Source organism: Protomyctophum parallelum, assembly GCF_964188405.1.
Source record: "Protomyctophum parallelum genome assembly, chromosome: 2".
NCBI classification, from domain to species: domain Eukaryota; kingdom Metazoa; phylum Chordata; class Actinopteri; order Myctophiformes; family Myctophidae; genus Protomyctophum; species Protomyctophum parallelum.
In genome coordinates this window covers 28143328-28272309 of record NC_139699.1, presented here as the reverse complement: position 1 = coordinate 28272309, position 128982 = coordinate 28143328, and the positions used below count along the sequence as shown (strand labels likewise).

The window sequence follows — 128982 nt, the reverse complement described above, 5'->3', positions numbered from 1 at the left end:
GGTTTTAGATATTTTAGATTGTAGCAGTGAGCCTGTTGTCTCTGATGTCATGGACACTGGGCTCACTTCCTTCCTGGACTACATGTTGTCTCAGTAAGACAGCTCTCCCCCTATCCACAAGGAGGAGCAGTGCACCAAAGAATTATGGGAATTGTAGTCCAGGAAGGTAGTGAGACCAGTGTCCATGACATCAGAGACAACAGGCTCACTGCTACAATCTAAAATAACTAAAACCACATATTACACACATAAATACCCCCAGGAAAGTGATCTAAAGCTTCTAAACGTCATTAACATATATTTTTTTGCAAAAAGGGTGAAGTGTCCCTTTAAGGCGTCTGGTGGTAGCTGTGGTGTTAACCCAGTCGATGCCAAATTTTGCACACACACTCCCTGGATGCCAACGATGAACCTCTGCCCCAAACTTTCCAGAACGGCCTGTTATAGCGCCACCAGGAGGCCGCTTTGTGCAAAACAAGTTTTTGCACAGTACACCTACAGATTTTGTCCAAACATCACGCAAATTGGTACACAGTCTCTCTAGAGCCATTCAACGAAACCAGTCTTTCAGATTTCTCAGACTCCATCCTGATTGGTTAAGATTGGCTTCCAAAGTTCACAGGAGTGCTCAGTTTCAAACAAAATGCTGCAAATCATGAACACATCGCGTGATTTCCGTGAAATTGTGCACCCACATTCCCACTAGGCCGAGGACGAAATGCCACATGAACAATTTCAACTCAGCCTCAAGGTGGCGCTATAACTGGCCGAAAAGTGTTTTTACCTCTAACTGCACTGATCTGTGGATAACTTTCTATGCCAACTCCCTAGAGGCCAAGGAAAAACCTTTGCCTGGAATTCTTCACATCTGCTCATCCTGGTGGAGACCTGTGCCCAGAAGGGCACTTTTTCTAGTGTTTGTATTATAATTGGTTGAATGTTCGCCCCCCTGGTATATAGAGATGCTAGTGTTTGTGTTATAATTCATGTCTACTGACTATGAAAACAAAGTTCATCTGTGGAGCCAAAAGTATAGAAAGTATACTCATTTTGTAGATTAGAAAGTCCCATTTTACAAGTTTTCAAATGTATTCAATGTGTACAAATCTTTTGAAAATAGCAGATCTACAAGCTCACAATGCATTTGTAGGTCCGGTATTTTAAAAAGGCCAAAATGTATATTTTACTGAAGGGCTGAAGTGGTCAATGTATGTTTTGTAATAATAATAAAAAATCTGCAAAGTAAACTAACTAAATTTGTCAAATAATTGTCGTGGAGTAAAGGTACTATATTTGTCTCTGAGATGTACGTAGTGAAAACTATTGCAAACCCTCCAGTATAAAAGTCCAATTTCCCTCAAAAGTGTACTTTAATGTACTTTACGCCACTGAGCACATTAATGAACCTTGAATCAAATGAACCATGTAAATACAACAAATTGAGCAGAGCACTGCAGGGAGTTGAACCCCATTCCGGTAAACCAGAAGTACCACAACCAGTGCCTTGGTTTTTGTTTTGTTTTACGAGGTCCATTCGTTGAAATGTAAATTTTGCATTTTAACAGTAAAGTAATTTCACAATTTACATTGTAGGCAATGATTAATTACGGTATGGCACCAGGCCAAAGCCATGGGGAGAGAGTATGTTTTGCACTCTGAGTGTGTGTGTGTGTGTGTGTGTCTGTGTGTGTGTCCGTCAGTTTGTTAACAGCTAATCTCCGGCACCATTAACCCGGTCGATGCCAAATTTTGCACACACACTCCCTGGATGCCAACGATGAACCTCTGTCCCAAATTTTCCAGGACGGCCTGTATAGCACCACACATTTTTTTATGCCCTCCGAGACTATGGACTTTAGCCTTTCGCTTTTCCGTGATTTTCACCTTTTTTCAAATCCTAAACAATGATGAAGAATCGCGCACTATAGCATGCCACTTAATGACCTTGACCAATATCAATGACCTTGAGCAGTATAAATGAACTTCAATAAGACTAGTAAATGACCTTGAGCAGTATAAATGACCTTGAGCAGTATAAATTAACTTCAATAAGACTAGTAAATGACCTTGACCAGTATAAATGACCTTGAGCAGTATAAATTAACTTCAATAAGACTAGTAAATGACCTTGACCAGTATAAATGACCTTGAGCAGTATAAATTAACTTCAATAAGACTAGTAAATGACCTTGACCAGTATAAATGACCTTGAGCAGTATAAATTAACTTCAATAAGACTAGTAAATGACCTTGACCAGTATAAATGACCTTGACAAGTACAAAATGACCTTGACCAGTATAAATGACCTTCACCAGTATAAAAGACCGTGACCAGTATATGACTGTGACCAGTATAAATTACCTTCATGAGACTAGTAAATGACCTTGACCAGTATAAATGACCTTCATAAGACTAGTAAATGATCTTCACCAGTATAAATGAACTTGACCAGTATGCGGTCCGTGACCATGGACTATAGCCTTTCACTTTTCCTTGATTTTCACCTTTTTTTTAAATCCTCAACAATGATGAAGAATCGCGCACTATAGCGCGCCACTCAATGACCTGAGACCACAACAGGTATAAGAAAGACGTTCTGATCTTCATCAGGTCATGTGTACACAAAACATACACTTTTATACTAAGAGGGTGCCCCCATTAACCAATCAAAACACCACATTTTGGTGCCCCTCCCATCACTGCAGGTGTGACGCGTCAACCCTGAGTGAGTAGGTGGGGACCCAGACATATTGATGTAAATATAGTCTGTTCAGAAATGTTAGTGCCTCTCATAGAGCTTGTAGGTGATGCAGAGGAGGGAAATGGGTCGGTAGCTCTTCAGGGATAATGGGTCTTTGCCAGGTTTAGGGATTGCAACCACTTTGGCCTTTTTACAGACAGAAGGGATGGATTTCTTTTTTTTTTTTAAGATATTTTTTATTGATTTTTGAAGGGACAGACAGTAGGCTGACAGGAAACGGGAGAGAGATGGGGGGATGACATGCAGTAAAGGCCGTGTCGGGTCCGGGAGTCGAACCCGCGGCACACTGCGACTGGATTACCAGTCCGGTGCCCAGACCGTTACGCTACGGCCTGGGCCAGGGATGGATTTCTGTGCTATGCATGTGTTCAGCATCCCCACAAGCCAGGTCTTTGCGTTAGGTCCCAGGTGCTGTATAATTTCTGCCAGTATGTCATCAATCCCTGCTGCTTTTCCGGGTTTCAACCTTCCCATTGCAGTTTCGAGTTCTTCTAGGTCGAAGGGTTTGGTTTGAGGGCTGGCTGATTGTGGTTGGTCTGATACCACTGTGCGATGGTATTCTATGTGGGTCGGTGGCGGTGTTGGTTACGACTGTTGGCCACCAGTTGTGACCAACACCGCCACCGACCCACAGGAGAATACCATCGCACAGTGGTATCAGACCAACCACAATCAGCCAGCCCTCAAACCAAACCCTTCGACCTAGAAGAACTTGAAACTGCAATGGGGAAGTTGAAACCCGGAAAAGCAGCAGGGATTGATGACATACTGGCAGAAATTATACAGCACCTGGGACCTAACGGAAAGACCTGGCTTGTGGGGATGCTGAACACATGCATAGCATAGACAACCATCCCTTCTGTCTGGAAAAAGGCCAAAGTGGTTGCAATCCCTAAACCTGGCAAAGACCCATTATCCCCAAAGAGCTACCGACCCATTTCCCTCCTCTGCATCACAAGCTCTATGAGAGGCTGCTACTCCAACGCCTCGTTGCCACTCAGATGCCAAGCTGACTAAAGACCAAGCTGGTTTCCGTCCCGGCCGCTCCTGTGCTGGACAGAGCTCAACCTCACCCAACACATTGAGGATGGGTTTGAGGGAAAACTAATAACTGGAGCAGCATTCAGAGATCTCTCTGCTGCCTACGACACTGTCCAACACCGCACAATGGTCAGGAAAAGCCTCCTCAAAAACAGACGCTTCTATGTCCAGTTAAATGACCAGAGGAGTAAATGGAAAGCCCAAAAGAACGGCCTCCCACAAGGTAGCGTGCTCGCCACCCTCCTTTTCAATATCTACACAAACGACCAGCCACTACCCAATGCCTAATGCCAGCATTTCATCTACGCCGACGACCTCTGCATTACAACCCAACAAGCAGACTTCCAGAAGATTGAGTCTGTCCTTGAAAGTGCCCTCAAAGAAATGTCAAGCTACTACAATACTTATACAACCACCTGAAACCCAACCCATCAAAAACCCAACTATACATTCGACATTCGAGGGTCGCCAGTCCTCTCGAACGGAACAGTTTAACGTCATGCCCAGGACGAAAAGATATAGAGAACACCAACATGACAAATAACAGCAGGAAGGCATGGGCCACAATCCACCGTCTTGGCAAAGACCACACCACCCATAATTCACAACGGTCAAAGCAAACTCTGTTGCATCACAACTGGTGTAGGCATTGGATGGAGCCCGCACACCACAGGTATAAGAAAGACGTTCTGTATTGAAATACTGACAACGTTTCGATCTATTTGATCTTCATCAGGTCATGTGTACACAAAACATACACTTTTATACTAAGGGAGTGCCCCCATTAACCAATCAAAACACCACATTTTGGTGCCCCTCCCATCACTGCAGGTGTGACGCGTCAACCCTGAGCGAGTAGGTGGGGACCCAGACATATTGATGTAAATATAGTCTAACATAACATCAGTAGCATTACAAAGTTATTGTGACAGTAATAATTGCTATAGTGTGTGTTCAGTAAAAGTGTTAAGTGTTCAGTAACAGGAATATTCCTGTCTCTCCAGCTCTTTAATAAATAGAAAAGGGTTTAATCAGGAGTTGTAGTAGCCACAGGATAATCTAAGCGGTGGATATTGCTCTTGTCTTCATGTCTTTATGTATGTCAATTGTCTTGTTGTTTGTGTTATGTCAAATGCGTGTATACGTGTTCTGCATACTTGGCTGCTGTGTTGCAAGATAAATTTCAGTGTGAACTGACAATAAAGTACCATATCATATATATCATATCGTCACCTTATTAAACTAATGGCCTAAGTAATGGACCAATGAACCATGTAAATACAACACATTGAGCAGGGCACTGCAGGGAGTTGAACCCCATTCCGGTAAACCAGAAGTCCGACACCAGTGCCTTAGTTTTTGTGTTGTTGTTCATTTACAGGTCCAGGTGTGCATACGCATGTGCGCCTGTGCGTGTGTAGGTGCATGTGTGCATGTGTGTGTGCACGCTTCAATGACCACTGTTGGACCCCATGGGGATCAAGGACCTCTGGGAGCCACCCATAATTCACAACGGTCACAGCGAACTCTGTTGCATCACAACTGGTGGCCAACAGTCGTAACCAACACCGCCACCGACCCACAGGAGAATACCATCGCACAGTGGTATCAGACCAACCACAATCAGCCAGCCCTCAAACCAGACCCTTTGACCTACAGGACCTACAGGACCCACAGGAGCCTCTTAATTTTGCCGGTTCGAACCCCGTTGGTAATTTTCCTACAACACGGACTGCTTGTTTTTGTGAGGTTATGGTTAGGTTAGGGCTAGTTTGACATGCATTAGACTGCGGACCCCCATTTAGTGGCATTTCTATCTCTGGGACCCCCAGCCAGTAGCCTAACGGGGGTCCCCGCACACCAGCAACTGACAGGTAGGTAGGCCTACTGGGGGGTCCCCGGACACCTGCAGCAACTGACAGGTAGGTACTGCATGGGTTCCCCGGACCCCCCAGTCTGTGACTCACTGTGCTATTGTAGGCTATAGGCCTATTGTTATTGTCTCCACCAGGCCGAAGGCATGGGGGGAGAGTATGTTTTGCACTCCGTCCGTCCGTCCGTGTGTCCGTCAGTGTGTCCGTCCGTGTGTGTGTCGGTGAGCAGCTAATCTCGGCCACCGTTAACCCGGTCGATGCCAGATTTTGCACACACACTCCCTGGATGCCAACGATGAACCTCTGCCCCAAACTTTCCAGAACGGCCTGTTATAGCGCCACCAGGAGGCCGCTTTGTGCAAAACAAGTTTTTTGCACAGTACACCTACAGATTTTGTCCAAACATCGCGCAAATTGGTACACAGTCTCTCTAGAGCCATTCAACGAAACGGGTCTTTCAGATTTCTCAGACTCCATCCTGATTGGTTAAGATTGGCTTCCAAAGTTCACAGGAGTGCTCAGTTTCAAACAAAATGCTGCAAATCATGAACACATCGCGTGATTTCCGTGAAATTCTGCACGCACATTCCCACTAGGCCGGAGGAAGAAATGCCACATGAACAATTTCAACTCAGCCTCAAGGTGGCGCTATAACTGGCCGAAAAGTGTTTTTACCTCTAACTGCACGGATCTGTGGATAACTTTGTATGCCAACTCCCTAGTTTACTTTTGTTGCCCTTTTATCCAACCACCAGATGAAGGCAAGCTGCAATGTCCTACATTCCTATCCTGGTGGAGACCTGTGCCCAGAAGGGCACTTTTTCTAGTTTGGGAATGATGCAACTTGGGAACCTAATAAGATCTCCATGTGGGACACATGGAGATCTGTGTATGTGCATGGGTGCCTGTGTCTGAAGAGTGCAAATTGACTATGAAAAGTGGACTGGTTAAGTAATCAATTGGCAGGTGTGGGGTTGCCATGGTAATCGATTGGCTGAGGCAGAGGCTGGAAATTGCACAGGTGAGAGGACTTGGCCTAATTAAGCCCACTGGCCTGACCAGAGCCTGACCACAGTGACCAGAGCCTTTTGTGGTGTTTCTGGACAAAACTCAACCTCTTCAATAAATGCTTTCTCCAGATAGCTCATTCCACTGTTTTTATAGATTTCATTCCTTATTCCCACCAGAAAGTAGTTTTTATTACGGAGGGTGTAACAAAGCCCTTTTTCCAATTTAACAAATTATTAACTAATAATTAATTTATTAGTGAATTGATTGATTGATTGATTGAAATATTTATTAACAGTTTGTAGAATTTACAGTACATTTTAAGCACAAACTCAATACAAAGACTGTCAACTGTGAGTGGACGACCCAATTAAGCATTACACTTGTTTACAACAGGGTCCACATTGTTCAATTCATCAAAACATTTAAAGACATACAACCATTTAGAGACATACAAATAGACATTTCTATGTAGTTAAAGAACAACAGGAATTCATCATATGGGAAGCAAAAAAGGGAAAATATACAAGCACTGGGAAAATATACAATATACAGTGAGGGAAATGGGGTGGGGGGGTGGGGGGGATTCAGATTTTACAGAGGCCAGTTTCGAATTGCAGCCATCCGTAGGTGCCCTTTGAGAGCGGTTTTGAAGGAGTCAAGGGATTCACATGTCTTAATGACTGTTGAATTAAAATGTCCCACCTCACATCAAGTCTTTTCTCTCAGAAACAGTCGGAGCTACAGTTACAACACTTGGAGGGGAGGTTCATAATCATAATAATTATTAAAATGAATGTAATTATTTATTACACCAGTCGGCCTCATGGTGGCGTAACAGGTGTGTGAAAAGTCGGAGCGATTGGTGCAGCCAGTGAGGAGCTACGACAGTGTTTCAGACATTCATTCATTCAGACATTGAGTGAATTATAGTGTTAGTATTATCGATTTCACTGTTTCACCCCTTTTCTTTTTTTCCCTCTTAACCATGGCAACGGTTTCCAAGGAAGTTTGTAGTAAGATGCAAACGGTCTGGTCATGTGACCCACATCCCCACTGATGGGCGGATTTAGAGCGACACAGTGTGGAAAATAAAAGCATAGGCCGCGAACAAATCCTGCGCAGTGCACTGTGCACACTTTGACTTCGCTTCAATCATATCAAGGTAGGCTGCAGAGAGGTGTGAAACCATGTATGGGTGTCATCATGCAGTTACTTTGTACATTTTTAAGACATTTTGCATTGGCTCCAGTAAAGGTTATTATGGGTTTTTTTTTTGCGTTCGTGTAGACTTTTATTATGAACCATGACCGGAAGTTATTTTGTTTGTTGACCATAGGTAACTTAAGTTAACACAGCTCGAGCATCAGTTTGCAAAGGTAAACTAAAAAACAAAAACAAGCAAAAGTACTTAACGTTAACAGTGTGATGAAATACTCGGTCCAATTATGTATAGTAGTTATGGAGAGATTAAAAGAAGAATACGCAAATTAGGCAAATGTTCGTGGTTAACACATTTGCAAAGAATTAGTATTTCCTAATGGGCACTCTGAATATTTGTGGACCAATACTCGAAATTCAATGTCACGTATGTAACATTTAGTTTACATTTAATTTAATCGTCGTTTTATACAATGATGTAATGATGTGATTTGATGTAATGATGTAATTGATCTATCTATATATATATATATATATATATATATATATATATATACACACACACACACACGCGCGCTCACTTTAACATAGCCTATTTCCCAGGTGCCTTCTTTCTTTTATCACAGGGCTACAGTAGCCAGGTATGTTGTACCAGTTGCATCTGAATCATACTGAGTTTGAACAAAACGAAAGGTCATATTCCTGCTGTGCCATTACCACTAACCACACTTAGCCTACTCAGCAAAGTCATTTCCATGTCAACAGGTAGCCTATACTCTTTGGATCCAGAGAAGCTCCAGAGGCCAGTGAGTCATTCATCATTATTAGATATAAAAAGTTAAGTCACATCAGTAATTCAGAATGTATTTGCACATCATTTTTCACACAGGGATATCTGTTCTTTACAAGAGAATACAAGTATCAGAAAATGTGAAAAGAGAGCCTATGTATGTGTTTTTAATTGTGTTCCTCTTGACTTTTTAATAGATGGACCGGCAATTCATTCAATTCAACATGTTGACAATGAATCCTCTCAGACTAGGTAGGTACTGTTCCAAATTCCAATCAATCATTTTGTTATTATGAAGCCTAAATGGCAAAACATTTAATTTGTATTCATACGTTCCAATGTTATCGTGACAGCCCTACATACCATTTCCCCCTGCTGTAGACAACAGGTTGTGTACACACCATAGGAGCAAGCATAGGCAGACCCCCCCAGCAGAGGGATTTACCAGTGACTGCAGTAGAGAATGTAGTTTACCACCTGCTGCGTCTGGAGTGGATGTTGTGCACCAAGGACACGGAGGAAGAAAACCAAAGAGAACCACACTGAGTGCTGGAGCCTCGTATCATCATCATCATCATCATCATCATCACCACAATGCCTTAAACCTCCCTAGGCCAACAGGTAAATATGGCAGAGAGTCAGAGACATAAAGAAAGAATTCTGAAAGTTTCAATCAATATTTAGTTTCTGTCCGGCGGAAACATCTCATCTCCATGATGGTGAACATGCACAATCTATGTAAAGTGCCTTGGATAAAAGCATATACAGTACAATTTATTTTTTGTAAATTAACGTCCTACTTGCTGAATTTGAGTCCTGAAAAGTACGTTTTGGACAACCCGACAGAAATGATTTACATGATTTTACTCTTTTCTGTTTTCATCTTTCTATACCATCACCGCGTCTCTATATTCTTATTGACAGTAGTATTAGGATGTTCTTTTCTTAAAAAAAAAGGGGAAAAAAAGATGCAACATGTTTACCAAAGTTAACCGTTATGTTCATTGTTCATGCTCATGCCAGGCAATGCTGACTGCCCAGTCACAGGATTTCCCATCTCCTCTGGTTCCCATAGCGACTTCACTTTACATTCAGAACGGATGGACTTGGATAGGTAGGTCTGCCTCTGTTTTGAGAAAGCGACATCATTTCTAAAATTCAGAAATGGCATCTGCAAGATGCAGCTTACCTACTGGCTAACTCAATTGTTAGTCAAGTTAAGTAACTACTATAGATCAGTGCTTCTCAACTTTTTCATGTCGAGGACCCCCAAATCCAAAATGTATTTGGTTGCAGACCCCCATCTGAAAAGCTTTTGTGTCAGGGACCAGCAGAAGAGAAGATCTATGTAAAAAAACATCTTACATATTTTTCAAAAATAGCAGATGAACGAAACAGAATATTGTGATGCTATGTTAACTACTTTTGCTGGGGACCCCTACAATCAATCAGGTTGCTAATGGTCTGCAGGAATTTAAATCACAGGCAGAAGACTAATTAATAAACAACAAATGTAACATAATATGAATATAGATTGACAGTAAACAACTACTGTAATCAACAAATATAATTGTCTGTATAAATTCAACATACTGTAACAAAGTATGCACAGTAAACTCTGAATAGACCTCACTCCACCCAGGACAAACTCAAAATGAGACTTCCAGAAACAGGTGCTGGGTGGAGAGTCGAGCGACCCCTTCTTGAGATTCTAACTCTGTTTTCTGAGGAATTCTGACCCATTTTGTTTTTACTGTAAGCTCTGGGAAATGGGAATTGTGCCTCATCCTGGGGTTGTGTTTCACAGATGTGCCTCTTGACAAAGTCTGTTGTCAATGAGCTGATCCTCTTCTGTTGACGTTCTTTGGTATTGCAACACAAGCCTCCTCAAATGGCCACTGATAATGGTGATGTCTTTAATGTTTAATGAATTATGAAAAATGTGGGACCACAGACCATCTGTACTGTCTAAAGTCTTCTGTTCTCAAGCATAGTTGCCACTTGCCAGGGTGATTCTTAGTCAGCTGGTGGTCCTATCAGTTAAAAACCCCTGATTCTACAACATCTAGAATGTAGAAGGAATTATTATAGAATTATTAAACGAGAGGTCAAGCATACTATGCTATGATATATTTACTTTGTGTTTGGCAGACCATTCAATAATGTTTTTGTTTGCATTCATCCCTCATTTTCCTTAGCCTGGCTTCCAGCCTGAATCGCTGTGTTCTGTGAATCTGTTTTGTTGTCTTTATAGAACGCAGCGATTCAGGCTGGAACCCAGGCTTCATTTTCTTTGCTTTTGAGAAGTCAACTCAGAATGAAGAACAAGGTCGTGTTGGTGCACTGCTGCAGCCTGCCACAAGGGGGCAGCAACATACCTATTTACATTAGTTATTCTATTACCTCTAGTACCAGAATTACAGACATTACCTGTCACAGAGAGCTAATAAAGTGTGTGTGTATATATATATATATATATATATATATATATATATAATGTACACACACACACACACACACACAGAGAAATGGATGATCCGAAAACGCATTCAAACACTAGAACACATAATGACAAAAGAGCTTACATATACAGTGTATATGTAATCAGACCAGATCTACAAGCTCACAACGCCTCACGATGCATGATTGTACAAAGTTTCTACCTGACATCAATGATATTTCTAATTCTATTTTCCAAAAGAAAGCAAACAAAAAAGAGCATTGAGAGCAGATTAACTATTTTCATAAAACCCTAATGGTCTCGAATGTCATTGTAGAGAAAATTCCTTTTGCACAGCTACTAGCCTGGGGCACGTAAAGGCAAAGGTTAATGCCTCAATCTGTTATTTCTTGCTGTGGGGGTTGCTTTCACACAGTTTCACAAATCGCATAGGACTTAAACCATGCCCACGTCGTGAGACTTTATTTTGCTTTAATCCATTGTGTTTCTGGGCATTCTGTAAAAATTGTGTTTTGTCAATGTATTTTCTTTTAGGCGTGGTCTGGAAGAGTGCCCTCAGCTAGGCCGTATGGAGCAGCTGCAGCTGCTTAACCTGCAACACAACATCATCACAAGCATCCAGCATCTGTCACAACTCCAACGCCTTGTCTTCCTCGACCTCTACGACAACCACATCTCTCACATGACTGGCATGGAAGCCCTGAGCTCTCTCAGAGTGTTGATGTTGGGGAAGAACAGGTGAGTTTAGACAACCCTCATCATTGCATTATGATGACGACTGCCATACACGTAAGACAGAAGCAGTGAGTGCATTCTCCGGCAGCGGCAATGAGACCCCGCTGCCGGGGGAGGGCAGCTCCGTTCCGCGGCACTGTCGGTCCGTTCTGCGGCCGCGCTCCAGACGCCGCAACTGTCGGTAACAGCCGCGGGCTGCCGGGGGAAGTAAGATAAGATCTTCAGTAAGATCTTGACTGTATGCACCGCAGCCATATTGGAAAGAAATTGGCTAATTATACTAACTAGTCCTTACCCATTCTGAATATATGAACAGCAAATCATGTTCAGTGTGCAATGTAATAGATCACATTACTGATAGGGGGGGAATTGTTTACAGATGGTCTTGGGAAGTTGGGTTGGGCACTAAAGTATAGGCTAATTAAATGCTGTAGTACAATCATAAGTACACCATTGATGTGTGATGTAAATATGGTGGTGATATTCTGCCTATAAATGGAAGTTATTGAATATTTTCAAGTTCGGTGTTGCACTTTGTAGACGGTCCTTAACCGCTCACCGTCTGCTGCCCATGGAGATATAAGCTATTAAACGGTGAACGCGGAGGTTGGCTTTTTGGGCTTCAAAGCAAGTTGTAGTTTGTTCTTTATATAATCAGGATAAGAATTTGATGTTTTGTGTGATTTAGGAACGTGTCGTTGTCATTGCATCTGTCTGTATGTAATTTGTCATTGTGTTGTTCCGACGGGCGACGGCACGGGATCTGTCTTCTCCAAACGTCTCCATTTGGCCACCCCGAGACCCCGACAGATAAGCATTCCGTTGTGATCGTGCTGTTCAGTGTGTCACGCAGCCACGCTGGGTGCGCGCAGGGCTGTAAGCTGTCGTTGTCAGTGTCCAGGCTTTGAGCGTGCATGTAGCCCATGTGTAATGCATGGCGAAGGAGGTGGTTGAGGAGGGGGCGGACAGTGTGGTGTCGAAACTGTGTGTGTGTGTGTGTGTGTGTGTGTGTGTGTGTGTGTTCACGTTAACATGCCTCCGTCCAACTGTCGGAGCTTTCAGGTGCCTGTGCCACGCAACCCGGCCGCGATGCTTCCCCAAAGAAGAAGTTATGTCGACTGACGCAAGAGTAGCTGTACTATGGGACCGAGTTGTTTTCCTAATGTGGGTCTGATGCATAGGTCTGATGCCTGCCTGGGGCTGGTGTGAAAAAGGGGAAGTGCGTTGGAGAATGCAAGGGAAATGTTGCGCCGGAAACTTTGTCCCAGTATTAATCTGTGTCCGTCCCAACATGCATTTCACTGGTGACACGTGATTTGCGGGGAGATGAGTCCCGTGGGATCGTGTGGTGATGTAAAAACAATATCTGTACAGTAAATATGACAGTTGCGTCGGTAAAATGTAGCCTAGCCGGATTCTGGGAGCGTGCAGATTGTTTTTGGCATGGAGAGATGTGTGCTAATAGTGTGGCTCGGTCGGAGATAGACCACGGACAAATAAACGGGTTTTTATTCACTAATAAATTCATTATTAATCTTATTGAAAAAATGGCTTCGTTAAGACCTCCATATTATTATGGTCAATGCCTGTGTGAAAAGTGGGAGCGATTGGTGCAGGCAATGAGGAGATACGGTGGTGTTTCTGACATTAATTCATTCATTCAGACATTCGGTTAATTATAGTATGATTAAGGCTCCGTTCCATTTTTTTTATGTTAATGCACAGTGGTTCTCAAACACAAATGGAACTAGTTAATTGTCTCCACCAGGCCGAAGGCATGGGGGGAGAGTATGTTTTGCACTCCGTCCGTCCGTGTGTCCGTCCGTGTGTGTGTGTGTGTGTGTGTGTCCGTCCGTGAGCAGCTAATCTCGGCCACTGTTAACCTGGTCGATGCCAAATTCTGCACACACACTCCCTGGATGCCAACGATGAACCTCTGCCCCAAACTTTCCACAACGGCCTGTTATAGCGCCACCAGGAGGCCGCTTTGTGCAAAACAGGTTTTTGCACAGCACACCTACAGATTTTGTCCAAACATCACGCAAATTGGTACACAGTCTCTCTAGAGCCATTCAACCAAACCGGTCTTTCAGATATCTCACACTCCATCCTGATTGGTTAAGATTGGCTTCCAAAGTTCACAAGAGTGCTCAGTTTCAAACAAAATGCTGCAAATCATGAACACATCGCGTGATTTCCGTGAAATTGTGCACCCACATTCCCACTAGGCCGAGGACAAAATGCCACATGAACAATTTCAACTCAGCCTCAAGGTGGCGCTATAACTGGCCGAAAAGTGTTTTTACCTCTAACTGCACGGATCTGTGGATAACCTGGTGGAGACCTGTGCCCAGAAGGGCACTTTTTCTAGTTTGGTTTGCTGTCATTTGGAACCACCCCAGAGGGAACCCATGAGAGTACCTGTACCACACTGCTACTGGTGTAGCAGAGTGTTTTCTGTGAGCCAACAATTTAATTGATGGCAAGGGCCATGGAGAGCCACTCAGCGCTGTGAGGCGTTTGTGCCAGGTCTCACAGCACACCAGTAATCCAAACGGGTAGACACAAATATTGTTGGTAAGACCTGTGACTGAAGTAAGGAAGAGGCCCAATTTTGTTCCATGGCTGCTGTGCATGGAGCCTTTAACTCTTTAACATGTGGTTACATTCGTCCACTCCAAGTTAAATTAACACTCAGGATTTTACTGTTTACTCTTGATACTAACAAAGGAAAGACAAAGTTACCATCCCTCTTAATGAGGGTTCTCTTATTTTTAGCATAACAGACAGAAGCAAACCTCTCGCCCACCGACCTCATTCTTTTCTTTTGTGTGTGTACTGTGTAGCATATGATTACGTCCGCTGCTGCTAGATCATGTCAGGCTACAATGATGAGTGTTTTCCTGCAGGTGCTCAAATTTCAGTAGAAAACCATACCTCTCTTTCTTAAAGTCTAATGTCATGTCTGTTCCGAAAGGTCGACAGGAAGGAGATTAAAGTCACAAATCACGGTGAAAAGCCATCGGGAAGAATGTACAACTGAGGTCTAGTGCTGCTGCTGTACCAGGGATGGCCTCTGTAAAACATTGACATTTGTCTTTTCAGAGCCACTTTCATAGGCCGTCTGAACTGAAGCCCCTTTCACAGTAAAGCACACCACAGATTTAGGTTTCCGTTGGCATTTCCAAGAGACGATACTATCATACAGCCTTTTGGTACACTGAACAAAAAACTTCCATTCAGGTCTTGAAATTAAGATCTTGATTTCTTTTCCCCTACATTTCAAGCGGGAAATGTGTTGGACATCTGCCTAGAGGAAAACCCTTTTTGCACTTATCCTTGTTAAGTTAAGGCTCTACAGTACCTGCCTGGCAAGCAAGCCTTTGTCACAGATCGACTTAGAGTATTCCTCATTGATTGATTTATGTCTTGGTTTATTCTGATTTTATTTTATTGCTTATTTTCCAGAATCCGTAAAATAAGTTGTCTGCAAAAGCTGTCCAAACTAAATGTCTTGGATCTACACGGCAATCAGGTATTCCATCACATTCTCTCATCTAATCTGAGCTCTCCTCACACCACTTTCCTCCCACCTACAGCAACGGTTCTCAAACTGGGGTCTGGGGCCCCCCAGTGGTCCTCTTTTTTTTTTCTTGTTGATCTCTTTTCCCATTGCATCCCCCATTCTTCTTCCCTTTCTTTATTCTATGGAAATAATGATACGATGGGAACTATGCACGATTCCACCTGTGATGTGACAATAAAGCTAAAAAACAAAAAATCTTTTTTTTAAAGGATTTGTTTTAGGCTTTTATTGATAGTTATTAGTGAAGATAGACAGGAAGAGAGACATGCAGCAAAGGTCGTCATGAACGGGACTTGAACACGCAACGCGCTGTCAGGCCAGAGCCATTATGTGGCATGCGCCTGGACCACTAGGCCAGCGGGCAGAGCCTATAGTGGCATGCGCCACATATGGCCAGCGGGCATCCCAAAAAGCTGTGCAGCGACGCGGCACGGCAACGCCTGGAAAATAGAACAGTGGCATATCGGAGCGACAGGCGAGGCGTGAATGCGCGTCAGACGCAGCCGGTGTGGGATAGGTTCATTGAAAATAACGGAGGTGGCTGTTTTGACGCGCGGCGTTCGCAGACTGTGTGTGTGGGGCTTAACCTGTGCATAAAGTGCTTTCAAGTAATACAGGATATGCTATCAAAGTGCTCTAGACTGAACACAAATCTTCTCTATGTGGGTCCCTGCATGGCACAAAACATTTTTCAGATCAGAGTTCGAAAAGGTTTGAGAACTACTGGGTCACCATTTTCAGACTTCCCGGTCCTTCATTGCCATCCCCAGTTCCTGCTTACTGATGCATGTGTCCCTAGCGATGACATCAGGGAATGACAGTTTTCTACCTTGATCATATATTTTCTTATATGGTCTGTTTTGAGGCAGGCCGCAGGATTACAGAGAAGAAGGGAAGATATAACCTCATGATCAGCTCTGTAGCAATGGCCAGCAAACTGTGTTCTTCTGGAGCGGACTAGTGAAGAAACACGGGGAAGGTTGCCGTATATTAGAGAAGTCAATGGGTGGTTCTTCCAAGAGAGATTTTGCGCTCTCATTAGAAGGCGGGTGTAAAGTGCCATCCAGCCATTTCTCTAATTTCTTACTAAACTGGGATGACCAGATCTAATGCATGGCATTGCAGGCTGACCAGGCCAAACCCTTCCTAGTTTTAAAGTCCTTTTGGGAAGAAGATATATATGAACCCAAATACTTGTAGTCATCAACCTGTTTCAAAGGAGTGTTGTTAAGTGTTTTGATAACGTGGTTTTTGTTGGATTTGCATATATTTACGTATTCAGTTTAACAAACCCTTAATGGGAACCATGCCCATTCAACGTAGCCCAGTTGTTGCACATGCCCAGTTTGCTACACTACATCTTTTAAATCGCTGTTTCAATTTGTTGAATATTTCAAGTTGAATACCTAAATCCATTTTCCCTTTGCCGTCGCAACATCTGTAAATAAGTGTCAGATTTGAATGATCACCTTACTTACCTCAGGCCTTAGCCACTCTACTCTGAGGTGACTTAGTGTATTTCCCACCATTGTTTAAGAACAATGATCCTCCGACATCAAAGCCCACAAGTTCTGGTCTGCAGTTTACACCCACGTCCATTTCCGCTGTAAATTCTAAGTTACTCAACAGGCACAGACATTTTTCCCAAAAAGGCTCAAGGAAGCTGATTATGTTATTTCTCAATGTAAACCGGAAGATTTAAGTCGAACTTGTAACTTTTATTGTTATATGTTCTGCCCTGCCTGCTGTCCGATATTCCATTATATTAAAAGTTTAGAATTAGTCCGGCAGCCGACAGGCTTTCTTTTGTGGGAAATTTGGTATATAGTCGTTTTTATTGGCTTAAAATATTGTCTATACACGCCTTATACATTCATGAATCCACTTGCTGACCGGCTGTCGGTATTGAGCAATTATTTTATAGGGGTTTCTAGTGACTCTACCATTAGCGTCAAATGTCAAACTTTCCTGCTTTAAGTAGCATGTGACAGTAGTTGCTTATTTGGGCTTGCTTCCACATTTCTTCACATCAAGGAACCCCAGATTAATATGTAATTGTCCACAGACATCCATCTGAACATATTTTGTGCCTTTTCTTTTTATGTTTTAAAAAATATTCAAAATATTTCGATTTATTCTCAATGTGTTTTTAAATAACGAATGTACAACCTCACAATGTGTCGCTGTGAGCTTGTAGATCAGCTATTTTCATTTTTTCATAGACCTGGCCACTTGTTTCTCTTGCAAAACTGGCAACACAGCAAGAGAAAGAGGAACTTATGCACACACAAACGCAATGCACTATGGGCTGTAAGAAAAAGGTGAATAGCCCTGTCCTGTTTGGATGACAATATTGCCTTTCCAACAGATTTTCAAACAAAAAAGAAACAACGATTATTAATTTTAATAATCGATTTCGGATCCTATTAACGATTATCGATTAATCGGACCCATCCCTAAAAAAAAAATCACTCCTTGGGCTAAAAACAGCCATAGCCACTTGCCCAAATAGTCATCATGACAAATGTGATGAGATCAGCACAAATGTGATGAGGTGATCACATGATGTGATCTCATCACATTTGTCATGACGGCTATGGCCATTTTAGCATAAGGAAAGTTTGACATTTTTGCCTTATATTAATAAAATGCGTCAATTAATTACTTTTGGCTATTCGGCAAAAAGCTGATCTATGAGCTTGTAGATCTGCTATTTTCTATGGAAAATGTGAGTAATTTTACTCCAATTTAACACTAATGGTGTGTATTGGTCTTCATACCCCCCCCCCCCCCCCACCCCCCAAACATGAACATACTGTAGTGTTGTAAACCATCGGAAATAGCTCGCATCACGATCAAGTTTACAGGTGTAAAGAAGTGGGTGATTTTTATTATTGATTTAAAGGACATTGAGGATTTTTCCTCCATTTGCAGTGCTGTCGAGATCTCACAAAATGTTCAGCAATGATGAGACACATACAGATATAAGACACAGAAACAACTAGGCCTAAATAAAAACCAAACAAAGTAAAACATTTAAACCGTTACAAACGGATAATAAATTGTTGTAGATTAAACATTGTGATATAATTACATTTTTCTTTTATAGAAAACAAAAAAGAGAAAGACAACCCTCCCACCCATACTGCTCAGTGACACCGCATACTATAGAATAAGGGTTAAAGACAGTTGACCTGGCATTTGAGTCATTCTTGTGCTCTGATAGCCTGAGGGGGAAAAAAAGCTTTTTGTCTGTGTCTTTCCGTGGTGGCTTTGGAGAATTGGAGAATTGGGACATCGCAGGCGTTTGCCTGACCACACTGCAACGAGTCACTTCAGCAGAAGTCATATTACACCGCCTACACAACCCCACTAGAGTTTCTCCACAGGTCCAGAGAGACTCACCTTCTGACTTCTTTACATGTCGCACAATCCCAGTTACCACAATGGCTGTCATGGTATTCCCAACAGCAGTGTTCCCAACGGGGGGGGGGGGGTGTACGTGCGTGTGTGCGTGTGTGCGTGTGTGTGTGTGTGTGTGTGTACATGCACCTGCATCTACATATAGCTTTGTAGCTAACTTTGTAGTAACAGAATTATCCAGATGTGCATTTCTTCTTATATATTTCAACGAATCATTGTGAAAGAATAAGCGATATAAAGCGACTAAATCCCCCAAATAACCAATATACAAGCGTTGCAAGTCTTTCAACATGTTGCCTTGTATGTAGATCTACTATCCATCCATCTTCATCCGCTTATCCGTAGACGGGTCACAGGGGCAACAGCTCCACCAGAGAGCTCCAGACATAACTCTCCTAAGCAACATTAGTAACTTCCTCCTGGGGGATCCCGAGGCGTTCCAAGGCCAGTGAGTCTGCGCCGTGGTCTGCCCCGAGGTCTCCTCCCAGTAGGACGTGCGTTGAGGACCTCCCTAGGGAGGCATCCTAACCAGATGCCTGAACCACCTAAGCTGGCTCCATTCCAGGCGAAGAAGCTTCTCATCTCACCCTATCTCTAAGGGAGATGCCAGCCACCCCTCATTTCGGCCGCTTGTATTCGTGACCTTATTCTTTCAATCATGACCCACACTTCATGACCATAGGTGAGAGTAGGAATGAAGATTGCTCGGTAGACAGAAAGCTTTGCCTTCTCTTTTCGTCACAACAGTGCGGTAGATCTACTATTTTTGGTATATTTAAAAAAATATTATTGTAATCAAATCAATTTATTTGATAATCTTTTTGAGTAACTGTTGCACCCCTAGAATTAATTGAATGAGTTGCTTAAGACCCATGGCCATGAACAGTCGTGGAGATTCTTTGACTGGCATGACAACTTATGTTATTCCAGTGAATATTATGAATGAATGCAGAGCTATTATATTACCAAGCTGCAAAAATAGTTTCCCACACTTTTCTGGCCACAAAACAATGTCCTGCTTTCTTCTGTTCTTAGTATGTGCATGGATGTCTCCCAGGACACAGTGCTGCCATAGGTATCATCAACCACAAAAACAGCAGTTAATTTCCTCCTTTCATCCCCCTCATCCTGTAGCTAACCCACTCCCATTTTATCCTTTTCCCATATACCCATTTGTTCCTGTGGCAGGATGTTGTCATATGTGCAGTTCACTGGAAGTATTCACTAGAAATATTCAGAAAGAGATATTCTCTTTGGGAGCGTAATACATTCAAACCAGACCTCAGCGACCAAGTCATTGGGTTACAAAATGTGACCTCTTTATTGAATAACCAACCATTTTGTCGAGCAATGTTCCTGGTTGAGTTCTCAAGTTCTCTAGCAATTTGCACACTGTATAGGAGCTAGCTATAGTATGTGTACCGCAAAGGGTAAGACAGACTCTGTTGCATGTCACTCTCTTACTTTCTGCTCTCTTCCTGTACAGTCAAAGTCTTTTAAACTCTGGAAGTATATCAATGGACCAGTAATGGTCTATTCACTGTACAACCCACTCAAATATATACAATCTAACTATAAATGCACCAAGTCTCTCTGTGTGTGTGTGTGTTAAATCCACGTAACTTGAGAACTGTTCGCCCCAGTGGCAGCGGTGGCCGAACGGTTTGCGGAGCGGTCTTGATTTCGGAAGGTTGCTAGTTCGTATCCCCGGACCGGCACGTTAAAATTACCACCGCTGAAGTGCCCTTGGACAAGGCATTGAACCCCTACCATGAAATGTTCTATGAGCAGGGCCTGGCTGTAAACAAGTTATTGAGCTTAGTCCAGTTACCCTGGGTACCCATAGTAGGCTACCTTTCCTTTCCTTTCCCACCGACTTCAAATTTGACACACGCGTTCCACACCCCCACAGGGAGTGCAGTGCCCGTTATCGAGTCGGTCGGACGCACGGTTGTCCAGAACTTGGGTATGCCTGACAAAGAACTCCATATATGGGCATAAAAGGGACACAGACATAATATGTGGGTGGGGCATGCATTTCCAACTTGCATCGTTCCAAGTAGTTCAGAGGACAATGGGCTCTGGACAGGGCCCCTGCACCGCTCTAGTTATCTTTAAATGGAACGGAATCTTAAAATTATCTTCTTTTCACAGTTTCCCATAAATCATAGAACACATGTTATTCTCTCCTCCTCTTCCTGCCAGCTTATACCATGCCATGTTTGTTAGTTGTCCGTCCTGTAATTGTAGGTCGACTGCGAGACCATAAAGGCATATTCATATTAAACACAGGTACAGAGACATTAATTTAGACGGGAAACTACCTGAACATATTTGGGATGCTTGGCCAGCACCAACGGAAAGCACCTAAGTCTGTGGTCTGTAACACTACACTACCTCCTTAAAGCTTAACCAATATACGCTGATGAGACTAGAGGGGACATGGATAATGGAGATTATGTTTTGCTTTTGGCAACGGACATTCACTACGGCCTTGCTGGGTTAAGGGACACGAAATGAAACCTGACCCTGAGATTCAGTTTATTTATTTTTCTCTCAACCTTATTTATCAAGGGAAGGATTTCAGGGAACTGACCAAGCAGGCTCTTACTCAGCATGTTACTTGCACCCTTACAGTATATGGGAACGGTACCCCAGAACCACAGTCTTACTCTTGGCAGCTACTGAGCAGATCCACAAGAGTAACTGGGGCCTATATGCCTTCCTCTTGGGCGAGGTCACTAATCAGAGTGCCAACACTGTTTGAAAAAGTATGGAATCTGATTCTGATCATTTCTAGATCTGGAAACATAATGCTAAAAAACAGAAAAAAAATGTCTCCAAGCTGTCGCTTGGAGCCTTTGGGGAGCGAGGGCATGTTGTTGTCGGTAGGCAAAGAGATATTCCAACTTCTTTGTATCTAGAATGTATCGCTCAAAAGTGAGTGCTGTCCGATTAAAGGAGTGACAGTAGGGGTTGGCATGATGCCATGTTGTAGTCTACACCCTCAAAGTCCGCTCCCACTCCCAGTTAAAAGCTTTAGTGAATGATTAATGTTTCGACCAAAATCATCCAATAAAGATTTTGACTGTGAGCCTGCCAGGGACTCCCAAGGGCCACATGTTTCCAAGGCTCCAATTCACGCTAAACTTGGCACAAACACTGTTCAGGGGAATTGCATGAGAATAAACACGTTCACAACATATGGGGGGCTAGTGCAGTGTTTAACTTCAAATGGCCATAACTTGATGACCATTGCTCTGATCAGCGGATTATAGCAGGGGTTCTCAATGTTTTTTGGCTGGGGACTCCCGGAAATGCTTTGGCAATGTCTCGCGACCCCCACGTCCCCCCTCCCCACCCTCAATACAACCTGACTGCAAAAATAACCTTAATATTAGAGAAAATATATGATCAATGCATACTGAAACCAGATATAATCACTAATGAGTTTATGCATGTACAGTGTACTACGTAAACTTTTCATTTTCCAGCCATTAATTATAATCTTTTTAATATTTTGGGGACCCCTCAAAATAATTTGGCGACCCACCCACAGGTTGAGAACCCCTGCATTATAGGACTAGATTAGACAGTTTTCTAAAGTGCACTATAAGGAAACACTGACAGCAATCAGGTAAATAAACAAACTTGCAGGATTGCAGTGTCCTGTCAATGCCGGTTGTTGTTGTTGTAACTTCTGGCTTCTGACTGTAGTTTGTAATCATCTTTCTTATCATGACATAATGACTCGCTGTACGGCTGTAGTGTGTGTGTGTGTGTGTGTGTGTGTGTGTGTGTGTGTGTGTGTGTGTGTGCTGCTGTACTACCTAAATAACTATTTTGTAGGGGTTAGGGCATTGTAAAAAACGCAAAAGTAATAAAATAAAGGTCAAAGAATTGCGCGCGTGCGCGCAGGATTCCTTCCCAATGTTTCGCACCCCCTGGGGTCAAGTTCAAGCTACGCCCATGGCCATTGGGGATCCCCCCCAGCCCCTCAACAAGTTTGAGTTTCATCCTGACAAGGGGGCCTCTGGTCCCTCTGTCCCATCGAGACGGTCATGGAAAGGCCAGAATCATATTTCACAGTCCTTTGACTTATTATAGAAAATGTGATTAGTGTGAACTCCTTGTTCCTTACTGTTTTGACATAGAGATTATATTTTTAATTTGGAAGGTCACACAGGAGCCATTAGTTCAAAATGAACTCTCACTATCATGGCATCAGATGATGTAGCCGTGCGAGTGTTGCACTTTGTTGCTGTACAACAGGTCAGTGTGAAGGTGGTTCTCAAAGTGGGGTCCGGGGACCCCCCGGGGGGGTCCAGGAGGTCCAACAAAAGGGATATTTCGCTTTAAAAAAATCATACCCGTGTGAAGTAAGGGGCGCTCGTATCATCATACGTCATCATCAGATCATCTCATTCCGGTCAATGAGAATTTGCGACCTCACCTTAGTTTTCAATGTTATAGTGTTTACACAAACACTCAAAACTGGCCATTCATTATCAATGGCATTCAGTGTTCGTGTTTGCACAAACACTCAAAACTGGCTATTCATTGTCAATGGCATTCAATGTTCGTGTTAGGACAAACATTCAAAACTGGCCATTCAATTGCATTCAATGTTCGTGTTAGGACAAACACTCAAAACTGGCCATTCATTGTCAATGTGGCATTCAATGTTTGTGTTAGGACAATGTTTGTGTTTACATAAACCTTCAAAGCTGGACATAGGGACTAGCGCCCCTCAAAAAACGTTTGATTCAGTATTTAGATATTTGATATTCATTTTAGCTACCCTGCCCCCTTCCTATACAAACCCATTGTAACTTCAACCTCCATTTTAACCATGTTAGATTAATCGAAAACCTTTTTTTTGGTTACTCATACTGCGCTCCTATATGTGAGGTGCCTATGTTTTTTTAATTACTATTTTCCTCTATTTTTTTTATAATTATTCTGTCCCTGATGCTTTTCATTTTCCTAAAAAATAAGAAATATTGGATGGTTGGTTTTGTTTTTATATTTGATGCCTGAAACTGTCTAGATTCTGTATGTAGTAGCGTGGAACCAATCAAATGAACAATGATTATGACTACAGCTGTAACTAATATACGCATAACTGGATGTAATGCATGGGGTGTAATACTCAAAGTCATAATGCACAAATTAGACCAGAATATTAATAATGGAATATCAAAATCAGTGGCTCGTTGGGAACATTGATTTATTTTTTTAAATATATGTTAGCCACATGAACCCTATACATTTCACTGACAAGAGTCAAAGATGCTTGTCGATCTGCTATTTCTACTGAATATTCTCTCCAGAATGACGCTAGAGCAGTTGTTCTCAGTTGTCAAGGACCTCAAAATGTATATGAAAATATTTAGTGACAGGGAGCCCCAGAAGAGAAGATTTGTGCGTTAAATTATTTAAAAATAACAAATCTAAACGCTTTCAAAAATTTGAAAATAGCAGATGTACAATCTTACAGCGTAGCACAAAGTGACACACTGAGCTTGTACATCTGCCAACGTATACAAAAATATATAAATAAAGTGGTTAAAACTATTTCTATGCTATATTAACACATGTCGCTGGGTGGGACCTCCTGGAACCCCCTCAATTGCCCCTGGGGTTCCCCGCACCCCACTTTGAGGACCACTGTGCTGGGGTTTCTTGTGGTTTAATACCTTTATGCATCCTCTCTCCAGATCACCAGGATAGAGAGCATCTCTCACCTGTGCAGGCTGCGGGTGTTGAGTCTTGCCGGGAACAGAATATCCAGAGTGGAACACCTGCAGGGCCTGGACTCTCTGGCTGAACTCAACCTGCGACACAACTGCATCTCTATCGTGGTAAGAATCATACCGGTAGTCATTACTGTACCTCTATGTCGGGTAGAAACATTATAACATTATTTCATATCTTAATTGCGGTTAGAGCATATGCCTTTCATGCAGAAGGTTGAGGGTTCGAATCCTAGCCTGGGGTCGACGTCAGCAAGGGCATGCGGTTCCTAACACCAAAATCAAATGGCTCCTGAGGAGGTGCGTCTAAAGCCTGTCAAACGACATACAAGAGTGAAAATAGTATTTTTCCATAGCGATTTACATAGCTGAATTCATTCTTTCTGATTGAGTGGTTAAATGTGTGTCTGTGAGTTCTATTGAACCAATGGAAAGTATTATAAACTAGAAAAAGTGCCCTTCTGGGCACAGGTCTCCACCAGGAGGATGTGTGTGTGTGTTTGTGTGTGACGCAGCTTGGCCTGTTGTAGCGCCACCATGAGGCTGATTTTAAAACTGTCAAGTGGCATTCCAAAGCCTAGTGGGAATATGCATGCACAGTTTCACCACAATCGGACGCTGCGTTGAGTAGTTGTGGTGATTTGTACAAAGCGGGCTACTCCTGAAAAGTTTAGAAGCCAATCGTAGCCAATGAGGGTGGATTATGAGAAATCAAACAAACCCGTCTTGATCACATGACTATGGAGAGCATGTGTACCGATTTGCGTGAAATTTGGATCAAATCTGAAGGAGTAATATTAGAAAATGTGTTTTACATATGTCGGCCTCCTGGTGGTGCTATAAAGAGCAGATGGGAAAAATTCCAGGCAAAGGTTTTTCCTTGGCCTCTAGGGAGTTGGCATACAAAGTTATCCACAGATCCGTGCAGTTAGAGGTAAAACACTTTTCGGCCAGTTATAGCGCCTAGTGGGAATGTGCGTGCACAGAAATCAGACGATGTGTTCATGATTTGCAGCATTTTGTTTGAAACTGAGCACTCCTGTGAACTTTGGAAGCCAATCTTAGCCAATCAGAATGGAGTCTGAGAAATCTGAAAGACCCGTTTCGTTGAATGGCTCTAGAGAGACTGTGTACCAATTTGCGTGATGTTTGGGCAAAATCTGTAGTTGTACTGTCCAAAAACTTGTTTTGCACAAAGCGGCCTCCTGGTGGCACTATAACAGGCCGTTCTGGAAATTTTGGGGCAGAGGTTCATCGTTGGCATCCAGGGAGTGTGTGTGGAAATTTGACATCGACCAGGTTAACCGTGCCGGAGATTAGCTGTTCACAGACGGATGGACGGACACACGGATGGAGCGCAAACAAATACTCTCTCCCCATGCCTTCGGCCTGGTGGAGACAAAGAGCTTGTACCGGAATACTAACTACACCGGATCCATTGGAACACAGGTTACTTTGGCTCATGGTTTTGGCTCAGGAATCTCACTGACACGAGATGTCATTAGCACCTGCACGGAACCCAGAGAAAACACTGTGCCGAGTAATTATAGGCCAGGTGTGCCTGTTTACGACCTTCAAACTAGAGGCCGTAACTCGAGGTACTTAACAGTTCTGAGAATATACAATATTCTAAAAATGTACAAAATGTTAACCAATATAATAATAAATACAAGAAACCGCTTTAGTTTACAGTTTAGCCATTAGAGCAGCTTACATACGCAACTCTACTAACAGACAATAGTCAGTTGCAAAGCCTGGGTGAGTGTGCGTGTCTGCAATGTGCATGTGAATATGAGATGCAGAGTCGGTCTGGTATTTTTGTCCTGCGACACCCCCTAGAAATTGGGCTTAATTTGTCTTTTTTACTTTGGACTGAACTAGGCTGAAGTTGCAAACCATGGGGTAGCAGGAAATTACCTTTTTGTTGAGAGGCAATAGTGACTGGTCAAATCCACCAGACACTCCACCATTTTACTGGCCCCATGCATGGAGAGTAGCCAGGACTACCTTACAATTGTTGGTTACCCACCAGGACAGTAGTAACCGGGCCCATAGGGCAGGAGCCTATTGCCTGTTTGTTTCTGTAGCATGAGGCAGCTGTACAGTACATCCCTTGGACATACCGCTAGTGCAGTCGCAGGGACTTATCCCCAAAACCCATTGATGCTGAGTGCCAAGCAGGGAGGCATTGAGCTCCATTTTTGTATTGTTTGGCATGACATGGCGGCGGAACTGATCTTCCAATCTCAGGGCGGACACTCTTAACTACAAGGCCTACACTGAGCTGGCCCCAGAGAAAGTTTTAGAGTATAGTAGAACAGGGAGGGTAGGGACCACTATACAATTGTTGGTTACCCACCCAAGAGGACAATGGACCAGACCAACGTGCTCAGCTTGCTATTGATTGATTAATTAAACCAGGGTGTGTGCTCAGAGACTGCATCGACCAGCAGCTAGCAGATGTCCTGACAGACATCTTTAACACCGCCATCCTGCATTCACAGCAGTTGCTTCACAGTGCAATGAGTGCATCTACTGTAAACCACCTCCATCCGACCACTGCCAAAAAAGGCTGTATTGTCTGACCTCAATTCCTGACCTTCATCATGTCCAGTTAGTCTCCACACCTTAACTGGAAATCTGCGGTCCTTGTACTGTACATAAGTCTTCATAGACTTCCCTCAGGAGCTATAAAGGCTCAATCTGCTGGGCTGGGAATCAACACCTCCCTCTGTAACTGGATCGTACAGTAGATTTCCTCACTGGCAGACGTACTGTAGTTGTTACGGATCAGCAACAGCAACTCTATCATCTAGTCTAGTCATGCTGAACCCCATCGTGCTCCTGGGCTGGGTGCATAGCTCCCCTGCTTTCCACACTGCACCTCCAGATCCGGTACAAACCATTAAGTTCACGGGATGACACAAGTGGGCCTCATCAGCGACAACAATAGAGCATCCTGCAGAAAGGAGGTGGAACAGCTGTCCGAGACTGGTGCTGAATGTTGACAAAACAAAATATATGATTGTTGACTTGAGTTCAGAGGGTCCCGCCCAGATCACTCCCCACTGAACATCAACGGCTCCATAGTTTTAAAGGGTGAAGTTACAATAGTACACCAAGTTTCTTGGTGTACATATCATGGAGAACTCCTCCTGGAACCACCAACACCAGATATGTGGCCAAGAGAGCCCAGCAGCAGCTTCCTATATGGCGGCCACCCATCATCCTAACCACCACTTTCTACAGAGGAATCATTGAGAGCATCCACATCAGCTGCGTAACCATCTGGTACTGGGCCTGGCTACCACGCCGCTGATCGCCAAGCTCTACACTCACTAGAGACTCATGCAGACAGCTGAGCAAACCATCTCCCTTCCATCCGAGACATTTCCCACATTTTTCTCTGTTCCAAAGGCCTCCAGTGTTGTGGAGGAGCATTCTCGGCTCTCACGTGCATGCTTTTTGTCCCCCTGTCATCCGACAGGATGATCAGAAGCATCCTTACACAGACTACTAGCTGTGCAACATCATCTTTATCTCCACGCTGTCACTGTGTGCTTGTTGAACTGACTGCTGCCCCCATCCACTCATCTTAACTTGGTCCCCTCCTCCCCCTGCACTACTGCTCCCATTCAGACCAATGAGTGCCAGGCTATACTTTATTATTTTCTTTCTATTTATTGCCTATTTTCTGTTATTCATTGTTTTAAGATTAAAGAGAAGTGGTCAAACTAGCAATAGATAAGAAAATCCTAATGATCTCAGATATTTCATAAAAGCAAAGTTTAACCATCTTTGGCATTTTGTTTTAAAATTCAAAATTACTTTTTGTCAGGGCTGATATGGCAGACTTTAGCATCAATTTCTTCAAGCGGTTGACTGTATGGCTGCCAAAACACCATGATTCTACTTTTGTGCAATTGTGCTAATTGTTTATGAAACAACACAGTGCCAGTGTGTGGAGGCTCCTTTCCCGCTGTTTTGCAAATCGCATTAGGACATGGCCTAACAACATTTATAATGTTTTATTTTGCCTTCATCCATGAGTACCACTGTGTATCTATGGTAGTACTTTGGGACCGGGGGTGTAGTACTGTATGTTCTTCTACGGTTAGTAACTATGCGCCTGCGCTCATGCTGTGGGTTCTTCTAGGTACTGTGTCTGTTTTCCTTCTGTTTAAAGTAGCGAGGCAGCTGCAGTACGTCTGATCCGCGGGGTCTCTCTCTCGTACTAATGCACTGTACAGATGTGACGTCTCAGCCCGGTAATGATTCAAACGCTGGCCTGAGATCGTAAACAGTTCAGCTCCTGTGTCAGCATTAATAGGTGAGGATGGTGCTCAGTCAGTGCGTGCTGTTATATCCTGCACAGGAACACTTTGCTCTTTGTGTCCCTAACGCTGCCAATAATAACTTGTAAATGAGTCCAACTGTGCTTTGGTGGACACGCACGCACGCACTTCCACACATATCAATGCAGAATCACCCTGGCATATCAAAGCTGAGGTGTCATCACGGTGCGTCTCATTAAGGTGTAAAAACGTGTCATCTTGTCATCTCCTTGGCATGAGTCTTCGCTTGGTTACTGCCGTGGTACCTGCTTTGTTTTGATATGACATGTACCCGTTTTCTAGCTCTGGTAAAACAAACACATAAATAGAAGCGCTCTGAAAAAGGATCTGAGGAGAAATTTATCTTGTTGCCATTACCCAGGGAGATGTAGCTCATTACCCACAACCCCCTGCCTGCGAGTGGCTCGGCGTAGGAGAAAAGGGATACGTTGAAAAACAGAAATGCACTCCTTGCTTGGTTTGATGGTTTCCATAGTTTTGATGTGATAAACAGAGCTGTGCATGCCTAAACAGCTTCATTTGTATGCAAATCCCCAAGCCCTCTCCTTCTGCCTCACAGAACGTGCGTGGAAAATAAAAACTGTGTCCAAACTTGGGGTTTTATTTATCCATTTATTTATTTCAACCACGGCTTGTTTCATTGAGTGTTTTTTCTTTTCTTTTTTTTTTTGCATATGACTTGCAAATTCGAATATACATTTGTACTATATATATATATATATATATATATACACATTTGTATGCAAAATGTATGCAGTCAGTCATATACCGGTAAAAGGAATAGTCTACAGTAAATTAACTTTTTATAAAATGTAACAGTAGTTCAATATAAACATTGTCTTTCACAGTTGCATGCCTTGCTTGCTCCTGCATAGATGTGCTTGAAAAACACATCTATTTGTAATTATCAGATGTAATGTTTTATTGAATGCAGAGGAGGGGAGATGAGTCTCAGCAGTTTCCTGGTCTGTGTAATTAGAAGGATTTGCTGCCAAGTGCTTTTTGCAGGCACAAACTAAATATACACACTTGCAATTCCTGGTGTCTTAAGGGTTCTGCCGTTTCAGTCAAGGTGGATACAGTCGATTTTTCGAAGGAGATTTAAATCCCATTTGCACTATTTTGAGTGCAGGTAATTTGTGGACACATTTCTGAAATTGAAAATGGGCACAGTAGAGCATGGTGCACTTGATTTTTAGTAGTAGTTCCATCAATTTTCAAATCCTGTGAAGACTTGAATTTGATGACCGGTGGAGTCGACTCAAAGAGTCGCCTATTTTAGACAAATTAGCAAAGTTGTGTTGATAGAAAATAAGTAATAATTTTTGATTATTTTTGAAATATTCTTGTTTTAGGGTTTTGTGTGATGATTAAACTCATAATGATGTTGCAGATAGATGGGTTTGTTCCAGGGTTTGGGCTGAGGCAGAAGGTTATCCAGTACTGGTGATGTCAAGATGGTTCTGCCTATGAAAAGGATATTGTTGCTGTCAGGCAGAAACCTCCATATTTTAACTTTAATTTTGCTTTTTGAATTATACAGAGCTTTGTGTGTCTCTTGCTGGCTGTGTCCCTGGCTGTGTCTAAGCACGAAAATAGTGTTGGTTTTCACCACCAAGTATCACTGTTGTGCAGCCTAACACAATTAACATTAACTGTTTATATGATTTCGGGTGTGACAGTACAGTACAGTAGAGGGACCCCCTGGGGACCCCACACGGTAACTGTCATTTCTCGACCGTTTCGGACGCGGGGTGGCTCGCCGGAACCGAGGCGGCACCCTGGGCACGTTCCTGTTCCGGCTATTTTGGCCATATTACAGGTTACAATACACAAAATACAGTCCAATACAACTCAAATACATCCAACACAATACACTATAAATCAGGATAAATTACAAAGGAACTTTATGCAGAACAACCAGTCAATCATGAGAGGGGAGACCACACACACACACACACACGCCACGCATACAGTACAATTGATGGTTGCATTTCAATCCACAGTTAAGCAGGTAACTTTAAAGAACTCAAATATCATCAAGTCTTAACCAACCCTAGCATCCCTATTCTGGGGTAAACATTCAGTGATGCGTTGTGAGCTTGTAGGACGGCTATATTTGGCAAAGAGCAGCATGTAGTGGGGAAAAAAGGAGTGTTCAATGTACAGAGCCTCAGTGGACCTGCCTTGACTTCAACCCCCCCCCCCCCACACACACACACACACACACACACACACACACACTTGCATTACTATAGGTGAGGACATTTATGAATATAAATTTCTTTTTTTACCTTTTACTTAAAAGACCACTTTTCAACGTATCTTCATATAATGGGTCCTCACTAATAATCATGATAAAATGGCACGATTCTTTTCTACTCTCATAGGTGGGCTGTGGGCAGTTTAGAAACCGTCTTCCAGTGACATCATCATTAGGCAGATTCTTTTTTAAACAAGATTTTTTTACAAAAATGTTTAGATTTTCATTATCGTGAGAACGATGGCTTCCATTTTCGCATGGCTTTTCAGGACTAGAAAGCCTGCAGTTTTATTAGCTTGTATTCCCCATCGATGATGTCACTGGAAGACGGTTTCTGAACTGCCCACAGCCCTCCTATGAGACATAGACCGAGTAGAATAAGATTGCGCCATTTTTTCATGATTATTAGTGAAGATAGGTTGAAAAGTGGTGAAGTGGTCCTTTAAAGGTGCATGGCTGGCACGCAACTAAGTATAGGCCTAAATCATGTTTTACTCGCATTCCAAACCCTAAATATAACCTCTAAATTTAAAATTATAATCCTAACCCCAACCAAATTTTTCTTTTCTAATTGTAAACTGTCTTTTAATGTTCTTTAGCTTTTAGTGTTATTTTTCTTTTTTCTATTAAAGTTGTTTTTAATTTGTTGTTACCTCTGTAAAGCCCCCCCATGTAAAGCGTCTTTGGGTACTCAGAAAAGCGCTATATAAGTTTGAGATATTATTATTTTTTCAACCATAAAACATAAATGTTTCTTGTGAAGTTGTGAAGAGACCAGGAAAATGGTCCTCACAATGTCTATTTCTCAAATTCTACCTACGTTGGGGGATGTATGGTATAACAAACAAACATCCAGACAGGAAGCACACACATTTTAAAAACGGGTGTTGTTTACGGGTGTTGGACAAAAATATACATACAGAAAGAAGGTAGGAATGTCCGTCAGGAATCCTGATGAAGACCCAGAGGGGTCGAAACGTTGAATCCTGAACTTGTATTCCTAATAAACAACTGGGAGCTTAACAGCGGTATGCAGACATCCTACCTTCTTTCAAAACACACACACACACACACACACACACACACACACACACACACACACACACACACACACACACACACACACACACACACACACAAACACATCCTGCCGGTTGATTGACTCTGATCAATTAGGAAGTTTAGAAGAGGAAACCGTATACTGTAAGTGGACTTTTGTGAAGCACTACGTCAGCCCAGCAGTGACGTCACCCAGTGGCCTGGCCTGCTATATTTAGCATCACACAGGGCGATGGAGGCTGCTGCTGTCTCCACACATAGCCACACGCACGCACACACCGAGAGATCCAGACACCGAGACGACAAGTTCTGCTCACTGAACATAAAGCAACTGTGTGGCATGACTTGCACTGTCCCCTAAAATGTCAATATCGGTGGTATTATAACCACTTGAGCACGTTGCATCGCAACACAGTGTGATCTTGTGGCTATTTTCACTGTTTTTCACTGGGATGGATTATTTTGTTTTTGTTATGTTTTCAATTATAATGACATACCCACAAGGTGTGAAAGTGGTTTTGATTATATCGTATGGAACCGTGTTCTGTCAGAGTTATGCACAGTATGTAGCAATTATCTTGGGCACTCAGCATCCACTTGACTGAATTACACCACTAACGTGTTTAATTATATGGCAGACTATTCATTAAGATCAACATGGTTTCCATATTTCCGGAGCAGACAACTTATAATATTAAGTCAGTCTGGGATTATTGTCGGGGGTGGGCCGATGCTGAGAATGTTCAAGTGCGTCTAACTATTCTACTACAGTAAGTGAGGTTGAATTTGGCATAAAGTCAAACCCAGGGTGAAAAATGTCGTTTGATGTTTCCTAGTAAAAAATACGATCTATATATTTTAAATTATGATAGTCAGCTAGTGCAGTGGTTTACAACCAGTGGCCCGGGGACTACCAGTAGTCCTTGAGGTGGTCACCTAGCTAATAATTGATGGAGAGTTGGTAACCAAATAGACCTAAATCTTGAGACTGTAAAATGAAACCATCTGGACCCAGTCCATTTGGTTTCATTTGACGTTCTCAAGAGTAAGATTATTGTTAAACACCGGCATTACTTAATTTACAAGAAGTCTCAAAGTATTGTTAAACACCTGCACTTCTTGATTTACAAGAAATCTACACAATTAGAGAATGTAGAATAATTATTTTGATCAACGTTTGCCAGTTGTCTCTCCTGTGGTAACATCAATACAGCATGGAATTGTGGACAAAGTTTTGGTTCTGAGAGGCTACTGTAAATCTCATCAAATGGTGGTCCGTTGCTCAAATGCAGAATAAATTATGAAAAAGGTTGAAAACCACTGAGCTAGTGTGTTCTCTCTGTACTGAGAACGTTGAAAACCTGAATGTGAGGTACTGTATAAAGCGTGAGGACACGGCAGAGAAGGCTGTGCTAGGATTTGATCTCTAATACATTACTAGCTTAATCTCTTGGCAACCTCTTGTGAAATATAGCAACAAGGTTGATGCAGTTCTTTGGACAATGTTGCCCTGCATTAATCCGTTATTAATCCGTCTGTTTAGACTCCCATTTTGATTTGGCTTAATAGACTATTGAAGAGTGCACCATCTTTCTGGGCTTGGCATACCTTGTCAGCTGTGTGTTTACTGCACACTGATACACCGATTACCTTGTTTATGGTTATAGAAATGTTCATCTAAACAGTAAAAACTAGAAAAAGTGCCCTTCTGGGCACAGGTCTCCACCAGGATAGGAATGTAGGACATTGCAGCTTGCCTTCATCTGGTGGTTGGATAAAAGGGCAACAAAAGTAAACTAGGGAGTTGGCATACAAAGTTATCCACAGATCCGTGCAGTTAGAGGTAAAAACACTTTTCGGCCAGTTATAGCGCCACCTTGAGGCTGAGTTGAAATTGTTCATGTGGCATTTCTTCCTCAGCCTAGTGGGAATGTGCGTGCACAATTTCACGGAAATCATGAGATGTGTTCATGATTGCAGCATTTTGTTTGAAACTGAGCACTCCTGTGAACTTTGGAAGCCAATCTTAACCAATCAGGATGGAGTCTGAGAAATCTGAAAGACCCGTTTCGTTGAATGGCTCTAGAGAGACTGTGTACCAATTTGCGCGATGTTTGGACAAAATCTGTAGGTGTACTGTGCAAAAACTTGTTTTGCACAAAGCGGCCTCCTGGTGGCGCTATAACAGGCCGTTCTGGAAAGTTTGGGGCAGAGGTTCATCGTTGGCATCCAGGGAGTGTGTGTGCAAAATTTGGCATCAACCGGGTTAACGGTGGCCGAGATTAGCTGCTCACGGACACACACACGGACGGACACACGGACGGACGGAGTGCAAAACGTACTCTCCCCCCATGCCTTCGGCCTGGTGGAGACAAAAAGGCAGTCCTGTGTACATCATCCCATTCCGGCCAATTATAATTTGTGTCCTCACTTTTGTCTTCAATGTTTGTGTGTTATACAAACACTCAAAACTGGCCATTTATATTCAATGGCATGTAATGTTTGTGTTGGGATAATGACGTAATATTGGCCATTCATTCTCAATGGCATTTAATGTTTGTGTTAGGACAAATTTTGTGTTTAACGCACCCTCAAAGCTGGACATAGGAGGGGCTAGCACCTCTTAAAGGCGTTGTGAAATAAAAAATATGTTTTTCACACTTTTAGACCTATCCGTGGTCATCATATGCCAAACATGCCAAAAAAATGGGGAAATTCTCATTTCTGTGTGTTTTTATATAAAAAGTCAATAACATATATTCTTAATTACTTCCTGAAAACGAAAACGTGCTGCGTGACAACATGTAGAGACACACATCGATAAAGGCCAATAAAAATGAAGCTCACCCGTTTAATTCCCCATATCTGCGCATCCGTCCAGCACAGCTGGTACTGATTACAGAAATCCTCCGTTTTTATTCCCATTCAAGATAACATCCAGACAGTGTATTCCACACATACAGTAGTGTACACATGTTGTACACAATTATATGGATTTACACACATACTCCCCCCAGAACAATCCATAAAATATCCACATAATCTCTAGTCTAATGTGACAGAGAGATGAGAAGCTGCAATCTTTCAACAGAAAACACAAACTTTTCCGATTACAGAAATGATATTTTACACCCACAGCCAGGGTGTGTTTTAGGGAAGAATTTAATGACGCAAAAGAGAGGACATTAACTTATTCATTCTAACACCCTCTTCAGGAACACCACAAATACTAAGGGTGCCATTTTGAAGATCCGTTTTACAATGGGGTAATACATAAATTGCCCTCGCTCTGCGCACATATCGTATAATGAAAGGCATATCGGCCCGTGTTGAACGCGCACACATATGGCATACGGCGTTCCTGAATATTTTAGCATTGTGGGAGTGTGCATATGTTAATTATTTTCGCTTTGCGCAATTTGCTATTAAGCCCCTTGACCTAAAAACACTCAGCGCATAACGATTAGACGTGGGTCTGACCACCTCATAAAGGTCGCAAAAAGCACCGTTTGATTTTACACTTGAGCGGCTCTTGGAGGCTGCTGGAGTGTTGCCATGTCAGTTTATTATAAGCGGCTTCTTTTTCTGTAAAGTTGCTTGTAAATATTGGTAGTTGTAGCCTACTAGTTGTGGTTGCTTTTCTTGTTTCTAAAGTGGTTATTTGGGCTTTTCTCCTAATGTTGTTTAAACCAGTGATCCTCACACAGCACATTCCCATGTCAAGGATCCCCAGATGAATGCATTTGCCCAACTAAGGACGGCTAATCCAAAAATTAAATTAAAAATTTCCAAGATTACTTTTGAAAATAGCAGATCTATACCAGCTCACAATGCATCACATTCATTCATTAAAACTATGAACTCTGACTGCAGGGGGATATATATAATGATCATTATAACAATGTACAAGAACATATTTAAAACTAGAACTGCACTCTGTCGAGTGCATACTTGCTTGTTGCACACTAGTAGGCCATAAATGGCCAACTAGTGCGCAAGCAGAGCGCGCAAGTCCTTTCGACCGCTGTAAACTGTCAAATCTCAGTATCTCTGTGAAGGATACTGTCCCGCCATTTGATGTTTATGCAAGAAAACGGCAAATCCGTGCCTGGTTTGCTGGGACCAAATGACCACAAATGACCATATTTCTTACGTCATCATTAAGAGCTAGTCACACATATACACACCACGTACTGGTCCCAGCAGATCAGGCACAATTTGCTATTTTATTTTTACTGATTATGTATATCGTATACGTATGACTAGCTCTAAATGATGACGTAAGAAATATATATAGTATATATATAGTATATAGGCATATACTATATACGTATACATATATACTCTATACTCTATACTGTATAAAGTGTGTAGTTGTAAGTTGATTAGCGGTATACTGTGGTTACTTTGCGCCAAAAACCGTGACAGCTGTTCCGCCATTTGATGTTTATGCAAGAAAACAGCAAATCTGTGCCTGGTTTGCTGGGACCAAATGACCACAAATGACCATATTTCTTACGTCATCATTAAGAGCTAGTCATACATATACACACCACGTACTCTGTTTTTTTATTTTAATGTGGTGTCATTAAAATTAATCTGGATATGGCAGACTCACTATCTAGAAAATAAAAACATGGCACTTCATTTAAAATAGGTTACAGACCCCTGTTATATGCACTTATTTTTATAGACCTATTTACTTGTTTCTATGAGACATGGCAACAGCCTCATTTTGCGTCTTTTTTTTGTAAAATGTTGATATTAGAAACGGCCATAATTCTTTCATTTCTCAACCTTAAAAATAAATAAAATTAAAAACATCTCCATAATCCGTGGGAAGTTTGCTTTCATATGCTGTATCACACCCGATTCAAGTCTACTTCAATAAAATGCTAAGAGCGAAGACCATATACCATCGGGGCCACAGGCACAGCATTAAGCAGCAGCATTCAACTCATTCCTTCATGACTTGAATGAAATAAAATATAATAAACGTTATTTTACTGGTGTTTTTCAATAGAAACAAATTATTTTGAGGCATAAAGGTGACAGCATGCAGTGCAATAGGAATAATTAACCCAAATGTGACCATGTCATGTCATGTCTTCTATGGTGCCAGCCTGAAGAAATGTAATACCACGATCCCCAAAGTGCGCATTCCGTATGTGACATCAGCTGACTGGTAAAGAGAATAGTACGGCCATGTTGATTGGGTACGTCTCAAACACTCCTTAAACACACCCATGACTAATTCAAGGCCGTTTTGCGCAATCCACGGGGTGTCGAAAGCGCTTCTTAACATGCCCAAAATTGCAATATGACATACCACACGCCCCCAGCTCATAAAACTGTAATATGATTACCGGTAGTAATATTATTTGAACTGCTTAATGGAGCCCTAAGTATCTCCAGCGTTCCACCAAGCATGACCACAGCACGATACCTGAGAGCATACCTGAGAGAATCCATCACAGGTGTCAGAGATTGCTTGGATACATTTTAGATGACCTAGATTTAAATGGATCTATAATTATGACGTCATTTAATGAGGAGAAGCATTGCACAAGAAGCGGATGACGTTATTGCATTTAATGTGTTGTCCCACTCCTTTATCTGACAGTGATGCCCAGTTCAGTTTCCCAACCTGTCTTGAGCTTATGCAGAGCAGGTCAGTCACTGCTGAATTTAATGATTGTAAAAGAAATAAAGATTCTCATACACTGCAAGAAAATGGTCAAAGCCTCATGCAAGTGTAAATGCTTGAACAGAACAGAAGGTTGAAAGTAGAGCATAATTGTGCAAAACTAACATTTTGCAGGGGAGACTGAGGTTTTAACTTAAAAAATAATAACTCCTGCAAAATACAGCCCTGGGCCGTGGGCCGTGGCTGAGTGGTCCAGGCCGGTAATCCAGCCTGACTGCGTGTAGCAGGCTCGAGTCCCGAGCCCACCGGCCCTTGCCGCATGTCTTCCCCCCATCTCTCTCCCCCTTTCCCTGTCTAAGTACTGTACCCTATCATGTGGCAAAAACGGCAAAAATATACGTGCAATGTACGTGCAGACCAATCGAGTCCTCCAGTATTTTATGTTGTCTTCCCTGAAGTGCCCAGCTATTATTCTCTCTGATTCAAGTTGTCCCTGTTGAGCATTGACGAGTCCTTCTACCTTGGAGTGGCTGCTGTACTGGGCTTGCCTGCTCAACCAGCCACTTCAAATATCAATCAGGCTAGTCTAATGCAATGATTTATGCTTGACACAACCACGTAAAGATTAGGCATAACTGTGAAAGTGGTTTGTGAATGTTTGGAATCCAAAGACCTTCCATGTAGCAAGAATAGGAGATCTAAAAGCTCACAATGTGACTTTGTAGAATGGCTGGTTTGTTAGCCAATCTCCAAGCTATGCGGATGCATTGCATTGTGAATTTGTACATGAGCTATTCTTGGCACCCGACACTATCGTATGACGGAGCATTCATTAATCATTAGAATGTTGAGAACAAGCCTAACCTGCCTGCCTCTATTTTCTTATGTTTGATATCGTACTTTGTAGTCTCTATATGCACAGCAGCTATTGGAAAGAAATTGGGCCCTATCTTACTTTCTTGAGGTCCCCTGGACCAAGTACAGTACCTGGGGTGATAGAGCTTTTCCTTTGGCCAACCCAAACCTGTGGAATGCAATAGTCTCAGAGAAGTCCCTCAAACCCTCAAAACCGCTCTCAAAACCCACCTCTTCAATATGGCTTCTCCCAGCTAACTGCACACCCACCTGTCTCACTGATGCATTGTTGTCTCCACCAGGCCGAAGGTATGGGGAGAGAGTATGTTTTGCACTCTGTCCATCCATCCGTCGGTCTGTGAACAGCTAATCTAACTCTGTCGATGAAATTTCCAGAACGGCCTGTTATAGCGCCACCAGGAGGGCGCTTTGTGCAAAACACGTTTTTGGACAGTACACCTACAGATTTTGTCCAAACATCACGCAAATTGGTACACAGTCTCTCTAGAGCCAGTCATGTGATCAAGACGGGTTTGTTTGATATCTCATAATCCACCCTCATTGGCTATGATTGGCTTCTAAACTTTTCAGGAGTAGCCCGCTTTGTACCCGTTTTGTACAAATCGCCACAACTACTCAATGCAGCGTCCGATTGCGATGAAACTATGCATGCATATTCCAGACAGTTTTCTAATCAGCCTCATGGTGGAGCTACAACAGGCCAAGCCGTGTCTCTCTCACACACACACACACACACACACACACACACACACACCATGTTTATTATTACTCTTAAACATTTTGCTAAACATCACACACTCCTATCCTCCTGGTGGAGACCTGTGCCCAGAAGGGCACTTTTTCTAGTTTACACACAATACATGTGACAACCATACAGAACATACCATATTTTCTTTTGTTGTTTTGTCCTCCTACCCCCATGCATGTAAAGTGTCTTTTGGTACTTAGAAAAGTGCTATGTAAATTTGAGATATTATTATTATTATTATTTATTTAGTGTTATTGACATCCAACTCTTTGAAAGCGTTCCCTTGACAGACTTGGGAAAGCCCCCGTCTGTGTTTAATAAGTGGAGAGAAGTGTTTCCTTTGTTGTTCATGATTTGTGTGACTTTTAATGAGCCTTTTAATGGAGGCTGCTTTCTTATTTGGTCCTATGAGTACATGTGTTAAGTCATGAAGTCAGTGAACTACGAACACTTACCATGATAGGAGGACCACTGGAAACATGTACACTACAGTATATTGATCAATCAGATGCCACCAAGGAAGACTTTGTTAGTCATCAATCAACTCTTCAGTCAGATAACTCACTCACTCAATAGATTGAAACTAATATTTTATTTATAGAATGTACATACAAGTGTGAATATTATATTTTGTCTTCGCGTTCAGGCTCTGCTAAATCTAAAAATACAATAGCAACCCCCCATGGGGAACAGATTAGAACTAATAGGTGGTGCTGCACTGCTGGGGTGGCAGTGGGAGCAAACAGGGTCATACCAATAGACCAGGAGGAAGAGCAGAGAGCTGAGGTGTGTTTAAATAACCCCACACATTGATCAGCTGATTGCCATGTCAGCATATACACATGGCTCACCATGTGCAATAGTGTGTAGAGTGTAATAATAACGCATCCGTATACATCCACATGTGATGTGTGAAACCTCTTAAATTAAGTGTACAGTGTATCTGCCTGAACCAGCTAGCTCACATATGCATCATTTAATCCAAAGAAAAGAGAGAAAAAAATACTCGTACTCTTACAACCTCTAGTCTAGTTATGCTAGTGTGGAATCAATGTAATGAGCAGAGGTTTGGAGATTGAGACGTGGAGATGTCTGTCGTTAGCCCAATGCAAAGGGACTCAATAACATTTAGTTTGTGGGGGAAAAAAATGCTTTTGGAAAAAAAGAATCTGAAATCATGACACTGTTACTCATATAGTCACATTATAAATCACACACCTTGCTGTGAACACTTACAGATTATTTTCTACTGAAGTATGCCTGACAAGGATGCACTGATGATTTTCGTCTGTGTGGAGATATAGCTCCATTCTGTTGGGTCAAAATTATCAGAAAATCACTCTAAATGTACAGTATCTGAATGGATAGATGGGACTCTGGGTAAGTACTATGAAAAATGACTCAGAATGAACTACAAACCTCACTGATTTGAGTAAAGTATAGGATAGGTTGTCCACATTTAGTGACAAAGTTGGACACAGTGTTATACTTGGCCTCGTGACTGATGTTCTAGTCAGACTCCGAGTTCAGTGCTGAGCGAGGGTGCAAGGGTAGCTGTCTTTGTCTATCTTTGCCATGACCCAACCCAATGTAGTTATTTATTCATAACATAGAGCTGGTAATGTATTGAACCTAGACAGCCTGCTGTCCCACTCACCTCTCTGTTACCCCCCTTTATGCCCCCCCCCCCCATAACCACGTCTCTATTGCCACTCTCCCACTTAAACCTATCCGACCTCATGAAAACTACAGTAACCCCTTCTCCTCTCTTCTTCTATCCTCTCCACTCTTCCCTCCCCTTATTCCTTCCCCCATGACTCCTCCTCCTTTCCTTCCTCTCTATAGTTCAGGCCGGGCTAACATGTCATTTGAATGGAGCCTGGCAGGGTATATTGCTGTGGAAGGCAGGCAGGCAAAGAGAGGTGGCGTCTGCAATATGGGCTGATGCTGACGCAGCTCTCTGGGGCTCTACTTCTTGGAGCGACCTCTCTCCCCTTTGCTGCTACGATGGATGTTCAACCAACCTCCCTGGCCCCTGCTACTGCTTAACATGCCATCTTCATTTTCATCTCTTTAGAAGATGGATCTGCTGATGATGTTGCGTATGTACGCGCACGTGTGTGTGTGTGTGTGTGTGTGTGTGTGTGTGTCTGTCTCATCTCATCTCTAACGTTCCAGCCAACTGGCTGCCCTTACAGTCTTCCTCCTGGTAAAAAGCCTCCATTGATTCAGCTGCCACATGAAACAGCCACCACTGGAACAATAGAAAATCAATTCACACTGAATTTACTATTCAGATGTGTTTCTCCCATGCCCTGCCTGTTGGCTCTTTGTTCTTGGGTAGTTAGCTCAGCTAGCTGCTACAGTATCGTGTGTGTGTGTGTGTGTGTGTGTGTGTGTGTGTGTGTGTGTGTGTGTGTGTGTGTGTGTGTGTGTGTGTGTGTGTGTGTGTGTGTGTGTGTGTGTGTGTGTGTGTGTGTGTGTGTGTGTGTGTGTGTGTGTGTGTGTGTGTGTGTGTGTGTGTGTGTGTGTGTGTGTGTGCGCGCGTGTGCGTGTGTGTGTGCTCCTTGCAGCAGGGGGGATCTCTGCATTAGCGCAGAGCTCTGTTTCTCCCCCCCCCCCCCCCCCCCTCTCCACACGCTTCCTCAGTTCTCTCCTCTCTCCTCCACCTCTCCCTCCCCGCCCTTCCCCTCTGCAGACGAAGCAGTAGCGTGCAGCAGCGTGAGCGTGTGTGCGTGCGTGCGGGCGGTGCGCGCATGGCTGGATGGGGCTGTATGCCAGAGCTGGGAGCTGTGCAAGGTGACTGGGAGAAAATGAGAGAGAGATGGGGAGGTCTGAGTCGCTAAGCTCCTGTCCTCCTAACTAATGCCGTCTCCCCTTCCTCATCCTTCTATCTCTTTCTCGCCCCCATCTCCCGCTCCTCTCTCTCTCTCTCTCTCTCTCTTTCTCTCTCTATCCTCTGCTGGTTGTGTAGACCGAGGTGGACCGGCTGCCCTGCTTGCAGCGGCTCTTTCTGAGCTGCAACAGCATCACCAGGTAAGCACTGTGGGCTGCAGACTGACGCTTAACCCCCTCCTCTCCGCAGGGCTGATTCGACAGCACAGGGACGTGCAGCCGGCCTGGCCCCCACGGCGCAGCAATGTCCCCTCCCTTGTTGTCACTGGGCTGGGCTTGGCCTGGCCAACGTGCTGCAGCAGGAAGGGACGCGTGGGTCACAAAGGAGATAGGATCGCTGTCACAGAGACGGTTTTAACCCGCATGGTGACGACACAGCTTAGCTGTTTCTTGGTCAGTAGTTAGCATGCTGTTAGCAGAAGTACCAGGCAGCAGCCGCTGCAGTGGTTTGAGTCATCCAGCCATCCATTCATCCATCCATCCATTCACATTCATCCATGCCTGGCATGGAATGAATAAATGACGCTGGATGAATGAGGGATTCGGAAGTAGAGCAGCGGTTGCTAGGAGAAGGCGTGTGAATGTGTGGTCCATGTTAAGTTGCCTAGCGGAAACATACTTCCCTGCGTGCACATGGACACACACACACACACACACACACACAGTAGCGATAGTTGGCAGTTGGCACATGCAAATACTGTACAGTACACATACTTTTTCTATCTGTGGTTGCTTTCTGATCCAAGTATATTAAGTGGAGTTACAGTATTTGAGTTCCTGTCCCTCCGGCTGCCTCAGTGATGCCATCATCTCTCCATCTCTCTGGGACAGTGTCACTACCAAGGCCAGCCCACTGTGTGTCACCTTGTCCTCACAGTCAGATGGATCTATCTAATGTATGTTGACACATCACACTAACATACTACTCTTAATCCCATACTTTCTGTTACAGTATGCTAAATGACACTATGTGACACTGTGACTAAATGACAGTATGCTAAATGACACATTTCAGATGTGTGTCCTCAACTTTACTTTAAATGTTCTTTCCCCCCCAGAGAGAGATTATTTTACTACAGTGATAAATTAGGGAGCACAATTTTATCTCTGCATTGTCTGACATTTGAGGCTATCATTCCTATAACATACAACAATGGCACCATTTTAGAACCTATGTCTACCTTTTGGACTTCCATACAGTATTTAGGCTAACAGTTTGCATTCTGGAGAGAGAGAGAGAGAGAGGGAGAGAGGGAGAGAGAGAGAGAGAGGGAGAGAGAGGGAGGGAGGGAGATAGGGAGAGAGGGAGGGGGGAGAGGACATGCCTGATTTAGGCAGCTCCAGAGATCATTATCACAAATTAGAACAATGTATTATCACCAACCTCACACAGCGTTCTGTGGCTTTGCATGTCTTTCCTTCCCACATGCTTGCTTCTACAGCAGTGTTTTCCAAGCATACAGTAGGTAGCCCTGGCCCTATATGTTCTTTCTCCATTATGTCTGTCCACAACCAATTTTGTGTTGTGCACCTATTTTTATGGGTCATGAATGAATAGCCTTTTAAAAGCCCCTCACTTCACTTTTAATTATCTTTCCTCCAAAAAGACACAAAAGAAGAAACAAAAACATCTCCCAATTTTGGAATACATTTTCTGAAATGTTCACAATTTTTTTTTAAATAGCAGATCTACAACATCACTTCATATTGCAGCTATTTGCCCTATTTTATTTTTTTAATATAGGGCTTAAAGATAGGGTAAGTGAATTATGTTGTTAAAATAAGGTCAAGGTCAAGTTTGCATATCCCAGTTTGCATATCCCAAATTACAATACAATCTGCAATCTGCAGTAAGTGTTACATTGCTTTATATTCTGATATTACTCATTGGTATCTAGTGTTTGTTCAGTAACATGAGGCTCCTTGTCTCTCCAGCTCTTCATTAAACAAAAAATGCATCTTCTGATCGGGATACCAATTTTATCCAATCAGGAGAGAGAATACAGAAGCGATGACACAAAGAAATAAGCAGACAAAATTGGAACTGGAACACTATACATTAAAGGAGAATTCCATGCTAGAATGCTTTCTTATCTTTCTTACCTTTCTTTGTAGTTGTTACGTCCCCACCAAAGAGGTCCAGTTGTTTTTTTGTGCAAAAACTCCTTATTGGCTATTTTCCCTACCATAAGCCCTCAATGAATTGCATTGCATTGAATGGGAATTGAATGGGGCTATGGGGTGTTATGCTAATTCGCTTATTTCCATCGAAAGAAGTAGTAAAGTGTGCTGCTTGGGATATTATTTACATTATGAAGAGAGGATATATACAAAGAAATTATAATTTTGAGCGATGGAAATAAGCGAATTAGCACAACACCCCATAGCCCCATTCAATTCCCATTCAATTCAATGCAATTCATGTAGGGCTCATGGTAGGGGAAATAGCCAATAAGGAGCTTTTGCACAAAATAACACCTGGACCTCTTTGGTGGGGAGGTAACAACTATAAAGAAAGATAAGAAAGCCTTTTAGTATGGAATTCTCCTTTAAGCTGAAAAATGGGTACTATTCCTCATTGGCTAAAGATTTCCCACCCACTTGAAATGTATTTTCTGTTTATCGAAGAGATCCCCTATAACTGAACAAACACTCTTTAGTCTATAGCAATGATTACTATCAGAATATAGTGTACTTTAACCTTTTAATAAAACACGTTTTGTTTTAACCAAAAAATAGGTCTATTGCTTATAATGCTTACAACTACTTCTTAAGTGGTTTATGCAATGGGTCAGTGGGATCGAGACACCAAATATAATTTTTGAGCCTCCAGCTGAAAACGTTTGGCAACCCCTCTTCGCCTGTGGGATTGCTCTGCTAGGCTGACAACCTGCCATGCCAATTTAGCAGAGCCCTTGTGGTCGAATGCAATCCTGGATTAAAGTTTAGAAACCTACTTGACTCATACGTGTGTGTGTGTGTGTGTGTGTGTGTGTGTGTGTGTGCGTGTGTGTGCGCGCATGTGCGCATCAGAGTTTTAATGTTTAATCATGTTGCACAACATTTTAAGCATGGATTCAATCTAACCCACATTTAATTTAAACCTGATTTCGATTTAACTTTAAACAGGGATTAATTTCAATCAGATTGTTCCAATTCTAGTCTCACTCTTAAACCATAATCCAAGATTGCTGAACCTCAGAGGCAAATCCTCACAGGAATATCAGGGATGGGCTTAACCACTTTTTTTTTTAAACCACGATTTATGAAGAGGGAGGCGATTATGTTTTCACCCTGTGTGCAGCTAATTGCTCAGAAATCGGCGTGAACATATGCATGCACATTATACCCAGTATACTGAGGAAGACTAAATCCACCCCACCTTGTTCAACTCAGCCTCATGATAACTTAAGGGTGTAATGTAACAGTGTGGTTGACGATAATGAAACATGGACGATATTGGTTCATTCAAGGCGATGCTATATGATTCAATGATTTGAAATTGATGCCATAACTAGTACTATTTGTATTTAGCAAATAAAAATAATCTGTGTGTAACGTGTGGATAGTGCAGGTTTCTAGGAAAACAATGTTATTATGGATTTGGCAAATACATGGACATTGCATTTGAGTATACCCTGAAATGTGTGTGTGTGTGTGTGTGTGTGTGTGTGTGTGTGTGTGTGTGTGTGTGTGTGTGTGTGTGTGTGTGTGTGTGTGTGTGTGTGTGTGTGTGTGTGTGTGTGTGTGTGTGTGTGTGTGTGTGTGTGTGTGTGCAGTGTTGACGAGCTAGCCTGCCTTGGAGAGTCCCGTTCCCTTTGTGAGCTCACCCTGGATGGGAACCCTTTAGCCCTGGAGACATGGTACAAGCAGGCCGTCCTGCGCTGTGTGCTTCAACTCAGACAGCTGGACATGAAGCGCATCACGGTAACAACACGCTGTGTGTGTGTGTGTGTGTTGCATGTACAGTATGTGCTGTAGAGTCTAGATAGACTCTACAGCACATACTAAAGGTGCGTTCAGACTTGGATGGTTAGAGCGGCGCGATTACATACAAAGTCATTGCAAAGACGAGAAGTTGCGCGAGCGCCGCGAACGGGCGCGACACGACCTGGTGCAGCACAAACGGAACGAACCGAGGCGAATATTTAAATTCAAGTCTGAACGCACCTTTCGTGTTAAATGACCCCTGAGAGTGTACAAATGGGAACAAATGACAGCTTTCAAATGCCTGCTGGTACTGAGCAACTGCCATGCTGGCAAAGACAATAGAGCGCCGAAGTCCTGACGTCACTCGCTCATCCCCTGGTTCATGGAAGTTTTTCTCTATGGAGAATAACATGGGGTCATCTTAAAATCTTCTCGTATAAGAATTGTGGTCGGGGAGGTGTCTCTGTATCGTTTATACAGTACCGATTCTAGCAAAAATAGAACTAATTCAGCAGCAGTAACATTAGCGGTTTCCCACAGTCAGCTGATTCTTCATATCCATATGAGTGAAACGGCCGGGATGATTTGCTTATTTTTCAATCACAGTTCTTATATGAGGCGATCTAAAATCCCCCTATGGGGATTACAATGCAAATAAAAAGTACATGAACCCGTGGACTTAGCACCCACTGCCCATATTGACGTCAGACTTCGGTGCTCCATAGGGGGTATGCCCGTGACATCATCATCATACCCGGAAGTTATGCAGGAACACCTACTGAGTGGCAAAAAATCTCCTTACTGGCCTTGACAGTCCAAACAGAAAAGTCCTATCTGATTGTATTAAAGGAGCATTCAGTGATTTGGGTGATTTGGAAAACCCCCGGTCCGGCCGGTAACAACATGTGCACACTGCACTGTATGCACTCATTACAGTGGGGGGACACGCAACAGGTCAACAGCACATGCACCAAGGCCCGCCCCCTCTCGATCATGATTGGCGGAAGGTTCCTCTCTATCCTGATTGGATGAAGGCTGGGCCACCTAGCCAAAAACGAAACCTACGGTTTTTTGACCCCCAGGGGTTAACTGGGACAGGGGACAGGGAGGAACTCCTTATATGGTCAGCACACTCTATAGTAGGGAGGATTATCACAACAAAACAAAAAAATAAGTGATATTTGAATTAAGTGAAATCACTGAATATACTTTTAAATGGCGTCATTAAACTCACTTTGACACTCGATTAGATTTCACAACTGACTTTATGCATGTGCTCTATACTACATAATCTGTTCCCAATTTTACACTCACAGAGTTACAAATGGATAAACACTGAGAATCTTACTGTGTATATTATGTTTACAGTATGGATATCATGTTTTTACATGTCATTGTGGTCTGTATCATTGTAATGATTGTGTCTGTCTGTCGGTCGCGCGTGTGTGTGCGTGCGTCTTGACATTTAAATGTAAAACACATAGGAATTTGCTTTGTCAAATGTCAAAGCAAATTCCTATGTGTTTTACACAATGGCAAATAAAGGTATGATGGTATCTGAATAACTTGACCACAGTGCTTAATTTGTACAAGTCATGTTCTCTCATCAAGTTGAAAGCATTGACATTTGACAACTTCAACTACTTTGAAATGAGGGTGAGGCGCAGAGTCCTCTTCAACTAACCGTAGTGAGCGTAATAAAGTGTTTCAATTGTGATGATTTACAAACCTAATTCAGCTTCCTTTCATCCATGGTCCCTTTCCATTGCAGGAAGGGACATTGAGGGGAAAATGGGAAAGTAGAATAATAATAAATAGCCTAAAATAAAAACTGTAATTGTAAATACAAATTGTATTGTATTGTGCATTTGAGGTGACTGAGCACCTTCTAGATTTCCCGGAGAGCAGCAGGCAAGTACCAGAACTCGGCTCCGGAAAGCTCAGGCACAAATTAAGCCCTGCTTGACCATTAAATGCTCAATGGTTGCCTGCCAAATTGGCTGTTATAGCACACAGGCCTACAGGCCATTGAAGCCACATGTCTTACTCGGAAGCACTTGGCTAAATAAATCAAAATTCAACCCTGCTCTGCAAGCATGATGCTATTGTCTTTGCCAGCGAGGCACTTTAGCTCAGTACCAGCAGGCATTTGAAAGCCGTCATGCATGCAAGCGTCCAGGTCTGAGCTTGTACTTCCAAAGAATCTCTATACGTGTACCACACACACCATTGTTAGGTGAAACTAAATTATTTCATTGACTTTTAGATAAACTGATTTTTTACTCAAGTTGCAAAATGTAAAACAAAAACATAACTTTTAATTGTTGGTCCTGTTTGTTTGTTTGTTTGTTTATTTATTTATTTATTTATTCCTTGAGGGGGTTTCAGTGCGTTCCCAGACAAAATTTGATTGATGATGCCCTTATGTGTACGTAACTCTGAAAGTGTACAAATGGAATCAAGTGGTTTCATTTGTACACCCTCAGAATTAGATGGCTGCATTGGAAACTACCTTGCAGGCCAAGTTAAGATCTATATGTCTCTGTCTGCTGTGAAAACTTGCCCCTAACATGCTGCTATGCCACCAGTCATGGCTGAGATCCATCTGTCTGAAGAGTGGCTACTATTTATCAATCATATTTGAATTTAGTACTGCAAATGAACCAGGCTGTGAGGCAGAATTGATAGATGCATCTCTGACTTCATCTGGGAGTACTATCCTCTATCTACCGAGTTTGGGTTCGATCAAAAAGCCAAAAGCTGCATGACATGCTGTTGGCTGCCGATTCTGAGAGCTATTCTGCACATGAATCTGTCCACATTGTTGTCTTCTTACATATAGTTCTTACTATAGGTGCAAACATAGTTTTAGATCTAGGGCGACTGCGCAAAGACCCACTGAATATTTTCCTAGTGTAAGGGATTAGCTTATCATTCTCAGAAAGTAACTCATGTGATATCTAGTATCTACATATAAAGTTATCCAAACAATTTATAAAACAAAAAGCCTTAACTGAACAGTTGACCATTTGAGTAAGAGTCTGCAGCCCTTACATTTGTACATTAATACATTTCTGTACGTGGAAAATAGCCCTCTCTGTAATCTATAAGATATTGATTAGACAGATCAGACTTGCGTCTCATCTTCTTGCCTTGGTGAAATATGACATTTTCACCACATACACCCGCACATGCACATGCACCCGCACGCGCATGCGAGCACACACACACACACACACACACACACACACACACACACACACACACACACACACACACACACACACAATGACACAGGGTTCTAGTCCATTGATCAGACATCGAGCCATTGTTTCCACTGACTCAGACAAAGAGAGCTTCACATCCTCCAGTGCCTGGTTAGCTGGCTGGTGGCTGGCTGACTGGCTGGCTGGCTGGCTGGTGGCTGGCTGGCTGGCTGGCTGGCTGGCTGGGTGGGTGGGTGGGTGGATGACACGGCTCATATTGTGCCAGCAGTCAGCGTTGCATTTTGCATGGTAGAAGGCAGTGGCTAGACTCCGCTAATCTCTGAAATGGACAATCAGACAGATATATATAGTCTCTGTCAGGCAGAAACCTCATATCGTATGTCCAAAACCGTTACTTTTCAGGATTCAAATTCGAAAATGGCAGAAGCATGTGTGACTCTGTAGTATGATGGGTATTAATGTAGGAAGCACAGTAGGGCATTAATGTACAAAAAAAGTCAGAATATGGAGATTTCTGCCTGGCAACAACGATATATAATCCTGTGATGCAGCAGCTGGCTGCTGTGAGATTGTCCTGCACTCTGCTCGCCTCCGGGGCATCCACTCTGATCAACAGCACCAGAGGACAGGACCGGATCACTGTGTGGTGTCACACAGTCCCACTCTTTGCCATGAATGGAGCGACGGTCTGACCGTTCCCGCTGTGTTTCACAGGACGAGGAGCGGCGTGTAGCTGTCGCTCAGGCCCGAAAAGAGGAGGAAAAGAAGAAGGAGACGCACAAGCAGAGCATTCACAAGGTAGAGTCTATACTGTACCTACTGTACTACATTCATTCACACTGTCAAGGCCCACGCATACTCCAGTTTTTCGGTGATAAACTTGAATACTCCTTTCCTAACTCACACCTGCGGTGGTTGGGAAAACTACACCATGACGTCACGCCATGGTTATGAGTGACTCATCGATCACCCCAACGTATCTCTCCGTTTTTTACTAACCACCGAAAAGGTGAGTATCTTATCACCTAAAACTGAAGTATGTGTGGGCCATTGTGTTTTTGTGTCACCAATGAGAGTAAATAACCAAACTGTATTACGCATGATATTACAGCAGAGCGGTGTGAAATGAACACTGTTCATGGACGGGTAAATGAAATCACACGATAGAGTACCCAAGTACTCCCACTACCCCTGGGTCACAGCGTTATTTTTTGTATTGGAATTCCCAGGTAAATCTTAGATCTGAACTGCGTTCCAAAAATAAAGGACCAAAGTGAAGCGCTTCAAGCATCTAGCAAGATATTTCATCTTGCGGTGGGAGCGCACCTTAAGGCAGTAATCCTTCCCCATCCGGCTTCCAACCTGCCAAAATGGCTTATTGTGTTTGTTGAAACTGGACAAGCCGGAAATGTGTTCCTTAACGAATTATACCTTGCCCGTACCACTTGCAGGCTCATGCAAAGGTTAAATATGACATATTTCATACAGTAGCATGTTTTTTAGACATATGCCAGGTTCAGTTGTTGACCTGGTATTCTACAGTTTAGATTGATGATAGATTCTTGGCTTAGCTATGATCCTAGATTACTACCTCTATATAACATTCAATGTTCTGGAATGTCAGAACAGGTCAGCTCCATATAATGGAGATCTAAGGGTGACAGCGGGGGCAGTGTCTTGAGTGTACAGGGTGAGGTCAGATGAGGTCAGATCAACATATGGAATGAATTCTGTATTGGCCATAATGGAGCGTGTCACGAGGCGTGACGGACTGACTGGCATATTTTAGCATGACGGACTGACTGACAGGTTTTGCTGGTTTTCATAGTAAACTGTGACCTATGGTCTCAATACGATAAGCTGGTGTTTGTTTGGACTTTGGACAGAAATACCACATAATGTTGTGTTGTGTTCATGGAACTCTCTTTTCACATTCTAATCTAACATTAATACCACAAGCTTTGTTGTGTGTACACTGGCTTTGCCTTCTTTGCCGATGCCTTCTCTCCGCCCATCGTAACATACATATACTGTACAGTATAGGGCAGGCTATAGCAGGATTTTTTGCTTCTAAGAGGCTTATCAGTGAATATATGAAGCAAGGAGGCAGCTTGACTCACAAGTATCCCCCTGGACATACTTACCCCCAATCCAACACTTGATGCTGAGTGACAAGCAGGGAGACATTGGTTGGGTATACCATTATTATAGTCTTTGATACCAGGGCGGTCTCCAGCAAAAGTTGTTATGTCACAGTCATTTTAACCACTTTAACCATATTTTATTTATATTTTATACTTTGACTATTCAAGTATAGCAGCTATAGCTGCTATTTACTTGCGCAAGCAGAGCGCGCAAGTAATAATTTCGCCCGGTCTCTTCCGCAGTGACAGCTGTCCCGCCATTCGATGTTTATGCAGAAAAACATCAAATCTGTGCCTGTTTTGCTGGGACCAAACGACCACAAATGACCATATCTCTTACGTCATCATTTAGAGCTAGTCATACGTATACTATATACATAATCAGTAAAAATAAAATAGCAAATTGTGCCTGATCTGCTGGGACCAGAGTATGTGGTGTGTATATGTATGACTAGCTCTTAATGATGACGTAAGAAATATGGTCATTTGTGGTCGTTTGGTCCCAGCAAACCAGGCACAGATTTGCTGTTTTCTTGCATAAACATCAAATGGCGGGACAGCTGTCACGGTTCTTGGCGCAAAGTAACCACAGTATACCGCTAATCAACTTACAACTACACACTCTATATAGTATATGTATAGTATATAGTATATGCCTATATACTATATATACTATATATAGTATATGCCTATATACTATATGCCTGTTTTGCTGGGACCAAACGACCACAAATGACCATATCTCTTACGTCATCATTTAGAGCTAGTCATACGTATACTATATACATAATCAGTAAAAATAAAATAGCAAATTGTGCCTGATCTGCTGGGACCAGAGTACGTGGTGTGTATATGTATGACTAGCTCTTAATGATGACGTAAGAAATATGGTCATTTGTGGTCGTTTGGTCCCAGCAAACCAGGCACAGATTTGCTGTTTTCTTGCATAAACATCAAATGGCGGGAGAGCTGTAACCACAGTATACCGCTAATCAACTTACAACTACACACTCTATATAGTATATGTATATGTATACGTATGTCCTACGTCATCATTTACAGCTAGTCATACGTATACTATATACATAATCAGTATACAGTATCTACATCGATAAAACTGTATTTCTTATATAGATAGAAACTTGAACCATACTTAATAATACTAGGTGTTTATATGCATAAAGTAGGTAGGTAACAAATAGTTACACCTACAGCGGTCGAAAGTACTTGCGCGCTCTGCTTGCGCACTAGTTGGCCATTTATGGCCTACTAGTGTGCAACAAGCAAGTATGCTCTCGACAGAGTGCAGTTCTAGTTAGATATGAGATCTTTTTTGAAAAGCTCTTTTAGAAAAATCTTGGAAGATTTGTGCAAATCCGTGCCAAAATACATTTCAATTTGGGGGACCTTGACTTGAAAAGGTTTGAGAAGCAGTGCTCTAGCCTCAACACCACTGAGCTGGTATCAGTGAATAGAGTTGTGACATTTCATATCCACTGCACTGCACACTGTTAGCCAGAGATCTGTTGTTATGATTATGAAACACAAATTTAATTTAGGCTAAGTATTTATCTGGACAAAAAAACAACAACCGTGGCATTTTATGCTGGTTTTGAATCTGCTTTGTCAACATTTTAGTTTTTTTAGTTTAGTTTTGTTTGTCAATCCAGCGATCCAGAATGTTTCAGATTAGAAAGCTGTGTCTACTCTGAAACATTTAGCTCATTTAAAAAATGTGCTGCATTTGCTTGTCTATTTTGCTTCTCATGTCAGTGACAGTGGGAGCGCTGATGTGGCGTGGGAGTGTGGATGGGGCTCAGAAGGCTTTTGAAGTGCACTTTAATGGGTGCTAATGTTGGTATCAAATTCTTATTGGTATCCGTATGCATGAAACCACCATTAGTTTGTGTCAGCATTATTATACAGTAGGCTATTAACACAACCGGGATTCCTTCAAAATAGGAGCTCTGGGGTGCCGGAAAGACATGGCCGCTTTTACTCTGAACCCCACGACCCGGAAACAATCAGCTAAAAAAAGTTTGCTTTACATTGCTAGCTTACATTGCTATCGTTTTAATTTATACGATACCCTATATGATCCAAAAAGCGTTCATATTTTGCGGGGGAGACAGATGAGGAGCAGAAATGAAGCGCTAGTATATCGATCAGTTCAAAACCACGGAGAGCGCCCTGGATTAGGAGAGACGAGTCATTCTTTCTGCCGCGCTAACAGCTAAGTCAACGTAAGCTAACATGAGTGCAGAGCGTAGCATGCAGTAGCTGAAAGGCGAACTGAAAAATAAAAAAAGGAACAAATTCAGAATATTCTTATCTCGTCCGGTATCATTGAGGATGCGCTAGGATGTCTACAGACGTCGTATGTACCCCTTGGTTCGATTCCCTATGACGTTTCCAGACGTCCTATGTACAGAATGTGTACAAACATTTCTCAATAGAAACTTGTTCATGTCAAGGATCCCCAAAATGTATGTATTTGTCCACCAGCATCTGAATTTGTTTTGTTCCCCAGAAGCAAATATTTAAGTTAAACATTTTCACTTTCACTCAAAGATTTGCACACATTTTCAAGATAAAAAAAAAATAGCAGATTACAATTTACAATTTACAATTTAGGCATTTAGCAGACGCTCTTGATCCAGAGCGACTTACATTTAGGCAAGAACAAAAGCATGGGAATACATCACATAAAAGCATTTATCATGAAACATGCGTAAGCTAAGAAGGTAACAGTGGAATATCTATATGATGAAACTATACATACACTATACATAATAAACTATACATATTCACTACTATGCTATACATATGTACTATGGCGTGCTATGACTATATACAATACAATTATAGTGCTGTCTACATAACATGCTATAAGTCTAAGTCAAATGCTATCTAAGCCAACAGAAATTCTATCTAAGGGGTTAGGGTAAGTGCTATGGGCCATGATGGAGTCTGAAAAGGTGGGTTTTCAGGCTACGGCGGAAGATTGGGAGTGATGCTGCAGTTCTGACTGCAATGGGAAGTGCATTCCACAGTTTTGGAGCCAGAAGGGAGAAGAGTTTGGGACGTGTGGAGCGTTGTCCCGGCGTTTTTAGTGAGGGTACTTCCAGTTTCCCTGCGTTGGCTGATCTGAGTGCGCGGGAGGGTTTGTAGGGTTCAATCATACTTGTAAGATATGGGGGAGCCATACCTTTGGTTGCTTTGAATGCCAGCATCAGAGTTTTGTATTCTGTGCGGGCAGCGACCGGGAGCCAGTGGAGGGAGCGGAGCAGGGGGGAGACAGAGTTCTGGTTAATGGTCATTTAATGCGCTATTCTGCTTTTTCTGTGCCTAGATCAAGTGTTCCCAAACTTTTCAGGCCATGACCCCCCCAAATAAAGATATTTGAACCGGGGACCCCCACCCTGACCAGCACTTGGAATTGCAGGCTCAGGAAATTGCAGGCTTATACAGCTCAGGAAATGACCTGAAACAGCTTATGTGGACAGTGAAAAGAGATCTACTGTAGAAGCCCTCAAGAAGTGGTGTGATGCCAACAAATTATTGCTGAACAAAATACATGATCTTTAGTAATAAAATAATAGATAACTCAGTTAAATTAACAATAAATGACATAGAAATTGAACGAGTACATGAAAATAAATTCTTGTACACATTCTTGTAAAAAACAATAGCTATATTATATTAAATAAATGACCTAGTAAATAAAGACTCACTATATACATTGTATTGTTCCCTCATACTTCCATACTTAACGTACTGTGTGGGGAACACATACAAAACAATAATATAACCAATTTTCATGTTACAAAAAAGGCCATAAGAATCATAAATAAAACCGAATATCTTGCAGCTACAAACTCACTATTCATCTGCAAACACGCACTAAAACTAGAAGATATAGTCAACCTAAACACTGCAATATTCATGTACAAATTAAATAAATAAATATCATCCATACAGGAGCTGTTTCAAACGAGAGAGACCCATTACAACCTCAGGGGGACCTGTGTATTAAAACAAAAAGGGGCGAGGACCAACACAAAGGGCAGATGTATATCTAAAATAGGGGTAGACTTGTGGAATAGCCTGGACAATGAACTAAAGCTATGCCCATCACGTAACACATTTAAAAAGCTATTTAAAAGTAGGGTATTCAATAGATATAAAACATTATCATAAGATCAAAGTTCTATATTCCACTCTTGGCTAGAGTTTAAATCGGCTAGAGTTGGCTAGAGTTTAAATTGTTTCCATCTTACTGCTCTCAATCTGAATGTTCTCATTCTGTCAGACTAAGTTCTAAAAATTTGCGTAGTTTTTCTTCTGTTTCCTTTGTATTTTGTAATGAAATTGAAATTAATGTGTTTTACCATGTAACTGTAAAGCACCGAAATTCATTCAAATTGTACCCTGTATACACTTATACTGTATGTCGTTTTATTTACTGTTGAGTGTGAAAACAATGTTGCACATTAAGCTAATAATTTGGGTCCCGACCCCCAGTTTGGGAAACACTGGCCTAGATTACTTGATGAGCCATATAATAATAATATAATATAATAATAATATATATCAGCTCTGTTGTCATCGAATCCACTCATGATAATCTGCAGGGATAAATCAACGCTCACATAATAAGCGCTGGGAATTTATCTGTGCACTGCTTTGGTGCTCCCATCTTGGACACAGATGTTTCATCTGGTGTGCATTAAGTATCATAGAGGCGCTGATCAGTAGGAGCATTCAAGTCAACCGATGTGGTGAAGAAAAAAACGACGACGAGCCAAGTATGAGGAGTACACAGTACGTTATGGAATATATTTGTACACTTTCAGTAGTGTTAAATTGACTCCCCAAATTTTTGTTGTGATGTTTATTTTGTTTAGCGAATGGAAAAGTATTTGAGCCAAGCAGTTGCCTCCTGATCTGCACCATAGAGGGTGATTAATGCTCCTTTTATTCTTTGGAGAGGGCAAACTTCAATGACTTCGATGAGTGCTCTATGGTTCAATGGAGCAACTCGATGAGTGCTGCTCCACTCCACAAGCTCACAGTGGTCTTGGGCCTACTGCCCTATTGGTGAAGGCCGGCCAAGTAGGGGCCATGTCCGGTTCTGAATCTGTTAAGGGTTGACCACTATCTCCTTGGGAGGTTGGTGCCAGGCACCTGTTGGGACAGTAGTTTAAACTTTAGGAAAGGAAAGACGGATACAGAGCAGACTCGCAACTGTGTATTGTATTTGATTGTATTGTGTCAGTTAGGGCATTCTTCCAAACTGGTCGTCTAGAATATGTAAGTGAATCAGTGGGTGGGAGGAGGTGTGTTTAATCAGACAGGGGTGCAAATGATATTCTTCAAGAGACAATATAATCACCAATATATACAGTAATAACACAGTATAGGGATTTTGAAGAGTTTGGATGTAGTTATGGGGGATGCTTTGAGAAACAAATGCTCAGCGGGTGTTAGAGAATGTTTGATCAAACTGTTGAAAGGCTTCTTCTTCAGGCATGTGACTGATCCTGCAAAGTAAACAGGCGTGTGTGTGTGTGTGTGTGTGTGTGTGTGTGTGTGTGTGTGTGTGTGTGTGTGTGTGTGTGTGTGTGTGTGTGTGTGTGTGTGTGTGTGTGTGTGTGTGTGTGTGTGTGTGTGTGTGTGTGTGTGTGTGTGTGTGTGTGTGTGTGTGTGTGTGTGTGTGTGTGTGTGTGTGTGCGTGCGCGCGCGCGCGCAACCATGTCCCATCTGTGTGCCTCATGTACATCTGTTGCCCGTGTGTGTGTGTGTGTTGTATGTGTTTCGTCTATGTTGGGTGTGTCCATCTGTGTGTGTGTGTGTGTGTGTGTGTGCACACGCATGCATTTGTTGTGAAAGGCCTGCAGATTGCAGGAATGCACATGCCAAGAGGCAATGGCTAAATTCTGTTCAGTGTCTGTGATAATTGGCAGTCGCCACATGTGGAGGAGACGATGCTTCCTGTATCTGCGATCTGTATCCTGAAACACTTAAGGTCCATCCAGACTGGACGCGATTTTCGGAAAACCGGTGGAAAAACGCTGCTAAAAATCTGAAAAACGCAGCAGTGTGCACTGTGCAGGGATCTTTACTGTTGAGTTTGTGCATTGTACTATTGTTTGCGTTAAAAATGGTTTATGTAAGAATTAATATATTGTTACGTACGTGTGTGTGTGTGTGTGTGTGTGTGTGTGTGTGTGTGTGTGTGTGTGTGTGTGTGTGTGTGTGTGTGTGTGTGTGTGTGTGTGTGTGTGTGTGTGTGTGTGTGTGTGTGTGTGCGTGTGCATGTGCATGTGCGCTGTTGCGGCTGTGGCTGCTTTTGCCTGAGCGCTGCGTATGGGGCCCTTGCTAGGAGTTGATTGTCTGTTTGCAATCTGACTCTGCTAATCCTGGAGAGAAAATTATACGCCGAACGTCGCAGCCAAGGTTCCTGTCATGCCCTTCTGTCTTGAGGAGGAAGAACAGAAACATTTATTATTCCTCTCGATCCCTTTTAGCTCCAGCGTTTCTCTTTTTGTCATGACACTAGTACTCTTTGGGTGGCAATCTAGGAATTGTAGCTGACACCATTTACGTTTGCACAAATTTTACGGTGCATTTGCTTGCATATCGTCTGTAGGGGCAGAAACCTTGTACCATACTTTTTTCAACTTTACATCCCCCCCCCCCCCACACACACACACAGATTAATGCCCTACTTCGAGTGGACATAGCCGATCTACAAGTTCACAACGTGTGTGTTTTGCGAACTTGTAGAGTTTTAACTACTTGTAGAGTTTTCACTAGGTTAGTCTAAAATAATAACAAAAATCACACCTGTGTGAACAGAGTGGTGCAACTCCCCTCTCCCCCCCCCCTCCTATCTCTCTCTCTCTCTCTCTCTCTCTCTCTCTCCTCCGTCAGATTAGCTTTATTATGGATATAAATCCGCGTCGCTGAGAACTATTTTTTTCATTATTATTTTGGGTCGGCCTTTCCTTCTTTAGCGTACCTAGACCGGATCGCGCATGCGAGCTGCCGTCCACGGGGGTCGGCCTTTCCTTCTTTAGCGTACCTAGACCGGATCGCGCATGCGAGCTGCCGTCCACCTCCCATTATACAGGCAGACTAAAAGCTTCAATAACTCCTAATCTACGGAGCTCTCCATGGTTTGGTCAATTAGCGCGATGTTCGGAGGTCTTTGCTGATTATCCGGTGGTCTAGATGGAAACATTGGTGCTTTCTAGAGCAAGGATGGCTATATTTTAGCTCGCTAGCATTGACGCTATTTATTTAGCACAAGATGTGATCTGTTTCTGTGCTGCGTGCGCAGCCTCTCCAATTTCACTCCATTGCTGGTTTCACGCATGCGCACACCACTCGTGCTCATGATACATGATACATGATACATGATACATGATACATGATACATGATACATGATACACACGGACATTGCTAGCTGGTTGTAGGAGTGGTTGCACCACTCAAAAAAGGAAGGGTTTGGGACATACAAGGTTTTCTCCTGACTGTGTGACATAACATTTTGTCCAAAACTGTTACTTTTCAGGATTCAATAAAAAAAAAAGTTAAAGTAGCAGATCTACAAGAAACGTGGTGTGATCCACTACTTTTGATGCTATCGTGTGTCGTTGTAGTATATATGATCAAGTAGGGCTGGTAATTTAGGAAAGAAGGCAAAGAGTTAATATGGAGATACAGTCCCTCCCGACAGCGACAATATGCAAGAGTAGCCTACAGTAGACCTAAACGGAGGTGGATACTATACTGTACTAGTTTACCCCAGAAAGTGGGAGTGGCACATTCCATACCTGAGTGTATCGAAACTAAACACTGGCAAGGGGGGGAGAAAAAAAAAGAGAAAGCAGCATTCTTCTCTGCTGCAGTGCAGACTGTTGCAGCCAGAGTCTGATAACCACCATTGCAGTAGATCACACAAATCAGATGCTCAGGATGCAAAGATACTACAGTATATAGTCTTGATCATTGATCACTTGATCATACTACAGCTTGAGACAAAAGTATCCAAAATAGCAAGGAAGCGCTGCGTTTTCGAGCTTGTCGTCTGCAAGTATACAGGCCACTGGGGGGGTGCAAGTACAGACCCCTGGGGGACTCCAATCAACAAATGATATATAATATTTAAGTGTAAAGGCACTCAGAGAGTAGACTTGTACCAGTGTTGGCAACGACTACTTTTATGCAAAGACTTACAGTATACGTAACTGTTATCTACACTCGAGGGGTTTCACACATGCTCATCACTATGTGGGTGTGTATGGATGCCTTATTACAGTACCACAGTGTTGAGCCGAACCATGTGTGTCAATCACCTCAGTGTTCCTGGTCTGGTCTTTTGGTATGCGCCTGTTTGCTGCCCCATAAGTATTGTTCTGTTCACCGGCATGGGAAGGGGGGGGTTGTTATTATCCATCTCGCTGCTCTTAGTGGTTAATGTTGTCTAAATGTGCTGATGGAGCAGAGCCTGAACGCCATGATATTAATCACTACTTGTATTTACATTCTATGAATAAAACATTAATCTCAATCCGTGAGTTATTTGACTGAACCCTCATCCGGGTGAAAACCTCCGTCCTCGGTGGAGCAGAGTGACATTGTGACCGCTGTGTTGTTGTGATTATTTGTCTTCGTAGAGTCCTGCACTTAACTGGCCTCAGCAGCACAGCGTCCTTCCTCCCACTGCAGCACTCAAGTCTCAGGATTTCTCGGGGAGCAGCAAGGTGCCATGTCTCTGTGTGTGTGACCCAGGAGAGACAAGCATGTCCCCCATGATGTGTGCTTTGCTCCTCAGTGTGGTCACCTGACACACATACAGTACACATGAACCTGTGTGTTTATGGTGTGTGTGTGTGTGTGTGTGTGTGTGTGTGTGTGTGTGTGTGTGTGTGTGTGTGTGTGTGTGTGTGTGTGTGTGTGTGTGTGTGTGTGTGTGTGTGTGTGTGTGTGTGTGTGTGTGTGTGTGTGTGTGTGTGTGTGTGTGTGCCCGTGTGTATGTGTGCGAGTGAGTGCATGTGCATGTGTACGCGTACTACGCGCATGTGCGGAACCTCACACTCTCCATAGTTGTGTGTGGAGTGTGTGTTTGTGCATGGTGTTAATGCAGTGCGTTGTGTTGGGATCCGTGGACCACCAGGCATCCTTGTGGGGGTTTCCAGCTAAATGATGGATAGTCGGGAACCAAATGGACCTTTACGGGTCCATTCTGTTCCATCTGTATCTGTAGGTATGGGAGCCTGTGGCCTAATGGCATACCGAACTGGGGCTATGTTGGAAAAAGTTGGAGGATAACTGTGTTAGTGCTCCTGTGCATGAGTGTGTGCGTGCTAAAGGCCCTTGTACATTTGTGTGTGTGTGTGTGTGTGTGTGTGTGTGTGTGTGTGTGTGTGTGTGTGTGTGTGTGTGTGTGTGTGTGTGTGTGTGTGTGTGTGTGTCCAGGAGAAGAGACGTCTGGCCATCCGTAATGCAGCCCAGCAGTGGGAGGGACTCAGGACCCCATGCTCGGACCTTCCTCCGCAGAACGGCACCAAGGAGGAGGCCAGTCCAGAGAGCAGCCCCACCCACAGTCCTGCACAGACCAATGGCCTCGCACAGGAGCCCTCTCCTGATGAGCCCAGGTACAGTACATGTGCCTCTCCTGATGAGCCCAGGTACAGTACATGTGCCTCCCCTGATGAGCCCAGGTACAGTACATGTGCCTCTCCTGATGAGCCCAGGTACAGTACATGTGCCTCTCCTGATGAGCCCAGGTACAGTACATGTGCCTCTCCTGATGAGCCCAGGTACAGTACATGTGCCTCTCCTGATGAGCCCAGGTACAGTACATGTGCCTCTCCTGATGAGCCCAGGTACAGTACATGTGCCTCTCCTGATGAGCCCAGGTACAGTACATGTGCCTCTCCTGATGAGCCCAGGTGCATGTGCCCAAGACAATTAGGAAAGCAAGACCCGCCATCTCCAGTTCACTTCCCATGTCTGTGTGACGTACAGTAGGTCTCTTTAGGAGGCCGGTATTTTGTTGGCGTCTATTAATTCCAATGGGAGAGTGTGCGTGAACACAGCTTATTAACGATTATTTTGGTCACTGAACTAAATATGGGACCCAATCGTCACATCACATGCCACCCAATTATCCCACACTAATAATTGTTATAGAGAGTAATGCATCACTTTTCCACCGGGGCACGCCCTCCTCATCTAGACTGAGTGGCAAAACATTGAGCAGCATGGATCATTGGAGTTTGGAAGCGCTCGTTGGAAATCACTCATCACATAACGCAGGAGGCAGCAGGACGTTGCATTTTTCAAAACGAGCTCTTCCAAAGTGCTACCTGCATGGAATTTCTTGACAGAAAGTGGATTTTTATAGGTTAACCATTTATAGAGCGTCCTGTCCTGCCCCCTTTCAGAACGATGAGGGCACCAGAAGAGAATTTCCCATTCTTTTTTCCATAGATGTTTCAAAAAGTATTCGTCTAATGACCTTTAAAGCCTCAAACAAAGCATGACAATAAACACAATATTTTGGGCCCAACAAATAATGAGAAAGGGAAAAAAAGAAAGTATGGTACACTGCTCTTTTTTTCTTCTTACTAATTATTTAAAATATTGTGTTTATTGTCATGATTTGTCATCATCTGAGTTGTCTTTGTCCGAGGCTTAAAGGTCTTTAAATAAATACATTCTACGTCTATGGGGAAATGAATGGGAAATTCTCTTCCGGTGACCTCTAAGGGGCTGCAACGCTCTATACTTAGTGCTTCTGTTAGGTTTTTTAGTGTTTATGTTTGCATTTCCTTGTTTTAATGTTCTGGGTACTATGGATGGAAATCAGCTTTACGCTCAATCTGGCATATTTACACCTACTCATGTGTATGTCATTCATAATCATGTTTTAGTGTGTTGCACTGTCCCTGCCACAAAAACAAATGAATTGAAGCAAGTAACGTTGACCGACGTCCCTCAAGGCTCAACAATAAGCAATTTTGCCCAAATGTTTGCCGCCAGAATAGAGACCACGTCAAGTGGTGTTAGCTAAAGTACAAATGTTTGTGTGGCATTTCTGTAGTTTCAAATTCTGAAGGTTCTGTGTTGGTTTGTTTTGTGATGATCAGGCGGGTTAGCCCCGTATCCGGACCAGAGCGACCCACAGCGGTTAGCGAGAACAGACTCCGCACCAACAGCCGCCCCAACAGCCCCCGGGACCCCAAGTAAGACATGTAAACACACACACAGACACACACAGACACGCACGCGCGCAAGTGAGAACCCCTACCAAAGTTAACTGCGACAAACCAAGGCAAGTACCTACACACACTTCCATGCGGACCACCAGACAAAGACACTGGGAGACTTCCAGACCACGTACAGTATCAGTCCAAGAATATATTGTTACATTGCACTATGTGTGAAAGAATGTGTCACTGACACATGAGGCTTAACACCTGGTCCTTTATCATTCTGACACCTTTTTTTCAACCAACAATTAGTTTCAGCCAGACCCATATAACGCTGCCCACAGTCTGAACACACGGTGGAATGTCTTTCATTTCCCCTGACTTTTCCCTCTCTCTCTCTCTCTGTCTATATCTGCCTGCTTTATCAGAGCCTTAGCCATTTCTCCCCAACCCCTGATAACATATCAATAGACTTTTAACTACGTTAATCCTGGCATCGATATTTTGGGGAAATTGTCTACATGTTTAAAATATTTTCAAAATCCTCTTTTTTTGCTAGCGATAATATTAGTGATCTATTGATTGAGACTCGATGGTCACAACTTAGATTTTTTTGTATACCATATGACCTAGTTGTAATCTCAGTCTATTCATCTGCACTCAATCTAACCTTCCAATGGGCCAACGCTCTGGTTAACTAATGTTATCACTTATAGTGTTGCTGTTGGTATAGGAATAAACACAGAAGCGGTGGTGCGCCCAGAGGTGGTGACCCCAATCTGGGAACCAGAGTCTCCAGACTGCTGGTTAGGTTAACAGGCTGCTGTGTGTCCATAATGACCTCCCCACCTGCATCTAGTGAAACCAGGGTCTATTCAAGACCACTAGGAATTCTTCAACCCAGTAGCTTTGCTACTGTACCGTATGTAGCCTATAGACCGATTCCGTAGCTGGTCTCATGGTCGCAGCCTACGTATTTCCTGTAGGCGGACTCGAAGTAGCTGCGGGGATAAAACCCTCACCAGGCGCACCTCTTCCACTACAGTGAACAGCAGAGTGACTGATGTTAGTTTGCCTCAAACTTTACTCCTTTACCTGCTTTTTTACTAACACTAACATTACAAAGATGCCCAGAACAGTAGTGGCAACATAAAAAATAAAATAAAACGGAATGTCTAATATCCACCGCGGTGGCTGAGACCAGAGCCATTGAGTAATGGTTGAGACGAAGCAGTGAAAGATACATAATGCCAGTGTACTTTATACCTCATACTTTAAATGCTTAGTATGAGGTATAAAATACAGCAGCCTTGTGTTCATAAAACAGAAAGATTTGGTATTGGGTAAGACTGGCGATATGTATCTTTCCCTGCTTCGTCTCAACCATTACTCAATGGCTCTGGTCTCAGCTAACATCAGTCACTCTGCCGTTCACTGTAGTGGAAGAGGTGCGCCTGGTGAGGGTTTTATCCCCGCAGCTACGTCGAGTCCGCCTACAGGAAATACGTAGGCTGCGACCATGAAACCGCTACGGAATCGGTCTATAGGTCAGTGGTTCGTAAACATTTGTCATGTGAATAATCTCCAAATTGACCCCCCCCCCCTCCCCCAACAGCAGGTCAATGGAGCCAATAACCAGGTCATACATTATATGAAAATCTATGTAATCTGCGTTCATTGAGTGTCTATCCAGATAGATTTTAATTGTGGCATAGAAAGCATGTTCCGAATTATTCAGCATCGTAGAATAAATTGATTAGTTACTTATGGATAATGTGCTGATTATAGACCTGTTACGTGTAACGTGAAGACAGCTAAAATACATAACGGCCCAGTATGTGTTATGTCCACATTAGTGTCTAGTGTAAAGTGTTAACCAGATGCACCTACAGTACAGTATACTCCAGGTGTGGTGTTCAGCCTTGCAATCTCCTCGCATATGAGTCTAAACGCTTTATTCTGTGGTGGTATTCAGGAATCCATTCGTGTCTCCCCTACTTTCTATTCTTATGAGCAAGGCAGGAGTAATGCAGGAGTGGCATCACTTTCCTATATTAATAATGGGAATGTGATGTTTTCAATCATCCCTACCGCGGCCAACATACTGTCCTTCTTACTGTACTGTACACTTTACAGTAGGAGCATTTCTCTGTGAAAGTGTCCTTGAGAAAGATCATCAGTTTCAGGGATGCCACTCCTGCACACACACACACACACGCACCTACTCCATTTGATCTCTCTCTCAGTTGGATATCACACGAGCCATGTTGCTCAGAGTCATTACACTGTGAGTAATATGGTGGTTGATGCACGCCAAATGGGCAGCCCTGTGCTGCACGTTTCAAGGGCACAGGCATGGGTGAGTTTATGATGACAAGGGGTGGTTATGAGATGAAAGTGGAGTTTGTGTCAAAGACTATCATTACACGTTTTAAACACAGCCTTTTCCTTCCTGACTCAGGATATGAAAGGGACATCCCTGAAGCACAACCCCTTCCTCAAAGTGGCAACTCTTGTAGGGCTCTACCAGCATGTTGTTGTGTCCCTGGATGTAGGGTTGAGTCACTTTGCAGGCCTATTGTTCGGATATTGCCCATTTGACTGAATTGAAATATGCATTCAAACGGATAAAAGCCAGACGGCTTGACGTCACTGTAGCATTTTAAATGGTACATTTGAGGGTTGCTGCTGAGAAGTGACCTTTTAAACAGGAACATTGCTGGTTTGAATCTGAAGAGTGAGCAGAAAAACGCTGTGCTCTCCCTCGGTAGACAAGACTGATGTGAAGGGGCGCTATGGTGCAATGAACTATATGCAACCGAAATATAGTGAACAACAACACAAAGCTCCCAGGTGTGTGTGTGTGTGTGTGTGTGTGTGTGTGTGTGTGTGTGTGTGTGTGTGTGTGTGTGTGTGTGTGTGTGTGTGTGTGTGTGTGTGTGTGTGTGTGTGTGTGTGTGTGTGTGTGTGTGTGTGTGTGTGTGTGTGTGTGTGTGTGTGTGTGTGTGTGTGTGTGTGTGTGTGTGTGTGTGTGAATGCACATAACCCTCCTACCCCTTACCATTTGTACCACAAAAAGGTTGTGCCACTTCACTTGCCAAGCTCATCATGCACATGCATTTGTCTTGTTTACAAACATTCACATTGTCACGATGCATAGCGTAAGTACAAACTGACACGCGGGGGAAGACGGTAGACAAACTAGACATGGCCTCCACATATCATGGTGATGCTTGGTGCCTGTAAGTTCAACGTTCAGTTGGTCTGTTGTCGTTTAGACTGATGTTTGGACATTTTTATAATTGATTATTTATGTATTTATATAAATTGCAGTGTTATTATTATTATTATACTGTATCTCAAATATATCTGGATTGCCATGGAATTTGTTGGTCACCTTCGTGTTCCTTGGAGGATGTACCCATGCCACATTTAGGCCACAATGTCTTGGACAGAAGATCTCAAAATCTCGCTTGAAACTGGGGCTTTTGCTGTTACACATTTATTTTATGTTAATACATCATATACAATTTAAGTACATCCCCAAATATGGAACAAATTATCTCAATTTCCCTTTGTTAGCCATGTTGGTTTGTTGGGTGTGGGGCCTTTGAACTGTGCCATAAAAGCTCCCTAATTGAGTTTAGTAACATGCACAGTGCACACACAATCATTCTCAAGCATGTGGTGAATTGACTAGGTAGAGGTCTGGCTATGCAGCATGATATAACTGCACTGTGACGGATAGGAAATCATCTATGGGCCAGGCCAGCATACCATAGTGTATCTACTATAGTGGTCGGGTACTGTAGTTTACAACTTGGAAGGTAACAGCCGCGGCGCTACCAGGGGGAGGGGCGGCATGTGCCGGGGGATTATGTCACTCTACTGCCGTTCCATCTCGTGACCGCCGCTTCACGCAGCAACTGCCGGTAAACTGCCAGTAACAGCCCCGTCGCTGCCGGGAGAATGGGCAGCAGCAGGCGGGGAAACTGGGGGGATTATTATGACATTCGACTGCCACTCGCTTCCGCGGCAGTGCGTTTGGTCCGACATGCATTGCATCGTGTTTGCGGTTATGTTTAGCGTAAGTGTTTGGGCTAGAGTGTTGGACTGATGCTGCCGAAGAAATACTAGCGCCTGCCGCGGGTGTTCCACGGCTGATGCCATGCGTTGCGTCGTGCTTGCGGTTATGGTTAGGGTAAGGGTTTGGGGAGTGTCGGATTGATGCCGGCGAGAAACACTACCGGCTGCCAGAAAATGCACTCTCTCTCTCTCCTGTGATTTATGAGACTGAGAAACAACACTGCTGACCCTCTAATATCCAACAGCATTAGGGATCCAAAGCCCCATGAAATGTCACAATAACAGCATGCTTTTTACTTTTTACTTTCATTCTCTCCTGAAGGAGAAAGACTGAGCCTTTGGTTATTGTTGCAGTTCATCTTTAATCTATCTTCTCTGCAGCCATTGCTCCACATGCTGGAGTAATGGCTTGTCCTGCTGTGTCCTGGCCGCGCATCTGGACCCGTTTGTTGGGGGGCCAAAGGAGCAACCTGACCCCCTGGGGTGGGGATTCGTGACCACTTAAAGGGTGATTTATACTTAGTTAGATGGCGGTGTTGCGCACAGACAATAGCCGGTCTACAAGCTCACAACGCGTCAACTTTTTGGGCTTTTTAGAGACAGTGTGGAGGTTGCATATTTGCCCTCTGCTCTGAAACCCACAAGCTCAATCATGAGAAATGACTGCCATTACCAGAGAAGCTCAGAAGGATTACGACACAATCACACTTAATCCAAAATGCCTTCATGTTGCTGCAAACTGTTCTTTGACAGGATCCCACGGCTCTGATGCACTGAGATGAAACTGATTAGCCACGGTATAAACTGTGAATGCTTCTTGCCTTAACGATGAAACATTTTCACACTGAATACTTCACAGGGAACTAAGCAAAAACAAAAACCAGAAATACTGCATCATGGTTTTATGTCTCTCGTTTAACGTTTGTAAAGGTTTCGAAGGAATTTAATGCATATGTTTTGTGTGACCTTCCAGTTCAATGTTGAGTCCAAAGGTGTGATTGTGTAAAACAAGGCCTTCTTGACAAGGCCTTCTTGAGATATATCACGTTCAAAACTATTGGACGAACATGAGGTCACATTGACCTTTGACCACTTACTTCAGTACAGCTGGACGTTTGCGCCGAATATTATTAAATTCCCTCACAGCGTTTCTGAGGTATTGTGTTCACCAGTTTGCTATGGACAGACGGATAGACTGACGGACGGACCACCCAAAAACAGAATGCCTCTGTGAAAGGCTGTCTGCCGCCAATAACACACTGTAAACAGGACAAATCATTGGTTAATACATTTGACTATAAACAGCACAGGGGGGAACAATAAAAGTTTTTTGAACAAAGAATAAGAAACCAAATAAATCAGCAGCAATTAGTTGTTTAATGAAGTCAATCCATTTTACGGGAGATAGCCTGAAGATTAAGCAGCCTTTCCTGGAATGTATGCCCATGAGTACAAAGTCACACACTCCATAATTTCACAGGCGCTTGTAAGATAGAATGGCACACACAAGGAAGGAATTTTGGCTAACCTCACTACAACTAGACTAAAACCTTCTAAATCTTTAGAAATACTATATTAATGTCATGGAGGTCAACAAGTCATACCAGCGTAGCGTGCCGTGCACGTTCTCGATCTGATGTCTTCCCAGAGTGGTACATTAAGTGGATTAACTGGCAGGGACCTAAACCCTGGGCAGGTAAAGGAAACCATATGGTGGCATCTCTGTAGCCCGTGGAGTTTAGATAGTATGGAGGAGAATGTTGACAGTATGCTTAGAATGGGAGCATGAAGCGCTCCATATGAGAGATGTGATAGGAGGACTTGTTTCAGTGCCAGGACGTGTGTGTGTGCGCGCCAGGGACGTGCAGAGAGCATTAGCTAGGCAGGGGATGAACTCCTGTAAGAGGGCACTTTTGGACTTTTCGGGGCGCAACCCAGCACTCTATCTACTGGAGATGGCGGGCGTCCCACATGGATTTAGAAACTAATTTAGTTCAACGCAAAAATGCTGTTCAAGTTCAGGTGACTTCAGGATAAAAAGCAATTGTCCTGAATGCTGCCTTCCGGTATCTGGCATGGAAAGGATAGGAGTGGCATTTGCATTTCTTTCACCATACTAAATGCTGCATTCATGGTCTGGAGAGGGCAGTTGTTTTACAGACGGGTAAAAGGGCATTGGCTGAAGCCCCTTTTGATGTCTATGTGTGCACGTCCTGTTTGTGTGTGTGTGTGTGTGTGTGTGTGTGTGTGTGTGTGTGTGTGTGTGTGTGTGTGTGTGTGTGTGCGTGTGCGTGTGCGCGTGCGTGCGTGCGTGCGTGCATTTATGCGTATGCTATATTACTGTATACAGACAATGGCAGCAGTACTCGCCTGACCCAAGCCCACTCCCTGCCACACATTTTGATCTATTTTGTGAGCGGATATTTATTCGATTTTATTTCCCTGGAGAGTGGAGTCGGGATGGAAGTAAAGGTTGCCAAGAAATCTAATACTGTAGTCTCACTCACATACTCACATACACTGGCCAGCAGATTGTGTGTGTGTGTGCGTGCGTGCGCGTGTGCGTGCGGGCGTGCGGGCGGGCATGCGTGCGGCCGTGCGGGCGGGCATGCGTGTGTGCGTGTGTGTGTGTGTGCGTGCGTGCGTGCGTGCGCACGTGCTTTCGGAGATGGCAGTGCCTTCTTTCTATTTATATAGTACTTTAATGTAATACAAACCCACACAGAGCCAAAGCAGGTGCAGTGGCATGCTCATGAATCAGAGGGCCTATATCTTCATTATGGACAGATAGACATTTTAATCACTTAAGCCCCATTTTATACTTCACTGTACAACAGTGTTGTGCACAATTTGCCGAGGTACAAGCTAAAATCGTGTCGCAATGCGATGTAGCTCAGCTACTGTATTTACACTATTTTCGGTGATTAATATTAATATTTTTATTTCATTAATCTTTTTTAATTTAATTATATTCGTTTTTTCCCATTTTGAAAATGATTGCATATTATGGCATGCCCAAGAACGCCAGATTGAAAGTGGCTAAGCCTGATTCTTGCATCATCCTAAACTTGTATTTTTTATGGGAAGAAAAACATCCTAAACTTCCACAGCAAATCAACAATTACAATTTAGGCACTTAGCAGACGCTCTTAATCAAGAGAGACTTACAGTAAGCAAGAACAAAACATGGTAATACATCAAATGCATAAAAAATGTACAACAGTTTGACTCCATAAAACGCGATTGTTTTATTACCTTTAGAGCATACGCTGAAGTATTTGCAGCTTTCAATGACGAAAATGGTCCGTCGGCATGTTTTGATCATCAGTACCAGCGGCCATTACAATGCGCTACAAGATCCGCCTCCATGAGGCATTGTAGTCCAAACAAACCCCCCGTCCACTTACATTGAGCTCAATTTCCCAGAAGCCCTAGCAGCCCAGATGATGACTTGATTTCCAGTTTCGTCATCATAACGCGACGGCCTCGTCATCAGGTCCCGGATAAATCTGCTGTTTCTTTTTAATTATTTTAAAACGGCGAATTAGACGCATTAAACAAATGTCGGGTATAGCGTTTTACGCGCGGTGGAACACTGGATTAAACAATTAGCGGCCGTCAAACTGTTAAGAATCATTCGTAAGCTAAGAACCTAACAGTGGAATATATACTATACTAGTGCTATGTCTACATACAATGCTATCTAAGTTACATAAGTTGAGCCTTTGCATACGCCTGTAAGGTCATCAAGGCTAGGGAAAGTCTGAATAGATGGGTTTTCAGACTACGGCAGAAGATTGGGAGTGAGTCTGCAGTTCTGATTGCAATGGGAAGTGCATTGCATTCCATAGTTTTGGAGCCAGAAGGGAGAAGAGTTTGGGACGTGTGGAGCGTTGTCCCTGTGTTTTTAGTAAATGTACTTCCAGCTTCCCAGTGTTGGCTGATCTGAGTGCGCGGGAGGGTTGCTAAGGTCCAATCAGACTTGCAAGATATGGGGGTGCCATACCTTTGGTTGCTTTGAAGGCCAGCATCAGAGTTGTGTACTCTGGGCGGGCAGCGACCGGGAGCCAAATGGAGGGATCGGAGAAGGGGGGAGACATATGAGAATTTGGTCTGGTTGAAGATCATGGTTCAATAATTGGCAAGACTTCACTCAATGTATGCAGGACATCTGCATGCCGCTACTAACACCTGCCACCATCTGTTCTTTATTTGCTTTTCATCAGAGAGCGATGATGGTTGTTTTCGAGAAAGTGACAACTTGGATAGATATTACATTTCACGTGTGTCACAATTACACTGTATTTACACTACAGTAGGTAATTGGGAATGTACACTTCAACCCAAACCTCGTCTTCATGGGGATTATGTTGTTTGGAGATGACATTCTGCCTTTGTGAAGCTGCCGTTGGATTTACTTAGGATAAGTGTAATTGAATTAGCATTCAGAGACAATAGTCTACAGCAGGGCATGTTTATCACCACACAGTGGGGAGTGGGGGGTGCTGGGGGGCTGTCTTTCAAGTGTGATTACAGGAAGAATACGTGACACGGCAAAGAGTTGATGGCACGCTCCCATGCCTGCAGGAGTTGCCATATCTCTTTATGTAACTTATATCTCTGCATGTTATTCCCCATCTCCTGCATTATTCCCAGGTGACTCTTGCCCTGAGTGTCGAGTGCTGGGTGGATAGGCACAGCACTTAAAGGGACATTTCACCACTGGACGAAACTGCAGTCAATGTTACCCCGCCAATCCCGTAAATCACGCAGATTTGCTTTAGTCTGGCCACCCGCCAAACATGTAAATCAACATGTGTGACACTGGAACGTGCCATCTTAATGTGCGCGCGCATTCACGTGCCTTCAATGTGCTGTTGCCAATGACTTATAACTCCAAATCGGCACCCAGAATGGCGTTTCTGGTCAAAACAAGGTTTAATCCACGGCCGATAGCCCGTCAGGTATTTTCTGCACCGAGCAAAAGATCAACATTTGGCTCTTCAAAATAAGGTTTGAAATGGGGAAAAATCTTGTCAATAAAATAATTAATTAATCGTAGTGGGAATGTGTTAATAGTATTTTGTATATTTGAAATTAGCACCCTATGGCCCTAAAAATAATGAAGTCTGTGTGTTTGACTAGGGTTGACTGGATTGCTGAATTCCTACAATGCCCATAATGCCCAGACAAGACTGAGCTTCTCTTCTTCCCAGCTAAGTCCTGCCCTATGCGGGAGCTAACTATTTCCGTAGACAACGCCCTGGTAACGTCTGTCCCAACAGCCAGGAATCTTGGTCAGCTCTCGTTCAAAACTCACATCACAGCTGTCACTCGATCCTGTAGGTTCACACTCTATAACATACGACGAATTTGACCGTTCCTCACCCAGGAATCAGCCCAGCTCCTAATCCAGACAACAGTCTTGTCAAAATTCGACTATTGTAACTCCCTCCTTACTGGCCTACCAGCATGTGCACTTAAGCCTCTCCAGCTGATCCAAAATGCCGCAGCTCGCTTGGTCTTCAACCAGCCAAAATTCTCACATGTCTCCCCCCTGCTCCGCTCCCTCCACTGGCTCCCGGTCGATGCCTCCTTCTTCTCCCTTCTGGCTCCAAAACTGTGGAATGCACTTCCCATTGCAGTCAGAACTGCAGCATCACTCCCAATCTTCCGCCGTAGTCTGAAAACCCACCTTTTCAGACTCCATCATGGCCCATAGCACTTACCCCACCCCCTTAGATAGCATTTCTGTAGACTTAGATAGCATTTGATACAGACTTATAGCATGTTATGTAGACAGGACTATAATGGCATTGTATGTAGTCATAGCACGTTATAGTACATATGTATAACATAGTAGTATAGATGTATAGTTTATATGTATAGCTTCATTATATAGATATTCCACTGTTACTTTCTTAGCTTACGCATGTTTCTTGATAAATGTTTTTATGTGATGTATTCCCATGCTTTTTTGTTCTTGCTTAATGTAAATTGCTCTGGATTAAGAGCGTCTGCTAAATGCCTAAATTGTAAATTGTAAATTGCTTTAGTGAACTTCCCCTCCTTGTGCAGAGGGGGGAGGCTGCATGCAGGTGTGACTTTGTGATCCAGGAAGGAAGTGAGACCACATTTTCATGACAGATTTTTGGTCATGAACATGGCGTAATGAATAAAATATCTAAAACAACGTACACAAAAACCCCAGGAAAGTGTTTCTTGTGTCCTAAACATAATTAAAATAAGCTCTGGTTGCAAAAGGGGTGAAGTGGCCCTTTACTGTGGTAAACTCATTTACTAAAGGGTAGTTTGAACAGCTTCTTCTCCATAGTTTACGAACACTTAAATGTATGCTTTGTCGTATCTATCTAGGAGGGGGGCAGCAGAAATAAGATGTGAATATATAGGGCAACCAAAGACGTCCCTATACACACACACACACACGCACACGCGCGCACACACATGCATTCGCACGCGCACACACGCACACACCAAATACTCATGTTGCGGGTGAACAGTGGATCTGTGTCTCTTTTCAGGTCTGGAGCCCACATAATTTTCATCCGAACAACTGAGGTCAGTGTTGCCAGATTTTGCGAGAGACATGAGCAACCAGGTTTTTTTAAAACAATTTAGCCCCAAAGAAGCGACTAGGCTAGAGCTATTTGAAAATAGCAAATCTACGAGCTCACAGTTTTGTTGAGCTCATATTAGCTATGCAAAAAAAATAAAAATAAAAGAAAAACGCAACCCACAACTACTAAAAACTTACAAGCAACATTACGGACAAACAAGCCCAAAGTCTCTTAATATTATAATCAGACACTGCTTTAGGTAGCTGCTGTATCCATTGCTGCAGGCCCGTTGAAAACTCACTCAACGCATTGGCCTATCTTCAAGTGCTATAACTTCAATGCATCAATTGCATCATTACAAATTCAACTAGAAAAAGTGCCCTTCCGGGCACAGGTCTCCACCAGGTTATCCACAGATCCGTGCAGTTAGAGGTAAAAACACTTTTCGGCCAGTTATAGCGCCACCTTGAGGCTGAGTTGAAATTGTTCATGTGGCATTTCGTCCTCGGCCTAGTGGGAATGTGGGTGCACAATTTCACGGAAATCATGCGATGTGTTCATGATTTGCAGCATTTTGTTTGAAACTGAGCACTCCTGTGAACTTTGGAAGCCAATCTTAACCAATCAGGATGGAGTCTGATAAATCTGAAAGACCCGTTTCGTTGAATGGCTCTAGAGAGACTGTGTACCAATTTGCGTGATGTTTGGACAAAATCTGTAGGTGTACTAGCGGCCTCCTGGTGGCGCTATAACAGGCCGTTCTGGAAAGTTTGGGGCAGAGGTTCATCGTTGGCATCCAGGGAGTGTGTGTGCAAAATATGGCATCGACCGGGTTAACGGTGGCCGAGATTAGCTGTTCACGGACACACGGACACACGGACACACACACGGACGGACGGACACGCGGACGGACGGAGTGCAAAACATACTCTCCCCACATGCCTTCGGCCTGGTGGAGACAATAATGCATCATCTCCATTGTGAGTGATGAAAATGAGGGAGCATCGGTGAATGCCACAGACCTGTTTACTTCTTACACTCTGAAGGCCAGCGGATTGATCTATAGTTCATCTTCTATTCACAAGATGACCCTTTAATTCACTATAGACTCTGAGTCACCAAACCTGTGGCCATTCAGACGGAAGAGAGAGAAAGCTCTTTGCTCTCTCTCTCCTTCACAGACCTGGAGAGGAGTCACCTCTAGGGGATCAGGCTTGATGCCACAGAGTCTTTTCAAACAGGCTTCAGTTACAGTCTCTTTCTCCTTTCTTTCTGCCATTGTCTTTCTTTCTTTCTTTCTCTGCCTGTTTTCTTTTTCCCATCTACCTCTTTGTCTCTGTTTATGATTATCTTTTTCTCTGCATCTCTGTCACTGGTGTCTCTGTCTCCTTCTCTCCAGCTCTTTAAAAATTGGCCCCGACAAGAGTCTTGGGTTACTGCTCCACAGCCAAAGGATTAGTCTTCCTCACGATGTGTGTGTGCGCGTGTGCGACGTGCATGTGTGTGAACCCTATGTTTCGCTATAAGATTGGAAGGGTGTGAAATATGAATAGGGGTGATTATTTTGTTGGTGCAGGTCAAACCCTTAATGACCAGTGTTGAGTAGCAAGCGGGCCATCTTATCCAATGGTATGCTGAGGGTCCCCAGCAGCCTCGGAGGTACTACAATGTGTACACACACACACACACACACACACACACACACACACACACACACACACACACACACACGCACACGCACACGCACACGCACACGCACACACCAATAGGGTGAAGAGAGATTAGGCCTCCCTGAGACTCGCCCAGATTCCCCACTCTCACGACTTCCTTATCAGGGGAAGGGCACTTTCCAATGTTGTACCAAAAAAAGGAAAGCAATTTTCCTTGAATGCCCCACTTTCTCCCCAAACACATGTAAAGGGAGTAGTTTAAGGCTTCAAGGGGGATACTTGCTCGTAGACAAGGCGATAGGATAGTGCCATCTGGGAGTGAGACTGGCACAGGCTGCTTCTCTCTGGTTCTCTCCAGGGAGTTTAGGGCAACTCTTAATAACAAACGTGTGTGTGTGTGTGTGTGTGTGTGTGTGTGTGTGTGTGTGTGTGTGTGTGTGTGTGTGTGTGTGTGTGTGTGTGTGTGTGTGTGTGTGTGTGTGTGTGTGTGTGTGTGTGTGTGTGTGTGTGTGTGTGTGTGTGTGTGTGTGTGTGTGCGCGTGCACGCGCGCGCCTGTCTTTGCATTCCAGGCTCCTTGAAGCGGGGAGCGGCAGCGTCCAGAGCCTCTCTCTGTCCGACAGTCACCTGGCCGAGCTGGACGGGGACACCCTGCGGCTCTTTGGCCCCGGGGCCCTGGAGGCCCTGGAGAGGGGCTGGGGGGTCCAGACCGCAGCCGCCGTCATCGTCATAGCCTTCCGCTACATCCACTACGACACCATCGTCCCAACACTGCCACGCATACGGGTCAAGTTCCCCAACCTCTTGGTAAGAAACACTCGCTGGCTCGGTGGCTCCACTCCAGCGGAAAAATACCAACTGTGTGTGTGTGTGTGTGTGTGTGTGTGTGTGTGTGTGTGTGTGTGTCATTGTCGTGATCTTCATATATGGAGACGGTCATACAGTATATGGAGCGTGTCACGAGACATGACGGACTGACGGCCATATATGGTGGCGTGACTTGTCACGGGGCGTGACGGACTGACGGCCATATAGTTGAGTGTCATCTGCATAGCAGTGATAAGATGTGTAAGAAAAGGAGGGGACGAAGTACAGATCCCTGTGGACATTTTTGTAACCTTTTCTGTAACCCCAAAAGTCCATTTTATGTCTCCTATGTCTCATTGATAATGTCCATTCAGACAAGAACAGAACCCATGAAGTATAAACCCATGAAGTGTGCAAATGTCTTCCCACATGAAGAAGACCGAATACATGAAGAATTCAAGACGGAATTAATTTCCCAGCAGATTCCTCGCGGCTCACGTCAGTGCAACCACAGTTGCAATTTCCCAGAATTTCTAGTGACATAAATCATCTTTAACGGAGGCGTACCTATATTCCTTCAAGCCTACGTTTCTTCAAAACTAACACTAACCGTAACCCCAAGCCCAATCGGGCTACGGGTTGATGGGACATAGGCATGTCCATCTTTGAGATTTCGTGCGGTGACATGCGGGATGAACTTAGCAAACTGAAAATAATAATATAACTGATTGAAACTGTGGCGAAAGGATGATTGACAGAAATACTTTTAACATCCACAATATGGATGCTAGGATTCAAGTGGATAATGCAACAGCCTCCAGTACCTTGAAAGTGACTTGTTGGCACATGCCTCCCTTGCAGCATCTGATCTTCCTGGAGAGCAACATTTGCCGTCTGCCCCAGCTGGCGGCCCTGGCTCAGGTGAGACGTCTGGAGCAGCTTACTATCCACCCAGAGGGGAACCCCGTGGTCAGCCTGGCCCTGTGGCGCTCCTTCCTCATATACAGACTGCACCACTTCAACCTGCAGAGGGTCAACGGTCTGGAGGTACGTGAGCCTTGTAGCACCGTAGACAACATGAGATGGAGATCAAATTAGATCAGATGAGATGAAGGGAGAAGGGAAGAAGAGAGATAGATGGTGAGGTTTCAAAAGGTTTGATTTCCTTTCTCCTTGCTCTCCCTGTCCCCCTTCTATTTTTGTTTACGCTACCTGGAAACGATGGAGCTTGCACAAAAACAAAAATGAATGCCCTACTTTATCAGTGAATAAGAAATCAAGCTTTGATATTGGCTGGCAAATTGGCTATTTTCACTATTTAAAAATGTAAAAAATAAATAAATACAAGGTTTCCACCGACAGTGTATGTGTACTGTATGTGTGTATGTCTACTCTATAGGTGACAATGAACGATGTGATTGCTGCAGAGCGTGTCTTTGGGACGCTGGGTCATATAGCGGCCACTGAGACGCCACGCTGTCGGCTTCTGCTGCTACTGGAGGAATCCAGGTGAGATCGCATGGAAACACACTTTAGATGTAATTAAAATACACACGCTCTCCCTCTCTCTCTCTTTCTCTCTCTCTCTCTCTCTGTGCGTGCGTGCGTGCGAGACAGCTAGACATAGCGTGGCACCGTGGATCCAGGTGAGATGGGTTCTGAGGTGTCCCAGGGTATGGGTGGGTACCTGGCACCCAGACGCACACATTCCTGTCCCAGGCCAAGCGCCTTTCATCCCCGTCACTCCACGTCAGTGAAGCACGGCCATGCAAAGCAAAACATGCCATTGTGGCGACGTGATTTAACTTTTCTTGAGCATAACACTGTAACTCCCATTCATCTCTAATTGGAGCTTTGTGGAGTTATGCCACGCTATAGTTTCAGTGGGATTATTCTAGCAGGGTGCATAGTGTGTGTTTCATTGTTTTCCTGATCTCCATAATGCCTCAACTGAATAGGTCACGCTTCACTCACAGCTGCTATCTCGGTGCCCTGTCAGGATTCCACTGAAGATTCTCTGTCTGTTGGCAGCACTTCAACTTCCCTATTGCTGGTAGATACAACAGCCTTGAACCCATCATTATTTCCCCATAAATTTCAAAATCTTAAAAGACTGCCCCGATGTCAAATCTGTGGATGCTTCGTCAAATTGGTCCATTTGCTTCCAAATGGCTTTCATGTTGGCCCTTACATCTGTAGATCTGTCTCACTCAAACTAAAAGAGTTGTAGGTTCAGAACTCATCACTGTGTGATGTATGCTGCAGTTGGTTGGTCTTCCTTGACATCTAGCAGGCTACTACGGTAATTTAGTTAAGAACGGTCTAAACCTCAGATAAAATGCCTGGCTTGTGTTGTACCCTAATTTTCATCTGAGGGGGGTAAACAATGTCCCGCTTTCTTTGGTCTCTGGTCGTGGAACAACCTGCAGACCAGACTCAAATTGGCCTAAAACATTCCCTTGAGAAGTTTCAAAAGGATCACCATAGTTGTTTTTTTGTACATGTTGTACATTGTGTGTATTCCTGTATTGTATTGTATTGTGTGAGATATTTTATTTATTTTCTATGTATTTTGTGGTGTATCATGGGTGTACTATTGTTGTCTGTTTTGTAATGTATGAGAGACTTTGGGCTCTATTTTAATCCATGCTAAACCCCTTATCCCTAAACTTCGATGACTTTTTTATTTTCTTACTATTTTGAAAAACATTTTACATAGTTAAAATAGCCGATCTACAAGTTCACAACGTGTCGTAAATTGGCTATTCAATTTAATTCAATTCAATTAAAAGAAATGTTTTTACTACTGGTTAAATATAGGTTAAATAAATAAAATTAAATAAAGTTTGCAGATGGGTTCAGGACCTTAAGTAGTGGTAAATGTGTTGTGGGCAGTAGTTGTGCATTCTGTAGCACTAACAGTGTTATATTACACCATCTCATGACAGGGCGACTGTGGCTCAGGAGGTAGAGCAGGTCGTCCAATGATCCATGGGTCGGCGGTTCGAATCCCGGCTCCTCCTGTCTACATGTCGAAGTGTCCTTGGGCAAGACACTGAACCCCAAATTGCTCCCGATGTGCTGGTTGGTACCTTGCATGGCTTCCGCCGCAATCGGTGTATGAATGGGTGAATGAAATGCACAATCTATGTAAAGCAGGCGCTATATAAATGCACCATTTACCATTTATGACCTTGTAAAGTTGACTTGTCTCAATATAAAGATACAGATATACTGTATGCCAACAATGTTACCTAGTGCAGGTAACATGTTTTGTGTCATGATGTGTCATGTCAATTGTGTCATGCTGCTCTCCTGGAGCAGCATGACGTATTACCCTTTCCCTCTCAAATGAGAAGACGGAATCACTGTGCAGTCAGTGCTGCTATTTCCTTATACATATACATACAGTACATGCATACGCACACACATACGCAATTACGCACACACACACACCCACACACACACACACACACACACACACACACACAAACACTTATCCCAGCAGGTATGCATTTTTCCCCTGCAGCCTGCTTTCGAAGTGAAATTACAATTTGTCACTTCTGGCAGAGTCTAGTGGAACATGTTGGTACAGCGTTGCTGTGTTAATGCTGATAGACAGCAGCATCTTATGTAGCTGACATCCTTTTTATAATGTCCTCAACATGGTTATACATCCTGCTGCTCAAACCGCCATGGATGAAAAAAAAGAAAATTCAGTCAGAAAGCATGGGAAGGCTTGGTAGTCCGGTTTCTTTTGTTTAATGTGGGAAATTTGGTATAGTCTTTTTTTATTGGCCTAAAATATTGTTTACAGTATATACATACTGTACATTCATGAATCCACTTGTTGACCAGCTGTCACTATTGGGCATGTTTTTGTATAGGGGTTTCTTGTGACCCTATACCATTAACATCCTATGGCAGGCAAATATGTCAAACTTTCCTTTTGCTTTATGTGACATGTCAAACTAGGGGGTTCTCATGTTTCTGAATCCATTCCAAGCATTAGTTTTGCACAAAATACACTCCTTTGGATAAAATCACATTTGTCATGACGTCTATGGCCGTTTTTAGCCCAAGGAGTGTATTTTGGGCTAAACTAATGCTTGGAATGGATTCAGAATGATGAAAACCCCCTAGTTTGACATGTCACATGCTATTTTAAGCATAAGGAAAGTTTGACATTTTTGCCTGCCATATGATGTTAATTGTGTGGATTCATGAATGTATATAGATTATATTTTAGGCCAATAAAAAAGACTATAGGCTATACCAAATTTCCCACCCGTCCACCTCGGCTGCTGGACTATTTATGATGATCCAAAAATAGACACTTTTTGAAGTAGGTATGAAGAATTTCTGTTAACCCCAGTTTGTTGTTTGTTTCTTTTGTGTGTATTTTGCATCATTTGAGATTGAAATGTGACAATTACATGGCATTGATTTTTTAAGAGAGCAAATTCTAATCATTAGTAGGAGAGTATTTCTCATCAGATATATTCATTCATATAGTTAATGCCATTATACAGATTTATCCCTTTAGTCGCAATGCGGAAGCTCCAAGATTGTCGCTTTACTGTATAAAACATTGCCTGAGGTTTTGTATTTATAAAGGTAAAGCTAGCTGGGGAATTGAAACGTTGTTCTTTAACGTAAGTCCTCACAAACCCTTAAGCTGTTTCATCGTGGCGTGTTGTGACTGTGAGCTTGTAGATTGGCTACTAAGTATCACCATAATGATATGCCCAAAATGGACCAGCTTGAAAGTTGTTAAGAAGGTGCTACTGTATATGTACTATTGCATTTTCCAAGTAATTTTATGTTTGGCACTCATTCTGTGCTCCAATTGCTGTGTCCTCTGTCCGTCTTGAAATATAGTCTTAATGCTGAACAGCAAGCTGATGCAATTAATTAATTGACATGCGACAATGTTATTTGATGCCTATAAACCTTAACTCTGTCTGTCTGTCTGTCTGTCTGTCTGTCTGTCTGTGTGTCCTTGTAGGAAGCGGCAGCTGCAGTTCCTGTTGGAGGGGCGTGGTCGCAGGGCGGGGCTGAGTCCAGAGGAGCTGAGGGACAACGGGAAGCTGTTGGGAGAGGGTCTGAGCCGAGCGCTCTTCAACTACCCCAGCAGAGACTGCAGCGCAGACTGCCTGGAGGTCAGTGTTGTTGAGCCATATACCCTTCCCACAATCAGAATCTGCCCACAGAACGTATCACACTGAATTGAAATCACTTCTTGTCAGCTAGTGACACCATCAGCTGGGGAGGGTGGTGGGGGGGGGGCTTAGGAAACATTTCTTAACCCATTAAGACCTGAGGTCGATTCTACAACTGCCTTCGTAATCATTAGTTCTCAAACGTTCTACAGTCAATTAACTTGTGTAAGTTAATTGACTGGGAGGGAAAGTGTTAACTAACCCTAACACTGGGGAAGAGATTCCTTTTTAAATTAATCTTAAATATTTTCTGCTGCTCTCCACACTGCCACTAACTGAGAAATGATTGGCCCAAAGCGAACTTTGCTTTGACTAGTAGTTATGTTTGAATAGATCTCTCAATTCAATACCAAACTCTCCTCACGCTCTCGCCAAGAAACTTTGAAGGGTAAAGGCCAAGGAAATTCCACATAAATGTAGATACAGCAGAGTGAAGCTTAGTCCAATATTGTGATGGTGGTGGCAATGAGCATAGAACTTACCAAATTAACCCTAGGGAGGAAGTTTATCTTTATGATTGATACTCGAGCTTAGAGAGAGTTGGGCAGGGACACCATCTACCTAAGTCCGGACAGATTTTTGAGGGGCGCTAGCCCCTCCTATGTCCAGCTTTGTGGGTTTCTGCACACACAAACATTGTGTTAACACAAACATTGAATGCCATTGGCCAGCTTTGAGTGGGCCGCCACCTACTTTCAGCTTATTTTCCCTTTTCCTCTTATCACCCAACCACCCCCCCCCCCCCCCCACCCCCACACACACACACACACACACACACTCCCTCAGGAGGGCGCCACAGAGTCATCAGAGCGGGTGGCCGCGACAGAGCAGTACCTCCGCGAGCTCGTCCAGCGGGCGTCGGACACCAACCTGAAAGGCGAGGCCCTGCACAAGATGTGGCCCGCCATGTTTGTGGAGATGGTGAGGGACTGCGTGCTAGAGATGAAGGACTGCGCGTCCTTCCGCCAGACCTGCCTCGCCAGGCTCTCCCAGACCAATAAGTGACATAAAGGGACTGACAGGTCTCACTCTCTCACTGACACCTTAACCACGTTAACCCATTCAGGGGGCGAACATTCAGCAAGAAATAGCAGATGTACATGTGTACTCATCCCACTGCGTGTAGATCGGTTATTTTCAGCGAAGAGATTTTGTAATAAAGGGCGAAAACGAAGCGCACCTAGTATAGGCCCCTGGGGGACTCTGATAAACTGAGTATGTAGGGCTTGAGTGGTTAAAAAGAGACGCCTCAGATGTCACTCTCCTAACGTCACCTCAGAGACTTCATCTATTGCAGTCACCCCAGTCTTCAAAGACAGACACTGTTTGTTTATTTATTTATTTATTCATTCAGTACCTCTTACTCCAGATGGATGTAGTAGAGCTATTTTCAACGATGTCTTGAAACGTTTGCAAGGACGAGGCTGCCTTGATTGAATGTACATTTTCACTGAGAAGACGTTAAAGTGTTTTGTTTTTGTTTTAGTGCCTGCCTGGAGTCCAGAATGCTTGAAGCTACAGCATACTCGAGAAAGTCAAAAGGGACTTATCGACTGATGCACTTTAAACAAAACAAAAAAAAGCCACCCGAATGACCCCTCTCTACACCATTATACTGACATCAGCTCAATATAGAGATCGTGTCTTTGTCGAGACTAGAATGATTCTCTGTGTCTTAATTCATGTTCCATGTGTCGCTCTCTCACCCTCACTTTCTCCCGCCTGATGTGACAAGAAAGGGCACAAAAGACACGTTATTTTTGTTGTCATTTTCTTTTGATGACCACTGATTTTCTGTATTGTACCTTAGTATTAAAGGATTCCCTATTAACACTCAAGTGTGTCGCTCAAGTGTGTGTTTGCACTGCGTTATATTTGTTGTCCCACACAGACAGACACAGCATGTAAGAACGGCATTTTCAGCAATCAGGCAAATCATCTGGGACCCCATTCAGGAGGTGTGGATTTGCTTTTTTTAATCCAGAATGAGGCAAGTCTAAAATACTTTGCAGTGCGGTGTGTCTATTTGCGTCCACCTGGTGGGGTTCACGCTCAAGTTCAACCTCTCTTACTTTTTCCAGTCTTTTAACCTGATTACCTTTGACGGGACGTCACTTTGAAGTGCAGTGTTATCAACACCAAGTAGGCCATTAGCCTCTTCAACTTTGTTCCTTCACATTAAGCTCATTAAGACCTGAGGCTGATTCTACAAATCCCAAACCTTTTTGTGTCAAGGACCCCCAAATTGATACAATTTATGTATAATTGATTATGCTATTTTTGAATTGCCAACGCTGAAATCTATAATGACACTTTTAATGATGCTTTCCCGGGCTGTGTGCAGCTGTGTGCATGCATGCTGTACCCTGCTGGGTGCCGGGGGTCCAGGAGGCATGCATGCTGTACCCTGCTGGGTGCTGGGGGTCCAGGAGGCATGCATGCTGTACCCTGCTGGGTGCTGGGGGTCCAGGAGGCATGCATGCTGTACCCTGCTGGGTGCTGGGGGTCCAGGAGGCATGCATGCTGTACCCTGCTGGGTGCCGGGGGTCCAGGAGGCATGCATGCTGTACCCTGCTGGGTGCTGGGGGTCCAGGAGGCATGCATGCTGTACCCTGCTGGGTGCTGGGGGTCCAGGAGGCATGCATGCTGTACCCTGCTGGGTGCTGGGGGTCCAGGAGGCATGCATGCTGTACCCTGCTGGGTGCTGGTGATCCAGGAGGCTGAAACCAGGTTGTAGAGGAATGTCCCTGCAGGCATATATACGTAGGCTGGTTCCACCAGGCCTTCGCCAGCTGCTCCTGCACCCCTCACTCTTTAACCCATTAACACCTGAGAGGACGATTAAAATAATGTCTTCTAGATCCTAACTGTTTACGGAGAATAAAACAAAATGTGTTGCTATATCACGTGGTTCTCAAACGTTTTCATGCAGTCAAGGACCCCCAAAAGGGGGATTAGGGGTGTGTGTGTGTGTGTGTGTGTGTGTGTGTGTGTGTGTGTGTGTGTGTGTGTGTGTGTGTGTGTGTGTGTGTGTGTGTGTGTGTGTGTGTGTGTGTGTGTGTGTGTGCGTGTGCGTGTGCGTGTGCGTGCGCGCGTGCCTCCCCCCCCCACCCCTTTTTACCCTCACTGTTACCCTTTCTTTTCCCTTTTTACCTCCTTTATGATGAATTCCTGTTCTGTTTCTTTGGCTATATAGAAGTGTCTATTTGTACGTCTCTAAATGTTTTGATGAATTGAACAAGGTGGACCCTCTTGTAAACAAGTGTAATGCTTTATTGGGTCGTCACTCCACAGTCTTTGTATTGAGTTGTGCTTGAAATGTACTGTAATTCTGCAAACTGTTAATACATATTTCAATCAATCAGTGTGTGTGTGTGTGTGTGTGCACCTGTCACATGCGTGCCAAACGGTCAGTGAGCAGAGCCGGCTGAGAGGCTAGGCTAGTAGTTTGCATGGGCCATTTGCAGTCATAGTGGCAAAATCTGGCATTAAGAATTATGAATTTCTATCGAACATCTTATTTACAATTAAATTGAGTTGATGTGGGGTTTTTTAGGGTAACTGTTGTGTAATCGCAGTATTCCACTCGAGGGTGTGCTTTACCGTGATTGGCACTTCAGGGACTCATGTGGAACTCGGCTTCCTCCGACATGCTTGATGACATCAACGACCGTGTGTATCTTTACATCTTTGTATCTTTTGCATCTGCCTGTGTGAACGTACCATCAGAGATTCACACCCTCTCAGTGATTCAAATCCTGTTAGAGATTCATGTCCAGTTCGAGATTCACATCCTGTCGGATTAATATCCAGTTTGAGATTCACATCCTGTCAAAGATTCACATCCTGTCAGAGATAGGACCTTTGCCAAAGACTGAATTGAAGGTATACCCAAATGTTTTGAATGTTACAGCAACTGAATAAACAGAGACATTCAGTAGGGCCAAAGCAACATATAAATTATACAATAACAAAAAAATAATAAAGCTTTATCTGTATTGTACCATTTGTTTTGCACTACATTAACTTAAAATAAACCATTAAGAAAAGATTGTCGCTGGAGCACAATTTGAATTAATTTATTATGCCTTTATTACAGTGTGAAGAGACAAAGATTGCAGCTGTGTTTGCATCCAACTCAAAGAACTGCCTTGCTGACTGCAGATGTCTGAATGCTAAATACAAGGTAGTCTAAGCACATCTATTGTAATATCAAGGATTTTTGGTACAGTGAAGCCTATAGCATAGGCATACAGTTTATGCATCTGCAAAAACAATATCATGCAACACATGACTTTTTGTTGAATCATAAATTATCTTTAAAATGTTTAAAATGGAGTATTTTAGTAATTGAGTTGACACTGCATTATATTTATCTGTACTGATTGAACCTACAGTATAACCTTTTGGTTACAGGAAGGGCTACTTTAAATTAAAACCACGAAAGCATATGTGTCATTTTTTATTTTCAAATAGCAGATGCAATGCTAGCTTGTATACCTGCAAATGTTTAACATTTTAGAAAAATCTTAGAAAGTGTGAGAAGTTGAGAACTATCGATGTAGAATTGGCCTCAGGTCTAGCAGGGCAACTCTGTTGGCCAGATGATAAACATACACCTAATACACATACTCAAGTACACATATTTACATCAACAAGATCAGAGAACAAATCCAGTAAGAGAAATGTCTGTTGGTATGAACTGGTTGACTCATTTCATTGATCAAATCCAGTAGTTCAAGACCACTAGACCAGTATCATATGACACTATTCCCTAGAGATGCCTCCAAGAATAATCTAAAGAAACAGATCTATAAATGTTTTCTGTACACTTTAACATAATTGTCCTGTATTGCTAGTCAACACCTGTTGCCCTAATCTGTCATACTGTACCAACAGGAATACATCTGTATTTCATGTGCTGACTGGTATACACTCTAGTATGCATTCTTTGATAATCCCATCTGTGCCACGATTGCCATCTCCATAATGGCGGAACAAGTCAAGTTTGTTTTCTCTAGTATTCGGTAACTTTGGTAAATGTAGTACGCTTTATATTGCCATGGCTTACAATCACTGTACTGTATCTGTACCTAATGCTGGCTGGACTGGTTGTCAAGGAAGATGCACGGTTGTCTCACACAAATGTCATGGCAAGTGACAGCATGCATGGCTTGTGGGAGAAGTAAAAAAAGATGGGGGGAAAGTGAAATAGGGAGAATTAGCGAGGGAGTGAAAAAGAGAGTGGGAGAAAGGGAAAAGAGAGATATTTTTTGTGTGCACAAGAGAGAGAGGGGATGAACTCAAACCTAAAGGGGAGCCCATGATGCTGACTCTGTAAAAGTAACTAAATGTAGCCATATGTCTTGATGAGTAATAACCAACTATACTGTAAATCTGCCGTTATCAAAACAATATTTTCTCTGTATTAGGTAAAAGAAATAAAAATAAACTTGTGATTAAAACGTCGTAAAATTGACTGCTGTACACTGAGATCACTTCATCTATCTGATATTTGGAATTCAAAGCCCCATGAAACTAAATCTAAACCAGAATTACGGCATTTACTAAATCAAGATATTGTGCTGAATCTCCACAATGATAATGATTGTATGTTGTGGAGCGTGTTCAACCCTTGCCAAGTAGGGCTTTTTTTAAAAGCAAATTATACTAATTGATTACTTAAATGTATTCTAGCCCTGCATGGGGAGGTTGCTGCACAGATTAATGAAACAACAGTTCCTTGCGTGGTCTCCAATCTATTTAAGTGTTAAAAGCCTTAAATATTCTCGACCTTGGAATTTTAGCACATGGCGTTTTCCAAGTTTGGTCTAAGCTTTGGTAGGAGTAGGAGGAGCAGGTGTTGGATGTACCCAACATGTGAAGTATATGGACTGAAACCTTCTATTTTAGTCATCATGCCAAACAACAATGCCACCTGCATCTTAGAGGGGTTCGACCTTTATGTAGTGATGGAAAACACAGCAGTGAAATCTGCTGTATTGTTTACTGTTTGTTTACTGTTTACTTCCCATAAGTATAACACTATTATGACTGTGAGAACATTTAGATACTGTAAACAGATAAGTTTGTTTCACTGTCATAGTAATCCCTCTCGTGTATACATAATCCATTTAGATTCACATATATATAAATATTTGCTTGCCTTGCACTGTGGGGAGGAGTTATCAGACGACCACATAGCAGAAGATAGAGTTTATGTGTGGGTGAATAATATCAAACTCGGCTGTGGGAATTTAAGCAAATTAAAGAGGAATAGAGTGTCACATCTGAGGGGATTGGAGGCGATGTGTTTGTGTTCATTCATAGCTCTGCGGTCTGCCCATAGCTTTGTGTATGTGTCTGGGGACATGGCTGCCAATTCGTTCCACCTCACAAGGCAAACTATTACTTTCTCCTGGAATTAACCTCACATATTGTTTATTGTGAGTTGCACACTGCAAAAAATAACCACCCTAAAATTTGAATTAAACCTCTAACAAGCTTTAAAATCTGCTTTTTTCTTAAAATATCGGATAAATTATCTGGCATTGGCATCAGATAGTTTCCGTTGCAATGGAATGGCAACTGCAATTAAACTCAAGTTTATTCGAGAGTGCTCTAGAATTAAGTGATATAGCTTTGAGACTAGTGGAGTGATCTTATTACTTGTGGAAATATATTGAATTACTGAAAACAAGTGACATTCATGATCTAAACCCATTGGCACGTACAGTAGGCCTACTGTATGTTAACATAACATAATTGAGACACTAACTGAGACTTCGAGACTCAGGGCAGGACAAAAACAAAAATCTTTTTTTTGCAGTGTGCTGTATGTCCATTGGTGTGGAAACGCACATTTTTGTCAGAGAACTGCACAGCTCTTCTTTCCAGATCTAGTGTAGATAGGCCTTGAATGGGTCATTCGGAACGGCTGTTAATGAACACTGAACCGTATTTTAATTGGAGGCTTGTTTGTCCATGACTGCATGTTTGGAAACACAGTGTTCTATAGGGTTAACCCTATAGAACACTAAACACAGGTGATTTTTACCCGGGCGATTATATTTTTGTAATTTTCATAATGTTGCTGATGTCTGAGGTGGGTGGGTCTTTCAGTACCTCCATGATGCTCAGTGACATCATAGAAGTTGTTTCCCAGCCCACATACCTGTTTTTAGAGAAAATCCCATATACCCACAATGGGCCAATGAAATATATAATTATGTCCAGGTGTCCAGACAGGCATGCAGGCAGGCAGATTGACTCAAATAAATTCAACTTTATTGTCAAGTATTCTTCGAGTGTCAAGTCAACTGAAAAGCATTTCAGTTTGGGCAAACTGAAATGTTTGAGATATTTGATAATATTCACTGAATGTATAGGTTACACTACAGTTTATTTGTGTGTCATGTCTTGGTTGTCTTGAAGCCTAAAAGGTGCGTAGAAGTCCTTTAACTTGCATGTCTCCTCTCGATCAGTACAACTGCCCATGACTTGTAGGGAATTAACAACAGGTGAAAGAAATATAGGATTTCCTAGAAGCAAGAAGATGTATTTAGTACAGTGCAATGGAAGTGTGGTAAGGTACAGTGATAAGATAAAGATTGAGATAATAAGGTAATAAAGATAAAGCCTTGTGAGGAGTCCTATAGCAGCAAATGGATGGGGGGGGGGGGGGGTAGCACTATAGTTTAGTGTCTGGATTAAGAATGTGCAATAAGTCTGGCACAACCATGTCAGACTCATTTGTATATGTTTTTGTGCAATATTGGTTTGAGCAATCTGTACACTGTACAGGAATGATTATTATACAGTTCCAGTGTCAATGTAATTTCTCATATTGTCCATGTTCTTGTTTAAGCTGGCTCTGAGTGACAGCCACCAGGAAAACATACTTGGAAAGCCTCGGGCTCCGGGCATTGAGACATCTCAAACACATGCCAGTCTGCATCATTACAAACTGTTTCCGGGTGTTGTCTGTCTTTTGAAATCGTTTTTGCTCTCCTCAAGCATCTGCTGTTGTACATCAATCTCCTTTAAGAATAATAGGAGCCATGTATCTATTTGTATGCAACTATGGGATTCACCAAATGTTAACGCATTACTGCCAAAGTGCCAGTGCTTATTGCTGCCAAAGCGCCAGTGCTCGCCCAGCAGTCTGCTGTCACCTAGGCGGATGAGTGCATGCCTTTAGCCGCGTCTTACAATAATAAACAATAGCAATCTTGTATGGGGTTCCTGGCCCAAAATCTTTTCAGATGGTGTCTGCGACAAAATGCATATTCATTTGAGAATCCTTGACATGAAACTTTTCGTGGACCACTGATTTAGAGCAGCAAGTGTTGTCTGATCTTGTCTTGCTCAATTACACAAGTCTATTTGGGAATTCAACCTGAGAGATACTAGTAATAACGACTGGAGAATGTAGGTGTAATTTGACCATAAAATACTGTAGGCTACATTCCGCTCATGTTGTCAGGCCAGGGTGGTTATAGCACTGCAGACTTGAGCGCTTAATGTTGTTTTAAGCCTTGACAAATGATTATCCTCTGCTGCATGCATGCATTTGTTGCTGTTGCTAAGGTCTGTGGTTACGGCTATTGTCAATGAAAGCCTGTAAGGCTTGCAGCAGCTCAGGATAGGCTGCATCATTGCATGTAACAGCATGCTTTATTCTGCTGTCATGGAGCACCATTCCAGATCTCAGCAGGCAGGGAGAGAACGATGGTAATAATATTGACCACCCAGACGGAAGGTATGTCTCTTTCAGTGGTGAGGGTGTGCGGATGTCTGAGAGAAGTGCAGAGTGCAACACCTGTGTGGCATTTGTCAGTGTGTTTAAAAAGCTCATACCTTTGCCACTTTATAGTATTTGTTATATCTTTCTTTAACTTTTTGTCTATGCACTTGAACACTTTTGCTTGCAGTATTCTATACCGCACACGCACCACACGCACAGACGGAGAGCGCGCGGCCGCGCGCACTGGCTCTCCAGACATGGGGTGCATGCACTGAGTGTGTGCAGTCTGTGCACTGACTGCTGTACACTGAGATCACTTCGAGCTGCTTTCTAATGGCTTTTGGTCACTGTGCGTAAAAGAGGACTGCGGGACTGCGGAGAGTGAGAAGGAGGACAATGCTGCGCAACAGGATGACCAGATGTCCATACAACATTGGAATATAACCTAACCTGTAAACCTGATACGGATTTATTGAACTTTACCGTGTATTTCCACGTGGACTAGTCGTGTGCTTACGTTGGATTATTATCGACATACTAGCCTATACATACCAGCCGTCTGCGTTTGTTTATCAAACTTCAGTAACAATACTAGGATAACATTGGGTGAGAAAATACTTCAAAGTGTTAAGCGCTCATATCACTTGACTCGAAATAAGGTAGGAGAACTTGGAGAAGTACTGTAATAGGCTATTTTATCATGTTAATACAACAAATGATGTTTTAGTTATTTTAAATTTTTATATTTTCATTGTTTTATTTAGAGCTAAGTTTAAAATGAACGGCTTTATATATTTTTTGGAAACTATTAACCCGGTCCCGACGTCGTTGGTCTATCAAATTACTTGCTATCAAGGCTTGAAATAGTGAGTCTTCGACCTGCTGTTTTCAATCAGCAAAGGACCTTTATTCTGATTGAGTGCATACAGCACAGCAGTGTGGTGTTCTGGTGTATAGAGTGAAAGTGTCTGCTTCACGGGACTTCAGACTCGCTGACTGGACTTCAGAGCCGCTGTCTCAAAAGGGGGTGTCGCGTTTCAGCAGGGGGCATCGCTCATTAAGGACCAACAGGTCAAGGGTCAAGTCACATGGTCAAGTGGGCAGCAGTCATTTCCCCCTCTTAGTCAGGGGTTAGACCCTTAACTTATGTCAGGGCTCTTTAGGATAGCCTACCCAAGGGCAACAGGCTACAACAGGCAGTGTTCAAATCGTCTTTTGCTATCAAAATTATGTGTTGATTGATGATGCAAAGTTTGCAAACCTCTCTCCTTGCACAGACACTCCCAACTGTAACAGTCAATAGTATACGCTATGAGCGAAGCCTGCGTTTGGATTCTGAGGTAATGTGCATGACATTTGTCCCTCTTTTTTTTTTTTTTTTTTTTTTTTTTTTACACAGTAACTCTAACTAACTTTATCAACTTATAAAAATGCATAAACCACTATCACATAAAGGGTTCTTCTCCAACCAGTTGTATTTTGTCTGCAGAGTCTCTCCACTTCTCCTGTTGCTCTGGGCAGACCCCCTGGTCTGCCAGCTGCCCACAGACCACAGAAAGGTGAGCTGTGTGTGTGTGTGTGTGTGTGTGTGTGTGTGTGTGTGTGTGTGTGTGTGTGTGTGTGTGTGTGTGTGTGTGTGTGTGTGTGTGTGTGTGTGTGTGTGTGTGTGTGTGTGTGTGTGTGTGTGTGTGTGTGTGCGTGTGCGCGTGTGCGCGCGCGCGTGTGCGTGCGCATGCAGTGTGGGTGGCTATAGGGAGAGCGTTGTGTGTCTGCGTTGTAACACCCATGGAGTGTTTGACATCCCCAAGCTCGCAGCAATAGACAGACCTCCCTCGACTGTTTGGAGGCTGAGAGGGGTTCCTCTTCTGTCCATTCCAGGCCATGGTTGGCACAAGCTGCATGGAATGTGACTCTCCATATACAGTGTACTGTATGTACAGTATATGGGGATCTTAGTTAATTGATGGCCCTCTGCCAGCGGTAACATTTGAGAAGTGCCAACGGCATGTTGTGAGGAATGACAGCAAAAGATTGTTTATTGTCACAAAAAAACCATACATTTCTGTAAGGTGCCATTGTGCTCAGATAAACATTGTGTGACAAGTCACATAGACAATTAGTAGCCTACTTCCCGCTGTACGGACTAACCATGCGTCTGTACGGTCTAGTGACTAGTGCAACTATAGTCATTGAATCTGTCAGGGAAGCTCAGCTGTCAGAACCTTCCCTAAGAACATCTGGGACAACACTCCACACGTCCCAGACTCTTCTCCCTTCTGGCTCCTAAACTGAGGACTCATTTCTTCAGACTCTACCGTAACCCATAGTAGCACTTGCCCTATCCTTAACGACCTTGTAGGCTTATGCAAAGGTTAAAATGAAATTTACATATATCATGTTAGGTGAACAGATGCCATTTTGACCTGGTATACTATAGTTTGTATAGATTATTTATTATTTGATATTTTTCTGTTTCGACTGATGATAGGTTGTTGGTTTACCTGTGATCCTAGATTATTACTTCTATGCGTTTGATATATTACCTTGTGTTTACCTTGCTTACTGTAAATCGCTCTGGATCAAGAGCTTTTGTTAAATTGTAAATTTAATTAATTCAGCCCAGTCTATCCCACTGCATGTAAACATGCAGTCGGCCAGAGTGCAACCCGACCTGGGTGTAAATCTTTCCGCAACGTGAAAAGCCACGTTGATCACAGGAAGTGTCATGCCAGCTGTCAGCATACCCCTGTCGTCCTATCCCCCACAGTGCGGTGAAAGAAAGATGTGTCCAGGGAGTGTGTATAGTGAAGAGTCAAAGACAGACGCAGACATGAATTTACTTGAAAGGATCTACTGGTGGGCCAATCTGCCATTTCGTGGGGTTGGTATTGGGTGATTTGTGGCTAGGGCATTCCGGGCTGGGGCACTCTTTCTGGGAGGAGAGACCGCACATTCAAATCATAAAATTGATAATTCATCCATTTGTAAAATGTTACAAATGTAACCAAATGGACCTGTCGGGACCATTTGGTTACATTTGCACACTCTCAGAGTTAAATTAACCCTGATTATTAAGCTTTGTGAGTCTGGTTCGGTTTGTGGATTCCACAGGGTCCAGCTGGGTGACCTGGGACTGACCCAGGAGATGACAGTGGTGTTGATTTACAAAGGAAGAGGATAGTGTGTAGAGGGACCGTCTGAGGCCTCTGAATAGCTCAGTACTGGACACTGACAGCACGAGATGCCAGCTGCCAACTCCACCGCTCCCTGCATGGTGCTTCTGTGTTCTCTTACATTTACTACGTCCCATGTGCTAGGGGAGCGTGAGGAGTTCACAGGGAATGGAGACAAAGTACTTATTAAAGAGAAGGATTTCCATCACAGCTCTGCAGGGTTATATCCCCAGGCTGGCACACTGTTGACTGGTGCAGGCTTGGCAGCCTCCTTAGACATAAAGTGCACTGATTGCTGTTAATACATCGCTGGCAGAGGCATGCGCGCATGCACACATATGCGTGTATGGGGTCAACAGCAGGTAGCCAATAGGGGATGGGCTACTCGCAGACACCCACTAATCAGCCAGATCTGAGCTTTGTAGGCATGAACAGAGGTCCGTTTCATAAACAGTGAAGGGGCCAGGAGGCTCATGTTGACGCGATGAGGTCACTGACTTGAGGCTTTTCATGAGGGCTGGATCTAGGCGAGCAGAAGGTGGGCCTCACTGAGAGAGTTCTTCCACCCGGTCTTGATTCCCTCCCCATTTGTTTCTGTGGCATTTCTACATTGTGTGTGCTCTGTACTTCACCTAACCCTGGGTACTGGTGCTCCTCTTGCAGGTTCCTCAGAGGGCAGAGCCCCGGCAGGACTCGCCAGCAGCGGGACATGGAGGGGTTCAGGGCTCCTGGACGTCCTGGACAACCTGCTCACGTACCTGTGGAGGAGGGGTGCAGGAACAGAGCAGACCCTGCCTGCCTGCATACACGGTGCCGTCCCTGTCCAACTACCCCTCCAGACCTGCAGCCGGCCAGCACCACCCCCAGCATCCGGGCCATGTGGTGTCAGCGCTGCGGCCTACGGCCACCCTGCACCGGGACATGACCCGCCCCTCGTACTCCAACAGCAGCGCCAGTCGCGGAGAGCTGAGGAATCCTCAGAGGGAGAAGGATGCGGGACGCAGGTAACGCAGCACCACCACGTCACACAAAGTTAACTGGTAATGCTCTCACGTTCATCAACGACCATTGCCATTGATGTGCCCTTAATCGAGCCACTTCGATGAAGCTGGATGTCAAATTGTTTTGCATTTGATTGTATGAAAAGTGCAAACATTTTCATTTGATTGATAGTTTGAAGGAAAATGTTCAATTTCAACTTAACAGGTTGTAGCATTGTATTACAAGAACAACACCGACCCTGTACATCAGGGGTATTCAATTAGATTAAGCCGGGGGCAACAACTGTATAATGATTGTGTGTGGGGGGCCGCGCATTGTTCGCACGTAGCGCTGTAATTTGTGGGTTCTCAAAATGCATTTTGTGCTCAAACACGCAGATTTGTATATTTACGCATAGTCATGAGCAGGATAATAATGTCTATACAGGTACTGTATATGCTACTTAGAAGGCCTAGACCTATTTGACAGTGCATAAACATTGCTTTGACATCAACGAGCACCAGCTGGACACACACACACACACACACACACACACACAGCTGTGGGCAGTTCAGAAACCCGTCCACCAGTGACATCATCATTAGGCAGATATTTTTTAAACAAGATTTATTTATGCGAGAATAGCTTATGAGACTATAAAGATTACATAGAGCAGTGATTCCCAAAGTGGTGTCCGGGGACCCCCAGGGGTCCTTGAGGCAGTTCCAGGGGGTCCCCAGGGAAATGATTGTTTGGAACCAAATGGACCCTTATGGGTCTATAACTCTGAGAGTGTTCAAATGGAACCAAATGTGAGGACCTATTATATGACGATAGGTTGAAAAGTGGTGAAGTGGTCCTTTAAGGATTACTGTCCAAAATCCAAAAGCTGTGTCCACTAATTATCTTAATTAATCTGACATTCTCATTCACAATGTTGACATTTTTGCAATATCCTACACCCCCCCCCCCCCCATCTGGGTTTGAATCTGAGAACTCTGTAGAGTGCCTCTGCCACTGTGCTGCATGCTGAGTGGTCGTCTCTAAAAGTGACTTTGAAGAAGCTCTCTGTGGGCTATTTGACTGCCCTCCAGTGGAAATCCACTCTTTCATAGATGGAGTCAATGGCTCGGCTGGCAGTTGGCAGGTCTGTCGCTTCGCTTCCTGTGAGCTTTAGCTAAGAAGCCCTTGAACAAACAGCTTTGACAGTTGAGTAATGGGAGGTTGCAGGGAATACATTTCAAGCAGCCAAATAACAACAGAGGCTCCCAGCATTGTGCCGCCAAGGTCCAAGTGCTTCTTGAGGAGTCGTGTGCATTTCTGCAGGGTTCATTCCAGATAGGTCCGCCTAAACGGTCGCTTCAGTCAAAGATAACATTTAGCTGAAGGCCCTTTTTCTTTCATTTGTTTTTCCAGGAAAAGTTCACTGAGCACAGGTGTGTTTTTTTCTAGCAGCGCCTTGCTTCACACCTATACAGTTACACACACGGTTCATGCTGTACACGAGCTGTCCAATGCAACCATTATGCTCAGCTACCACTTAGTAACTGTGCTAAAGTGACTTGGGATTACAGAGCCCTCACACATCAACACAACACACAACAGTAGGAGAGAAGAGGTATGGGAGCTGAAATATTTAACCCACTAATTTCACCTGTAAACTTGTGCACAATCACTGCAATGACCTTCATTGTGCGCCCCATTTATCACTGTAATCTTCCATTGGCTAGTGTTATGCTTTGATTGATTGATTGATTGAATACTTTATGTAAACAGCACGTCAGACATTAAGGCTAAAAGGATTACACAAAAACGTCCTGGAGACTAACACAATAATACTTGTCATCAACAAATACACTATAAACTAGAACTGCACTCTGTCGAGTGCATACTTGCTTGTTGCACACTAGTAGGCCATAAATGGCCAACTAGTGCGCAAGCAGAGCGCGCAAGTCCTTTCGACCGCTGTAAACTGTCAAATCTCAGTATCTCTGTGAAGGAACGTTTGAAATGTATAATTTTTAGATGTAACTATTTGCTACCTACCTACTTTATGCATATTAAGTATGATTCAAGTTTCTATCTATATAAGTTTGGGTGAAGAGCTAGTCATACATATACACACCACGTACTCTGGTCCCAGCAGATCAGGCACAACTTGCTATTTTATTTTTACTGATTATGTATATAGTATACGTATGACTAGCTCTAAATGATGACGTAAGAGATATGGTCATTTGTGGTCGTTTGGTCCCAGCAAAGCAGGCATATACTATATAGGCATATACTATATATAGTATATATATAGTATATAGGCATATACTATATACGTATACATATATACTATATAGAGTGTGTAGTTGTAAGTTGATTAGCGGTATACTGTGGTTACTTTGCGCCAAAAACCGTGACAGCTGTCCCGCCATTTGATGTTTATGCAAGAAAACAGCAAATCTGTGCCTGGTTTGCTGGGACCAAACGACCACAAATGACCATATTTCTTACGTCATCATTAAGAGCTAGTCATACATATACACACCACGTACTCTGGTCCCAGCAGATCAGGCACAATTTGCTATTTTATTTTTACTGATTATGTATATAGTATACGTATGACTACGTAGCTGTAAATGATGACGTAAGAAATATATATAGTATATATATAGTATATAGGCATATACTATATACGTATACATATATACTATATAGAGTGTGTAGTTGTAAGTTGATTAGCGGTATACTGTGGTTACTTTGCGCCAAAAACTGTGACAGCTGTCCCGCCATTTGATGTTTATGCAAGAAAACAGCAAATCTGTGCCTGGTTTGCTGGGACCAAACGACCACAAATGACCATATTTCTTACGTCATCATTAAGAGCTAGTCATACATATACACACCACGTACTCTGGTCCCAGCAGATCAGGCACAATTTGCTATTTTATTTTTACTGATTATGTATATAGTATACGTATGACTAGCTCTAAATGATGACGTAAGAAATATATATAGTATATATATAGTATATAGGCATATACTATATACGTATACATATATACTCTATACTCTATACTGTATAAAGTGTGTAGTTGTAAGTTGATTAGCGGTATACTGTGGTTACTTTGCGCCAAAAACCGTGACAGCTGTCCCGCCATTTGATGTTTATGCAAGAAAACAGCAAATCTGTGCCTGGTTTGCTGTGACCAAATGACCACAAATGACCATATTTCTTACGTCATCATTAAGAGCTAGTCATACATATACACACCACGTACTCTGGTCCCAGCAGATCAGGCACAATTTGCTATTTTATTTTTACTGATTATGTATATAGTATACGTATGACTAGCTCTAAATGATGACGTAAGAAATATATATAGTATATATATAGTATATAGGCATATACTATATACGTATACATATATACTCTATACTTTATACTGTATAAAGTGTGTAGTTGTAAGTTGATTAGCGGTATACTGTGGTTACTTTGCGCCAAAAACCGTGACAGCTGTCCCGCCATTTGATGTTTATGCAAGAAAACAGCAAATCTGTGCCTGGTTTGCTGGGACCAAATGACCACAAATGACCATATTTCTTAGGTCATTAAGAGCTAGTCATACATATACACACCACGTACTCTGGTCCCAGCAGATCAGGCACAATTTGCTATTTTATTTTTACTGATTATGTATATAGTATACGTATGACTAGCTCTAAATGATGACGTAAGAAATATGGTAATTTGGTCCCAGCAAAACAAGCACAGATTTGATGTTTTTCTGCATTCTGAATGGCGGGACAGCTGTCACGGCGGAAGAGACCGGGCAAAAACATTACTTGCGCACTCTGCTTGCGCAAGTAATAAAAGGAGAAAAAGGAAAATCGGCTCCAGTGAATGACACTTCCTTACGAGCATTTACATTTATCTCACCTTGTGGTGTAGATGTTTTTTCAGGACACTTTTGAAAGAAACCAGTGATGCACATCCTTTATAGAGCGTCGCAGTCCCACCCCCTTTCATGACGACGCCAGGCCCAGGAAATTAATCCCAATGCATTTTCCCCATAGACATTTAACAAAGTATTTATTTAAAGACCTTTTAAGCGTCGTATGAAGCCAACCAAACAAATAATTTCAAAGAAGAAAAACAACAAAAAAAGTGTTGTAACCTGCCGTTTTGTTCTACTTTCTAATTCTTTGTTTGGCCCAACACATTGTGTTTATTGTCATGATTTGTTACGACAAGAGCTGGCTTTGTCCACGGCGTAAACGTCTTTAAATAAATACTTTCTGAAAAGTCTATCAGGGAACGGGGATTTCTTTTCCGGGTCTCTCGAGGGGGCGGGACTGCGACGCTCTATTGGATGGTGTCCTTTAATGCTGTGTTTCGTTTGTGTGTTTTCATGTTTCCAGGAGGGTGAGCCACATCACCCCCGGCAGGTACGGCTACGGGAGGATGCCTTACGTGGCTCCGCTGCAGACGGATACAGGCCAGAGCCCTGGAACAGCGAGTTCCCACAGACGCCGGCGTTCCCCGGTGGCCGATCATCACCACCACACCGCTTCTAGAGCCCACGGGGGTCACAGGTCACACAACCGGGAGGTCTCTAACAACCCTGCGTACTACGGCAGGCCCTACCAGCAGCCCAGAGCAAACCCAGTCTGGGCCCCTCTCTACCAGCCAGGCTCTGCCCTCCAGCCCCAGTCCCAGCAGGATCTCCACACAGGCAGCCAGCAGTCTGAAAGACCATATAATCCTCTACCCAGCTCCTCCTGTGAGGGGGAGTCCGTCCAGTACAAGATCTGCAATAGTAATGTAAGACTTTGCCGCGCACAACTTCACTTCACATCAGGATTTTTTTATATATCTTATATGAGATGATTATGATGCACATAATGTACATAATGTACATTCACGTTAGGGTGGGGGAGAAATAGCATATGGAGGTGTAAACATTCCCTCTCTGCTCAGTGGTCACAGATTTTATGCAACTCAAATAATATTATTATTTATTTTTTAACCCACGATTTTGCAACCCATTTTTTCACCCAGTGTCAATTATCTAAAATAATCCTGGGCGCTACACTTCCTCTGCCACCCTGGTGTGTGTGGGGGGGGGGGGGGGGGGCAGCGGACTGACCTCATGCTCCCTTCTATGCATGAGGAGTGCAAGCTGCTTCTTTTCACATGACGGGAGAGTTTCCCAACGTTATTCCGACCAGTTCAGTTGCCCTCCATCAGGTGCCCCGGCTGGCCAGGGGGAGGTAGTCTAGAGACCAGGATTACTGCATGTTTTTTGTGAGGGTACCTACCCTAGGGGACACGGGGAAAACATGCAAACTCCACACAGAAAGGCCCTTTGGCCAACCGACCCTAAGATTGTAAAAATGCCCAGTATAATGTTTATGAATTCATATTGACAGATGGCTAGTGTCGCTACTGAGTTAGCTGTCCTACCGAGGCAGGTACTGACATGGGGTATGACATGGGTATGTGTGTTATAAAACCGATGGCCAGAGGACATATTCCGGGCATGTGTAAATGTTCTTGACAAGAAATATGCTTATAGCAATGTTTCCCCAACACATTATCATCACAGTTATACTGTAATAAATATAGACTGAAGACAAAGTAATGTTGGCTGGGGACCTGTTTAGGCAGTGCATGGATTTGGAGGTGGTCTTTTATTGGCCTGTCATCATATCAGAATTGAGCACATAATAAGTTAAAAGCAGACAGTCAATGGCAATGGGGCATGGCATTATGAAATGTGATCCAGGTGTAGTTAATAGTTATACAATTTACAATTTACAATTTAGGCATTTAGCAGACGCTCTTAATCCAGAGCGATTTACATTAAGCAATAACAAAAAAACATGGGAATACATCACATAAAAACATTTATCAAGAAACATGCGTAAGCTAAGAAAGTAACAGTGGAATATCTATATAATGAAGCTATACATATAAACTATACATCTATACTACTATGCTATACATATGTACTATGACGTGCTATGACTACATACAATGCAATTATAGTGCTGTCTACATAACATGCTATAAGTCTGTATCAAATGCTATCTAAGTCTACAGAAATGCTATCTAAGGGGGTGGGGTAAGTGCTATGGGCCATGATGGAGTCTGAAAAGGTGGGTTTTCAGACTACGGCGGAAGATTGGGAGTGATGCAGTTCTGACTGCAATGGGAAGTGCATTCCACAGTTTTGGAGCCAGAAGGGAGAAGAGTTTGGGACGTGTGGAGCGTTGTCCCGGCGTTTTTAGTGAGGGTACTTCTAGCTTCCCTGCGTTGGCTGATCTGAGTGCGCGGGAGGGTTTGTAGGGTTCGATCATACTTGCAAGATATGGGGGAGCCATACCTTTGGTTGCTTTGAATGCCAGCATTAGAGTTTTGTATTCTGTGCGGGCAGCGACCGGGAGCCAGTGGAGGGAGCGGAGCAGGGGGGAGACATGTGAGAATTTTGGCTGGTTGAAGACCAAGCGAGCTGCGGCATTTTGGATCAGCTGGAGAGGCTTAAGTGCACATGCTGGTAGGCCAGTAAGGAGGGAGTTACAATAGTCGAGTTTTGACAAGACTGTCTGGATTAGGAGCTGGGCTGATTCCTGGGTGAGGAACGGTCTAATTCGACGTATGTTATAGAGTGTGTTATAGACCAGCTATCTGTAGTAGTGGGTCTTTTTTTTAATAGTATATCACTGTTCTACATCTCACAATGTGCCGCATCGGGATGCGTTGAACTCGCAGATCTGCTATTTTTTGCTACCGTTGGAAGGTTTTTACAGTGTTTTTTGTGGGTTATATAAATATTGAACGAATGAAAAGTATTAACAAGAGCTTGAGACTAAATAATAACTACATCATTCATTGGAACACAAGCTATTTTGTCCTGAAATTTTACATTTTGTATGGTGATATACTGTATGTGATGTACAGTACAAGTAAAATAAATAAAAACCAGTTGGGCCATACCATAGAATATTTTAACTATTTTACAGTTATTGCTTCACTGTGCTCATTCCTGTATTTGTTGTGTATGTGTATGGATGTGTTTGCGTGCACACGTGTGCGTGTGTCATTCTCAGGCCTGTCCTCCATCCAGCAGACCCATCCGGGCTGTTCAGTGTTCTTCATACAACAGCCAGCCGTTCATGGGCAGAGTCTATGAATGGGAGCCCTTCAATGAAGGTAGGAAACCCAACCAGCTCCCTGAAGTCTCCTAACATAGATGTGAACGCAATAATAAAATATATCCCATCTAAATGACAAAGGAAACATGAAAATACATGAAAATGAGGCGAAAAAGCAGAAACACAAGGTGGGAAATCTTAGCTTTTACCAGTGATGACGTTTCCAGCATGCAGCAGGACATACAGAATGACAGATTTGCATTCTTGGTTATCCCATTTCTATAGACTCGCCTGCACAGAGTTACTAAGGCTTTTACAGATGATAAGACTTGGTTAAACATGGTTCAAATGCAGATGAACTGGCTGGCTAACATGATAGGTGAAACCAAGCCATTTTAATGTTTGTAATATGTACAAATGCTTTTTTAAGACATGATTTCAAGAATGAGGCTGATGTCTGATGAATCACTGATGACACAGACAGCAGGGACTGGGCCCCTGGCTGGGAGGGACCCGGTCACCTTTAGCCTTTAACCCAGACTTTGAAATGACCAGGGGTGGCCAGCCTGCCTGCCTCAGAACTGAGGGTTCCATCCAGTTAAGCACTTCCCTATTTTGGGCCTGTCATTATAGCATAACGATTTCAAAGAATTTCTAAAATATTACATCAAGTATAAAACAGGGTTTTAGTCATCAGCTTTAGTCATCATTTAGTTATCTTAGTCAATGTCACTTTTGCTTTTGCCCACCTTTACAGTAAAATATGCTCACATATCCTCAGTCTTTATATTGAGACTTGTGAGCTACTTTAGGGTTCCTATCCACAGTATGTGGACCATCCTTCAAATGTGCTGACCTGCTGACAGTATGAGTTGACAGGTGAATTACGGTAGGAACTTTAAATACCCAAGCATCGAAACAGCTCATGTCGCATTGTTTCAATGTTAACTCCCCCCTCCTTATACAGACCAAACATAGGGCGACCTCTAGCTTTTTGAGGGGAATTGATCCACTTTGGAGATGAGTTTGACCTTTCAAGTTCACTCAAGGTCACATGTCACGTTGCCCAATTAAAGACCATTGTGACTTCCTATTTGAAAAACATGTCTCTGTGTGGAATATGTGTGATTTTGACCATTGACCTCGACCCACAAAGCTTTGAACCCTGCTGACTTTCAATGGGAAAATGGCTTCACTGAATGACCTGAAAGTTTCCACAAAGTTGGGCAAAGAGTCCCTAGAATAGATTACCTGATTAGATTTTGGGGTTAGTTGTGTCAAGGTCAAGGGTCACAGATAGGGTCTGAATTGTTTCTTGGCCATAACATTGTCAAACCAGTAACCCTCTAACCTACCTCAACACATAAAAGCCATTATTTGTTCCTTTAAAGGGGATGGCGTTTGTTGTGCCTGGTAAGCCACTTTGATCGCCCATCTGCGTGTTTGGGTTAACTCTAGCAGTGTTCAAACAACAACAGACAGGCAGTGCTAGTGGCATAAACTAATAAGGCCACATGTGCAGGAAACAATCCAGGTGTTCTTCAGAATGGGCAATACTTAATTTAGTATTAAAAAAACCAATTCACTCTGATATGTGAACATACGTAAGGCCTTTAGACAAGGTCTTCTTTTATGTGCACTTGAAGTCATCCTTCACTATGTGTTACAGTTCCTGGCGACCAGCACTGTGAGCTGAACTGTAGAGCTATCGGCTTCAGGTTCTATGTTCGACAGGCAGACAGAGTGATCGATGGGACTCCATGTGGCCAGAATGAGACATCTGTGTGTGTGGCGGGAAGGTGTCAGGTAGGGTGCTTTTTTCTTAACTTTTTTCTAGGGTCTTGGTCGGCATGCATGCTCTTTTTCAGCAACACAATGCTGTCACAGTCATACACACATTTCAGAACCGGAGTCTGCCCAGTAACGCCACAGCTATTACCATTGGTCACAAATCTGCTTCACAGGTGTGTTTATGGTCCAAGTGCTTTGATACAAAGAGACCTTGGTGGTAGTTGTTGACAAGCTATTCTCCTTTTCCCTACAAGATTTTATATGAATGAGGTGCGACACTCTTTCATTCGATTTTTTCCCCTTCTTTTTATTAAAGATAATTAAAGATTCAAAGATTATTGAATCAAATTGACAATAATGATGATTCGGTCAGATGTCTCAAAGATCATAATGGCAAACATCGTGCTTTTAACTTTGAATTATATAAACTTCGTCCCCGTCGTTCCAGGGACCAAGTGTCCTTCTGGTCAAACACCTGCTGCTCTAATCTAAATATTAACCTTTGACCTCCCCCAGTTCAGCATTTAACACAAAACGTCCATCAGATTCAGACCATCATGATAAATGAGTATTTGTGTAATCCCTGTCTCTGGGTTTAAAAAACAAAAAAACATTATTTTAACCGCTCTCCGTTCCCCCATACGTAAAGATGTCTCTTTCTTGAATCTTACCATAAGTGGACTTAACAGGTGAATAAGATAATATAAGGGCTCATGATGACTCAGTTAACCTGTTTCATTAAAGCTGCTCATGTAGAGTTATGTGTTTATGTGTTAGTCATGTGTCAGGTGCTATAAAATACAATATATAATACAGTCACTGTCTGGATGGAAGAAACCTTGTGTCTCCATATTAAACCTAACCCTAACCTCAGTAAAACTATACCTAAACCTAACCCTAACCCTAACCATAACCTCAGTAAAACTATACTTAAAACCAACCCTAACCCTAACCTTAACCACGGTAAACTTAACTTGCCCAGGGGCGTGGTTATACGCACAGACAGCTATGATAACCATAATGTTACAATTTACTAGAGTTTCTCGCCAGGGGAGGGCAGCAGAGGATAAGAGTGCATGGTGCTTCTGTAAAGGAGGGCAAATAATATGGATGTGTTTTCACTCTTGGACCAAATCAAAGTATCTGGGATCTCATGAACCACACATTTATCCCTCTGACCTCATATTTAATATGCAGCACTAAAAGCACACCTATATGCACAGGTAATTGGCTAAAACACATGTCCCTGTGCATGAGTTTCCAATGTATCTTTAACTGGCGCAGTGTCCCACATGCTGAATACAGTTTAGTCCCCTTTTGATCAGGATTTAGCTCTAGGAAATATGTCGGGGGGGACGGGGGGATTTCAGCGTGACTCAAAGTCCTGCTTCTGAATGAACTGCAGCCAAATATGTCCACTCCAAGGCCTCCAAGTTCCCCTGCATCACAGTTGGACACGCTGACCTCTGTCTGTTAACCCCCTTTGTGTTTCCCATGCTCCGTAATCCAGTGCAGATCTTTACCATATTAATATTTAATCAAAACAGAAAGTCCTCTGATCTTTTACTATTTGGCCCTGATGTAATCTTGACTTGTAATTCAAACAAAATTATGATTCATCAAGGCACCAGAGCTAAGGTCTCCTTTCTTTTCCTTTATCTTTTCCTTTTTTTCTTCTTTTCTTGGCATACTCTGGCATACTCTATTCGGACAGCAAAGTCAGTGTAGAGAGAGGAAGCGAAACCGAGGGCAGAGAGAGAGGGGAGACACGTGAGAGACGTGATACGGGGAGTCGGATTCAAACGTGCGTTCTTGCAACTCACAATAAGGAGCATGTGGTTAGTGGACTGACTGGTTGAGCTACCAGGCTCCCCAGATCTCCTTTCTTTAACCACTTAAGCCCTATTTTTGTCAGACACTTTCATCAAGATAAACCACAATGATAGTGCATTGTTTTTGGTGGTGTGGCTCTGCTCCTGTGATACTACTATCTGCGCAACCATGACACAAACCCTGAGATCACAACTAACCCCCCTGAAGCAGAGCCTAAATATACAGATATTACATGGACATGGCAACAACATTCGAACCCTTCATGTGGCATGACTTAAGATCCACAGATTGTATCATGGGATCAGGTCTTGTTCAGCAGCCTGATGGCATGACTTTTGATACATAGAGATCGCTTTCCTGTCCGCAGCCGCGGCAGCACCGCAAACCGACTATGGCTGGTGAGTGTGGTAGATGATCCTCTCAGCCTTGTCTATGCACCACTTCTCCTTGATGTTTTGGATGGAGGGAAGTTCACCCAGGGACGCTGACCATTTGGTTGCCCTACTGCGCTACTATTCCTCATGCAGATCAGCTATTTCCGCTGTTTGCGCACGGCCGCTCGTTATTACGCGGCGGAGCCGCGGTGAAAATTGTTATTTTGAGGGTCGGCACAGCCATGGGGCGCAGTAGAGGCGTTGCTGAGCCTTTATCCCTACGTGAGTGGCGTGCCGTGGTGTGTGTGGCCTATCTGAGGTCCTCAAAGATGTCTATGCAGAAGAACATTCCACTGTGACATTGTCTATGTAGAATGTAGAAGGTGCTCTCTCTGGCCCACCATCAGCTCATTGTTCTCCTGACACCAGTGTGTCAGTGATCTGACCACGTCAGATCAGATCAGATCAGATTGGTCGACTTCAAGGTCAGGCCCATCACCGCCGTGCCATCCACATACCTGATGATGCATACGTGATTTTAGAGAATACAGTATACAGTATGAAGGTCTCCTTACCTTGTTATTTAGCAGAATTGTATTTAACTGATGTTTCATTGAAATTATTTTGGAAGTGCTTTGACAATATGTTTCAGTTAAATAAATAGTAATTTCTATAATAGTAATTTAGATCAATCTTATTATTTCCATAGCAAAACTTCTATTCATTAAAAAGCCTATTATCAGTGTAGTACTATAGAGCACCGAAGTCCTGACGTAACTCGCTCATCCCGACGATTCCCCTGGTTCGCGGAAGTAATTTCTCTATGGAGAATAACATGGGGTGATCTTAATATCGTCTACTATAAGTTGTAGACGATGTGGTCCAAAAATAAACAAGCTGTCTCTGCGTTATTGTCAGGGAGGTGTCTCTGTATCGTTTGCAACACTCAGTCACTCATATATGATACAGTCTGCTTCTAGCGAAAATCTAACTAATTCAGCAGCAGTAACATTAGCGTTTTCTCTCAGTCAGTTGATTCTTCATATCCATATGAATGAAGCGGCCGGGGTGACATGTTAATTTTTCAAACACAGTTGTTATATGAGGCGATCACAAATCGCCTCAATGGGGATTTCAATGCAACTAAACAAATACATGAACCTGGGGACTAACGCCCTCTACTGAAAGTGACGTCAGACTTCGGTGCTCTATAGTTAGTGTCCTCGAACGTCCTCGAGTGTCTATTTTCAGCCGGGTCAGACTATTCAGCTACTATGAGTATTTGACTATTTACACTCTGTCCCATCTTGCCCGCCCTCTGGCTTCACAGAAAATGTCAACAGTACACAGTGTGTGCCCTTGACTCAAAGTTTTGGAATTGAACACGAGGCAGGTGCGCTGACAGTAATGGCCATTTATAATCGGTTAGGCCTATTATATGCAATTTGAAATATAAATGAGACTATGTCCAGGGTTAGTTTCCACATGGACCGTGTCGATAGGACATGTTCCGCTTCTAGAAATGTTAAATGAATTGTATTTTTGGTTCAGAAAAGTTGAACATAAAATGTCTTTCTGCTAGTTTGGTTGTTGGCTATAGCCTCGCGGATGCTACTGTATGTGCATCCATGTGTAAATAGTCACATTGGCTATTCCACCCTGGGTGCAAATAACATTCTTGGCTACGGACACCTGGGTGCTTGTCTCTGCCATGCTATACTGTATATACACCCGGGTGTAAAATAACAACATTGGCTCTTCTACCCTGGGTGAAAATATTGTTTGCATTGTTTGCATTGTTTGCTATGGACACCTCGATGCTAATAGCGTCTGGCTAATTTTATTCACCAATGTGCCTTTGCTATACAGGGATTGGTTAGATACTGACTCATGTTAAGACAAGTAAACACTGTACACATCTCAATCTTTCTCTCTTTCTGTCTGTCTGTCTCTCTCTCCCTCCCTCCTCTCTCTGTGTTATAAATACATACTGTACATACATATATACAGTCATTCAATCAGTTCTTGGTGCGTTATGATTCTAGCTTTTAGAGTTAAGCATGTTGGGGCTCATCTTGTCAGATCATTAAGAGGTTGTTAAATTGTGCTTGAAGACCAAAGCTCATTGATGACATATAAGCCAAAGAAACAGCTGCTCTTCATGCCTTTAGGAGCCTTTCCCCGATCACAAAATGAATGCATTAACCTTAATTTGTGCATTTCTCTGTTGTCATCTTTAAAAAGTCTGCTTTTTAGAAGAAAAAAAATAACAAAATAACAAAAATTGTTTTTACATGCATCTTTTGGAATGAGCCCCAGGGTGATGAACCGTGTTCTGTCTTGACTGTTATGTGTGAATGAAAACACTCAGGCTCTGTATTAGTCCCCTCCTTTTCTCCACTATACGGCAAAACTCTTTGCCAAAAATAGCCGATCAAGCTTGTATAGACTGGCTATTTACGCTACATTTTCTCCCCTCCAGCATTTGTTGGAGAATAATTGTTATAATTCATGTGCCATGCTGTTATTCAAGCTCTCAGACTTGATCATATGTAGACGCTGTTGAATGAGGTTGCAGTTTGTCTTCAGCCAAACTATGTCAATTTCTGTGACATGAATTTTCGCTACAGAAAGCAGACCTCCGCTGCTGCTGCTATTTTATGAGCTCAGGGCTGTGTGTGTGTGTGTGTGTGTGTGTGTGTGTGTGTGTGTGTGTGTGTGTGTGTGTGTGTGTGTGTGTGTGTGTGTGTGTGTGTGTGTGTGTGTGTGTGTGTGTGTGTGTGTGTGTGTGTGTGTGTGTGTGTGTGTGTGTGTGTGTGTGTGTGTGTGTGTGTGTGCGTACGGTTCTAAATGTGATGTTTTACTGGAAATACCCATAGCACTCATGTAAATTAAGTATGTTATACAGAACTGTCTGTTTATGAAGTGAGCTGGCTATTGCCTTTTTTACGGCATTGCTCTGCAGGAGGCAAGCCCATCTATAGTCGCCTATAACAAAGCCTTGCGTCTAGCAAGGCAGGCATATTTCTCTGGCATTATTAATGAGAACAAGAAAAATGCCAGAGTCCTTTTCTCTACCATTGATCGACTTTTAAACCCCCCCCAGTCCTACAAGCAGTCATTCCCGGCCTCTAAAGCTAAGTGTAATGAGTTTGCATGCTTTTTTGATAACAAAATCTTTAACATTAGAGCTGATATTATGAATGGTGCTGCTGCTAGCGCAAACCTTCAAACAGCAGCTCATGGTCCCAGGGTAGATCTCTCCAGGGGGAGCCTATTATCGTTTTGCGCAATTGATGAAGACGAACTCCGCAAAACCATATCACAGATGACATCTTCCTCCTGTTCATTGGATACAATTCCCACCACCTTTCTCAAAGAGGTCTTAGACAGTGTGATTGGAGATATCCTAAAAATTGTAAACAGCTCTCTACATTCAGGCGTCTTCCCAGACTCACTGAAGACGGCCGTAGTTAGGCCCCTACTCAAAAAACACAACCTGGATCCCTCTGTTTTGGGTAACTATCGACCCATTTCAAATCTACCCTTTCTGGGCAAGGTTTTAGAAAAATGCATCTCTCATCAATTGGATGTATTTCTACAGAACAATAATGTGCACAACAAATTCCAATCTGGCTTTAGGAAAAGTCACAGCACAGAAACAGCACTTGTAAAAGTAATGAATGATCTTAGGGTGTCTGCTGACAAGAAACTGTCATGGTCTGTCACTCTACAGACCATGTCTCCACATCAGCCACTCCCATTCTCCATTCCCTCTCTCAGCCCTTGTCACACACCTGTTTCCACCCCCTCTTCAGCCCAACAGTGCCATGCCCATTCCACACCTGAGAACACTTCTGCAATCACCCTGCTCCCTATAAGACTTGACTCATTTCACAAACAAACTGTCAGTACATAGCCTACTTCCTTGTTCCTGTGTTCTGCCTTGGACTTCTCGTTTGTTGTTTTGGGCTTCTAAAAGGTATTTTGTGATTTTGTGTTTTGTATAGGTGTAAGCCTTTGGACCCGAGTTTTTGCATTCATGCTTCTTGAAGTATTGTATTTTTTGGACTTTATGGATTTACTTCTTGCATTCCCTACTTTTTGTTTGTAAACTTATTTGGCTTAATAAATAAGTTTATTTTGAAACCTATTCTGCTTTTGTCTCTGCATTTGGGTTCAGTCATTCCTGCAAACCGTAACAGAATGTACTGACCATAAATTAACCCAGCAGAGATAAAACTTTTTCATAGAAAAGTAGCAGAATTTGAAAATGTGGTTTCCCATCTCTTGGCCTCTCCACCTAAACTGCTTGCTGAACTCCAAGTGGAGATATCGGTACAGCAGCAGTGGTTCAAGGAGAGACCATGGGTAAGCCATTTTGTCCCCCACCTGGATGTGGTCCTTGGGAGGCTCAAGAACTTTGAAAATGCCTCAATTCCCCAAGCGTCCCAACCAGTTCCCTGCTCTCTCAGGCTTGGAGTGGTGAGTCTAGAATTAGCTAGCCCTGATAAGTTTGCTAATCAGCAGAAGACTCAGTATATGGACTTGCGTTCCTATTTTTGCAGTAAGGCCAAGATTCCAGTTTTTTCTGAACAACTTCACGCCCCAGATCCTTATCTGGGCACACGCCTGGCTCTGGGAGGTCCCCGTAGTGCCAACAAACGGGGCAACATCCCCCGGGATCGCCCAGCAAGTAACTAAGCCCACCCGGCCAGCCATCTCCAGTCTGCTGTCAGCCCCTAGCCAGAGACCAGTGTCTGCAGCTCCCCCTGCAGGCCTGCCACCCATGTTGGCCGTTCCGCCTCCAGTGTCTGCAGTTCTACCTGTGGTCCAATCTGCAGCATCCTCCGTATCTCCTGGGTGTGCAGCATCCTCCGTATCTCCTGGGTGTGCAGCATCCTCCGTCTCTCCTGGGTGTGCAGCATCCTCTATGTCTCCTGGGTGTGCAGCATCCTCTATGTCTCCTGGGTGTGCAGCATCCTCCGTCTCTCCTGGGTGTGCAGCATCCTCCGTCTCTCCTGGGTGTGCAGCATCCTCCGTCTCTCCTGGGTGTGCAGCATCCTCCGTATCTCCTGGGTGTGCAGCATCCTCCGTGTCTCCTGGGTGTGCAGCATCCTCCGTATCTCCTGGGTGTGCAGCATCCTCCGTATCTCCTGGGTGTGCAGCATCCTCCGTATATCCTGGGTGTGCAGCATCCTCTATGTCTCCTCGGTGTGCAGCTCCGCCTGCAGCCCCGCCTCCTGGGCCTGCAGCTCGGCTTGCAGCCCCACCTCCTGAGCCTGCAGCTCTGCCTGCAGCCCCACCTCCTGAGCCTGCAGCTCTGCCTGCAGCCCCACCCCCTGAGCCTGCAGCTCTGCCTGCAGCCCCACCTCCTGAGCCTGCAGCTCCACCTTCCGAGCCTGCAGCACCTCCGGCCTCGCCTCTGCCTGCAGCACCTCCGGCTTCGCCTCTGCCTGCAGCACCTCCGGCTTCGCCTCTGCCTGCAGCATCTCTGGCCATGCCTCCGCCTGCGGCTTCCCTGGCGTCGCCTTCGGTGTCTTCGGCCTCGTCTCAGCCCCCGGGGCGACCACCCGACGACTTCGTATCTGCCTCGTCATGGCCTCCGGTTGACCGCCTGATGTCCCTGCCTTCGCCCTGTCTCGGCCTCCCGGCCGTCCACCCGACGACGCATCCTTCGTCTCGTCTCAGCCTCCCAGTCGTCCGCCCGACGACAACTTGACCTCCTCGTCTCGGCCTCCAGGTCGTCCGCCCGACGACATCTTCACCGCCTCGTCTCGGCCTCCAGGTCGTCCGCCCGACGGCATCTTCATCGCCTCGTCTCGGCCTCCAGGTCGTCCGCCCGACGACAACTTGACCGTCTCGTCCCAGCCCCCTGGCCGCCCACCTGACGTCATCTGCTCAGCATCAGTTCCCCTCCCCCAGACCCCCTCCACCCACCCTGCTCTGTGTTCTGGGCCAGCGTGGTGGGACGTCTGGAAGCCGTCCCTTAAGAGGGAGGTACTGTCATGGTCTGTCACTCTACAGACCATGTCTCCACATCAGCCACTCCCATTCTCCATTCCCTCTCTCAGCCCTTGTCACACACCTGTTTCCACCCCCTCTTCAGCCCAACAGTGCCATGCCCATTCCACACCTGAGAACACTTATGCAATCACCCTGCTCCCTATAAGACTGGACTCATTTCACAAACAAACTGTCAGTACATACTTCCTTGTTCCTGTGTTCTGCCTTGGACTTCTCGTTTGTTGTTTTGGGCTTCTAAAAGGTATTTTGTGATTTTGTGTTTTGTATAGGTGTAAGCCTTTGGACTGAGTTTTTGCATTCATGCTTCTTGAAGTATTGTATTTTTTGGACTTTATGGATTTACTTCTTGCATTCCCTACTTTTTGTTTGTAAACTTATTTGGCTTAATAAATAAGTTTATTTTGAAACCTATTCTGCTTTTGTCTCTGCATTTGGGTTCAGTCATTCCTGCAAACCGTAACAGAAACATGTATCCATTCTCTGCATTTGACACGATTGATCATTCAATTTTAATACAGCGTCTGGAGCACTGGATAGGCCTGTCTGGTACGGCCCTGTCCTGGTTCTCCTACCTTTCAAACAGAAGTTACTTTGTCAATCTATCCGAGTTTGACTCAGACAAACACGACATCAGTTCTGGTGTCCCACAAGGCTCGATTCTTGGTCCTCTGCTGTTCTCCTTGTACATTCTGCCATTGGGTGAACTCATTACCAATCACGGAGTCAATTTTCATTTCTATGCTGATGATACCCAACTATATCTTTCTGTGGCCCCAGATGATCCCTGTGCTTTAGACCCGCTTTTGACCTGTCTGTCTAGCATCAAATGTTGGATGAGTGAGAACTTTCTCAAGCTAAATGAGGATAAGACAGAAGTTCTCATAATCGGTTCTAGCGAGCAAAAATAATCAATAATTAGCAGACTTGGCAACCTGACTGTAGAAAGTAACAGTACAGTAAAGAACCTGGGGGTTATTATTGATTCTGAATTGAATTTTAATTCACACATTAATCATGTTACCAAGATTGCCTTTTTTCATCTTAGAAATATTGCACGAATCAGAGCCTATTTGTCCTTGGACGATGCAAAAACGCTAATCCACGCCTTTGTTTTTTCTCGGCTTGACTACTGCAATGCACTCTTTTCAGGACTCCCTAAGAAAACGACTGACAGATTAAAACTTGTCCAAAATGCAGCAGCTAGAGTCTTAACTAGAACTAAGATGAGAGAACATATTACTCCAGTTTTGGCATCACTGCACTGGCTTCCTGTTGTTTTTAGGATTGACTTTAAAATTCTGTTACTTGTCTATAAAGCTCTCAATGGTCTCGCACCTCCGTACCTCCGTGACTGCCCACCTAGATATGTCCCTAGCCGCCCCCTCAGGTCCTCCAATGCTGGCCTACTTGAAGTGCCTAAAAGAATGTGCACAAAAAAGTATGGTGAGGCAGCTTTTTGCTTCTATGGCCCAACAGCCTGGAATAAACTTCCATTCGAGCTTAGACACGCACCCTCTGTAGACATTTTTAAATCTCAACTCAAGACTCACCTCTTCACCCTTGCTTTTAGTTGAGTTTTATTTTTTATTTTTATTTTTTTATGTGTTTTTATTTATTTTATGTTCTTATATTCGGTTTTGTTCTCTGCTATTGTTCTATCATTTTAACTACTTGTGTTTTATTGTTTATTTTTATGTCCTGCCCTGTGAAGCACTTTGAGCTGCATTTATGTATGAAAAGTGCTATACAAATAAAGTTTATTATTATTATTATTATAAGAGGGTGGCTGTCTGTGTGTCTGGACTCTGGAGCTCTGGGCCGATCAGCGTCACATTTCTTGTGCACTGCAGTGCCAGTAGGCCACAGAAGTGCTTTCACAATTTCTTTCCCACTTGTTTTATACTTTTTTGAAATGTATTCGATTACATTGATAATGGATAATAATGATAAGTCAAAGGGGCTTTTATGGGGCTGAAATCTTCCCTACTGTCATAGTCCAGTGGTTCTCAAACTCTTTTGGCTTCAGTACCCCTTTTCCCCGCGTACAAGCTTTTTGCGTGCCTTTTTTGTTATTTTGTTTAAAGTCCATTGGCACAGAAGACCAGCATACAATAATAATCATACGTTTACAATGTACAATACACTGTCCATTGGTGGCAAAGAAAAGTAAGTCCAAAGCAGGGCTCATGTATTCAAGCATTTCTTCCAAGTTATGTGTACAATATTTCTTCTATCCTATTGCCTTTTGTTAAAACGTGCACACACACGCACACTGCTGAATCAATAGCTTTATAGATCCACAACAAACATCTCCCATCAGATCTGTCCAAAAATATTTTTCCATATCTTCTGTCAGTGAACATCCTCTGCAATGGTATACAATCAATGAGTATTTTGTAGCTGTTGGACAGAAACGTCCTATATCCATATCTAATGTAACTTTTTCGTAAATTAACAGCCTACTTGATCATAAGACTACTACAGCGTCACAAAAAAATATCAAAAGTAGCTGATCCACAAGCTCGAAAGTGAGGTGAATGTGAAGCGACGCGTTTTGTGCTTGTGGGTCAGCTGCTTTTGAATTTGAATCCTTAAAAGTAACAGTTTCGGATATAGTTTTACACCCGCCAGAGACGATTTACCAGTACCGCTCTTGCCACAGGTCCAAGAATCCTTTTGAGGCATTTAGCCTGAATTCTGGCCCACACCAGCTTGAGTACAGCAGAACAATCTATAGCAGTTGGCTGTGTGGTCCCTGGCCCTTCTCCTATAGACTCACTCTCCTGTAGAACAATCTATAGCAGTTGGCTGTGTGGTCCCTGGCCCTTCTCCTATAGACTCACTCTCCTGTAGAACAATGTATAGCAGTTGGCTGTGTGGTCCCTGGCCCTTCTCCTATAGACTCACTCTCCTGTAGAACAATCTATAGCAGTTGGCTGTGTGGTCCCTGGCCCTTCTCCTATAGACTCACTCTCCTGTGAGATGAGTAACAGCCTAGCTAAGTCGGTTTGACCTCTGACCTGGGCTGCTACTTGGTGCACCCATCTCATGTTCCTGGTTCTGACACACGGAGGAGACCCTCCACTTGGTCTGAAACAGCAGCTCTGTCAGGTTTTATAGCCCAAACAACCAGTCATGGTTTCCCTATAGGCCTACTGTACATTACGGCGCATATGTCACTGTTTTCCAAATAGCGGGTCAGGGCCCATTTGTCACACAGTTTTACGGGTGCCTTAATTTTTAGTTTTTGCTTGCAGATCTGCTATTAAACTAAATTCTAATTTCACTTTTGGGTCACAGCATAAAAAGTTTACTACTGCCGTAGCTTGATGTCCAAAGGTTGGGTAAATCTCCACTGAGCAGTGATACACTTTGTGGTTGGTTCACGCAGGGTACACTATAATATCGGGTCTCTGTTTCAAATCCTTAACAAGTTTGACACATTAGCGCCACATGTCAACCACTCTCTCTCTATGTTATATGAGGCAAAGCAAAAGGCCTCAAGAACGCACGCATACTCAACAAGGGCAGCGCTGCATGGCAACGTCACTCCGTATTGCTCAGAAAAAGATTGTTGTACTGTATATACTATTTCCATAGTATTGGAGTTGGCCGTTGTCCTCTCAGAAGATGAAAATTACAGTTTACTCACTCCTATTCATGTGACCTGTGAACTTTCCATCATTCCATTCAGTAGAGCCCTGCGCTTACTCACAGGCAGACAGGCCACATCCTGAATGTAACAGAGCTTTGCAGGCTGAACAGTTGCTCACTGCGTTGTCTTGTGTGCCAGGACCTTGCTTTCCGTCACGATTTGTCCTTCCTCAGCTGTGCTGCAGAGAACCTCCAAGGAACTGACTCAAAGAACTGCTGAGTATAGCATTGCATGCTTCATTGGCTAGCTAAATGCACGGCTGATGAAGTAAATAGTTTTGGACATGCAGTCCATGGTGTATTTCTTATTAGACAAATTGGCTGAGTTTAGAAACTTGCATAGCAATTCTGTTTGCTGTCAGTAAATTGGACAATAAACAACATTCTGTCATTGTTATTTACAGTCTCTAGAATACAATGAGTGGTGGATAGTATTGACTTTTCTTTTCTCAGAATCATTGAATTCCACAGTGCTGATAGAAATCTATAGAACAAATCCTGTGAGCTTTATTCTTCTCTGCTGGCTTCTGTGTTTTTTGTTACTGGACAGTACATCCATACAGGAAAGGAAATTAACATCAGCCTTAGGTACTGTATATGAGGGACCATAGCACCAGACTGTAAGGCAATCTGTAAGACATCCCGGTGTAATCCCCGCTCCTAATGGCATCATGTCGGAAGAGTCCTTGAGCAAGACATTGAACCTCTAACTGCATCCAATGATATGAGCACGTTGATGCCTTGCATGGTGTTGAACCAGGCGGCAAGGACGCTCCACTCGATCTGAAGCCAATATGGATGGGAAGTGCTTTTCTGCACTGCAGTTCTCATGGATGGCTGCGAGGGTGTCGCTTACAAGGGGAAAGTGGCTGAAGTTGGGTTATCGCGCAACCGTTATATCACTGCCGTTATCATTGCCCCCACTCCCACTTTGTATTGCTATGTTTTTGCCCATTACATCTCGGATTTCTAGTTCATTCATTTCTAGTTGATCGATTATAAAGGGGATTTGACCGGACTTTACACTTGATTTTGTCACCAAGTAATCATGGTCATAACGCAAAATAATACTTTAGTTTCCGGTTGCCGACCGACTCGAAAAATTAAAATCTGGTCGTGCAAAGTAAAAATTAAGTTTTCTTTCATCTAAAATATCACGTGCGCAAATGTTTTGGATTGCGTCGAGACACACAACAAAACACAACACAGCATGGACCTGTGTACCGTGTCTGTCGTCTGCCTCTGCAAAGCACCGCCACAAATAATTTGATTGAATACTAAATCATTTGCAGACATAATTAAGGAGGTGAAACAGTGCTGGTGTCGGTTTTCCCGCAGAAGGGAGACACGACCGAGCGGATAAATGGACGGTGATCTCAACCGACATACTCTCCCATGCTGGACGACTTTAAGTATCTAGCCCTGAGATGCGAGGAGGCAGCCTCGGAGCATCCTTCGGCTCATGCCTCTGCCACAACACTTACCCATCCTTACCACGAAAAAATAAAATAAAATAAATTCCTTGCTACCCATCCTTCCCACGAAAAAATACAATAAAATAAATTCCTTGCTACCCATCCTAACCACAAAAAAATACAATAAAATGAATTCCTTGCTACCCATCCTTCCCACGAAAAAATACAATAAAAAAATATAATAAAATAAATTCCCTACCTACTCAGCCCAAAAATAACAGCCAATCGGAAACCATATTATTTGTTTGTTGGGCCTAACCATAAAGTTATGTTATCAGTCTTCTTTCATTCACCATGATATGCCTTTTTGAAAAATCTGTACATTTTTTAAATGAATGATAAAGTAGTAGGAAGTAGGGTATGCACCCTCACTGCCCTTCAAGGACGATGCTTCTCAAAGCATTTGGCTCACAACGGGGGTGAAAGGCCACAGGGTTACCAGTCATTTAAACCATGCAGTTACCTTGCTTTTTTTTGGCACTTGAATTATTGTAGCTGATTTGAAACTGGTGGTGTCTTTAAGCTCACAAAGGGATGGATTGGTTGTAAATATCAGTGAAAACACCCAATGGAATCTCATCTGGCCCCGCTGCCTAGCTGGTGTTGAAGTGTGCTGACATCTTCCTCAGTACGGCTGTTGTTACAGTAGCCTCTCCCCCTACACATACAGTATATAGTATGCTGACATCTTCCTCAGTACGGCTGTTGTTACAGTATATCTCTCCCCCTACACATACAGTAGCCTATATAGTGTGCTGACATCTTCCTCAGTACGGCTGTTGTTACAGTATCTCTCCCCCTACACATACAGTATATAGTGTGCTGACATCTTCCTCAGTACGGCTGTTGTTACAGTATCTCTCTCCTACACATACAGTATATACAGTAGTGTGCTGACATCTTCCTCAGTACGGCTGTTGTTACAGTATCTCTCCCCCTACACATACAGTATATAGTGTGCTGACATCTTCCTCAGTACGGCTGTTGTTACAGTATCTCTCCCCTACACATACAGTATATAGTATGCTGACATCTTCCTCAGTACGGCTGTTGTTACAGTATCTCTCCCCTACACATACAGTATATAGTGTGCTGACATCTTCCTCAGTACGGCTGTTGTTACAGTATCTCTCTCCTACACATACAGTATATAGTATGCTGACATCTTCCTCAGTACGGCTGTTGTTACAGTATCTCTCCCCTACACATACAGTATATAGTATGCTGACATCTTCCTCAGTACGGCTGTTGTTACAGTATCTCTCCCCTACACATACAGTATATAGTGTGCTGACATCTTCCTCAGTACGGCTGCTGTTACAGTATCTCTCTCCTACACATACAGTATATAGTATGCTGACATCTTCCTCAGTACGGCTGTTGTTACAGTAGCCTCTCCCCCTACACATACAGTATATAGTGTGCTGACATCTTCCTCAGTACGGCTGTTGTTACAGTATCTCTCTCCTACACATACAGTATATACAGTAGTGTGCTGACATCTTCCTCAGTACGGCTGTTGTTACATTATCTCTCCCCCTACACATACAGTATATAGTGTGCTGACATCTTCCTCCGTACGGCTGTTGTTACAGTAGCCACATATATCTGATGACGGTTGACGTCGCTGATGAAACAATAATTTTGGTCCAGAAATAACTGTCTCTGCGATATTGTCGGGGAGGTGTCTCTGTATCGTTTACGTCGGTCAGTCACTCATATTTGATATTTGATTCCATGAATGAAACCCCCAGGATGATTGATTTATTTTTTTATTTTTTTATATTTATGTTTTTTTGGGGGCTTTGGGAGATGTGCTGATCTGACCAACTTCACACCCTCGGGTACTCGCTGATGTGCACGCCAAGATTTAAGTAATCTGTCCCACATAGGCATGCGACACATACGAGTTTGAAGTGGGTTGGTCGAACGGTTCAGGAGTTATAGTATGTCAACTAGTCGATGCACGCGGAAACGTACGTATGTACGGACAGACAGTCTGACAGATTTGTGCATTCACAGTAGGATATAAATGCATGATGAAATCTTACTAATCTGAGCATTGTGTGCCTGGTGCCTGTTGAAACACTCTTTTTGCGTATCTCTCAGGTATATACTGTACAGTACTGTACATGTACATTATGTCCACATACACATAACATGTCCTATACTGTACATTCCAAGACAGAGGTCAGAGTGTGTTAAGTGTGGTAGCACTGTAGCAGTTTTGGACATTAGTGTTTTTTTTGCAGTTCTTCTGTGCCCACTAACAGTGTTAAGGTACTGAATATGTGAGGCCTGCTACCTTTCAGTCATCAGGTCACAGCAGGAATCTACCTTTCTGCCTGGCACTAGTAATCACTCAGCCTGTCTAACTCCAGGCCAATACCAGCACAAAGCTCCATCTGAGCGATGGATAAAAACTAGCAAAGGTCTCTGTAGGACAGTCGGCTGTCTTTTAACAGTGGAAAGACTGAGGCTTTCCCTAGAATCACATGTTTTAGGTGAAAGCTTTTCCTGTGAGTGCGGCAGGGCCCTGGGCACACGTGCCAGCTCTTTTGCGTTAAGGAGGAAAACCCGGATCACATCTACCGAAAACCCTGAATGCGGTTACTCATTTCAGATGAACGCTTGAAAAGAAAGCTCCCTTTATGGTGGGAATTCCATTGAGCCGAGATCTCTTTCTTTATGCCAAGGAAGTGCATTTGAGAAGGGTGTGTGTATTTTTAAAGGGCGATCTCCGACCACACACTTTTCTGCTGGCAGTGGCAGGCCCAGGAGAGGGTGAAACCATATCTGGCCTGGATTTGTACTATTCCAAGTTCAATAGCCGTTGGGGCTTCTCTGACTGCTCAGCAGATAATGAAGATATAAAACGCTACTCAACACTATTCCAATTTAATGGAAAGTGAAAAAGATCCAGACCTCAGAAGCCACCAATGCCCGAACTAGAGCCACATTTTTCGGTCCGATGCCAATACTGATTTTGGAGAGTCCTGACCTAGACCACTGATTACTGATGGACTGATATTTTGTAATCTTGAAATCAATTAGAAAAACTATTTTGAGAACATTTAACTTAAGCAAACAAAGAAATAAAATTAAACACAACAAGTGTGAACTTCTGATCTGTGAAGATCTGGTAGAACTTCTAAGAGGTTAAAAATCAGGACTACATAATCGCTGATACAGATACTGTATTATAAAAAGCGTAAAATAATGGCTTGATATTGTATATTGGCCAAACTGATATAATATATCAGCCCATGCATACAGTTCACACATATCTCCGCAATGTCTCCCTTGACCACACTATCTTCACACACCTTTAAGGCACATTCTCCTAGTACATTAAAGACCCTCTTGTTGAGGTGAAACACATTTTAACCATGGCGGTGTGACTCTGTTCCTGTGATGCTCCAGAACAAATCTGCACAGGCTTGACTCTGAGCACACAATGCCCCTTGAAGCAGAGCCTAAAGATACATTACGCTATTACGTAGACATGATAATAGACATAATTATTGTCTCTGCCGGGTGGAAACCTCATGTCCAAAATTCTTATTTTCCAAAATAGAAAGAGTAGCAATCTGCAGCTCAAAACGTGTTGCTTTGCGCCATGTGCCGAGCTTGCGGATCTGCTACTTTTGATGTTTTTGTTTTTGTGTGATGTGTGATCAAGTAGGGGATTCATTTACGAAAACAATTTACAAAATAAACACAAATATGGAGATAAGTGGTGAATGAACCCCTCATAGGGCAGAATCTATAGAGATACACAAACATTAAGAACATGATAATATACGAATCCGCATCAAGTGACAGGCCGAAAAGAAGACCTGAACACTGCTATGAGAGGAGGTGATGATTTCAGAAAAGTTCAATTAATCATAGCATCTGCATTTATCACAAACAGTGTCGCTGGGAATGGGTCAGGCCCCAAACAGGGCTAGTGGGATGTTCTGGCAGGCTTGCGGACAAGCAATAACTCAACAAAAAAACGTACTTTATTTTATATTGGCACCAAAATTTGTCCCGCCAACACAATACTAACTGTGCTTAGCCAGTGAGCTCCTATTGCGCTGTCCTCTCTCTCAAGAATCAGACCCCGTACTATAGGCCACAGCCAGGGCCTTTCCCTCCTCACTCCTCTCCTCTGACAGCTGCATCTGTTTTAGGCATTCTCCAGCATGGCGGACAGGCCAACTTGTTAAAAGGGGGATGAGAGCTCTGATATATGGCTGAACTGGCACAGACTGGCGGAGAGATCACAACCCTGTCTCTGTAACCACAGAGCCCAGGCAGCAGCAAGCCTCCAGTGTGCTGCCTATACCCACTGCTGCAGAAGAATATAAACCACCAGTAGCCATTGCTTCATTTCAGGGACCCCTAGTTTATATGCATTAAGCCAGTGGTTTCCAAACGTTTTGTCTCGAGACCCAAAAGAGAAGTTTTCTGTCTCCCCGGGACCCAAACTAGTGAACAAAGCCGGTCTACTCGAAGTTCAGAGTTGTGAACTTAGATTGGCTATTTTCATACTTTCACAAAGTATTTTATATTATATATATATATATATATATATATATATATTCTTTTAATTCAATTTATGAAATTTCTTGTTTTTTTTATCACTTGAAATAATAATAATTAAAAACATAGGGATATTTACTCACGACCGATAAAAATGGACCTTTGACCCAAACTTGGGTCCCGAACCACTGCTTAGGAAACATTAAGCTACAGACCCCTATACAGCCTGGGCACACTTGAACTTCCATGCTTGGCCAAAGGAAGCTGTCTTTTGCGTAATTTCCGGGTTTTTAGACAGCTGGTGGATGGAAATGAAGCTCCACCCACACGGCATAATGCCGCTGGGGCAAGCTTTTCCGGGAATCTGGCCGACGCGGCAACCTGCTGCGTGGATTGAGCGTCTTTTCCATCCACCAGCTGTCTAAAAAACCCCAGAAATGACGCAAAAGACAGCTTCTTCTGTCCGCGCATGGAATCTTAAGTGTAGACACAGCCATAGTGTCGCAGTCCCGCCCCCTACGAGGACCCAGGAAATAATTTCCCGTTCATTTTCCTCATAGACTTTTCCAAAAGTATTTATTTAAATGCGGTTACGCCGCAGACAAAGCCAACTTGGATCGTGACAAATCACAATGTTTTGTGCAGATCAAATAATTAGAACGAAGAAAACAAAACAGGGTACAACACTTTTTGTTTTGTTTTTCTTCTTACTAATTATTTGATCGGCCCAAAACATTGTGTTTGTTGTCATGACTTGTCACAACTCGAGTTGGCTTTGTACGAGTCTTAAAAGTCTTTAAATTAATACTTTTTTAAATGTCTATGGGGAAAATGAATGGGGAATTATTTCCTGGGCCCTCGTCGTTCTGAAAGGGGGCGGGACTGCGACACTCCATTTCATGCGATTTGTCATCTCTGGTTCCCTAATCTACAATGCAAAATCTTCAGTTACTTCAACTCTCAGGCCTCTTTTAGACGGGGACCATCTCCATATAACACGTCAAAGTCCCGTTGCGTTCTCATTTTTTCTTACCCTTTACACGAGAACGCACAAGTTATGATATAATGTGCTATTATGCTATACTGTCGCTAGGTGGCGATAACGGGCTGCCAAATAGACAGGTCACCCACGTACAAGAAGAAGACGCAAGCGGCGCAACACTGCTCTGGGCGCGCCACGGGATGATATATATTTATTAAATAAACGTTGCTGCCGCGGCTGCCGTCTATCACAAGGCTTTTTATTTACATCATGGTTTTACATTCAACATCGCTGATGAGCAGCACTTTGTAGGCGAGGAGGGAGGCTTGTTCAGGAACTCCATTATATCATAATGATATTGCTCTGCATCAATGTAATAAACATAGGCTATGCGCTGCCGCTGTGAGCCAACGTGAGCCATGATGTCATAAGTTTTGCGGATTCACCGTTTTGCCTGTTTATATGGAGACCATAGGAAACGGTGTTCTCAAAGATTTGCACTCTGGGAGGCGGTTTCACTTCGATGCGTTTTCACCTCCTGAGAACACCGTTCTCGTCTAAATGACAGCGCTAAACGGTACTTTATTTTGCCGTTTTTTATGAACACCATCCTCGTGTAAATAGCACCTCAGAGTAACAGACATGAAAGGATCCATTTTGGACCCCTGGTGGTCCCTGGACCCAACATTTAGAACCAGTGTTATAGAGCACAGCTTGATGCCAGTTTTCATAACAACTGCCTTTTCTGCGACTGTGCCTTTGACCCTTCTGGTCCACACTGTTGGCGGCAATCGTGGGAATTGAATTCATTTTGCATTTGTACTTTGTCCTGTACTGCTAATTCCAATACAAAGTATTTAACAAGTTACAGTGAATATGATATTTGACCCCATACTACATGTAGTATTGTAAAATGTATATGAACATATGACGTCTAACGGCCAAGCTACACCGGGCATGTGTGCGTTTGACGTAAACGCACTGCGTGCACAAAGTATGTGCGCGAAATGCCCTGGCTACACCAGATCTGTGACACGCGGCAGATTTGTGCGGGACCTTCCGGGAGGAAATATAGATTCGCGCGTATGGGGCATACGCACGTAAAAAAAATTGAACCGATCCTATTTTTAGAGCACGCGTAGGATGGCCCGCGGTATCCGTGCGTCTGGTGTAGCTGCTGGTAACATTGACATATATTGGTCCTATCCAAACGCACTGTACGCGCACAATAAACGCACGCAGTAAACGCACGCAGTAAACGCATACGCACGCGCGCAAAATTGCCTGGTGTAGCTTGGCCGTAAACCACATGAGCCCCCCCCCTTATTTAAAGTAAATAATTAAAAATAAATTAAAATAATAATTCTGTGAGGTGGTTCCAGATAATGTGGTGAATATTAAACTTAATTCCGCTTCCTCATGTTTATTTTTTAGGGACAGAAAGCAGACCTCTCAGATGGTTTATCATACAAGATCAGGAATGTATTTTGGCCCTAAACCATTCAAAGCTTTATACTGTAGTGTAGACCAACAGTAGTATTTTTTTTAAATCAATTATATGACGCAATTCTTTGTATAGCCATCTCCTGACCTCCCTGGTTCTTGGTAACCCACAGCAGACCACACCCACACTGGCCTCTTCTAGCCCACATGTCACCTGTGCAGGCTTAAGTCTACCAGATTGGGGGGCGGGGTCACACACACTTGTTTCTGCGTTGCCAGGTCCTCTCTGAGATGGGAGCCCACAGCTCATAAAGTCTCCGTTGAGGAGGCAGGGGAGTCTTTAACCCTCTGAGTAGGGCCACGTTGCCTCCTTCACGCTGTGAGAAAGCAAAGTGTCTGCTTTCACTGGGACCTCCAATTGATGTGTTTCCAACACGACGTTCGCTCCGCCCCCTCTGCCTCCTGTCTTTTACATTTGCACTGCTAATTTCCTCTGAATAAGACTTGTATTTTCTCAGTGGGAATCCCCAGGGCATCTGTGTCTGGCCCGGCATGACTCTTAACTCCTGTTAAGACGCGAAATCAATAACTTGCTGTAGCGTGTTACGGTACAGTGTTATTTTTTCTTTTGAATAATTAGCCTGAGGGAAGGACAATATATCACACAGTTCTGTTTTGACTGGTTTGAGAATATTGTGATTTATGTTAAATGGAGGGCACAACCCTGTGTGACGAATAGCATGTGTGCTCGTCCTTGACAGCTGCTGCTATGTGGCGCTGAATGAGCGAACAGTGCGGAGTCTGAGTCTGTTCTAATGGAGATCCTGGCTGTCCAGAGAAGCCAGAACCAAGCCGCTGAGGCATCCCCAGGTCTCCACAACCCCGGACCTCCATGCTTCTTTCCCATGGTCGGTGATAGGCTAAAAACGATGGTTATTTAATGAAGTTTGGGTGACAGCAGATTCAGTTATCCTGAGATACAGATGTATGCGACCAGAGCAGAGGTTCTCAACTCCAGTGATGGGGACCCACCATTGAGGGTTTTCATTTCATTTTGGGGGGGTCAAAATGTTACAAATAAAGGGAGTTTAAATTCCAGTGTTTTCTAGTTCATGTTTTTATTATTATTTTTGAGGGGCGCTCAAAGAAATGATGCATTGGTTATGAACTTGGAGCACACTTGGGTTCTCATTGTAAACTACGGAGAGAGCATAATTACATTTATCACTGTATCATTTGATGAAGGTAGTTTACCTGTGAGCTTTAGCTCAAGAAATTAGAAATTACACAGATATAAATGTGCATAAATGTTATGGATTTAATCTAACGTCCTGTGTGGTAACCAGCAATGTTTTGTCAGTCCATGTTGGGAAACAAAAGATGAGACCACAGTTAAGAATACAGAAACATACATTTCTATAGTATCAGACATTCTACAAAGCTGTAAAAACATACATATGCCCTTTAATGTATGGATTGATGGATGAATACAGAACGTGATATAAAATCCAAAATGCCTGCAGGGAATCTGCATGGAAGGGGCGCCCTCCTCACTGAGCCGAGCTGACCGCATACCTAATGATAGAAGACTTAAACACTGACCTACGCGCTACTCCAGTGTTGAGAAGGCTTAGACCGACATGTCATTGAGGTTGTCAACTGGGCTTCCGACTTTCATCACCACTTCACTGACTGGACCCTCAATGTCTCCATTAGGCTCAGCAGTGCATTCTGACATCCCAGAACCACCCCCTCTGTGTCTTGCTTAGCCGGCTTGCAGTATATATTGCGACACCATATGGGATATTCCCTGTTCAGCCAGAGCCACTTGCTACTGCACTCTGCCACCCCTGATACTGTACGTCCTTGATGGGCATGGCGCAGGGCTCACAGACAGACAGACAGACAGACAAGGCAGTTTTATTTGCATAGCACATTTTCAACAAGACAATTCAATCTGCTTTGCACTGAACAAGCAAAGGACATACAATTAACAATACAAATAACAGATACAGTTAGAGTATAGAAGAGAAAGAAAAGAAAAGTACCTCAGTCTTTGGCAGCACAAACAGAAAGGTCTTTAGTTGTGTTTAAAAAAAAAGAAAAAGAGTTGGCCGCAGACCAGCAGCTTGTTCCACATATGTGGTGCATAAGTGTGCTTCCCCACGTTTATTTTTGTTTTTTGGGACATAAAACAGACCTTTACCAGATGACCTGAGGTCATGATGGTTCAAGTTATCTCACAACATCAGAAACGTATTTGGCCCTAAACCATTTAACGCTTTATAGACCAACAGTAATTTGAAATAAATTCTATGACACACAGGGAGCCACCGAGCCAGTGTAAGGACCTCAGAACCGCAGTAATACAGTATGCTCCACTTTCTTGGTCTTAGTAAGGACTTGAGTAGCAGCATTCTGAATTAACGACAGACAGACAGACAGACAGACGGTGTGATAAAGATAAATGGACAGACAAATAGACAGAGCAAATGATTAGCCATGGTTAGTGACCCACCATGGGCTTTACTTGTACAGTTAGCTATATGGGTGATTAGGAGGTTAGAGCATATAGTTCCAGTGTAGAGGCTGACTTCTGCCCTGTGGCTCTTATATCAACTGCTTTACGAGGGAATTTGACCGCAGGCCTGTATTTTTAGCACTCACAAGTAACATGGGTCTTCCTCAGCCACACGACTGTTGACAGTGATGGGCTACTTCCTGGGTGGCTGAGTGTCAATTGAAGGCATAGTTGAGGGCACTTTATGCGCTAATGCTTTGTTTGGAATGCCGGGCAACATGGGGCACTCACTGTGTGGTCAGTGCTCATTGACTGTCAATTGAGAGGTGCCTCTGAATGTGAGATGTGTGTGCGGGTGTGGATGACGTGTGTGTGTGTGTGTGTGTGTGTGTGTGTGTGTGTGTGTGTGTGTGTGTGTGTGTGTGTGTGTGTGTGTGTGTGTGTGTGTGTGTGTGTGTGTGTGTGTGTGTGTGTGTGTGTGTGTTAGGTGTGTACAATTTAATATTTTAAGAATGTTACTGTTTATAAATGTGTTTGTGACACATATGTACAGTGTGCGTGCGTGCGTGCGTGCTGGTTTGTGGTGCTGTAGGTGGTAGGACTAGGAGGTCTGCTAGTCAGGGGGTCAGACCCCATATTATCTGACTGAGTCCTGAATCCTGATGGCTTCATTTATGGAAGTGTGTTGGCAGTGTGCTGTGTGTAAAGAATCACAAACACACAGCTTATCTCTGGATCTGCTGTGGACGCAAAATGTACCCGCAATCCCCGTTAAAGTGATGGCCCCAATATATTGCATAACCCTGCAGTGTCTTCCTGTCGGAGCCGATCTTAATCCATGACCCTGTGGACATGTCTTATGACAACCCACTGTTTGGGTCACTGTTGTTACAGTGGGACAGTGTCGTGAATCACTTAGTGATGACCTTTATCGCATGGACAATGCCTTTACGTATGCACTATGCTAGTAAATTATCCTTACTGAGTCCAATTAATCTCCAGCAGTGTTGATTTTGTCAACTAAGGAACCCTTTTTCACTGACGAAAACTAAATTAAAACTATAAAGCTATGATGACTAAAACCGAGACTAGTACGGTATATTGTCAATTTAGTCAACAAATACAAACTAGACTAAAATGTTAGGGAGGGACTAGATCCAGTAGAACTAAAAGACAAGTATTTTTTCTTCTTTTTTTTTGCTCGGGTGTTGCGCAACCAAGTGTAAAATCAGGCCTTACGACGCCATCAAGGCCTTCCAAAGTACATTCTCCACACCTCAAAGCCTCCTTCAGTTTGAAAAAGTCCTGGGGACTCTAATGCTGGTTTCACTTTGAGAAGATTAACCATGGGACCACTTTACTGTAGACTTGGGACAGGTCACACCATGTAACTAGTATATAAATGGTAGAATATCATTTAATATCTTCTATTGGTATTTGGTGGTCTACTGCAGTGGTTCACACATTTTGTCAGGACGCAACCCCCCAAAAGTAAGCTGGGGACCCCCTCACCCTGAAAACCATTTGGAATTGTAGGATTTGAGGCATAATTAACTATGGAATCGCGCATTTCCCTTCAGTGTGTTGGTCACACCCCAGGTGAGAGAGCACATGACATCACGTGACATCATCAGGGATGGAGCATGTGACATCATGTGACATCATCAGGGGGGACATCACGTGACCTCATCAGGGATGGAGCACGTGTCATCACATGACATCATTAGGGATGTCATCAATATTAAGCCCATATATGGAGATCCCTGATGTCATCAATATTGGCCAGCAACTCTACATCTGACCTCAAACCCTTAGATCTCCATATGGAGCTGACCTGTTCTGACATTCCATATGTTGATCCTTCCCCATCCACCCTTCCTCTTCGATGTCTCCCTTTTGACTGATACCTGTCCATTTAAACTAGATGGGTCTGCCCCAAAGTTATTAGTGCAGCCGCGCCCGGCAGCCAGCGTAAACTAGAGTTCTTAAGGCCCAAAAATGAAGGTCTTACCCCCCATTCCAAAGCACCATCGCTCGCCCAGCAGTCTGCTTCTCACCCTCAGGCGTCTTAGACAATTTAGCAATTTAGACAATTTACCCAAAGTGTGATTTTTTTTTTTTAAATACAGTATAGTTTGTTGACTACTTTTGACGTAGTAATTGTATTATTAATATTAATAATATTAATATTATTTTGTATCATTATTACACTATAAACACGTACAGTATACTGTTGGTTTGTTTACTATTGGGTGAAAAAAACAATGTTTCACATTAAGCAAAACATTAAGCATCTGGGGACCCCCTCCAATCATTTGGGGACCACCCTGGGGTGGGGTCCCGACCCACAGTTTGGGAACCCTCTACCTACAGTATACTGTATGTCCCCAGGATGGAGAATCCCTTTCCCTCAGTAAAAATAATAATCACTGCTGCCATGAAGCTGGCACAGGCGGTGGATTGGTGCTGGTGCAAAAACCAATCAATGCACAGGGTTGGGTCCATTAGGCCTGGCCTTGAGCGGGGACCGTGCATAAGAGAAGACTAACGAACCACGATGTGTTGACATGCTTTAACCACCGCTGCCCTGCTCCACAGGATGACTCTGTCACTCACAGCCAGCTGGCTTTATGAGCCAAACAGGCCAAAAGACAAATAACCACAACGGCTCCCCAACCTCCCCCCCCCCCCCCCTTCACCTCGTCCCTCCCCGGCCCTGGTTTGATCATTAACCCCCCCGCACCACCACCATCACCACCACCCCCACCTCCACTCCTTCCTCAGTCAAATACATAGCTCAGAGGAAATAATCTTGGGACCTATGTGCCTGGCCTTGCTGGCTTAATATCTATCCCAGCTGCAACAAAAATCATGCCTTCTCCCCATCCCCCTCCTCGTCCTCCTCTCACTGTGCTGCTGATCCACTGTCTAAATGACACTCAGGTTTATCTGGTGGATTCCACACAGGCTGCTGG

General features: G+C 43.4%; 2 protein-coding genes across 3 annotated transcripts in view; both read left to right on the top strand.

Annotated features, from left to right (window-relative positions):
- Window positions 1-9663: 9663 nt before the first annotated feature.
- lrrc49 (leucine rich repeat containing 49) lies at window positions 9664-82518 on the top strand. Its single transcript, XM_083792160.1, has 14 exons — window positions 9664-9750; window positions 11632-11835; window positions 15301-15367; window positions 24562-24705; window positions 42520-42581; window positions 46220-46367; window positions 50312-50395; window positions 61229-61407; window positions 62905-63000; window positions 75872-76106; window positions 76968-77153; window positions 77506-77615; window positions 81115-81268; window positions 82115-82518. Exons 1-14 carry the CDS (start codon window positions 9737-9739, stop codon window positions 82331-82333), a joined length of 1902 nt encoding a protein of 633 aa, XP_083648286.1. The 5' UTR covers window positions 9664-9736; the 3' UTR covers window positions 82334-82518.
- A 7919-nt stretch (window positions 82519-90437) lies between these two features.
- thsd4 (thrombospondin type 1 domain containing 4) overlaps window positions 90438-128982 on the top strand; it is an 82904-nt gene continuing 44359 nt past the window's right edge. The window contains exons 1-7 of one of the 2 annotated variants that reach the window (XM_083794343.1): window positions 90438-90680; window positions 91352-91414; window positions 91564-91633; window positions 93911-94251; window positions 98642-99044; window positions 101333-101435; window positions 103047-103183. In XM_083794343.1, coding sequence (XP_083650469.1) covers window positions 91386-91414; window positions 91564-91633; window positions 93911-94251; window positions 98642-99044; window positions 101333-101435; window positions 103047-103183 — 1083 coding nt within the window. In that variant the 5' untranslated portion in view covers window positions 90438-90680; window positions 91352-91385. Of the gene's footprint in view, window positions 90734-91351; window positions 91415-91563; window positions 91634-93910; window positions 94252-98641; window positions 99045-101332; window positions 101436-103046; window positions 103184-128982 lie in introns of both variants that reach the window. The other variant, XM_083794342.1, reaches the window with a different exon arrangement.

Coding starts and splice junctions, on each gene's coding strand:
- lrrc49 (XM_083792160.1), top strand. Junction 24,706..42,519: donor ACAACTGCATCTCTATCGTG/GTAAGAATCATA, acceptor CTGGTTGTGTAG/ACCGAGGTGGACCGGCTGCC. Junction 63,001..75,871: donor AACAGCCCCCGGGACCCCAA/GTAAGACATGTA, acceptor TTTGCATTCCAG/GCTCCTTGAAGCGGGGAGCG.